The sequence below is a fragment of the Scaptodrosophila lebanonensis genome, unplaced genomic scaffold (genome assembly GCF_003285725.1).
Source record: "Scaptodrosophila lebanonensis strain 11010-0011.00,11010-0021.00 unplaced genomic scaffold, SlebRS2 tig00000061-arrow-pilon, whole genome shotgun sequence".
NCBI lineage: Eukaryota > Metazoa > Arthropoda > Insecta > Diptera > Drosophilidae > Scaptodrosophila > Scaptodrosophila lebanonensis.
The window spans coordinates 7565599-7709777 of NW_022060554.1; the positions used below are offsets into that span (position 1 = coordinate 7565599).

General features: G+C 39.1%; 4 protein-coding genes, 1 long non-coding RNA gene and 1 other non-coding gene across 7 annotated transcripts; 3 read left to right on the forward strand and 3 right to left on the reverse strand.

Annotated features, from left to right (window-relative positions):
* Positions 1-1914: 1914 nt before the first annotated feature.
* Positions 1915-4371, forward strand: LOC115624762 (protein gooseberry). Its single transcript, XM_030519594.1, has 2 exons — positions 1915-1969; positions 3080-4371. Exons 1-2 carry the CDS (start codon positions 1915-1917, stop codon positions 4369-4371), a joined length of 1347 nt encoding a protein of 448 aa, XP_030375454.1.
* Positions 4372-26353: 21982 nt separating this feature from the next.
* On the reverse strand, positions 26354-73340 carry LOC115624743 (protein goliath). 2 transcript variants are annotated; one of them, XM_030519570.1, is made up of 8 exons: positions 72467-73340; positions 50494-50534; positions 32064-32745; positions 31860-31992; positions 30691-30808; positions 30471-30622; positions 30299-30395; positions 26354-26923 (listed from the first exon to the last, which is right to left on the reverse strand). In XM_030519570.1, the coding sequence occupies exons 3-8, from the start codon at positions 32626-32628 to the stop codon at positions 26453-26455; spliced, it is 1536 nt and encodes a 511-aa protein (XP_030375430.1). In that variant the 5' UTR covers positions 32629-32745; positions 50494-50534; positions 72467-73340; the 3' UTR covers positions 26354-26452. The 2 variants fall into 2 exon arrangements, with proteins under 2 accessions (XP_030375430.1, XP_030375431.1); XM_030519571.1 differs by lacking the exon at positions 26354-26923 and having other exon boundaries at positions 28768-30395.
* Positions 31720-31791, forward strand: Trnaa-cgc. The gene has a single exon. It is a non-coding gene; the product is annotated as a tRNA-Ala (tRNA).
* LOC115624744 (lipase member H-A-like) lies at positions 63913-65099 on the reverse strand. The gene is made up of 2 exons (XM_030519573.1): positions 64967-65099; positions 63913-64897 (listed from the first exon to the last, which is right to left on the reverse strand). Exons 1-2 carry the CDS (start codon positions 65004-65006, stop codon positions 63999-64001), a joined length of 939 nt encoding a protein of 312 aa, XP_030375433.1. The 5' UTR covers positions 65007-65099; the 3' UTR covers positions 63913-63998.
* LOC115624745 lies at positions 65395-66201 on the forward strand. Its single transcript, XR_003995486.1, has 2 exons — positions 65395-65505; positions 65836-66201. It is a non-coding gene; the product is annotated as an uncharacterized LOC115624745 (long non-coding RNA).
* A 9474-nt stretch (positions 73341-82814) lies between the features above and the next one.
* Positions 82815-95267, reverse strand: LOC115624904 (protein jim lovell). The gene is made up of 5 exons (XM_030519753.1): positions 94118-95267; positions 93806-93988; positions 92711-93748; positions 88672-88803; positions 82815-83686 (listed from the first exon to the last, which is right to left on the reverse strand). The coding sequence occupies exons 1-5, from the start codon at positions 95265-95267 to the stop codon at positions 82815-82817; spliced, it is 3375 nt and encodes a 1124-aa protein (XP_030375613.1).
* Between the last annotated feature and the right edge of the window lie 48912 nt (positions 95268-144179).

The following is a 144179-nucleotide window of genomic DNA, read 5'->3' on the forward strand; positions in this document are numbered from 1 at the left end:
GGGTAAGTGGCACTTGAGTGTCTGCTTCGCATAGCAACACTACTGCCACTGCTGGGACCAATTGGCAGAGCTGTTGTTGGCTGTGGTATGGTCTGTGGAATGTAGAAAATGAGAAAAGTCCCGACTATGCAGCTTGCAGACGGACACGCTATCCGTATGGCCTTTTGCGTTTTTCTACGTCTGCATATTTTCTTTGGCAATCGTTTTATGATGCCTTGGTTGCCATGAAATGGAACATAAGAAAAATGCAAAGGCTTTGCATTCAATAGGATTTAGATATGCAAATATTTGCTTTATCTCTCTTGTGACGCAATGCGGAATGAAAAGTAGCTTAGTGTCGGCTACTGAGCAGGAATTGCTGCGATCAATGAAGCGTGTCGCTATGCAAGTAAATTTGGGAAATTAAATAAATACAAATAAAATATTTGAATATGTGGTGTTATGTTAGGCACGAGGTCGTCTATTCAAAAATGTAATGACTTTTATATCTTCTATACATCGACCATAGCGTACAAACTATGGATACATATGTATCTATGTACATATTTTATATGTAATAGCGTAAAGTTTGTAGTAGAAATCACGATAGCTCCGAAATGGAGAATGAGAATGGAGATAATAGATCTCGTACGGTTGGAAAACCCATTCTCTCAGAATTTTTGTGTCTAAAGTTCCTTTCGAAATATAAGTAGGTTATGAATTTTGAAAGTATTTAATTACAATCTGAAGGTTCATGAAAATCGTAGATGAAATAGTAACTAGTGGTGATAAAAAATATGGTCTAATGAAAGGACCGTGGTTCAGAGAAAAGGCGTATATTTAAGATTCGGACTTACACGACCTTACCGTTCGCCATAAAACTTAAATGGTGGTGTTCATATGATCACAACAACTTACTTCAGACAATGACAGTCCTTAACTTAATCATAGTTTTTGGCAGCTATGACTATGAATGTTAATATTTTTTTTACAGAAAACATAGAATTATTGGCCATATAAATTGATATTTTTTTTGATCCTTTAGATCGGAAAACCGCTTGGTGGAAGTGCGAAAATAACTCATTAAAATAGTGTAAACGGCACAATGAAGATCATTAATAATATTTATATCGATCTAAAATTTAATCACATCCCTCACAGAAGTCTAATCGCAATACAAATAGTCAGCTCGAAAAAAAAAACTAGTTAGGCTTGTCATTGTAGAGCGCAAGAAAAAGAGGGCGGCGCTACGTCGAAATTGCAGCCATACTACGAAAATTCATTGGTTCTGTTTGAACTCGCAACTGCTCTGACACACAAGAAAAGGCGGCATATGCCGTACTCTTCTGACACAGACAACAAGGGCGCTAGCGTTTTTGCTCCGCTCTCGCAATGATCGTTTTGTGGTTGTTTTTCTTTCCTGTTTGCTCGCTCGCTCGCGCGCAGCAACAACAACGAGCAAAACACCCTCGTCGCTTACACTGCGTGGGCTGCTGGCTTGTTTGTTTGTTGTTGGTGTTGCAGCCAGAAACTTGTTTGTTGTTCTTGCTTTGTTTTTGTTTCGGACAGCATGCAATGCTTCGCTGCTGCCGATGCGTCGCCGCCGCCGTCGCTGCTGCAGCAGCTTCGTCTGAGAATCTCAGAAATTCGTTTTAGTCTTGGTTGTTGACCGTTTCAAAATCAGTTTAGAGCTGTCAAGCAAACGAGAAGCATCACTGCAGCAGAGCAAAGCCGTTGCGCATGCGCAGTTCAAAATAATAAAAAAAAAACAAATAAGAAAAGTGTTCAAATAGAAACAAGTTGTATCGCATTTTTGTGTTGTTTAAAAAAAATACCATAGCCATCGTGTTTATATACCGAAAAAAAGACTGTCTACCGAGTGCATCTCATTACTTAAAAGCGGATTACATTCGACGAAAACTGAAAATCTAAAGCATGGCAGTGTCGGCTCTGAATATGACACCCTACTTTGCTGGATATCCCTTTCAAGGTAAGCAACGTTGTCTGCCACTCGGTCTACTATGAGTTTGTCTTCTTCGACTTCATCTACCAATTACCACAATTACAAAACCCGGCCGCCAGACATAGAAAACTGCCTGATCATCGTCTGCTCTACGCTTTCGCCTTTCCGCAGTTACAACGAGATCATTACCCGCGTCCAGCCACAGTCTCAGCTTCAGTTTCAGCTTCAGCATCAGTGCCAGCTTCAACCTCAACCATCATGATCAGCTTTTTGACTTATTGATTGTGATCGTAACTTGCAGGCGTCCATATATTCGTATGTTCGTTCGCTCGATCGCCTGCTCCCCACATTTCCAACTTCGCAGACTTTTTGGCGCGTTCGGCTTTTACGCTTTGATCTTGACTCAGCGTCTCAGCGGCCGCGTCACGTACAAACTGGCCGGCAGCAGCCCAGTCAGAGTCTGTCCGAGCTCCCCAACAACAGCAGCTCAAACATTTTGGGTCGGCCTTTTTATATTATATATTAGCTGGCACAGCTGGAGCTACAACCGAGAGCTCTGAGCTCTTTGCTGGGCCACTGCAGCGCTTATGGATTATTAGTTTGATTTGATTGCATGGCCAGCTGTGCCTGTGTCTGTATCTGTGTCTGTGTCTGTGATGCGACCGCGGTCGCTGCCTCTGTTGCATGATCGGCATTTTCCATGCTTACTGCTTTCTTTTAGAGCTGATATGCTCATGTAGCATTGTAGTTGTTGTTACCATCGTGGCCTACGCAAATTGGCAATTTGCGCTTTGTTTTGTTTACATGCGATTGCACACAGTCGAAAATGGCAAAAGAAATACAAGTACTACATATATGCATGTATTTAGTTTTTGGCATGAAAACAAAAGATCGTGCGAACTGATCCTCAAAACAAAGGATTTTTCAAGTGGCCTGTGCAATTGTAATGGGATTACTTATTGCCGCTCAATTGCAGAAGCATGGAACAAAAGTTAATTGAAGCGAGATCCCTCACAGAGCTCATCAGCTCAGTCAGATCAGAAATATCAGTTAGATTAGCTCAATGACCATCTCCAAAAAAGGCCACACACATATCCTTGCTAATCACATGTCTATGGTTTTCTTATTTGCTTGCAGGACAGGGACGTGTCAATCAACTTGGCGGCGTCTTCATTAACGGCCGTCCTCTGCCGAATCACATTCGTCGCCAGATCGTGGAAATGGCTGCCGCTGGCGTCCGGCCCTGCGTCATTTCGCGCCAGTTACGTGTTTCCCATGGCTGTGTATCCAAGATTCTGAATCGCTTCCAGGAGACCGGCTCCATTCGTCCCGGCGTTATTGGCGGCAGCAAGCCACGAGTGGCCACTCCCGACATTGAGGCGCGGATTGAGGAGCTCAAGCAGTCACAGCCGGGCATCTTCAGCTGGGAAATACGTGCCAAGCTCATTGAGGCAGGTGTGTGCGACAAACAGAATGCACCCTCAGTGAGCTCCATCAGCCGTCTGCTACGCGGCGGCGGCGCTTCTACAGCCACCAATGGCCACAGCATCGATGGCATCCTGGGCGGAGCGGCCTCAGCTTCAGCGGGCAGCGAGGACGAGAGCGAGGACGACACTGAACCGAGTGTACAATTGAAACGCAAGCAGAGACGCTCGCGCACCACCTTCTCCAACGATCAGATCGATGCGCTGGAGCGCATTTTCGCCCGCACCCAGTATCCGGATGTATACACTCGCGAAGAGCTGGCCCAGAGCACAGGTCTAACGGAGGCGCGTGTCCAGGTGTGGTTCTCCAACAGACGAGCACGTCTACGCAAGCAACTGAACACACAGCAGGTGCCCAGCTTTGGCAGCAGCGCATCCAGCGGATTTGGAGCCCCCACTCAGTACAACAGCAGCGCTGCGGTCACCTCAGCCGGCAATATGGGTCTATACGGTGCTGCTTCAGCTTGGCCAGCGACCACTCCGGCAGCTCCGTATGAGCCACATGCTGGCTTTTCGGGATCTGTGGCCTCCATGTCGCCTGCTAGCAGCAGCAGCAGCTCCGCCTCGCACAGCCCTGTCCAGCATGGCAGCGCAGTATCTGCGACGACATCAGCGCAGAATGCCGGCGTGGGAAGCTTCATTAGCCCATCGGCTTATGGGATGGGAGCCAGCAATGCGGGATACACCAGCTCCACATCAGCCGCCTACTCCATGCCGCCCACTTCCAGCTTTGCCAGTGCTGCCGCCACCTCTGCTGAGCAACTTCGTTCCCAGTTCGCAAATGCCGCCGCATCGGGCTCGCATCATCCCTCCTCATGGGACAGCTACAACTTTGCCGGGTCCTTCTTTCCAGGCGCCAGCGGCAACCACATGAGTGGCTATCATCAGTCGATGGCCGACCAAAAGACCACCGCCGCCCCAGCCTACCCCTACTTCGGTTTTTAGTTAACCTTCGCCGAACACGAGGTCCAGTTTTTATGTTTAAGTTAGACTTTTGTCCATAGCTGGTTCTATTTCTCTTAATAATTTCTCGTTGATTTTTTTAACTCAAACGGAATTCCACATCTTGGATCTGATTTATTTAAATAATTAAAAGAAATGTTATTAAGAGCCTGAGACTGTTTGAAATTGTAGTTGTAATAATCTAAGAATATATTATATATAGAATCAAGTACTCAGTTAATGCATTAAATATAATCAAATAAATAGAATATGTGAGATCGCCACCTGATAACTTTATTTTTGTTTTTGCTTTTTTAACCGGATCCCGAATGCATGGGTGGAGAGTTGTCTTATAAATAAACGCTCTGGTTGGCACAGTAACGATCCGTTAGTGAACTCGTTTTACGAAGTTATTCTCGTTAAATGTTAGGAAGTTAGTTGTCCCGCCCTTAGTTTCTTTGTCTGCATATAAGTATTTGTCGTCATTAGCACAAAAGCAACGCACTTTATCGCCAATGTGACTTGAGTTTCTGGTTTTATGAAAACATTAGAGAAATACATATCTTCAAGAAGATTTTTAATAATATTCTTCCTTAATTTTTGGATCTAAATTTCTTTAACTTCTTTCCATCATACTCCTATTCCTGCATCAGTTTCTAAGCGTATTTAAATTTTAGCTTATAGCCATTCAAGCGTTTATTCCACCATTCATTGGTTTATTAAAATAAATAAATGAAATAAAATTTTACGTGAAGGAGTATTTTTGGGTTTCGAACTTTTATCAATTTTGATAAAAGAAAGGAAACGTAAAAAAATCGGTTTCGTTATTTTCGGTGTTAGTTGAATTTGATATTTTAGGGCTTAACAATTTATGTGTTATATAGGTTTATGCGGAACCGCTAATCCTTTGAAATAGTTTCAAATGTGTTTACTAAAGTGACAGTCGAACAAAAAGTGAACATGACAGGACAGCAACGTCATCAAAAGCCGCACCCACCAAAACCGATATGTTCCGAAATCCAATGCCTGTGTGTGTTCCCGAGCTCTGCGAGGGCGCTGCAATGACAAGCCAACTCATGATCTGACAATTAAACAATTAGAGACAAACGCACAATTGTTGGAAACACGTTTTGTGGCCAACAGGACAGAGAGTGTAGCTAGGACTCGATAATACGAAAATAATTTACGAAATTGTGCATTGTTTAGTCTTACACTGGTATTGTGAACTGAAAAAACCCAGGACCCACACGCAAGACAGTTAGACAGTTGGCAACAAAATAGAGCAATTGACAATGGGATGCGCAAAATATGAAAAAGCAGAGAAAGATGAGCGCACGACGACCACCAACGAGCGATCGAGACGATCAGGTCTTTCAAAGAGACCGGCCGCCGCCTGTGTTGTGGGCCTGGACCTGTTAGTGGCCCGAAGATGAGAGTACAAAGCCGACCTAGAGACGGGAGTTGACAAAGCCATTGACAAAATGCTGGGAGTAACACGAAGTGCCTTCTGTCGGCGAGGGAGGCCTGCACTAGTTACGGACGATCTGCATTCTCGACTAGGGAGGTAGTTCGACTCTCCGCTCAATTATGTGTGCACAGCGGGCGTCGCACTTACCACCTAGAATGAATACACACCCTGCCCTTCCCTCATCGTTGAGTTGCTGAGACTCTGGGACTGAAATGAAAACATCAATTAGTTCATATCGGCAGGTCCAGTACGAAAGAGGCCCAAAGACTACGAAGACTCTGTACGTGCTGGAGAACAACGATGTCGAAGACGATGTCGAAGACGATGTCGACGACAGGTTCGCTGTTTGTAGCGCTCGGCTACAAGGGTGCTAATGTGTGTCAACTGTGACAATCATAATTGATCGTCCTTGTTGTCCTTGCTTGCTGCGGGTCCTTCGGCTTGTCTGTCCTAGAGTGCAGGAAGTTCTATTTTGTCGGCGCGCATCTCAGCATACAGTAGCCTGCGGCTTCGTTTGTGCCTATCTTCTTCGTCCTGGGCCACCAACTTGGATATTTTCATATAAATTACATTTCTGTGGTAACACGAGAGTCGAGTAAGGGGCCAAGCCTGGTACCGGGCCTAGTGTGCGGCACATTTGACAAAACTGTTGAAAGGCACTTCGACTTGGCCCGCAGAGCTCTCGTGATTTATGTATTTTTGATAGCTGGGCCAGTTACTACTTCGGCATCCGCATTACTGGGCCATGCGAATTTTTCCCTCAACTTCCTGTGTGGCCAACTGGCCAAGGGTCCGTGCACAGTAGCAGAAAATCATGTGTCTCGTATGCGATTTCAGCGTTTTGATTGATGATCGCTTTGATGAACGAGCGAATGTTGATGCCTTTGTGGCTAGTGAGAACTTGGTTAACCGTCTCCGTCTTGCTCTGGCTAAATTACTGCTAAAGTATTGCACCAATAATAAAGGCTTAACGTAAATTTGAATCAAACTAATTCGTGAATATGAAATATTTTGATACTTCGAGCGGCAGCTTATTTATGTGTATTTTCTAATACTACAAGTATGCTTGTGCGGAGACAAATCGTTTGATGATAGCAACCGCGTAAGCATATTTGACCTAAATCTAGACTTTCCTTTTTAAAACAAAATGGAAATTTATATTATTAAATATTAATCTCTGGGTAGAATGAATGGAAACCTATATTTACATTTACAAGAAACCAGTTCGGAATGTTAACTCCTAACTACAATTGCTTCAAATACGGACCGTTTCGATATTGCTTTGATTTTGAAAATGTTGGATATATAGTATATGTCCTTATGTCTCTGATATAAATTTGCGCAGGCCTAATCAACCTTTCACGTTACGGATATAGGGTATACAAATAAGTTTCATCAGCCGGGAGTCGCGCATCCACAAATTCAGAAATAAATAAAAAATGCATTTTAATGAACGAAAAGCAGAAAGTATTGATGCAGTGGGCTAAATAAAATTCAAGTAAAATAAAGTGTCCCATTTTTATATCACAAGTTTTTATTTGTTCTATGAGGAAGATCCCTTCCATCCCTACCTCCAGATAAGCTCAATTGCTGGCACACCTGCTTGCAATGAACCCGAAGAGGCATGTCCGCACCTTCCCATGGAAGACATTGTACAACAGCGATTGTCGAACTTCGGGGCCTCGACAATAATGACGAGGACGTCGCTGCTGGCATAATTAAAAAGCTCGCATGCGTTACCCAAACACAACGCCTATCGAATTTTCGAAGCGAATTCATCAAAATTCATGCGTAAATTTCCGCTGTACGCGCCTTCGAGCTCTTTCGCAGCGCACAGAGCTCGTCTCGATTTTCAGTTGGGAGCAGGACCGGACCAGCCGAAGAACCGCAAAGGCACAAAGATAAATAGCAAGAAGACAGAAACATTGTGTGAACTTGAAATGAAACGGTTCCGATTGTTCCGCTCTAAATTTGCGTTACGTAATGGAATTTAAAGCGTTCCTTATCAGATTGGTCTTGATGCGTTATCAACGCTTGCTGCGAACCATGCGAGCTGAAGCCTGCGCTATTGCCGTCTCGCTCCCTTCCGGTTTCTGCTGGCGCACCAGTTGGTGTTTTCATTTTCTGTTTCGGTTGCGCCATTTAATATACGTAAATAATTCATAATGAATATATGATAAATATTTTTTGGCGTGTGCTTCAAATGAGCGCGCATGAGTACGTGAAAAATTGGCGGAAAATTTCATCAACACTTGTAGATTTTGTTTTGGACGCCAAATCGCAGACATGTTTCGGTTCCGAATTGTTTCGGGCAATTAACGGTTGCAGTCTCGATTGGACTCGAATAATTTGAGTGTGATTAACGGATGGGTGCGTAACGGGATTAGGTAGCTCACCAGATCGATTTGAATAAATATCAATGTACAGCACTTATGGCTAGTGTTTAGGATGTTAATCCACGATTAGTTTTTTTTTTTCGAACTGGTGAGTGGAACAATCGAAATATGAAATTTATATTGGTTTGCTAATTTCGATTAAAATATACGTGAACAATATTTCTCTCTGATTAAGAATATAGATAATCTGGACGATTTCAAAATATTATTTAACCCTTAGCTATTAAGCCGGTTTATTGTACAACGAATTTTAGTTACTCTGGCAGTTGACATAATTTAAAATTAATTATAAGTTACAAAAATGTAGATATGAATAATTAAATACTGCTTGAAAATGAAAATAAAACATAGGAAGAACTATACTATATTTCCGTAATGATTATTTCAAATCATCACTGATTGATTTTATTGGTTTAATTAGTGATCTGCTTTAAAGATCCAGTTGTGAACGTTTTCGCTTGTGTCGTCTCACTTCTGAGGGAATGCTGCACATTTCGGTGGCAAGCCAATCCGAATGCAGTACGGACTCTAGTCCTGCCATTAAGTCTCGTCTTACAATGTCCGCATGCTGCAGCGGCATGCACTTGAGTAATGCAATTGAGACCGTTTGAGGCAGCCGGTACCACAATGTCTGCGCACACAGCCAATGACGATGACGTAGATCCAGAGGCAGTCCGGCAACCAAATAACATTATAATTCAATCAGAAGCCATCCCATGCCCAAGTACAGGACAGAGTCTGAATGATTGTGCAGCTGCAAGACGATTTTGGATTGCAGTCAGTAGAGAGTGAAGGGGAGGGGCAGAGCAGGGCCACTTAGGCGGCGGCAGCCAGACAAACTGGCAACGGCAATGGCCAACAAATTGTTGTGGCAGCTATTGTTGTCGTTGGTGTTGTTGCTGGCGTTCCTTGGCTGGTTCGTATTATTGCCAGCAATTGCAGAAATCATCAAAGTGGCAACATGTAATTTGTTGTTGGCCGCATACCCGAAGAGTCAGAGTGGCAATCCATCGCTGGTGGTGGCAGCAGCTCAGAGCCGCTCAACCACTGAAAGCCAGCGGCGAGTTTCTTTGAGCTGCAACCAGAGACATTAAGCGAGCGTTAAAATGTGGAAGAGAGCGCTGAGCTGTGATTACGATTACGTTATTATTGGATTGCTGGCAATACTTTGATTATTTATTGTGTTGTATTAAAGCTAAGTACGATGACGATAGGGAGAGGCGGAGGATCGCCCCAACAAACGAATGAACGATCGCTCGGTCGATCGATCGAACGATCGAACGATCGCTCACTGATGAAATTGCTTGATCAGGTTGCACAAATTGAATGTTATTTTGTAAAATGCGCGCACGTAGTTAGGAGTAGTACGAGTATGTACAGGGGGCTTAGTAGCAGACCAGCTCTTGGAGGTGCAGTTGGCATTGGAATTGGCGTTGGCATTGCGATAGCGCGCGAAGATTCTTTGATCATTTTACGCTCATTTTGGCGGCACAACAGACTCTGACACTCGCTGATCTTTAGCATATTTTACGCTCAACTTGTGATCAAACCGTAACTTTGGTGTCGTACCTGCCACGCTGCCTGGCTGCCTGACTGGCTGGCTGGCTGGCTGAGTAACCCCTTTGGCTGGTACTGGTAGCTTTGACCAACCTGGCGGACCATGCCCCTTGTGCCAGTGTGCCGGTGGATGACTCATGGACCATTTGCCTGTAACATCCATCAGCATAACTAGCCGTCTGTGATATATTTGCGTATCAGTGAGCGAAGCGCTTGGGAAAGTCGTCGCCGAGCTGAGTGCTGTTGTTGTTGTTGTTGTTGTCATAGTTGTTGCTTTTGTGTGGCTGTTGCTATGGTTGTTGTTGTTGCTGCTGTGCCATTTTCTGTGCATTATATTTTATTATTTTGTATTTTGTTGTTCGCTTGTAAGTTATTTCGTGTGATTTTTTCCAGTGCTTCGCACTCGGCACAGCTTTTCGAGCGGCTTTGATCTTTTGCCGACGAGTCCAACTAACACACACACACACACATACATACAGATATGGGCATTGTACATAATTGTAGATTTCGTTGAGAGTTTTCCTTTGTTTGTGATTGGAAGATAGCGCTTATTATGCCGATTGTTTGCAATTTCGAGCTATTTTTAAGATATCTTAACTGTATGGACAAAATTAGATGTGCAAGTCGAATTTCTACATTTATTTAACGGATAGGCTATTGGACTTATGTAGTTCGGAATGTTACAACGGCAATGAGTACAACAATGAATTCATAAATAGAAAACACTTTCTTAAATAATTCAATTCTTAAGAGCTTAACATGATATTATGGAGCAAAATATTTGTGACACAAACTGTTGAATCCGTGGTCAAGGGCGTACGCAACTTTTACCAAAGGAGGGGCCAAAAAATTAAAATTTTGATTAAACAATTAACGATGCACTTAAATAATCTATCTTTATATGCTACATACTTGTATGTATTTCAACAAAATACTTAAATAATACTTTGTCAAATCTTTTTACCCCGAAAGTTGGAGAGGGAAGAAATTACAATCCAATAAAGTGCACGTAATTCTGTTTTTACACGGTAGATTGGTTCTACAAAAAACCGTGCAAGAAAGTCGTGTTAAAAAAGGCATTGATTGTATGCAAAAGTATGTGATTGATTCCTTATCTCTAAAACCTATTTAAATTAGTGAAAAAACGAGGATTTTTTATAAAAAAGTATCCATGTTTATTGTATTAAATCACATCTATATGTAATGCACTAAGCTTAAAAGTAGTATGTAATGTAAATTAGATGTATAACAAATTTAGGAATTAATAAACAACAATTTAAACAAAAAAAAACCGATTTCAAACCATTAACAGGCACTAAAAAGTAAAAAATAATTGCGTATTCTTCTACAACTTAGTATTCAATATATAATGTAGATACAATTATTGTTATTTTTGGGGTCGGTGTCAGCCAAGGAAACACTACAATATATCAATCAATCAATCAATCTACCAGTAATAATATGAGAAAACTTTAAGAAATACTTTTTTTACAAATTAACTTTTATACGAACGACAATATACTGTGACAGATTACCAATACCTAATTAAACCAAATTTTTAGTGCCTGTTAATATTTTGAAATCGGTTTTTTATACCCTGTACCCGTAGGGTAAAAAGGGTATATTAGGTTTGTGCAAAGTATGTAACATGCAGAAGGAAGCATCTCCGACCCCATAAAGTATATATATTCTGAATCAGCATGACGAGAGAAATCGATCTAGACATGTCCGTCAGTCTGTGCGTCCGTCCGTCTGTCCGTCTGGATGAACGCGAGGATCTGAGAAACTATAAAAGCTAGAATAACCAAAGTTGGCATCCAGATTCTCCTAGGTCCGAGAAAGGACGAGTTTATTTTATTTTTTAGAATTCCCCCCCCCCCCCCCCCCCCCCCTTCCCCCGCTACAGAATTTCGTCAATAGCGTCCACATTTCAACTGCTACCTAAACCAAACTTTATATATTTTTGTATATAATTGTCTACTGTTGTTCAAAATTTTATTCAATTCGGTCAATTCTAAGAAAAGTTATTAGCGAAACAAATTCTCGCCAGTACAACCCCCCCAAACTGCAGCAACAAGTTCGCTCTTCTTCTTCCTCTTTTTGCTGCTGCTTTGGGCGCACATAACTCAGTGACGGAAGTTTACCTGGGTACAGGGTATTACACTGTCGGGCTTGCTCGACTGTAGCGTTCTCTCTTGTTTTGTTTAAATTGTTGTTTATTTTTGGATTTTTAGTGAATGTTAAGTACACTAACTAATGTGTATGAATATAGGTGGACCTAATAAACGTGTTTCTCATATGAGACAGCGCCGCTTAAATGAAGCAAAAGAAGTCATGGAGAAACTCCTCTTTCAACAAGGAGCCTTGCGAACTTTTCATGTTCTAAAGAATTCGTCGTGGATATACAAAGACTGAATCGAGCATTTTTTGGTTAATAATAACCATCTTTACAGAGATGTTCATGTGCGAATATCTTCGGTTCTGATTTGTAGAGTTGCGGCTCTTGTTGCAGTTTGTTCTTCTGAGTTTTGAGCTTTTAGAACGCTGGGGTCGTGTATTTTTGCTACACGCATTGTTACGGTTAGATTTTTTCGACGGCATTATACTGAAATTGAAATTCTATTTCACATGATATCTCATTTAAATTTGACACTCATCTATCTGTATGTTTTAAGAATTATATGGATTTCTCATGGATGCCATTGTCAGAATTGGACTAAATTGAAATGGGACCACATGGGAATCATCAGCTTTCAAATGCAAAAGGAATCATCAAAATCGGCTTACACAGTCGAAAGTTCTGAGGTAACAATGAACAATACAGTCGAATTGAGAACGTCCTAGTTTGCAGAACCTAACCAAACTCTCATCAAAGTACCCTTGAAGTACATCCTTTCCAATAAAAAAAGAATCATCGAAATCGGTTATCGTGATATAAAGTTATTCGTTCATTTGTCTTGCACATACTTAATACAAATTTAAGACTTATGCTGTTTTCTCATGGATGCCACTGTCAGAACTGGACTAAATTTATATGGGACCATTCTGGAAGCACCAGCTTTCAAATGGTATAAGAACCATTAAAAACAGTTCACCCAGTCGAGTGTACCGAGGTAACAAACATAAAAAATACAGACGAATTGATAACCTCCTCTTTTTTGAAATCTGTTAAAAACAATTATGTTCGTATTTAAAACAGCTTTCTTATTAAGAAAAGGATTTGGTTATTTAATTTTTAAGGTTAAAAAATTAAAAAAAAAAGTTAAAATTATAATCGTAAATACAGGAACATAAATTTGTGGCTCTAGCTGTTTGTGTGCTGTGTGTCTTTTTATTCATTATCATTATCTTCTGGGTGCTTGTGTCACTTATATGTGCATACAACATTTCATAAAGCGCAGAACCGGAAGTTTGCTTGATTGCAGGGTATTGTGCCAAACCAAATGGTTAAAGGGTATACTAGTTTATACATTCAGCCGCAAATAAAAATACATCATACGTTCCGATTTTGTGTGAATCAGGCGACTATAGACGCAGTATTTGTATTATCTAGGGCTAATTGAATATTAACAAAATGATGAGTCGCTAATAGGTTTGTTTACGTTTAAAAAAAAAATGAAACCGTACACCAAATGCGTATAAGAAATTCCGATTTGCAATCGATTTGTTCCCTTCTGCTTTCTCACTCACAAAAGGAAATACTTTGACAATAGAACGGCAAATGAGAAAAATCAGAAACCACTACACCAAAACGCTGTGAACAATGGGGAAAACGAATTTCCACGACAAGCTACGAAGTGCAAGCACGGCGTAAATACAAACAACCCAATCATTTAAATGAATTATATGGCGCGCCAAAGAGCCAAACTGCGTATTCCCATCACACGAGCAGAACACGAAATCCCGGAACAGTATTCAAAAGGATGCCGTGTACTGTCGAAGCTGGCCAAGGCGAGGCGAGGCGAGGCCAGCCAATTGCCAGGGCAAATCTGGAAAAACACATCGGCAGGGTGAGGAACTAAGCAGTGGATGCCAATGCGACCACCACCATACCACCATATATCGGCGACATAAAGCTGACGGTCCCTGCCGCCGTCGTTGATAGGCGCAGAAATTGGCGTGAAGCGTGCATAAATCGCTAGCAGCAAAAAAAAAAACAAAAATGGAATATGAATAGGGATGGGAACGGGCTGCCATTATTTTTCAACATATCTAAAATAAAACACTTTTTGACACTTTTTTCCAGTGCTGTCTCCCTCTCTCTCTGGCCATGGTGTTGGGCTGCAGCTGTTCGGAAGCTGCCCTTCCGAGTGCTAAGGGAGTGTGGCAGGATCAGAATGGGCATTTGTTTGCAGCTTGCTTAGTGCGAAGATGGATTATTTTTACGCTTACTTTGATCTGCTCGGTGGATGTTTGCTTTGGACAGTTATAAACGCTTGGTGTGTCGGAAACTGCAGCCAAAAGTTCCAAGTACTTTCATGAGTCCTTCTGTGTGAGTGAGTGTGTGTGTGTGTGTGTGAGACCTCGTATGGGGTTGCGGGGTTGATTTTTGGCAGCCATTATGAATTATTTGTCGATTTTGGCCATATCCAGAGCTGCGCGAAATGAATAGCGAAGCCATTGCACTTAACATGATGGATGCAATGTATGTATTTCTTTCAGAGATTACGAAATCTATTAATCAAAAAAATAATTTTTAAAATGTTAATAGTTGGCAAGTAGCCAGGCAAAACTCGATCGGTGTGTGACAATTGTCTTCAATAACTGATAAGTTTGTGGAGACAACAAATTTCCAAATCTACTCTCCAAAACTACAGATGGTCCGCAGCTTATATACCCTTCCTCTTCCTAATAATAGTTCGATAGGTGTCCACAAGTTGTTTTTAAAACGAATTTATTTGCACCTGAGCATTCCTAATTATGTCTGCCACAAGTTGCTGCAGTTTGATTAAAATTCAAGTATGTAAGTAGTATATACATTTGTACATATATTGTGATACTGTGTAGAATAAGCTAATTTTATCTTTAGAAAAAAGGTTTTTAAAGAATGCCCTGACATATATGGGATATAGTAGAACGATCAAGTCAGATATTAAAGTTTGCATAAAAACCAACAAATTGGCATGGCTATATCCAGTACCAATAACATTGGGTCTGCCATTATTTTCCATTATTAAAAGCCAATATACAAAATAACACCAACACTTAAAAGAAGATTTATATTTATACAAATATTTATACTATTGATATTACATCAAAGTGCATTTTAGTAAATATTCGAAGTGCTTAGCTATTTAATCATAACGGTGGTCTAGGGTTTGATTCAACCCAAAGTTTTTTTTTATTTAAAATAGAATCAAAGTGGTAGATAGAACCAGGAACATAATAAATTACCCAAAGGTAAAAGGCTTTGAAAGAGTGCAAATTATTTTTGAATATAGCTCAACTTTTACTGTACCACACACAGCCTTTCACTTTGTTTAGAATAATACTTATATATTAGAAAGTAATAGAATATGGTATTAAATATATGTCTTTAATGTGCTAAATCTCACATTAATCTGTGCGTCTGTTAAGGCATTTCAGCAGCTATAGTTTGGAAGCTATTAATTTTCAAGCTTCGAAATGATTTGAAATATTAAGCTATTTATAATAATAGTAATAAACACTTGTTAAATTGAAGAGCTACCGTGCAGTCATTTGCTTCGTTATTTCTCGTTACTAAATAAGTTCTGTTGTTCAATTCGGGAACAATCCAAGTGAAAATGTTCACGAAGTCCTTTCAGTGGCCAGTCTGGCCACTAATCTCCGTTGGACCTATTAGCATTTGTCCTTCGGCAAGATCGCTTGTTCCTGTTTAACTTTTATTGTGTTTTCGTCCTCCCAACTGTAAATTAAATGTTCATTTTTGTCATTTTTGATGAGAACATTACACAAAGAGGATCATAAACTCGGATCAAAAGAAGTGAAACCCGGAAACTATGGGAAATCTGTTAGGTATTTAAACTAATAGAATTTTTTAAAGAGTTAAAACGCATTAAATTCGAAAAAGTTTATTATATAATAATATTTCTAATTGAATATATTTTATTGTGGCATATAATTCGAAATAGAAATGGTGTAAACAACCTTATTCCTAAATTTGTATATATATATTTTTAAAATTGTTTACATTATTATTCAATATCGTATTCTGAATTTTTGATATGTTATTAGAATTGTAATTATATTTAAAAGCTGCTTTGAAAACGTAAATACATGTATTGTAATTCTGGGATACACTTTTCCCCAATTTCGTTCCAAAAAAATGTATTACTTTTTTCTTGAATGCCGTAAGCTGATCAAAAAGTTAATCCACAAATTGTCTCAAAATCAAGAGATGCACCAAAATATTTTTCGCAACTTCTTAAGCCTTTTCTGGCAAGTGTTACCAAATTCTGCTGAAATCAATATCCGATTATGTAGATCATGCGATCAGCTCTCAAAACAAGAGAGCGGAGCAGAAAGACGAGAACGCGGCATGTTGTCAAACGTTGACTTGGCTCAGCCGCGGGCCAAAACTTAAGCCAAGTCAAGCCAACGTAGCGGGACAAGGGACAGGCGGCCTGGCTGTCGGGTTGTCAGGCAACAGGAAGGCAGCAGAGGGAAGCAGAATCTGGCCAAAGGCAAAAGGGGCGTTGCTGCATTTTGATTGAAATCAAACACAAAAACAGATTACAATTTATTTATTTGGCCAACGCGCCAGGAATAGACGACGTGTGCACAACATGCGATGAGGATGACGATGAGGATGTGAATGTGCGTTCGCCTTGCGCGTGCAATGGATTATCCTTGTGCACTTGTTCCACTTAGGCATCCGAAGACTCACACACGCACACACACATGCACACATGTACTCGTAGAGTGTAGGCGAGAAAAATAACAAAATTTAAAGACGTTCAAGTTCAAGAGCGGGACAAAATGAACTCATCAAAACTCAGGTCAGACGTTGATCCTGCTGGGCGACTTTTGTTGCGCGTTGTTGCTTGAGATGCTGACTACCGCCGACTGCCTTCGACTGCCTTCGACTGCCGTCGACTGCCTGTCAGGGTGCACATGAGCCGATTTAATTTGGATTACATGGCCAAGCCGTTGCTAAGTCGAGTAAACGCCCACGGGATGCGGCAAGAATGTTGCAAGCGCGGAGTGGCCAAAAGTCATGTTGTGCCAAAGGACTTGCCAGCGCACACTGACACAATTCTTTGCACCTTATAGGCCGAGATAAAAGTTATCCGGCCGAGTCCTGAGTTTCCAGCTCCGACTTCGTTATGGATTTGGTCTTGGCGTCTAGCGTCTGAGCTCGTCTGATCCTCGCCACAGTTATGGCAATATTTATTGGGTTTATTGGATTTACGGCTTAGGCGATCTGAGAGCAAAACGTAGAAACGTAGTGCGCAATCTTAGATGCGCAAAAGCAGAACAGGAAGCACCCCATCGACCGGCCTCATGACTCTACTTGTATATGGCTCGTTGTCCTCGTTGGGCTTGCATCCTTGGGCGCAGCGAATGTGAGTTGGTCATGGCGCATTAGGCCGTTGCTGTTTATTAACAAGTTCACGTGCTTGTCGTAACTGGCTGTTGCCAGTCGGTGGACCTAGGATGTGCGTTTATTGTTACTTTATCAGTAATCAGTAGCATAATGTCCGGAAGAATCTGCGCAGCCTAATATTGAAGTGTGTGACAAATCTTAATGACTTATTTCCTTATAGCCCTCAGCTGGCAAGGGATTGGAATAAGTATTCCTAATACTCACCTTTTCCTTTTTCCATTGAGAAAGCGAATCTGTAAGAGCTCGTTTGAATAACAAGTCCCAAATGAACGAAGCATTTAAAATTCGAAATTGTGTTTAACTAATCTGACATAACTAGGCAACTGATTATTCAATTAATAATGGCACTCACTTAATTAAAAATCATGATACGGTTAAAGATTTTCGACGAGTATTCAAATATGGAACGTATTAAAGAGTCTGACCCTAGGTAGCTTTCCAGTTGATTAAAAAAAGGATTTTGAGGCACCTATACAAAAATTAGTTATAATAGTAATCCGCATCAAGGCTTATTTGTAAGTGCACTCGCTACCAGAACTATATGTACAAGTATATTTGAAAAGAAGAGGAAAACAGAGGTCACAAAGTGAATTTCATTCCTTATATAAAACGATATATGTATGTAATACTATAATGTATAACTACGTCTAAAAACTCTGCTAAATAACACTTCATTTGCATCATGCATTATATATTTATTTATTTATTTACTAGCTTTCCGCCCTGCTTCGCACGGGTATTTTACGAAATTTTGAAAATTATAAATGTTATAACGCCCACACTCACCTCCTTTTTGCTATTAGTTACTAAAAAAAAGTAAAATAGTTTGGGTATTATTATTTTGATAATTTTTTTGATATTCTTTATTGAGTCAGCTTCTCTGTAAACCATATTGGCCATGAGTAAAACATTCCTGTCGTTGGTCGATCCCTATTATTCGTGACGCCGGGTCAGCTAGAAAAAAAGAAAGTTAATAAATCAACAATTACATTATGTCAAAAAATAAAAATTATAAAACACTTAAAGTTCTATTAATAGTCACCCTAATTTCTTTATGATTGATACCATAACTGAATCAAGAGTTTGATAAAACTTGCATGATTCAATTGTACTTTAACAATTGTTTCCTGTTGAGATCAATTGTTATTATTACGTGGTAAGAGATGTTTTCTGTTTAGACTAATTCGTATTATTATGAGAGTTGTATGCATATGTTGACTTAAATTCTGTCAAGTCTAGTTTACATCCAATTACTTGTGTTTGTCTGTAAACATTTTATTGATTTGGTTTCGTCGAATGAAAAGTTCAAGGAGAAATTATTACAAATGCTCGTTTGCTCGTACGCCTACATGATTGCCTTTGTCTGCAGCAGTCTAAAGGACGATTCAGCAAACCTAATGGTGCATCTGCCCTTTCGTTTCACCTATCATTGGAACTGGAAGCGCCACAGCCCAGAGCTACGTCCAAACGATATATCATTAACTTAAGCCTTTGACAACGACATGCCTGCACGTAGGAGTGTTTGTGCTTGTGCCCAGCTCAGCCCCGCCTGCCCGCCCCTCATACACGTATAGTATTTGTGGGGCAGTGGCTGCTGAAATTCGTTGATTCCATTTGACATTTGGGTGTTGATTTTGTTCTCCCCCTGCTAAATGCACAAAGCCAATGACGCAATCGCCATTTCGAGTTCAATGCGTTTTCGTTTTCGATTTCGGTTTCGAGTGCCTTGCTGTTTCGATTCGTCAATCGATTCGGAGTTGCACTTTTTGGGTGAGCTTTTTAGTAATCCTTTTCAAGGCCCAGCAGTGTTTTAATAGACGTCGAGAATTTTAAAGACGGCGGCACCACCTGGCCAGTCTATCCAGCAGGCTTGTTCATGGATGCTAATCAGGCATCTGCATAGTTTACAGTCGCACGAGCTGTGGACAAACGGAGGGACAGAGAACACCGACTTTAACGCCTCTTTGTGAGCGCGAGCGCAAAATGGGGAGCTGCCTGTGTTCGCTTGGGGGGACCTGGCTGGCTTGGTCGAAGCAGATGGAGCAGAAAGAAAGACTTCATTTCGTCGGGGCCGGCACTCGTAGACAATACATGGATGGGGGTACATTTGATCTTTGGCTTATTGGTGTTGCTGTTGTTGCAGTTGTTGTAGTTGTGGTTGGGGCCGATGTTGATGTTGATGTTGTTGATGTAAGTGATTCATAGGCCAGCAGAGTCCCGAGGCAATGATTTGGCGTTGTGCTCGCCAGCTTGTTGTTGGGCCTGTTGCTGGCTGTTGATGATTTCGATCATGTCGATTGCTCACTGATATGAATACAAATGGGCGCGTATTGCGCTCATTTGGCGGCTCAACTTCAAAAGCGAGACCTCTAACGGCAATTTGTTGAAGTTTACTTGTGCCAATTTCTCTAAAGATCGGTCATTGATACCCGATCTGTGCCCCTTGACGACGTAACGTTCGGATTAAAGTTAATGTGCATCACATTTTATTAAATGGCCAAAAGTCGATGGGGTTTCTTTAAGTATTTGATCCACGTGCTTCTCTCCGGACCATTAAATGCAACTGCAGATAGCTCTATTTATTTATGCATAAAACTTATTAAGGAAACGATATCATATATTACACTGAAATATAACTTTGCTTGCATTTTTTTATTTTATATTTAAAATATTTTTTATACAAAATTAAGCGGACCGAAATGCATTTATTAAATACATAGTATCTAATGATCAAAGTGGAATCAATTTTTTATTAAGTTCCACCAGCTATTACGTTTTGTAGAACATGTTTCCCTCAAAGAATTTGGAATTTTATTCAAATTAGTATGCGGGACATTGTATTTACCATTTGCATGTAAAGTTATATAATCCCTCAAAAAATGCACTTCACTCGAATAGTATATACGAGGTCTGTTCAAAAGAAAACTCTAAGGTTTTGCTCACTGTTTTCTTCGATTAAAATGCGTGGTGCATCATGATTTCTTGCCAACAGGGCGTACCATTAAAAAGGAATACGTTTGTGTGTATATAGGTCGGTACAAAAGCATTTATTTATTTATCAATATCCATCTTCAAAACAATCACCCCCAGATATAATAATCATATTCCGAAAACTGAAGAGACCAATGAAAGGAAAGCCTTTTGCCACAATTGATGAGATAAAATCAAAATCAAAGTCAAAGAACGAGCAGGTGGCCCTACCAAAAAGCGCATTTCAGAAGTGCTTTGAGGATTGGAAGGAGCGCTGGCATAAGGGCATTACAAGTATTTTAGAGGGGGATTACTTTGAAGGGGACAAAATCGGTATAGATGAATAAATAAATACTTATCAAGAAAATGCACTTTTTTTTTTTGAACAGAGTATGTACTTGTAGATGTAAAATCTAATACAACGAATTGTGTACATATATTTTAAGGGCAAGTGACAAAGCGATATGTTAGGATAGATCTAGAAAATCCTTAAGTGGCGTAAAGCTTAAAACTTACTGTTTACTTTAAATATTGATGTTATTTTTAATGAACATCTTATCACCGCCAGGTCTAACTAATAGCTTGCCTGCCAATCATTTATTGTTAAATATTATTGAAGCTTCGACGTCTTTTAAGTATATACATATACCAATACAAGAGTTACAATATGAGTGAGCAGAAAAGTAAAAAAATGCCTGCAAAGTTCTTGAGACGACAACTCCCCCACACTCACAACAAACTAGACACGAGCGTTTCTTGTCTCAAGAAACTGAGAACGACAACTGAGCGCATCGAATCGTCATTTTGTCGCTGTCCTTTAGTCCTTGGTCATGGCCATAGAAAAGGAGATCTTCCTGTCACGCGATCGTCTCGTCTCTAGGGGTGTTTGATATTTGCACAAAAATATTTGCCGTGGCCAGTTTAGGACCAATGACGAACTCAATAAATTAAAATAAATAAAATAAAAGGCGAAAATCTTTCGAAAATTAGATATTTTGTTTCACTCACTATGCCATCCCTTTTTTTCGTACAGCTCTGGGATTGGATTTAGCTTCACACTTCTAATAGACTTTAAAAATTACATTCCATGCTCTGGGCAAGTGAGTGAGCGTTTTATTGTTTGCACAATTAGTTCCGATTGGGGTTTGCGACTGTCAGGATCGGTTGATCCTTTGCTCTGGCACATATGTCCGATCCTCATTCTCATTTTCATTTTCATCCTCATCGTCATCGCCAGCAATATCTGCTGTCAATGATTTTTACGTGTTGCTCATTTACAGCAGATTAGCGATGGTCTGGTGGGCTGGCCGGGACCGTTGCAGCTGCCGCTTCTGCGATTTGTCGCGGCTCTGACTTTCCTTGGACTCCAGCCCGAGCCATTGGCACGATACATTGTTTTTGTCGCACGACTATAGCTGCCTCTATGTATTTATGGATACAGTATTAACCAGCAATAATCGAATGGGCCGAGCCCATTTGAAGTTTTACCTAAAACCGAGAGCTAAACGTAACTTAGATTTTATTAGTCGATTAAATTTGTTTAGTCATTCGTACAGCATAACTTCTAGTTCATGAAACTATTGATTTGGACTGACTGTTGTGATTCAAAAGGAATCTGCGAGAGCTGTAGTTACACTATTTAAAACATAAACATTATTAATCAAAGAGTGCCTTAGAATGTGAACTGAACTGTATTCCAGATACACACTTAAATTAACTGATTAATTTGAAGTACAACCAATTCGGTTTTTACACGCTTTTGATTTAACAAGGTTTGAAAATTGAAAGTTTTATATATGGTTGCACGATATAACATATGGTCAATGTATTTTTACATGATTTTTTTTAAAACAACTTTTTCTGCAACCAATCTACCGTGTAAAAACAGAATTAGGTATAATCTATTTTGCAATCATGATAGAAATAAAATGATGAGAAAGAAAACGATGTCTTTTTTTCAGAGGTTACGTAAAGTATTTTATTCTGTATGTGATATTTCTTATTATAACAATAACATTCATTAATGTGTGCGTAAAAAAATACAATCAACTTAAAAGAAATGATAAGGTTATTAAAAACTAAACACCAGAGGTGTCTTTTGGGGTGACCAATAGGGTGCGATCTGCCCAACTTCCTCCCCACCCTGACGCCCTGGCAAGTGCGTTTGGATGGTTGAAACGATCTCTACAGCCACCTAAGTGAAATGATTTGTAAATAATTTATTTACCCGGATATCCAGCAGAATTGTTTGTGCAAATATGTTTCAGATGTGAACCATATCTGCTGTCAATGACAAAATCGCAGATAAATAGTAAGCACAGTTAAATATTATTATCGAGCGTAAATAACTTGCATTAGCTTTTGGTCATTTCTGAAAACAGAACTCTTTTAAAATAACATTTTTTATACCCTGTACCCAAAGGGTACAAGGGTATATTAGTTTTGTGCGAGTGCACATGGAACACACAGAAGGAGGCTTGGTAGACCCCACAAAGTATATATATTCTTAATCAGCATGAAAAGCCGAATCGATATAGCCATGTCCGTCTGTCCGTCTGTCTGTCTGTCCGTCTGTCTGTCTGTATGAACGCAAGGATCTCCGAAAGTATAAGAGCTAGAATAACCAAACTTGGTATACAGATTCTCCTGAGCCCGAGAAAGGACGAGTTTGTTCATTTTTTCTGATCCACCCCCCCACTCCCCCCCTATTAACGATTTCCTATAACTCCCGTAATTCTTGGAATTTTAAACTAAAATTTGGTAGACACATCCAGTTAGTAATTATATATCCGTATACCAAGTTTCATTATTATAGACTGATCAGAAAAAAAGTTATAGCCATATAACCAGGCTCAATGCACACATACATACATATGTACAAGTACACAAACACGCATAAGGCACGATTCTGATGTAAATGTATGTATGCATGCATGGAATATTTTATATTTAATTTAGTTATTTAATTTAGTTAATTAATTTAGTTAATTAATTTAATAAAATTAAATTAATTAATTAATTTAATTTCTTTTTTGTGGGGTGGTACAGGGTATTTGAGAGTTGAGCCTGCTCGACTTTAGCATTCCTTTCTTGTTTTTATTTTTAATTTTATAATAAAATAGAATATCGATATGGACATGTCTGTCCATCCTTGACTTGGTATGTAGACATATTAAGACTTAATATGTGGACTTTGAAGACTTCATGTGTAGACTTAATATGCACACTTAATACGACTTGGTATTTAGACTTGCTTGGTATATTTGGTATTTAGGCACAAACGAGTATACATATATATATATATATGTATATGAATCCATATAGACATGTCCATTTGTACGTCCTTAACTCTATACGCAGATCAAATTTATTACAAATCTTATATGTTGTTTATTTCTTACAATTTTTTAAAAATATCGCAAAATGTGGCACATAAAATATATAATCCACATAAAATATATAATATATAATGTTAAGCAAAATGTATGAGCGAAATTACTTGTCAAATTATCGTGTTAATTTGGTTAATTAGTATTCCCACTTACAGTAACTCAATTTTTGGTGTCCTTGCTGGTGAATGTGCAGTCGGAGTTAATCGATTTTTTGAAAAAGCAAACTTGCTGCCAACAAAGACGTAATCAAATCTTTCCGTCTGCTAACTATTTATCCCACTGGCACTGGAGTACGTAATTATTGATGTACTGCTCCTGTTCACATTCAGGATGAACCGCAAACTGTACCCTGATTAGGCTCTTCCGTGTCAGCGCTGAGCAATTACTTCATTGAAATATTAGTGATTCTTAATAGACATCAACACGTCGCAGAGTGAGAGAAAATAAAAATATACAAGTATATTCTTTTATTACCAACTGCACCCAATCCTGGGACAAGCCCCGCCAACACTTCCTACGATATAATAATTTTATCTTGAGTGCGCACTGTTACGCCCACTGTGGACACGCCCACACACCCAGCCAGAGCCCAGTGCCGAGTGTTCAGTGTCCAGTGCCCATGCGCCCCAAAAGAAACGCCGCCGTTGACCAACTCGACGACGTTGCAATCGAAAATATCGTACGTGCTGTCATCGATGATCGCGAACGTGGGATACGCAGGGAGTCAGTCTCTCCTGGTCGCAGGCCCACTGATCTCAGTGGTCCCGGCATGGACTTCAGAGCGCTGAGTGCTGGGTGCCGATTGCCGAGAGCCGTCAGGTGATAAAGCTGCAACACTCATGTGCTCGACTGCTGGACTGCTGGACCGGCCGGTCGGCTGGCTGGCTGGTTGGGCCTGCTGCATGCCCTAATGTGATTACAGACTTTAAGTTTATAAACATCAGTTGGCCAAGACGTCGCTCGGGTCGATGCTGCCTACCGAAGAGCCCGCCGGCTGCCCAGGCGGAGAGGCAGGAACCCTCGCCCTCCTGTTGTGCTGCAATTACGGCGCGTGCAGTCGTCTGGTACCCGTTGCTGCGCAATTCCCCTCCCTCTGTCCCGCTGTCCACCTCTTCGGGCATGATGAATTCTTATTAGCTGTCGTTGGCTGAGCTGCGCAGTTGTGAGCGGCAAACATCAACCGTGGCTTCCTCATAACTTCTGCTCCATTTTCTTGTTTTTCGCGTTTGTGGGATCTCCCCCAGCTGCGCTCAAAGCTGGCGCATTGTCTGTGTCTGGCCTCGCTTTTGGTTTTGGTTTGGGTTTTGATTTTGGCCGAGACTCAGTGTTTGGATTTCTGAGCTGCTGCCTCAGTGTCTGCTGCTGCTGCTAGCCAGGCTTAACAACAACAACAACAACAACGACAACCACAACTTATCAGCAAAAGTCCAGACTCGCATCAGCAATATACAATATAGAACGAGCAACTACTCATACATATGTATTACCATGTTGTCAGCGAGGCACGCGCAAATCCTTAATGGAATTCGCCCGAAGTTGCTAACCTAAGTAGCGGAAGAGGGCATTGTCTTCATATTTTCAATATCCACGCTTACGTATAGCTCGCTCGGATTGAATCATTGAACCCGTGAACTAACATCATATATCATTTCTGTACGCTTTGGGCATTATAAAAATGTAGAGTACGATACTGTTACATATCTTTCACAAAAAACGTATTCAAGGTCAAACAAAATGTCTTAATACTAGACCTTCAAAATACATAACATTTATTTAATAAAAAGTTGTTTGCAATTGTAATTGGAATTGGTAATTGGAAGAGAACAAGATAGCATTCCTTATGCTAAGGTCGAGCGGACTCAACTCTTAAATACCCTGTACACACACCCAAAAATAAAAAAAATGTTGCGAATTTTAAATTAATTAAATAACAATTATTCAATACACACATTAAATGGAAACATATGTGTGAAGTACAGAATTATGTCAACAAACAACAGCAACACAGCTGCAGAGCCTAGGCAGATATCATATTTATGGTTTCAACTTTCTTTCTTTTGATCTATCATAATGACTCTTAATATACGGACACGTAATCCCCAACTGGATCTACATAACAAGTTTGGTTATTCTAGCTCTAATACTTTCTGAGATCGTTGCGTTCATACAGACAGACGGAGAGACTGGCATAGCTATATCGACTCATCTTGTCACCCTGATCAAGAATATATATACTTTGTGGGTCTGCCACGGCTCCTTCTTTGTGTTCCATGTACACTCGCACAAAACTAATATGCTCTTTAACCCTCTGGGTACAGGGTATAAAAAAGTACCCGATTATTGATATTGGCAACTAAAACATCGATGTTTTCGATATTGCCCAAACATCGATATATTGATATTGCCCAAACATCGATATATCGATGTTTTTTCCAGCTCTAATATGCAAGGGAGAGTTGATCCCGCTCGTCGTTAGCTTTCATCTTTAGCAATGTTTGTCATGGCGATTTTCGTTTCCGATGTAAAACATCGATGTTCATTTCATATTATTATATAGATAATAAAGACGTGATTTTGCTATAATCTTTATTTATTAGAATTTGTACACAGGGAGTTCACTAAATACAACTTGGAAATATAATTACAGGAATAGTTCAATATCAGTATTGCGTATACACGGAGTTAATTATGAATCGATGCGAGTATCCTTCGCCTAGTCCTTCAGCTCCACTCCCTCGCCGTTTACTTGTATTGTGATGTACACGTCTCGCGACGACGAGGAGTCATTGGAGTCCTGGCGTTGAGTGGCACTTCCAGTTTGCTGCTGGGTAAGCGATCGACTTGCCTCTCCTGGACGCCGGGGCAATGAGCGCAAGGATATTTCGTCGCTCTCCCGACGCATAAAGCGACGCCGCGTGCGTTGAAAGTCAAAAGATTCGCGCTGGCGTTGGCGCGACTGCGAATACGAGGCGTCCGTCAATTGTTGCAGCGCGTTGGAGGAGCTGCTGCGTCTTGCTGATGCGGAACCCACAGCAGCTGCAGGCTGCGGCGTCTCCCGCTGATGGGGCTGTTGCTGCTGCTGCTGAGGCGGTTGGCGCTGACGGCCGAAGCAGCCACTGCTGTAACCGCCATCGGCCGAGTGCGAGCGTCGGTGGCGCGAAGATTCACGCGCACTGAGAAGTTGCTGCAAAGGAGTTGCCGAGATTAGATACTTGTATATGACGCATCAACGATACACCATGATCGAGTGGCACACCATAAGGATACTCAGCTGGAGTTATTTTTGGGAAAGGGTTAAATGGGGATCCCATGCGGTTAGCGCCGAATACTATTTATAATGGCCTGCTCGCAGCACTGACTAGCTTTTTTTTACAGGGATTTCCACTCGCTGCAGGAGCGGAGGAAACTACTGCGGCTGCCGGCTCGGTGCTGGGCATGGCGGTATTGGACGCGGCTGGTCGCTCCGCCTCATACTCCAGAATGCTCTCCTCGCTGCCCAGGAACTGGAATGAGAGTAGGAAGGATTTTGCTGACTGGCCGCTGACTGCTCAGCTGGCCCAGCGCCGTGCCAATCTACAGATGAGCAATGGAGGAAGCGTTCAAGCCCGTGTGAGTCTACAGTGGAAACAAGCAAAGCGTTTTCAATTTTCAATCAATTTATTGTTGTCTCTTAAATACGTTTTGAGTCCATTTGAGTTAAGTTTTAGCGCAAACTATATGTATTTGGTTATCGGTAATTGGTAATTGGTAATCGTTATCAAAACATTAACTAACTAAGGCTCTAGGATATCGACTTGAATTTTTATTTTTAGCGGGCAGTTGGTTGATTATCAATTCAGGAGTGGCCCGTTTTCGTTTTGTATTCGAAGTGCAGCAAAATATTAAAAACATAACTACGAAAACAAAATAAAGTACCAAAATTTTGCAGATATGTTTCCCTTTCTTAGTTCCTAACAAGCTGAACAAGAACTTTACATTGATCCGTGGACATTAATGAAACCGTGATGAGATTGGTCGACTTCCTTGAGGATGAAATTAGAATTAGGAGCATGAGTTTCATTTTCAACTTAAATGTGTCAAAAGTAATTTCTAGTACAATAATACATTTTTTTAACTGAAACTAAAGGCCGCAACGTTGAAATCTGCAACCTATACCCAGTAATCATATGGGTGCGGAATTTGTTTATGAGATCATTGCTTGTTTTCTGTTTTTCAATAAGTCGTCGAAGTGTGTGAGTGTATCTATTTTATTTGAGCGTGTTTGCGAATTATTATTCGAAATCTCCTTCCAAACTAAGTCAACTCTAGCATAGAGTGTGTTGAGAAACAAGTCACAACAATTGGTCGCCGCATTTAAGCCTGCAATAGTGAGTATACAACAGATCTTCAATTTCAATGACTTCCTGAATCTTAAGAAGTTGAAAACTGAATCTCTGTCGACCGTCAGAAATGAAACGACTTTATCTTTATCCTCTCCTTTTATATAAAAGACTGTAACTGTAATAATGAGGTACTTTAATGAAAGTAAATTCTTGCTCAAAAAATATTGAAACTTATATACATACTCGTACTTATAACAAACTCAATCTGAAGCTAAGTAAATAGTTTGACGGGAATTGGTTTCTCATGGGAAGGCTACATCTGAATGGTAAGTATTTTGCTTTAAATGTTTGTTCATTCATTGAACGAAGAACTATTTTAGATAATCAGGGAAATAAAGCTAAATTAATTATTGCAGTGTAAAAATTGGACAGGATTGTTTGAATTTTGTTAAACAATCTGCAGTAAGATTTCCGACAGCAGTTTCCGATTGGTGGCTGGAATATTGCACTTGGCTCGATTCGAGAGAGTCTGTTCCTCAAATCGAATACATAGTACTATTAAGAGGATTCATTGGAAGTCACATTGACTTCCCTAGTGTAGGGCTCTGATACGAATATCGGTTCATTATTGAAGCTATGGTGGCTTGTTGCGCCCATTTACAGATACAAGTAGAACCAAAAATAAAAATCAGAAATGCCAATGAAATAAATGATCAAGCAATATAAATAAAACATTGTATATTTATTCAAAATGAACAAACTAAAAGGAAATACTTTGGCACCTTCGACACAATTGCATACACGTAAGTGTCACTAAATACATGTGTATGCATGTACATGTGTTTGTCTACGTAGCTATGTATGTATGTATTTATGTAAGTACAAGTATTATGCATAATGTACATTGTGTAAACTATTTAGTCGAATGGGTACTGGACTTGAGTAGGTGGGGGGAGCTGAGGGGCGCCTTCTGGATGCTCTCTCTCCATGCACACATACTTCACATACGTTTGTGTGGGTGTGTGTGTGTGTGTGAGTGTGTGGGTGTGGGTGTGTGTTGACTAGCAATACGGACGCCGATTTATCAGATTTTGCTACAATATTGTGCGTGTGTGTGTGTTTTTGTTTTTGTTGTTGCATTGAACATTACAGCGACTACTGCTACGCTTTATAGTTAGTTGGTTAATACATATGTATGTATGTATGTATGTAGTTGCTTTATATCGACAATTGTTGTTGTTGCACGCCTTAATGTAGAACCTAAACTTAAACTTAGAACTCTTACGAACGCGACTACGTCGGCCCATTCCGGCCATGTCCGGCCATGTCCGGGGTGTGAGCGCGGCCTAAGAGAAATTCCCGTTACAAAGTTGAACTTTCGTCGCGGTTTGTGCGCGCGTGCCTTTTATCTGTGCTATACAGTATATAGCACGTATGTATATATAGTAGAATTTATAATATGTTTATGAGTAGAAACTAAATTAAAGTCTTATCAGCATTCAAGTTGCGATGCGTTGGTCATTGAGAGCGGCGCATATTTACAAGTGAAACTTAACCGTAAACGTGAACGTGAACGTGAACGTAACTGTAAACGCTAGGTCAACGGATTCATCCGTTCCTCCTTCTCCGAGTCCTCGATCTCGTATAATACAATGCGTAGAAACTAGCAGACGAACTTAGCAGTAATCGTAATCATATAATTATACAAGTACATATATGTAGGTATAGTATAACGTATAGTATTATCTGGTAAGTACGAGATTTATATATAAGTATGTATAGTGTATTAAGTGTATGCGTGCCTTGTGGCGGCACTATATCCTCTATACTTGTATACTCTATGTCCTCTACAGACCTAGAGTCTAGACATCTGTCACCTGGCGGCTGGCAGTGCAAATGACTTGCGGCATGGTGGCAGGCGCAGAGTTGCGTCGTCCCCGCGACCCCTGCGCCTGCTGAGCATTATGACTACTACTAGGACTACGCTGATGCTGATTCTGATTCGGATTCTGATTCGGATTCGGATTCTGATACTGCTGATGCTGATGCTGGTAATGGCTGGCACTAAAACTACTCATGTTGGCCTGCAGCTGCTGCAGCGGTGGCTGCGCCGTCGACGGCAGCGCCACCACAATGACCGGAACCACCTCGTCCGCGTGTGGCGGTGGCGGTGGCGCTGGCGCCGGGACGGGCGCAGTGTGCTGAGGGCTGGGCGTCTGATAGATCTGGTCACCCACCACATAGCCGTAGAACTTGAGCACGTCCAGCTTGCACATCGGGCAGGTGCGATGCTCGATGAGCCACGGGTCGATGCAGGTCTTGTGGAACTCGTGTCTGTCGGGAATGCACGAGAATGAGCGGCGAATTAGCATTTCAGAATTGACAATTAACGAACTGTCCAAGACTCACTTGCAAGGCAGTATGCGTATTATATCCGCCGGCTTGTAGGCCTCAATGCATATCGCACAGCAATCGCTATCCATGTCCTTCTCGTCGGTCATCTTGCCCGTCTTGGTGGGGATCTTCATGATGGCCTTCTTGGTCACGGAGCACAGATTTCGCTGTTCGGGAGAGAGAGAGAGAGCCTAGCGATATTATAGTGTGGGAATTGGATGCCGAGAATACTAACCGATTGCTGATCCTTAGCCTGCATGTATCGGAAGCGCTGGATGTAGTAGAAGACGAGCCAGACCAGCGATATTACCATCAGGACAATGAACGATATCGAGACAAATAGCACAGAGGTACTGGAAGGAGGAAAAACCAATAGATTCAAAGAAATGTATTAATGCATTCAAAGAATGTAATAATTGTTGTTTCGTAGTTAATTAATAATGACAGTACTATAAGCTCAGAACGAATTAAGCTGCTCGCCTTATTTAGTTGGAAAGAATTTCCCTAGTGTTCTGGTTTTAAAAACACGCATACTTGTACACATTGTTCCAATGAAGTGGACATATCTGATAAATTGCGATTAAGCTTTCAACTTAATTTTTTCTTATTTAAAAATTGATAGCAAATGATACTGCCATTTTGTTGTTTTATAACAAAGAAAACTTATAACATAAAAAAGGGGGGAAAAGCAGAGATTTGTATTAAAAAATGTGTACATTTTTAGTATGCATTTAATATGAAAATATTCATCTGTACTATGCAACTTTTTTATCAGATTAAAAGGATATTACTGTTTAAGTTACTAGGGGAATGAATAAAATAAATTAAATGGCAGAGTTCATTATAATTTGTACACAGAACACGAAAAGGAGAGTAAAATGCGAAATTTGAGGCACACCGCTCAAGATGTAGAGGCCGTTCAATATTACTATATATAAGCAATATCTGAATCGTAAAGTTTGACAGCTTTATGATATTCCGACCTAACACTTGATCGTGTTTGTTTTTTTTTCGTTGCGTCCTTTAAATCATTTGATGGCTCCAAAACTGTGGTAACATTAGTACACCTAGCGGACACCATTGGTATTAAAACAACCTAAGCAGTGCACAATAAGCAGTGCTCGAAGCTTAACATTTTTGTTGCATACATGGAAATGTGTAATTGCACTGCTGTCACAGAAAAGCGTTACGAGCAATAGTCTGTCGATAATGCAGGTATTTGCTGCTTATGTACAAATTGACAATAGCCGATGCGTATGGGATTGGGGACGTAGCTCAGTGGTAGAGCGCTCGCTTCGCATGTGAGAAGTCCCGGGTTCAAACCCCGGCGTCTCCAACCTCAATCACGACGACATTGTGTTTATTTTCTTCTTTTATTTATATTTTATTTTTTTCTACACTTACCGATTCAAACTGCTGACGGGCCGCACACCATTGCGTCCCTCGATGATGGAAATGGTCACGTTGTGGCCCTTATCGACCATGTTGGCCAAGTCCATGCCAATATTTTGATACGTTATGACAGCGGCTATGTTGCCTGAAAATGCAATGCAGAGGATAAAGCATTAGTTGGACTCGACCAGATAGAGTAACTGTCGGCAAACTTACGGTTCTTGCCCTTGATTTGCATCTTCTCCAGCTGCATGACCTGCTTGTCGTTGTAGATGATGACGCCGACAGCATTTTGCTGGAAGACATGCTTCACCTTGTCCTCGAAGGTGCAACGTCCGCGTCGAACCAACGCTATCCACGGCACGCCCTTCGGAGGTGTGGGCGCGCCCAACGTGCCGCGAATGTAGGGCGTACACGCGAAATCGTCGCTTATATCTTCCACATTGCTAATGTGCACCAGGCGACCCGTAACCCCCAACACCCGGCCCTCGCCGTAGCGCGCCTTCTCCTCCTTGTAGTCGCTCTCGAAGAGCACGTTGTCCGTGTCCATGTAGGACCAGTTGAGGAACGCATAGTTGTAGACGTCGACGGCAATGCGCTCCTCACCTATGGTGGTGAACGTGTGTGTCGCATTCGCTGGTCGAAAGTAGCGCTCCAGATCCTGGTTGGCTATGGACATGGCGGCCACAAAAGTGGTCGTCGTTGTGGTCGAGATGAGCTGCGGCATCCCGCCGAGCAGCAAGACCACACAGGCCAGCAGCAACATATCTCGGGAATACATGTTTGATTCGTTGCCTCTTCTATTCGCAGTCCCTCCCGTCTATTGTAATTCAATGGGCCTCAACCAATGGGGTCGCGAAACTTTTCACACCTGTTCTGCTCAGAAGTTGCAATATAACTGAAATGAATGAAATGTTTGTGGACTGATTAGTTATTGGTGCGTACTTATTCAAAACTCATTCGGCCGCTTCAAGTGTCGGCGATGTTGGCAGATAAGCTGGTGGCCATATTAGACTAAAAGTCTCACCGAGTCACCCTCTAAGTGTTGTAATTACTTACTATATTCACATTTATGAGCGCCTATTTTTGACACCTTTGCAGCTGATAACTATTTATCAATACGGGGTCTTTTTTCTGTGTTGCCATTTCTTTGCAGCCGGCCCTGTCCCTCGACAGGTAATGCTATCAATTGATGATGAAAAGCAGACGCCATTGCGGGAATCGAGTGACGTACGAAGACGCGTATACTCTTATTGATGACACACGCGTGAAAATGAGAGACTTCCTGCATTCTGAGCAATTGCTAAAGATAAGTAGCAACACATTTTCACCTTATAAGGGTATACATATGGACGTGAGTGCTATTCAAACTATAGTTTATCTTTTATATTTTAATTTGTTATTTTTATTTAATTATACTTCTTCTTTATCTTGTATTGCTATTTTTCCTCTTCTCTTTCTTTTTTAGGTCTACTCTCTGCTGTGAATCGGGGCATAGCTGGCTGCTTGGCAAATAAAATCCCCCCACCGAGTCGGATTCGTTATTAGACATTTTTGTTATTTCTATGGGCCTTGTTTTAGTTTAGTTATTCTGATATAATTTCTGTATTGTTTTGTTTTCTTCTCACATCCACAGCTCTGTTTGTCGATAAATAAATATGGTTCCTTCCCCCTTTTAACCTATTTAAGCGACCCTAGACAACCAGCTAGGAGCCGTATCGATCGTCAAGACGACGAGCTCGATACTTGGATCCAGAGCCAGATCATGTATACAATTCTGTTTTTACACGGCAGATTGGTTCCAGAAACAGCCGTGTAAAAAAAAAACATTGATCATATGCAAAAAAAAGTGATTGGTTCCTTATCTCTAAAGAAATTCATATGAAATTTTTAATTTTTAAACCGTGTTATATCAAAATCGTGTAGAAAAATACCGTGTAAAATTAGAATTAGTTGTATCGTGCTTTATGTGAACCTCTTTAAATCTGTACTCGTAACATTATAATTCAAGGGAAATGGAATTGTTTTATGGTGTAGAGAGAGAAAGAGAGAGAGAGTGATAGGGATAGATGCTAAGCTATAACTTGAAACATAACTTTAAGTCTGAGAGCAACCCAACCTTGTAGTTTTTAATACGATATTGCGATTTAAGTTTTTTTCACCAACAACAAGAATATACTTGTATATTATAGATCTGCACCACATAATCTGTGCGTTTCCGGTTCTATTTTATAATTTAAATTGGTATCGTTCCAATATGATAAGTTTTAAGCAAATTTGTTGGTAGTTGGTTTTGATTTCCAAATATCAGCACTTTGATTTAATGTGCCCTCAATGGTTTAAAATTAAATTAAATTGCAGGGTATTGGTATATAGAAATAAATATTGAAGAGGGAAAAGAAATTACGCCTTAAAGTACAAAGACTCAACAACAATAATGTGTTTTATGGCAGTAGACTCAAGTAATAATTGAATGTCGTAAAGATAGGTTTAATTTTGGATTTGGTGGAATGCTTTCAAAGGTTGACTTTTATGGGATCGATCGACGTTGAAGAGAAGGCACAGGAAAAGGTAAATTTTTACATAATAAGACGCACTTGCACTTATCAACATTTCTATTATCTTGTGGTCGAACTACTTGCTATTGTAGATTCCACAGCCCTTTTATTTTCTAGGTCACCGAAGGCACTCTCATTTAAATCTTTTTAAAAATGTGCTGCATAAGCAGGCGCTGCCATTTAAGCCATTCGGGCCACACTTAATCGCTTCTGAAGGCCAATGCCACAGGCAGACAATTCGCGGGGCCGTCGTCGACGTCGTCATTAATAATAATACCGTGCCTGCTGCACGTCAGGCTGGAGAAATGCATTGCATTTAAATATTTTATTACGCTCTCTTGCAGACCACGCAAATGGGTGGCCAAATTACTCGATTCGTGGGCGTTGGCGCTGGCACTCGCATTCGGGCTCGTCTGACACTGAAAAGATGTCCAGAAGGCCGGCAGCTTTATCTCGCATTAAAAATGCATTTCATGCCAAGCCAAGCGTCAAAATGCTCCGCGCCGCGCCGCAAGAAGAGAATGCGGAGCCGCCTAGTGCGGACAACAACCAGTTTGCCAGAAATATTATGGCTGGACTCGCCTCTGTTCTCGCTATACATAAGAGTGTACGATTATGGTGGCAATAATTCTCTGGCTGTTGTGCCTGGCAACAATAAATTAAATTTTATGTTCATTTAGCATGCAGTCGTCCAGCCTGCCCCTCGATCTGCATACAAAACTTTATTTTGACGCCTATTCGGGTACAAATGTAGGACTACGAGTGTGTATGCAAATGGATAGAACCACTTGTAAAGGAAAGCGTGTGTGCCGGTCCCAAAGCATTTTGCAATTCTACATGCATGTGGGATGTTACCCGGCACGGCGTCTGCGGCGCTCAGCAGCCTTCACGCACTCGAGGGCGCTACCCAAGGTGTGTCCACCTGGTTTCCCATTCCGAATTGGAAGCATCAAAATATATAATTTAAATGCGGTACTTCAACAATTTCAATTTTTTAAAACCTACTCTAATAGTGCTTTCTAACAATTTATAATTTATGAATTGAAGCTGTGTGATTAAAGATATGTACTAATATACATGTACACTATAGTATAACTACACATGTCCCTCGCTTAACACGACCTCTTTTAATGGGAACTCGGTCTAACACGATTAAAAACTTTTCTTTTAGCACGCTAAACACTTTCACTGTTTTCAATATGTTTTAGAGATAGGGAACCAATAAACTATTTTTGCATATGATCAATGTCTTTTTTACAAGTTTTTTTTTAACACGACTTTTTGTGGAACCAATCTACCGTGTAAAAACGGTATTAGGTGTATTTCTTTAAGTGTCTGACTGCCGAACTTTAACTGACGTACACAATCCCCATGTTAAGCATGGGCTAAATGTACTTGTATACTATATACTTGTATAAGCTAGATATTTTCATTACTACCCTTTTACATCTATTTGTTTCAAAAATTTGATCATCACCATGAGCTGAGATTATCATAAGCGTGTCGGAGACAGCAACACATCACTATGTGTATAGGTTAGGTTTTTTAATACACTTCAGATCTAACGTAGTAATGGAAATAGCCGATTATGGATATGTCTTATCTTTCTTCTATACTTTACCATCAGCCCTAAATGACTCATGTATATGTACATACATAAGTATTCTTCGCTTCTTTCTTGTCTTTCAATTGTTAAACTAAGTACATATATGTATTTCGATCGTTTGAAAATCGTTTTTGTTTTTTTTATATAGCTGCTACTGTATGTAGTATCAGCTATAATAGCCTTCTGTATTGATTGTGGTTTATTGTGCCAAAAACTTGTCGGCATGTTGCCAGTGCTCGGGAATATTTACAAACGTGTGCAGTTTTGGGTCATTTTATTTTACAGAAGCACTCGTAATAAAATCGGCATAAAAAACACCCCTTTCCGACGCCAAATTATGCATTTATTTTAATCAATCGTTAGAATGCCATTTCGAATGTTTATATAGTCGGGCAGCAAGGGTGAAATGGGCAGATGCTGGTTAGAATGACGTACTAGCAATGTTTCTACAAGTAGTTTTATAATAATTTATAGTATATTATATTAATATTGTACTATATAGTAGCACATCTCTCGATTCGACCAAGTCTTGCCAAATTTTGCATGCAGGTGTGTGCGTGTATTTGTGTTTGTATTTGTGTTTATAGAGTACGTTTCGTGATTGGGCCCGCTGCACAATTCGCATGCATCGCTGCATTTTATTTCAACATTTCTTACTCATTGCCATTGTTGCTGCTGCCGACAGCTTGGCGTTGGCATGTGGGGATTCTGTTGGAAGCGCCGACCACCAGGGCTAGTGGCAGGAGCAGAGCAGAGCCGGGGCTGGGCTGGGCTGGCCAAGGGCAGTGGACTTGGCCGACGTCGCCGACTAGGTAGAATGTAAACGAGCGCGTGCAATAGAGTGTGTGAGTGTGTGAGTTACTGAGTGGGCGTGTGTGTGTGCGTGTGCCGTTTAGGATAATGACCCTGACAGTTGCCAAAAGTGTTAGGCGTGTGTATTACAAATGTGAGTGTGTGTGTGTGTGTGGTGACATTTTTATTTGCATTTTTGTGATGTCAAACTCTTGTTATCATTTAAGCACACATTTTGCGGAGAAGCAGGTTTGGGCAGAACGCGAAAACCTATACACACACACAAACATACCTATAGTATGTATGTGTATCTGATGGGTGTGGTCATCCTGTTTTGTGCATTCACCATCCACACTCGTATTTTATGTGCCGCGTAGCTGAGTCGCTGAGTCGGCCAAATATATCGTTGGGGAACTTTTCTGATTGAGAATTTTTAGGAATTTCTAATTCTATTTCTATTTCTGGCATTTATTGTTTTGTTGTCGCTTGCACTTGTTGCGCGAAACATTCATTCAAATTTATTTGTTTACGTTCTTGTAAACAATTTGGCGCGCTTTTGTTGCTCTGGCGATTGCAATTTAAATTGTTTATTTAGAGGAATGTTTTTGTTTTGCATACGTTGTATGCATTTTGGCCAGTTGCCAGAGAAAATTACTTACTTCTTGGCCACAAATACTTATGAACAAAATATGCTTGCATTTAAAACAAAACGGAGAGCGTCACATGTTCTTTGTGTTTATTTTTGTTTCTACAAATTTCTCACATAAATAAATTTCAACGGACTTGGGAACACGATAATAAGTGGGGTTTTTATTTATTCTTCCAGATCTTTTGAAATATTTATAGACCCAATAATTCAAAAATATATTCTTCACCCAAGTCATAGCTTGATGTTAATAGACTTAAGTCTGGAAATATGTTATACTGCCAGAGCTTTTATTTAAGCGATTCAGATTATATATGTATGTTAGGGTTTTCGATTCAAGACTTCGGATCTGTTATTGCGCAACTGAGATAGAGAAAATATTAATTGAATTGGGTTCTCCCAAGGAATGTGAAGAGCAGGTCTTGGCTGTGTGAGATGTGTAAATGCTTACTATATATTCAGAAAGAAAAACAATTAAAGATTATTAAAGTGTTATACTTCAAAAGCATTCGGGTTGTGGAACTGTCTTTAAACATTCTGATTTCTGTGAATAAGAAATAGATCAGTGTAAATAAGGAGTAGACTCTTCTAAAACCGCCCTGGCTCGACTTACATGTTTTTTTTTGAAATATAATGAATAATTTTCAAATGCTGTTTAAACTTTTCAGCCAAGTAGAAAGTATTTAGTTCTCTTAATTGCTTGTTCAACGTTTGAAAACATGGATGGACGCACACTTGCACCCACCCTTGGTATCTTATTTAAATATATTGCTTTTCGTATTTGGCTCACTCCATAAATCAGAATTTCAATTTGAAATACAATCCGCAGCAGGAGCCGATAAAAGAGATAGGAAAGTAAACACAAAAGTAAAATATATGCAAACGAAAAGTTAAATAACGCTACCAATAAATACCGTAGAATAAACACAAACTAAAAGCGCGAAGATAAAGCGTCGAAAAAATAAAGCGTCAGCAAATAGTAGATGCGGACAAACTCACACACACACACACACAAACTATACACAGATATAAACCAACAAACCGACAAACATATGCCGAAACGTGATTTGCGAAAACGTGATTCAAATGTGAATATATCTGAACATTATTTTGAATTTATGCATTTCTCGTTCGCTAATGCCTCCTCGCTGGTGGCTGAAAATTCGCATATTTTGGTAAATGGAAAAAATATTTAATTTATGTGCATTTTTAAGGCTAAATGAGTCGAGGAATCATGGGCCAGCGTCAGTAAGCTGCCGCACAGAGAAGTGTTTAAATGGAGTTATGTACATACATAATCATTTCCATGCATAAAACAATTAAGTATTTTCGGAAGTGTTCACAAATCTTAAGATTTTGGCTGGAAACAAGGCCTGCATTGGTCGGCAATCCGAAACTGATTAAATTGTTGTTGATGAGTGATTCAGAATTCAAATTGCGTGCGACGCGTCGTCAGAAGTGTTTTATTCATTTGTCATATACAAATATGCCGAATTAAAAAATATTCTGCTTAACCAAGAAAATATAGCGACAGACTTGTTAATAGGTAGGTAGCTAACTAAAGCTAGTTTGTGTGATTAAGATGTTAAATAAAATTTAGTTGACTTTGACCGTTACTACAAAAATGGTGAGGTTTTTCATTACAAGTTGATTCGAGCTTTGTACTTAAAGACCTCTTAGAATATAGGTTTTTTCATGGCACGATGTAATTATTTACATTTTCAGAAATATTCCTCTGAATAGCTCGAAAGTAACTTGGAATAAAAGCGGAAAGTGTGACAAGGACATATAGTTCAGAAATCGTAACTTGAATGTCAAGAAAAGATATCAGATTTGGACTCATAGTCCGAAAATGTTGCTATTTTGTATTTATATTGAAGAATAATTTAGTTTTTGTGTTTATTTGTGTTAAGTGTTTTCATTAAAGAGCCTGAGAAAAATACACAATTTTTTTGTTCTAACACGGTATATCATTATATTTCCATTATATTTCCATGTTGTGCGTAAAGTCCCCATCTCCTTTCATTTAGCAAACGTCAATTTCTTGAGAGCTATCACAGTCACAATTGTAACGAAATAAATGTAACATTATTTTCATTTAAATTTGCAAGTTAGGGATTAGGCCAAGTCCGTAGGCCAAGTTTCATTATAATAGGCAGATTAAACAGGAAGTTAAAGCCATTTGTGTAATCTCTGATTTATGTATTCACTGCCCGCAGCTGTTGTTGTTGCTGCTTTGCATAGGAACACGAGTCCGAATACTAAAGGAAGTAAAATCGATCTCTTTTTTTTAATTTTCTTAATTTTTTAAATTTCTATAATTATTCTATACAAATGTACAGAGTATTTTAAAGTCGGGACAGCCTTCAGACTTCAGCTTCTCCACATGTTAGATAAGAAAGACGTTTTAGAAGATAAAGCATTCCTTCCTTTACTTAAAATGTGAACTTTGGAAAAACAAGTGATAAGAAAAAATTGAGTACAATTTGTTGATACTCTTAATTCATATTCCGCGAACTCATTAAGTTATTAAAAACTGTTTTCACAAAATGGTTTTATTTATATATGAGAAGTTGGCTTAATTATTGTGCCACCATTAACTTGATGTTTTGAAGTTGTTGTTGTGTTTGTTATTATTTATTTAAAATGCTTTCGCTCAACATTTGACTGTGATTTTGTTGGGTTTAATGCGCTTCGTTGGATTTAATGCGATCCGTTGAACTTTAGTTGTGGCTCAAAACAAGCAAAAGCAACAACAATAACGTCAGCTGAAAAAATAAACATAGAATGGGGAAAAAGTTCAACAATTATCTGCACACACACACACACACACACTCGTACTACACACCCAACTGCATGTACTTAGTATGATATTTATGTACATAAGTACATGTATCTACGTTTGTATGCAATACTGGAGCACGGAAATGCGCACTGATTATGAATTACATGCATTTGTGCGAGTGTGCCGTTGTTTATTTGGTGTTGTTGTTGCTGCTGTTGTGCCACTTGCCTGAACTTTCAAAAGCGCCAACAATAATTTGTAATTAACGCACCATGTTACAACAACAATTGTGGCAGCAGCAGCAGCAGCAGCAGCAGCAACAACAACAAAAGCAATTACTGCACGATGAAGAAAGCCAGAGTGGTGTGGCGAAAATCGGGGCACTAGCAATTAGCATGTTGAAAGTGCGATGCCAAGTGAGTTATCCAAATCCGAGTCCAGCGATTACGATTCAATTAGACTTGCGCCAGTTGGCGCAGCACTTGCGGCAAGAAGAGCGAGAATGCCACTGCGAGTCTCTCCACTTCAGGCAATCCTCTTGGCGGTGGCGCTCATCGGACGCATCCGACAAGTGGGACGGATTAGACGCATTTGCCATTACATAACAACCAGAGCACGCATTTTTCACAGTGTTGGCAAAGAACAACTTGGTTGTTTTTGGTGTTGCTTGCTGGGAATCCGTCGCCATGGCTCACAATCCCCGCCAGCCCCTGCATCCCCGTCACAGTTCCCCTTTTGTGCTGCTTCGTCGCTGACATTTAGCGGGAGCCAAAGGGGCAGCATTACAAGTGGACACAAGTGTGTGGCGCAGCAAATTGAAAAGAGGGAGCGGAACTGTCAAGGCCCCGCATTGAGTGTGACATTTGCAGGGAATGTGATTGCAGTGGTAATTTGAGATACCATTTAGCGGGTATATACAAGTATTATAGTGTGTAGCTGCATGGCTGCTTGTCATTCTTGATGGCTGCCTCATTAAGTCCTAACTACTTGGTCAAAATAAACAAAAAACTATTCCACATTCTATATATGTACTACATATTTGTATCTACAAAATTTGAATACAATGGAATTACACTTTTCTGACCAGATTGAAGAATTTCAATAAAAATGCAACAGTATTAATTGAATAGTGTTAAGGTGAAGCAGTTTAGTTTTGCGACAGTGTAAAATTATAAATTAGTAATTTAGGTACATACTATGTATGTATTAGAATATTGTTTGCCTTAATCAAGGAGTTCTTCTTTTAAAACAAATTTGTATGGCAGTAACAAAGGACAAACAAACCACTATGGAGCTGTACGCTCCCAAAGAATACAGATAAAATGATATGATTAGGATAAAAAAGGAAAGAAGGATAAAAGAGTGCTCGATATCGTAACAAAATTTGGTATTTGTATTTGTCTTATGTTGGCTATTCGTAGATTGAAGTCTTAAAAAGAACCAGTTGATGTTATACTTCGATGCATCTGCCTACTCCTCCTTTAATATAAAGTATATCGATATAAACGTAATCTCTGGCCATGCTCGGCTGCTGATCCTACTTTTGTTCAATACGATAAAGTAGGTGTTATATTTTATTTGCTTTATCTAGTAATTTAGATAAAAATAAATACATTTTGTTAAAGGTGGGACAAGTTGTTCAAAAGTCGAGTCATTCATGTTTATGAGCTAAAATTTCAACTACGCCGGTGAGAGTTTGTTTATAAAAGAAGAATTATCGAAGTACATTTTAATTATGTATAATATAAACACAATTTAATGGGATATGCAACAGACTTTAAAGTCACATAAGCGGTTATCAATTACTTGTGGCTTAGATCTGTGGTGAAGGCATATCTCGGAGCGGGAACATGTGCTCGTATTGTTGTTGCAACAATAAGCATGATTTGTTAAAACCACAAACGAGTGAATTGAGGTAATCAGCGCACACAAACCTTTGTACGAGGCGGCAGTATCGCCAACAATTAGGTAGCAATAAGAACAACGACAATAAAGATAACAGTAGCAGCCTAACATTTGCATACAAATATACAGTACAATCTGGATAGATCGGACAGCGTCGTAGTTCGGATATCCATTTCATAGTCACGTAAACCTTTCAGTCCGCACAACGACATTCTTCTCCCACCTCAGAAATTAGGGCACGTCATTTATATAGTTCATAATTTATTGCATATGAATAGTAGACATTCCTAATCATACCCGTATGTATACAAATTTTGCCAGTTTCAATTAATCATTGCTCCTTTTACATTAAAAACGAACTGCATGCTTTCATGATCCATAAAAATAAGTTCTATTTGCTTAAATTATTGTTATTTTCAGTGTTTTCGTTTTCTCGCTTACCCGTAAGTTTCGGTATTTCCGACATTGGCTAATCACCTATTATTCGGACTATCAAGGTCATACTGTATATACTACATACATAGAGTATGTATATAATATTAGTAATGTGGAAGAAACGAAATAGTTACGCAGCAAGAAATGCTTTTATCGTCGTTTGTGCACGAACCATAGTAGATGTGGTTATTGGTGTTGTTGTTTTTGTTGTTGTTGTTGTTGTAATGGCACACTTTTCTAATATGCATTGAAATTATTCACTTTGTAAGCTGCAAGAGCTGCACATGCACCACTCAGCCCCCCTCGGTCATGCCGCTCAACTAACCACTCACTCACTTGATGTTGTGACTGCCTGACTGCCTGACTGCTGCCATTTGGCACCAACAGTGTTTGGCACCTTCTTGCTGCTGCTGCTGCTGTTGCTGCTATCGTTGTTGTTGTTGTTGCTGCTGCTGCTGTTCCGCTTGTTTGCATATTGCAACATCTGTGCAAGCGAAACCAATTTAAAACATACGCCGACACATGCCACACACCCACACAAATAGTATAGTACTATATATCTGAGCACACACAGTCACTCATCATACATATTTCTACATATGCTGCTAAAAATAACAACGACAACATTTTCCCTTCTTGCTTTTCGTCGTCGGCTGACTTGTTTTATTATTGCACTTCGCCTGAACTTCAATTTCCCATCATTTTTTGGGCTTTCGGTCCCGGCTGGTGGAGTTGAGTTTGTTGTTGTGCTTTTTTTGGAAGTGCCATAATAATCTACAAGTATGTAGGTACATTAAAGCACTCCGATTTTCACTCTTTCCAAGACACAAATACTATAAACTGAAGTCAAACTAGAGTTTGGAACAGAAAATTGAAGTCTGTGCCGATAGGTGACGAAAACATGCTAGAATTGGAGAAGGCGGTTCACGCTATAGGTTTCTCACTTTGGTTTCCACTCGAGGCGTGAAACAATTTTGAATGGCTCGTATTTTATATAGTTGATTAAATGACACTTCTGAACCGATTGTACTTGTGTTTGTGTGTCATTTACATTGTTATTTCCTTCCCCAATGCTTCCTGTTGGGCTAATTACAAACTTTTCGAATGACCCACATAAGTTTATTCTTATGCAAGTACATATCTGTTCATATATTTATAGCGCACACGAAGCACAGGAAATATGCACTAAAATGTCGACTTGTTTGTTTTATTTTGACGCGTAGTGAGTGGGCATTGAAAACGACAGCCAGAGCTAAAAGTTTCCAACACACTTCGATAAAATAAGTAGCTTACTTAAGCTCTCTCTATGGGGTGTACATATGTCTGAGCGTATGTGGCAATAAATCATTTTCAGAGTTATAGACAAAATCCATAATGCGAAACTTAACCAAACGATGGGTGTGAGACGAAGTTCAAAGCAAATGCCTGCACATCATCAATAATATGAGGAGGAGGAAGTGGCTAAGAAGCTATAGCCATCACCATTTGCATTTGGCCACACTGTGGGCCAATTTCCGTCCATTGATGTAGTAAGACCCTTTCGTATAAGCTGCGCAAAGTAAACAAATCATTTAAAACGTTGCAGCTGCCACAAATTACAAGTCTGTACTGGGGCAGGGTGCGAGCAAGAAGAGTTTTTAATTACTGAGGTCTGGAACTGCGAAGATGATTCGAATTGCGTTAGGCACGAGTCAAGGCCCATTTAAATGCTCAATTCTCGTATTCGGGACTACTTTCGCTTTCGTTTGGGGCTTTCAATTGTTTGCGGTCGCCCCATCTGGCTAAGAGGTGGGGGGCTCGGAGATTGCTGAGTGGCTTGCTTCCATGCGCCAAATGCTTGGCTCAGGGCCAACAATGCTTTTTTTTGCTACAAATACATATTTTATTTGGCAAATGCATTTCAATATCACTTAGTTGCATTTGCCATTACAGTCGTCAGTCATCATTACGTTTTGTCGATTTCGTATTCTCCTATCCATTTTCACTTTGGCGATGTCATTGTCATTCCATTGCAATGCATTGTTTAGCCAGAACTGTAAAGAGGGCGAAATTTCGAATTGAATTTCGATGCAACTGCAAAATGTTTTAACAAGCAGAGTGCCGATTTGTTTCTATTTTCGATTCCACTTTTAACACACATGCATTACGAATTATGTTTGTGGAGTTGCACATGTATTTACAAGGAAGAAGGAAACATCTCCCATCCCATAAAGTATACATATTCGTAATTAATATGACGATCTACACATGTCCATTCGTCTGGATGAACAGCTGGATGTCGGAAACGGCCGATCTCACATTAACCACACTGGAGATGTACACTATTCTAATTAATTTTTACATGCACGAATATGGATATATGGGAAATTATGTTTTTACCCTTGCTGCTTGGAGTCTGCATGGCTAGGAAAACTGTAATTCTCATAGGACTTGGTTTCAGTTGTTAACAATGTCTCTATCTATGTGGTTTTGCTAAAATATTTTCTTTGGCGTCAGGCACTTGGAAGTGCAGTCGAACTATTGGACTGCAACTGAATGTTTCGAAATGTTCCCATATTTATGGAATAACACATAAATATTTATGTCACGTGGCTCGATTTATGGCTTCAAAGAACGAACTTTGATGTCTTTGTACAAAGTGCCCGACGAATAAACTAATAAAAAACTTACATTAAAATATTGACAGCGCAACCCGAAAAAGTTCGCTAGAAATGATATTGATTGTAATAAATTTGATTAGTCTACGATTTCCAGGTAGAGTTTAAAGTATGGCTATATGCCTGTACACATACTTATACTATAAATACATATGTACTCGTGCATATAAATAAATACTCATAAACTTTCATTCACATGTTACACGCAACGTCTGGCGGTGACAAACTAAATGAAAATGAAAATCACGTTCACAAAAGTCACGTTTAACAATAACAAAAACAAGGAGCTAAGATTTTTTTATGTTTGCGCCAAAGCTACTTATGTTCCCTTCATTCTCTCAGAACTAAATCCGTTCTCTCCGTGTTCGCAAACTGTCTGTACCATCGAACCTTACGCAAGACACATTTTTGTTTTGTCTTTCACTTTCCATGTCAGTTGTGGTCAATAAGGTTATCTTATACAAGTATATATCTTTACAAACAAAATCGGTTTTTATGCAAATAATCCAATTCAATCATATATAGTACATATGTTCTATGACAGCTGTATTGTGATCTGTTCTGGTCGGTATTGACATATTATCTTTACTTTAGGGCATAGTTCTATAACTGGGGGAGGATTAGTGATTAAGGCAGAACATATTGATCCATCTCCCCATCTATAATACTTCTAGTGGCCAGCTATGTGTGCTATAATAAGTACCTTGTCTACCATTCTTTGTGTTTGACTTACTTACCAAAAATAATTTACCTTTTCCTTTACCTTAGAGTTTATTAAAGGGTATAAAAATATCTGCAGCAGACTTTTGAGTTATTTCCCTTGGCGCAGTTTTTGTTTTTTTTTCTGCATACACATTGTGGTTGGAGGAGGAAACATGTGTTTGCCTCCCGTCGGTGCTTAAGCCAACGTCAGCGCCAACGACGTCATAAATCTTCATACAAGACACACACACACACCTATGCCCACCTTCCGCGTGCTAAGCACCGGCATGTTGTTGCACTGCCCCACCCATACCCTTTCCGTCGGGTCCGAGTCCAGTCCGGCGCTGCTCGCAGTGGTGGGCACCGCCAACAGCACCACCAACAGCACTACCTCCAACGGCTTATTCCCTGCCACCTTCATTAGCCGCTTCTACGTCAGTGGCAGCGTCGTGTGCTTTGTTGCCTTGTAGAAACGTGATTTCCGCTATTTTTCCTTTGTAATTGTTTACATATCGAGGCACCCTTCGATCGCTACCCCGAGGCATGTGCGCTACAACTAGTTGATGTTTTTTCTGGTTTTTAGATTCAACATAAGGAGGTTCTTACTCTTCTTAGAGCATGCCACACATTCGAAGGCTTGTTTCAATTGGCCTGAATATTCTACATGCGTGGGGTGTGCTTTTTTAACAAATCACACATATCGCAGCCCTAAGAGCTCAAGTTTCTGATTTTCTACTCATTGTTGCCGATCTGAATGTTTTATTTATAAGTATAAATGAGGCATTACTGAAATGACGCGAATACAAATTTATTTTCGATACATAAGCTTACAAAATGTTATTTTTTGAGCTTAACCTAAAACAATTATTTCTTGAATTTTTCGATTTTCAATTATATTTTTACAACCCGTACCCAAAAAAGGTCAAGGATAGACAATGTTCATGGGAATGGAGGTATATGTTACCCGTACATGTTCTTGGTCGGTGTGACAAGACGAGTCGTCCGTCTTTTTTTTCGTAATTCTAGAACGTTTTACTCCTGGCTAGTGCTTATACTACAAGTATACATATGTCTCATATGAAGGTTTATAGTGATGGTTCAATTCCAAAGAAAGTTATTGCCATAAATGTATTATCTGGCAGCAGCTGTTGTTGTTTTTGCACATAAAATCACACTCACAGACCCGTTTAAAAACTCTACAATTCAAAATATATATGTACATATATAAAGCCACATACGTTGGTATATCATGATTGCTATACAAGTATGTATTACTCGTGTTTGTTATATTCAATTTACTTTTTTTTTTTTAAGTAGGTACAAAATTTCAAAATTCTTTAAAAGCAAACATTTTAAATCTTTAACTTAAGTAGGAATTGCGATTTTAGAACCCGACTTTCCGACATGCCATCCTTGTTTTAACAATCGAAATACGTAAATCTATAATATCAGAGATTTTGAATTTAACTTTTTGGTTGAGGACTTGGAGTTGCATTAACACCGTAGCTACAGCCGTTTTGTTATAAATAAAAACCTAAAGAACTTTATACCGTACCTGCAGGATAAAAGGTGAAGCTATATTTAATTTGTGCAAAATAACAAACAGAAAATAAAATATACTACATATTTGTATAATCCAAAACAAGCAGAAGAATAATTATATGCATGCACATGAGCTCACATGGACCAAACCTGTTAAATAGGCTCCCTCCACCTAGACCATATGATTTTATTTTGTTTGCTTGAATTTCCCTCTTTTCGTTGGATACCAGCAATTCTTTTCAGTGTTTTGTTTAGTTTATAACTAAACTTTTCATACTCATACGTAATTATCCTATTATTCTCTGCCTGTTTTGAATGTTCAGAAAAGTTCTTGGGAATAATTTGTAGTCCAATACAGACTGCAGCATCGGCTTTGCGTTTTTTGGTCTTCTTCTTTTTGTTTCTACTATGGGGGAACCTATTCATAGGAGCATATAAGCGGAAGTTTGTTTGGGTACAGAGTACGAGTATTTCACTGTCGGGCTTGCTCGACTGCAACTGTTGGTTTTATATTTGAATGTAAAACGGGTTTCCCAGCGAACCGTAGCTCACATTTGTATGTACTTGTAGTACAGTATTTTCTGATTTTTGGATAACAACATTTTTCCTAATCTGATCTGAATTTCGTGTTGACACATTTGATTTGGGACACTGTGCCTAACGAACCGTGTTCTGCTGCTAGCGGTGGCATAAGGCTTCACGCGTCAGTCCCTTTGCCCATTTTGCGGCGCTCTCAGTTATTGATTTTGAGGGAGCAACAACAACAGAGCCGAGAGAACTACCTTGCCCGCCTCGTCCTGCCCAGTTACTTACCCACTAGCAGTTTATTTATCACAGGCAGCGCAGGGACGGCTGCCAACATTTCCTTGGTGGCAAGCCTATACATTTATTTCAGTTTTCTTTTCTTACTTGGACTTTCTGATCTGCATTGTGGCATCATCATACTCAGTTTCTAGTGTCGAGAGTGAAGACTGGTAATGGTTTTTCACGTCTCTGCTCACGGCAGATTTTTGCCGGTGCATCCACCCCCCTTGTTGTTCTTGTTGTTGTTGCTCATGTTCGCACTCGTGTTGAAAAATACAGATAATAAACAAGTGACCTGAATATATAGTATACTATATGCGCGGGTAGGTAAGTACGTATGCATTTATGAACAGCAACCAACGTCGTTTGCATGTGCAGTTTGGGTTAAGGTTACCCCACAACCTCCGCCCCAACCACAGGTTCCAAGTTGCCAAGTTCTTGTTGGTAGTCGGCTCAGACGGCTCGGTTGCCGGCTACTGATGTATCTGTGTTTGTACGAGTATCTGTATCTTGGTTAAAAAGTAAATACTGCTGATGTTCGCCAAACAATGGCGCTAGTAGTGTGTAAACACATGAACATCTACATATGTATACATGGCTATACTTGTATGTTTGTAGGAACCGACCAATGCCGGGGAGTGTGCAGGCTGATGACTTTACACTCGTATTGTCGTCTTTCATAGAAATCAAGTGTTCTCGGCTTTGTGTGTGCGACATTGTGTAATTGTGATACAAAGTTGGTTGTGTCGCTTGGCTTTATGGAACAATCAGCTCAGAGCCACAGAGAACAAATGACTTGAATTTTGCAAGAGTCTGTAACAAACTATGACTATTTGGAATATTAGAATTGAGATAATTATGAGTTAGCTTTGATTTGAAAAGGGAGGATTTCATAAAAATGGCAATTTCTTAATTGCAGCTCACTTTAAAGAATACAAATATTGCACTGCGTAGCGACATTTTGATATATATCATATATATCAGTAAATAGCAAAGTATGAATGGTGCAATCTCAAAGCATATTGAAACCTATAGACTCATGTAGTATAGAAGGAAAGAAAGGACACACTTAAGTTTGTTTTCCAATTAACAAATTAAACATTAACATAATTTGTTAAAGATTAAACACAAAATTAAATTAAGCACTGAATCGTTTACTAGATAGACGCATAACAGACATTAATTATTTATCGTATTTCCTTCAGCTCTGGCCAGCACCGAACCCAGCCACACAGTTCTGACAACAAAGACAGCACGTGGGCTGCCACGCGCATGTCCTTCACCTGTCCCCACCTCTTACCAAAATGCCTTCTGAACCGAGCCATATACGAGTACATACAAGTACAGGTACGGAAGTCCAGTTTGTTGTTGGTTTTACTGGTGCTAATGCCTCCTCTAAAAATGGTTAGTAATTATGTAGCCTTATTTACTCTAATGCTGATGACATGACGTGCGAATGATTTTGAGGGGCGGGCCGCGCCATGGCTTGAATACAAAATGTTTTGGGAATATACTATATACGTGTAAGTATGCCGATAACGACAAGTAATCTATGCCATAATACAAGTATGTCGAATGAGTGAGATTTGGGAAAAATATATTTATTTATGCCTGATTGAAGCGACTTCGACAGGTCGGAGGCTTTTGCATTCGTTTTGCAGAGACATTCGAACAGATGTACTGTATTGGAGATAAGAACAGATATTTATATAGCTATTTATCTAATCTGTGTGCTACCTCAACATGAAAGATGTTAGCGCTCCTGTACGTAATCCGTGCAATAAAGTACTCTTTGTGATAATAATGAATGGGAATTAAGAAGAAACATATTTTTTCCTGATTAAAGCTACTTTGACGAGGCAGAGGATTTTGTACTTAGTATCAAAAACATTCATACTATATGTATGTAAGCGAAGTTGAGATAAGAGCAGGAATATATATAACTATCTAATCAGTATGCTACCGCCACATGGATGTTGTTAGCTTCCAGATTTAGTTTAAATATAGCTGCACGAAATAAGATTATTTCTTTGTAATTCAGTTATCAGGTGTTATCTGCTATCTTTAAGTAAGCCTCAAGATTGTTTTTGTTTCTGTATCTATATGAGTGTTTAGAGGATGTTTTTCTTTTAAGTCATAACTTTGCCTATCTCAACTGTTTTGATTGCTCTCCGCTTTCATTCATCATCTATATTTGCCACCATCTGAACTTACCACAATCTTATTCTGCTGCTCCAGTGCTGACCAATTGCACGCTGCAACAAAAGCAAATCGAAAAGAGACAATTATTTATAAAATATACAATTTATTGATTGCAAAATCAATCAGTCAATTAGTGTACGAGTGTCAAAAGTCATCCAATAGGATTTTGTTGTTTGTTATACTTGCAAATACATACAAGTATTTGATCCCAGGTATGCTCAAGGGCTCACACACAACAAACAATACGAATAGGCTCAGTTGCCAGCCACACGACCTTGACCTTTTGTTGGCTGGGCTGATGGTGACTAGCTGTCTAATTATGAGAGACTAGAATATTTTGAAAGCTGTCTTAAATTTTGAACATTCCCCTGAGCTGAGCGCTATAAAGATAGCCAAAATGGTAAATATGTTGAAAATGTGTAAATCGAATCGACTAAAATAATGTGTATTGTAGGTATAATTATATGAAATTCCTGTTAATGATTTTTGCAACTTTTCAAAACTAGTACTTAACTATATTTAATGCTAGTCCTAAGCTGAAATCTTTGAACTCGCAATTATGACTTTAAGTGTTTGAAATTCTTCCACGTGTTCAACTTTATTTAAATTATGTGTTTCATATGAAAACCGCCTAACCTTCGCTACTTTGTTTGCACAGCCCACTGGATTAGTTATGTATAAGTATTTATTGGATGCATTTGTAAATATTTGCTCTATATGCACATGTATATCTCAACTCACGTACACAATCACAGTTTTCGTTCATGCCCATTGCACTTGCTACAAAACGTGACGTCTATATATACACACATACATACGAGTACTATATATAGACGGGTGGTGCCCCCAATGATAATAATAGAGACGACATTAGCCCATATAACGCGACGTGTAAAATTCTTTAGCACTTGGTAATTAGTGGAGTAACATCGCAGAAACTCATAGACTAGCTCCCCGCTTCAGACACCACCACACTCTGACGCTTCCTATACTCTGCATTTTGCAAATGACTGACGCCAACGGTTTCATGATAATGTTTTGCTGTCTTTTTTCTACTTCTGACGATTTGCGTGCTGAGATTGCTAAACAGTATTGATTTTCATAGAACGTACGCGCATTTAATCATAGTCGGTGTTGTCGTTCTTGTCGTTGTTGTCGTTGTTGTTGCTGCTTCGCCGAAGCCTCAGACGTTGTCTCATTACATTCGCGCCTTTGTATCCAATTAGTGAATGACTGACATTTTTATCGATAGTCATTTGATATTTAAGCCTGGACATGTACACGGGGCGTATGTGCAACGCACATATAATTTGTGGTCGCTGTTATGGTTTAAGATTGTTATTATTGTTGTTGTTGTTTTTTTTTTTGTCACACCCCTCTGCTTGGTGTGTGTGTGTCGTGATTTTCAATTAAATTCAATTTTAATTCGCAAATTCGCAAACACAATTTATTGGCGTATTCTGACTTTGTTGTCACTTTTCTAATGCGGAAAACTTGCATATTGTTATTGTTCGATCATGTAAATTTCCAGCTACGACGCATTAGTCTATCGGTGTTTATAAATTCTCCAGTAGCAAGGTGAGTGGCTTTATTTGTTTGCTTCAAACTGCTTGAATTTCATTTGCTTTGGTCTGTTTTGGAACTGGTTCCTCGGTACCGCTAGCGAAAATCTTATCGTTTCCTCATTCGTGGCTTTAATTTGTTTGCCAGCCCAAACTTTGTATGACAATCTATAGTATTTGCACAGTTTGTTGTGAAAGGCAGCAGACGATAAAATATGCAAATTAGTTATTTCTCGTTCAAGTGAATGTTAACAATACATATATAGTACTATACTGGTAAGTAGTTGACGTAGTTTGGAAGCCCCTATTAAAATCGACAAGTTCTTATCCGAATGAAACTTTCGTATTTTCGTATATGACTTAGTGTATGCTTCCGTTTCTACGGTAAATAATGAAACAATTTTGTTTTAATGCATACGAAAACATCATAATCTTAGTTGCAACTGTGCTTAATTTAAATTTATGTAAACATAATATCTTTAAGATTTAAAAAGACAAATAGCATAATTAAAGAATTAATATCAAAATAAAGTAATATAGGACTTTCGAAATTGAAGAGTTATTTCAATATTAGTTACTTTTACAACAACAATTAACTAATTGGGTAATAAAATTGACTTTAAACATTATATTATGGAAAGTGCCTTTGAATGTGTATGATAACTCCTTATGTAACACATCTTTCGTTAACATTAATCACATCAAACATTTCTATTTGATATTACTGATCCAGCCATTCTTCTTCCACTTACTATTAAACACATAAAATAAATAATGAAATTCCTCCAAAACTTAAATATTTATAATAATATTTCAATTTCCTTATTATTACTTCCTTATTATTTTAAAAACATTACATAAAAATTATATTGTCTAAGTAAACATGTCTAATTTTTGGTACTTTATTATTAATTATTCATCCTGGTAGTCTTAGCTATTAAAACCGGTTAGTTGCAAGTTGAATCTTTAGCATTGAATAAATAAATAAATTAGGCTGTTTTATTAATTTAAATAAATAATTTTATAATCAATAAATTCTAATTTCATTATATTTTCGAATGACTGAAGTAGAAATGTCATGGTTACTTGAAATTGCTGTACTTTAGAATGCAGTGCACTTAATATCTATAATACTAGCATTAATATAAGTACTAAGGGTATAATGAATATTCAATCTATGCCATTGGGCAACCGATATCAAACTGTCCCTGAAATGCTTTCATTACGAATTACACAATATGTAATCACAATTATTTTTGTATTTCCTTTTGTTTATTATTTCTTATCATAAAAATGTCCCTTTCCGTAGCTGCGGTTGGACAACAAATCGCCTAAACATTAGCTAACCTACTACTAATCGATAGCAATTGCCCCAAATGGCAGCACGAATAATTGAAACAACCTCAACGCAATAATATTGTCAATAATTTATGAAGTAGTATAACGGGGTGGGGTCTATAAGCCGTCATCCATTGAGGGGCTATAATCGTGAATTGGTAGTCAGCCAAAGCTGCGTGCTATGTCAAAGGTACAGAATACAGAAATCGATTTGGTCTCCAGATAAATTATTCAAATAAATATCGAGCTATTGTAGTCAACAGTAAATCGACTTCCTTTAAAGGTTATGATTTAGGTAGAGCCAAATATATTTCTTACGTAAAAAGTACGTGTACAAGTTTGAATCAAGGTATGAAAGGCATACTATATTAAGTAAAAAATGTAACAGGCAAATAGCAAAAAGCACTATCGACCCCATAAAGTGTCTATGTACATATATTCTTGATCAGCATTTGCAGTAAAGTCAATGTAGCCATGGCAGTATGTCCCTTCGTCTGCCCATCTGTCCTTCCGTCAATCCATCTGTATGAACACCTAGATCTCGGAGAGCATAAGAACTACAGGCTCTATGTATAAGTGTTTTGTTTATTCATTTCCGTGTATTTCCGTGCATTTCCACGCATAGACGCAATATGGATGTATACTTTTGAAACGGTGCATAAAAATGTGTCTATCTATATATTGAATATTTTATATATTATTTAAATTATTTAATTTTAAAACATAACTAAGCAAAAAAATTTAATAATTTTTTATTTATTTTCAAGCATAATGAACACATAATTAACTTATATACATAAATGATTACTAATCTTAAGCATGTGGACGGAATACATAATCATAATATTCAACCAGAGCACAGAACAGGAAAAAGATATAGTATTTAATTGAGTAGGAAAGTAATTTCAATTATGATCTACTATTATGAATTATTTAATTCGTTTCAACTTAATAGACTTTATTTAAGAACATTCCGATGTGTTGGTATTTAATAAAAAATGCTTTCGAATTATTGGTTTATTAAGGCTAATTAACATATAATTTCAATGTAAATTCGATATTTATTGTTCACTATAGACTTTTAGTATCAAAATTCTAACACAATTTTTGTTCTCTATTCAGTCACTATTAGAACTTATTAACAGTTAGTACTAGATTTGTACGAGTAGTCTGCTTTACACTTTTCCAATTCGAATACAGATCCAGTCATTAAGTGCTCCACTTGAGAGCTGCAGCTGTTCCTGGGAATTGTCGGTAGAGTAAGGGAGGGTCAGGCACTTTATAGTCTTGTATTGGAATATATTGCTCGAACTCGTAATGAACAATTTGTCTGCCCCTGTGCGCGAGATAAACTCTTGTTCGCACAATCAATACTAATTAACCTCCTCGACGCGCCGCTTAATTATTTTGAGTAGTGAAAAAATAAATATTTTGTTAAGCTCTTTGAGCAGCTGGTGGGAAGGCATAAGACAGACGGACAGGCGGACAAATAGACAGATAGACGAACTCTCAATGGCAAGTAGAGCAAAGGAGCCAAGTGGGGGCCACGAAAACAAACAGAGGCGCGCCTCCGTCGCGTCGAATAACCGCCGCCGATAATTTTCTACTTCAACACGCATCTGTGGCGACAACAACAGCAACATCAACGTCGAAAACGTGGGCATTGAAAACACAGAGAAATATTAAAGAAAACAACAAACACAAATACAAATACAAGTAGAAGACGTAAGGAAGGAGGCAGTAGGCTGGCACATCGTTTCCCAGTTTAATTAATGCAGCAAGAGGTGAAGAGCTGTGGCACTGGAGAGCAAGACGGGCGCCTGCCGCAGCCCCGCTAGTTAGTTGGGGCATGCAAATGTGCTGTTGTCTCCTGCAGCGACGTCTTTTGCTCCTTGATTGCTGGTTGGTTGTAGGGCGTCAGTTGTCATCGTAATTTTCTTAGCTGGTCGTCGGCAGGGACGCAGCGGGTGGTCGTGTTTGTGACTCATGCGCGCAATTATTTTTAGGTCTATCGAAAAAGTGCATTACAGTCAGCATTACAGGTATGTTTATACTTAATAATAGTCTGTTTATGAAGAAATTATTTATTTGCGGTTTGTGAATTTATAGGGTATCATAATTGACGCTTTGGCAACATTATCTCTCAATAATAAACTGCTCCAAGAAATCTGTGCAATTTATCAGTTCGGTGTGTGATAAAGGCTATCAAAAAGGGAGGTAGAGACTGTCATATGAGAAAAAATTTAATTTAGCTTCTTGTCTATTTAATAATTAATTAATAATAATTAATAATTATTTAAATATAATAATATTAATAATAACTCGAAAATAAACTCCGGAAATTTCTATAAAATTTCTTTTAAAATAAAAAATTGAAATTCTAAGTCAATTGTTATAGAAATTCTATATATATATATATATATATATATATATATATATATATATATATATATATATATATATATATCCAAAGCAAATCTGAAACTTAGTATTTCAAAGCACTAACTAATATTTGAAAAAAAGGTTAATGCTTTCACTTTGCAACTAATAAATAAACTTCAACTAAGAGAAATAAAGAAGACAAGATGCTATTATTTAAACTACTCCGATTTTAACAAGATACAGATATTTGTCGAAAAATTGATCACAAATTAAAAATTAATAACACGACTAGAACCCAATGTTTGTTAAAATTATTTATAAATTGGTATATTTCTGATGCATTTATAGATGTAATGTACAATGGAAATTCAAACATTCTCTTAGAAGAGTATTCAATCAACCGACAGGCTCTCATATTCCATATTAAAAAGCAGATGTTTTTTTTATGATTTATTCTAGTGTCTATTATTGTAAAGTAATGGGAACATCTAATTTTATTAAAGACTTATATATGATAAATTATATTTACAAAATCCACTCAAATACCAAAATATACATTTGTAATAAATCAATGAAAATAATAAATATGCCAAAGCCAATAAGCCATATAAATAATTTGTATATCTTTAATTTATGGTCAATAAAGCTATAATGACTAAAACAAGTTGATTGCCAAACACGTCACTACATGCAAATAGATTTTCACAGTCAAATTCAGTCGACACTTGATAAGATATGAACCAACCTGTCAGGGAAGTATTGGGCATGTAATTAAAAATCATTCAAAATTCTTCAGGAAATTTATTAACGATTACGTTACATAAATGGTGTAAGAATTTCCGAAGAAGGTGCGTGTCAAGCGCACTGCAAGATTGCGAACAAGAAGAAGAGACCAAGCAAAGCAATAAAAAGACGTTTAAATTAATTAAAAACCAATTGACAAGTGATAGGAACCGCAACAGCAAGACTAGATTGCGGCTGAAACGAAGAAAAACTCCGAAGCAAGCAAAATGGGTAGACTAGCAAGGGTTATAAGAACATACTGCTGCTCGATTCGTTAGACATTTGATTGAGTTTCGTTTTGTGTACAAGTATAAAGTGGAGACAATGTCTAAATTAAATACCTTGAGTCTGCTTCTGTTTAAACACATGTTGCCACTGAACTCTAGCAACACAATTGAATCGCTGTGAAATACTGTAAATAGTATTCACACTCCACACACATACCTGCCCGTTCACAAACACTCGTACATATGCACCTACTACAGTGAAACCTCTGTTGACCGCACACTCACCGTCGACCAACTTTTGTCCATCCAAGTGGAGTGTCCGGTTAACAGGATACATAGACATTCTTTTCATTTTCGATTATTTTAAATATTATTTCTATTAAGACGATTTAAATAAAGTGACTTTATTCAATTATATTGAATCAATTTATGTGAGTACTTACATATAGCAGGCAAATTCATTAAATAGCTTTACGTAATATATATGTACATATACATAAACATACAACTTTATTTTTTTTTTCGTTAAAAACCATTTTTGAGTTAATGCGCTCCATTTAAAAGTGCAGAGCTTGGCTTCAGCCGTAGCAGAAAAAAAACAGATATTCACAAATTATTGTAAAATTTATATATTTTTTTCTTTTGCACCCATTCCTGAGCAAAATAGCAACACATTTAATTTATTTTGCAGTATTTGTCCAAGCACTACTATAATTTTGTTCGTACACAACTGAGATACACCTAATTCTGAGATATGTAATTTAATAACAACAATAATACTATATAGCGGAAGTTGTAGGATATTTTATAAAAATCTTGTAGTAAATCACATGGGTAGAAAAAAATAGTTTAATGAAGAATTACTATAATTATTTTATTACAATTATTTTGCATGCATTTGAAACATCCATTAGGTACGTGTCCAGCCAAGATAGACTCTAGCTCTAATTTTTCGAAAAAAGTGAGAGTCGAACTTGCTCTAAAATGGTCAGCAAAACGAATGTTCTAAAAAAAGTTTCCGTCCAAGAGGGTTGTCCGTTAAGGGAGTTTTCACTGTATGTTAACGCTGTTGTGCTCTCAGAATGCTGCCGAGAGCTTTGACATGCGTGGCCAATTTGTCTGCTGCTGCGTACTCGTACTGCGAAGGTTTGTTGGCCCGCGAACATCGGCGCTGTAATGGTATTTCGTATACGCACGGTTGCCCATTGCCCAAAGCGCCTGGAAACGCTCATGATGTTGAGCTGCCTGTGTCCGACTGTCTCTGTCTGTCTGTAGCGTTGCTTTTATTGCTGGCCGTTAGCTTGACGCTAGCGGTGTTTGAACTTTTAACAGTTTTTTCACATTGTTTTTGTTTGCCAAAAGTTCATTGTTGAGTTCTATTCGCCTCTGTGGCTTTTTCCCAGTTCACATATGTGCGCCAGAGTTCAGCATTTATTTGTATTTGATCGCGAAAAGCGTTGGCTTGCGGGTGGACGTGCATTGTACACGTATAGTATGTACGATTAGAAGCGATTTGTCATGTAAAAACTTTTCCTTTGATTCCATAAAATGCGAACAATTTGTGTGTGCTGCCCCAAAAGCTCCGAGTAGCCACACGGTTCCACAGTCAACATTCAATCGACTCTTTAATAACTTTCCTGTTGTTGTCAAATGTCGGCAGGAAAACTTTGTGGATTGCAGTAATAGACCGACGAGTCAGCAAAAGGAACAATATGCATTAAGATTCAGTCAAGAAAAGCCTTTTGCTTTCTCCGCTTTGATGCAAAGTTTCCGACCACTTGAGAAAGCCCACAGAAAGTTTATTTCACATAAGATGTCTGTAATTTGTACGAGCATATGCCTTTATTCAATATTCTGAACCCTTGCAAAGGGTTAGGGCCCACACAAAACGTATTTGATTGCCATCTCTTTTAATTTACTGCCATAATTAACTCAGATATAAGCTCTTTTGAAGACAGCGACAGCTTAGGCAACTTTCTTCCTTAAAACTCCATTGCCTAACCCAGATTTCAAACAAATAAGTCATGCGAAATTCTGAATGTAGAGTTAAGCTGGCCAGACCATGTTTTGTTGTTTGTTATTTTCATAGATCGGTATAAACTTGTTTTCATTTATACTTTGATATTATTTTCAAATGCGCACAGCTCGAGCCATCTACCAAATTCACAAATTTGTTGTGGAAACATGTGCTTCCAGCTCCGGGTGATGAGCTCACGTGGCTATGACAGATAATGGTGATTAAGCTTTAAAAATGTCACGTTCGATTGTACAGCAAGTAAATGATTTTTAGTTCCCTGTTTTATTAATTATTCAAATGAATATTGACCTTTGGTGCTGCGAATCGTTACGAGTAGTACGAATAAGTTTCAATGCGAAATGGAGAAATTTAACAAGTCATTCCTCAAGCTTCTTTACTTTCACTTCACTGCTTAGTTGCGTTTTTTTTTTTTTTTTTGGATTTTTATTCTTTATTTTCAGCGTACCTTCATCTGCTGCTGCTAACAAATGATTAGCCTTTAGTTAATCGATTCTTTTCTCCTGGCACTCTTCAATACAAACAGCTTCGGCCAGCTGCCAATGCAATGAACAAGACATATTTTACTTTCGTTTGCCAGAAAATTGGCGTTGACTTAACTGTTATTTAATGAGACAAGACGTCGCTCTTTCCGTTTCTGCTTCGGATGTCTCTGGCTTAATTATGCCATAAATGCTTACCAATTAACATAATTTACACTTCACTCACTGCCAGCTTCTGCCACCTCATCTACTCCATCCGCTCCATCCTCCCCCTAATATAGTCATGGACGTGGGCGCACTTGAAGCTCTGCTCCGAAATGATTCATTCGCAAATTCGTTACTGCCGTTGTTGTTGCTGTTGTTGTTGTTGCTTAATTTGTCGTTGTTTGTTACAAAACGTGCGGTTCGGCATGTTTTTGACCCAATTTCGTTCGCCTGGCGCAGTCGCCAGTTAACGAAGCGTACTTAATTTTAATGGCAAAGCATTTGTCTTTTACAGTTAGCCATAATACGAGTACAAGTATTTACTGATTCACATATTTTTATTTCCACCCACCTATGTACGCTAATGGAGCAATAAGCAGTCCCCAAGCTCGCCACCATCATCATCATCATCATTATATACATTTACTTCTCGTTCATGCCGCAGAGCACTAAAAATTCCGTTTGAAAGTCGATTGAGAAAGCGCGTTGGCGATTTTCCTCAACGATTAGCATTGCACGTTGAGCCGAGCAACAATTATAGGTAGTGTGTCGCATGAGATTATAAGTGGTTCCATTTTCATTGCGATTTCACTTGGAGTGGTGGCTAGAAACATTAAATGGGTATCGAAGCCATAACAGTGCCATGGCATTAAAACATACAATTTGCACAGACTGCAAATATTAAGCGAAACTCACAGATAATTCGAGTATATTAACGAAAATTAGAAGTCGAAAGTTGCAACTGAGCTAATTGCTGAGCATTTTAAATTGTTAAAGAAATATAGAAAATGAGAATATATTATATACTTTCATTATACAAATAATTCTATATATTTATTGATATTTCAATAGAAAAACAAAGTTTCATTTATGTGTGGAAGCTATATTCAATTTAGTGAGCTTTATCACAATAAATTGCGAACTTAATACTGTGTACTATGTCAGTGCTATTAAATTTTGTATTATAAAGCGTTTTTCCGATTTTTTATTTGGTCATCCATTCATATGACAACTGTGCTTTTAATATACAATTATAAGTACATCTTTCGATTAAGCTAATAAGCCGCAAGCCTGTTGTAGGCTGGTTGCCTCAGTCTGAAGGTTGCAGCAAAGTAAGTCATAAAAGCCAAAAACTAAAACCGGTTATGAAATTAACAAGTATTTAAGTGCAGTCACTCGCCATAACCCAAAGACCTTTGACTTAGTTCATGAATGATATCATAAAGCCCATTGGGCATCACGCATCAAAGGGGAGCTATGGTCTATAATTATAATGGTCAGTTGGAACCTTTGATCAGTGTTATCTCTGACAATGTGAAGGGTATCAGTGTTGCACTAAAGAGCCCAACAGCAAACAAAGCAAATTAGAAACGGCGGAAAACTTTAACAAGGGCATCTACTAAAACCAAATAAGGCATTTTATGAGCTATTAAATATTGTTTGTTGTTAGATTAGACTGTTGAATAGTTTAAGCATCAAGTTTAAGTTTGATTGAAAAACTCAATTCAATACAGATATAAATTAAATAAATTGATTCGTTCAATCAGAATGGTTACAAAGCAATAAACAAAGCAAGCGCACGGCATTCAAAGCTATGCGAGTCGCTGACGTTCCGGCCCGGTGATTAATAAATTAATTCAATAAACAATTTCAATTTATTTTGAGCCGGTTATTAGAATGAACCAGTCGTAGCTTGATTTGGTTTGAATGATTCGGTTTCAAACTTTTTCACTTAACGCACAATTGGAATCCCAAACTCAGGCTACGCGCTTCTTAACTAAAGTGCATGCATAATTAGTGAATACTATATTAATTATATATATTGTTTATATAGTATATTGTTATTAATTGATGTGAAAATTAAATGCCAGAACTTTGCTTGATGATGAAGTTGTCGACTGCGATGATAATAACAATGACATTGCCATCTGAACAGCGGATATATCAGGTTTTTATAACAGGCACGTGGCCCAGTCGTATGAGGAAGTCTTTACTGGCTCAGCAGCTGCCTTAGAGTAGTTTATACTTGTAAACTGAACAGCAACTGGAAATCGGACTACAAGTACGTATCGGTGCCTGCAAGTGTGTTCATTTGTTGTGCACCTTTCACCGCCTTTGACGTCAGCATATCCGATTTGTGGGGCACATGACAGCATACCCTACTGGTGGCTAACAATTATTGTTTGTCAAACGTTTTCACTTGCCATTTGTCGCGTACAGAAAGTGGTTCAACTCCTGCACATACACATGTAGTACACCTAGCCCTCGCTTAACACGGGGGCTGTGTTCCTAGAAAACCTCGTGCTAAGCGAGACATGGACTCCATACAAAATAAGGGGTTATGTTTCTAGATTTCGACATACACACAAAAAATGTTTTGCCGTTTAAATTTCCGCTGTTTTTGCGGTCTAAACATTTTCAAAATAAACAAAAAGTTACTCCAAGTGTTGAATATTTATCATTAACAGATTGATCTTGATCTTATAAAAAAGGAAAATATTTTGAAGCGTAAAAAATGTTGAAGCTGCTTAATAAGAAATTTAAGAACCATTTGGTGCCATTGGCATACATATAATTTATTTATAAGCCATTTTTGTGCTAAACATTATTTCTTTGTGGTAATCGCTAGTCATAATTTCTTCCAATATCCATTCAATATTATCCCCTTGAGCTCTTTTATAGATACAATAAACAATTCAAGGCAAATTTCCTCCCAGTACTGATTACATCGATAGAGTCAATTAGAGTTTTATAGCTATACTCATAGTAGTATGTTTTGAAAGTGTAAACTTTTATTTTAACATTAGGATTATTTTAACATTCAGATTCAGCTAGTGTTAATAGCCTGACCTGGGCATATTCCAACAACAAAGGTTAGTTAAAGAAATACGCTTCTTTTTTAAATATGTTTAACTTCTATAGTATAAGAACGAGGTTTTCAGCCTGTAAAAAAAACCAGCATATTCTTAATCGTGTTAGACCGAGTTCGTACTAAAACAGGTTGTGTTAAGCGAGAGCTAGGTGAATATATCTTAGAAAGCTAAAAATAAACCGGCGGCAGCTCACTATTCTAGTGTGTAAAAAGAAAAGAAATCAAATTAAAAAGTCGTGCAAGAACGATTTTTTATCGGTTCTTTCAACTGATATTTTCCATACGATATACTAGAGCTGGGAAACTATCGATAGTTGAGACATTCGATAATCTCGATGTTTTTCAACAAAAAGTTCGATACTATCGATAGTATCGTTTTTTTTAACATTTGAAATTCTGTTTATTATTTAAACTAAGGAACGGTTCATTTCACAGTCATTAGTCGCATTATTACTAATGTAACTAATGTAATTTGTTTTCAAATAAAAATACTTCCAATACTTTCTTTTAGAAGACGAATCGTAATTGTTCGTCAGAAATGGAACAATCGTCCTGGGGCCTTCTGGTAATTCGTATAATGAAAGGCCTGGGTGCACTCTCTTAATGTGGTTGAATAAATTTGACGTATTGCCACTTGTTTTATAAACATTCGAACAGTGGATACATCTGGCCGTCTTACCATCTTTCGACCTTTCGAAATGACCCCAAACCTTAGATTTGCCAATTCGGGGCTTCTTAATTGATTGAGAATCTCCCTTATTGTTCATGCTGGGATCTGCTTGCGAACAAAACTATAATGAATATTTGCACATAGCGTTAAATAAATAATTGCACCTACCCTTGAAACTTGCGTTTTGCAAAAATTTGTCCATATTTACAAAATTAGAAGCCGCCAACACCAATTAATTTAAACGCGTGTTCCCAATGCACCAAAAACAGTGATGTGAAAATGTAGAAAATGCGGGCCACTATCGTTTACTATCGGAACCGAAACATCGATAGTATAACGCTCACACAAAAAGTCGATATATCGATAGTATCGTGAGTAGTCGACCCAGCTCTACGATATACTATAATGTTCCGCTTTCAAACAAACTTTAGACTTTCACGGATTTAAAAAAATATAAAAATAAGCTCGTCTGGATTTTAAAAGAGTCTAAATACCAAGTTTGGCGTTCATCCAGAGAGTTGGGGGCTCGGACATGGCGATTAGTCTCGTCATGCTTAATACGAATATATGTATAGTATTTGAAAAAAAAGAAGTGTAGCAGACCCTATATTGTTGGTTAACATCACGAGAAGAATCGATAAAGACATGCCATACATACATAATTCAATTTACTCATTCGTTTCCTAGCAAATAAGTGCATGTTAGATATTAAAACTAAAACTGTCATTCAATGTTGGAAAATTAAACAGATTCTTATGATTAATAAGTTTTTTTTTGGTACAATTGATAATATAATGATAATAAAATTGAATCGCAGTTTGAGTAATATGCACTTTTTGCTAGGAAACTAATGATTAAATTTAGAAAAATCATGGGTAAGCAATAAATGTTCATGAAATTTTATTATTTTTCTGCACGAATACAATTGTGTTTCTGCTTTTATCAAAAACAAAGCATCCGGCTTAAAATGAATTAAAAATAGCGGATATTGTACCATATGGAGGCTCTTTTTTCACAGGTACATAATAAATTCCTTTATTCCGCATACTATTAGCTATATTGCCCATGCGTACAGAGCTCAAAGTATTTCCACAAGCATTTATGGTGGCAGCTATATAGTCCTTGCATGTGATTGAGCCAAAATTATTGTACTTAAGAGCTTCCACATAGTAGTCGATGCTACGGTTATGATTGCATTTGGTGGTTGGGCAACCCGGCTGAATGATACCTCCGTTTGGATAAAAGTCCGCGTGACCTATTGGCACCAGGAAACCCTCACCACCAGCATTAGTGTGAATGGCCTCCACATATCTGGCATCGCTGGAGTCTAGGCGTTTATGAGGAGGGTATACATTGAATAGAAGTAACGCAGCATCCAACGCGATGATAGAGCCAATCTCTCCTGAACCAACGGTCTTACCAGCAAAGCCCGCAACATGGGCGCCCAGATCAAAACCAACAATAGTCAAGCGGGACAAGAAAAGGCCATGGTACCTACTCAAGTGATTGATGAATTTTCCCACCTTATCTCCTACTTTGGGGACGGCCGCCGCAGCCAACGCATAATCTAACACGGACATTTCCTGCCAATCCACAATTATTATATTGTAATGACTTGAGGACAACAACGCTCTTGCAATTTTCGAGTTCATCTTGCTAGTAAGGCCCTGTCTCCTTCCATGAATAACAAAAACGGTTGGAAATGCCCTTCGAAAGTGTGATTCTGCTATGGAGGCTCCGATGGGCCCGATCTGCTGGGCATAATTTATATTCCAGTGGGTATATAGAAAGAATGATACAGCGTTGTCATCTTCAGAGTCCTTTTGATGGAACTGATGGCTAACCTGAACAGTAACTGAAACTACACAAAGGGTGTGTTCATATGAATGGATGAGGAGAATGGGGTTTTCTCTTGCTTGAGGTTTCTTACCCGAAATAAGTAGCACTAAGATAATGAAAAAGATTTTCATGGTGGCACTTCAACAACAAATTTCTCACCAAAGGTATAACAATGGTTGGCAATAAACCGTTCAACTAAACACTACTAGATATCTCACCAAAGGTAGCAATAACAATGGTTGGATATTAGCTTTTCAACTAAATATTAATTCTGCTTTCATAGGCGGAAGTTCCATTTACTTATATTAGGCTTGGTCTATTATATAACTAAAACAACACGTCTAGATCTTCTATGCATTCAAAATTGTTCTGCCTTTTGCCACAGTTGCAACCTTTATCGGTTCGATTGAATTTGAAACACACCGTAGCACACACGTAATACGTTTATCATACGAGAGCCGATTTGGAAGCCAACTTAACAATTCATCTGTGGCTGGCCAGAACGTAAAACCGCCCAGGACCAAACCCAACCTCTGGAATATGAAGATTAAATTGAAATGCTATGTTAAAGTTGTTCAAATTTGTCTCTCAACCCATTTACGTGTGGGTTCTGAATAAACCTGTATGTAGGTAAGTCTGAGTGTGAGTTCGTTTATGCTTCGAGTGCGCAAAACCAATTACAAGTACGTATACATACTCGTTCAGACTGTACGACAAGGCGATTAATGTAATTAAGTAAATATGTGCAAACATATGCACATATGTGTGTGTGTGTGTGTGTGCATGTGTGTGCATGGAAACATGTGATGTAATGTGAAATGCTCACAAACACGCATACTCTGATTAAACTGCACGGGTACGTGTATACTTGTACATATATGTAGCCAACAAACACAGGACTTTCCCTGCACGGCAACACAATCTTTTCATGCGATTAAACATTTAAATCAAATTTGCCAGACACGAAGCTTGGAAGCTTTAACATAAATGCTGCTCGCCCCTGCCCTGCATCTCGACCCGGATGTCCCCCACTTTGCATGCTTAATGCAGATCATGGCAAATGCTCATCTGTTACTAATTACAGAGCACGCTGGTGTGGGCCCAGAAAACAGAGTCCGCAGAAGCTAATAATGAAATGCTAAGCTAAAAATATGCTTAGCATTTTCTTCCGAAAAGCCGCACTTTAAAAAAGTAAAGATAATTATCTGAGTTACATTTTTATTCTACTTTACTTGTAAGTTTGTGTTAGTGTCAAAATTATAGTTGAGGTTAAGCTTTCTTGCAGAGTTACTACCACAAATTATCAATAAATCACATTAAAATGAACAAGGCTAATAAATATTGTTAGCTTTGGTAGTTTTGGTACATTTAAAACAATTCATTTACATTCGTGTATTCATATTCTTTTGTTATGCATGTGTGGACAAAACTTAAATAGTCATTTGTTCTTGGCTTGGTTATCTAATTAATTTTAATAAGTAGTATAATTTTTTCACTTCCCGACGTTTAGAATATATTGAATTGAATTCTAAAGTCATCTACTCGACTTTGGCATTTATTGCATTTATAAATATAATAAATAAATAAAATGTACGTGCATGTAGCTAACCAAGTATTGATATTGATTTAAAATATTGATTATTTTGATAAGCGAGAGAGACAAAACGATATTGATCGTTTTATTAGGACATCAATAGTTGTCCATATGGGTGAGTGCTCGCAGTATTTGTTAGGCAATAATATGTGGAAGGTGAGCCGGTTCTTAAGTTGATTTCATTAATTAATTAATATATACCAATAGCTTATCTTACCAAAGTAAATTTAAATTCCCAATTGCAATATGTTCCTTATGAATCCTATATGAATAGTGATGCACAAACGAAGAGTAATTATATATTTGTTGTTGTTCAGTTGACATGACTCCCCCGTTCGAGCATGTAGCACAACATAAGGCCGAAGCCGTTAAATGCTGTTAAGTTGTGCGAAAAAGTGGGAAAGTAGCCGGCACCATTTGCTTACGAAATTAACAATTTACATTGCACATGGCTAAGACCAGCCATGTCTAGCTAGTCTATGCTATAGGAATATATGTAAGGGTCTGTGTGTTTATCTGTCTCGCTGCTTGCGTGTGGGCGTCGGGCGTCTGGTTGTTTAAAGTTTAGCACGCAACGTTGGACGGACGTCGACGACGCGTCGACGAGAGCTATGACGATTAAATACTTAGTACCCAGATAATTGCAACTGCGGGTTCAATGCACTTGGCCATAATGAAGCGGGACAGAGACAGGCTGAGACGCCCATTCCCACCCTTGCGCCCATCGCCCCATCGAACAAGAAGATTATGGCATTATGGATAAAGTAAAAACAATTACAACGGGAGCGAGAGAATTGTGTAAATTTGCAAACCATCTGCCACAATATTAATTGTTGTTTGTATTGTTTTAATTTTTACGATAATATAACTGCAGCAACAAAAATATTAAAAAAAGAAAAAAACAAACTGATTTCGTTTGAGCAAAAGTCTCAGGCAATTGATAAATAAAGCCAAACACAATGGAAACGATGCGGAAGCTTTTTTCTGCATTGGCTTTTCACTTTTACTCGTGCACGCTTTTCTTTGTTGCTGTTGCTGTTGCCAGTTTGTTTGCTTTTCCGCATGCGTTGCTCGCTCTCAGTTAGCCTACTTGAAGCTAAGTCCTCTGTCGTCTTGTTTAGCGCTGTCCTATGCACAGTCTGAAGTGCCCGACGTCTGCGCTATATTCCAAAGATAACCATAAGACGCGATGCATTACCCATAACTAAATTGACAAACATATCCGCCCTAGATATTGAATGGAAACATTATGCATGCATATCTACAAGTATGCGAACCACATTTGCCAATAAGCAATATGCACTACTGATAAATCGGGGAAACTTACTGAGCGCAGGCTAATGGGCCCTGGCTTAGAATTAATCAGTGTATGTAAGCTGAGCGGAACTGACTACACACTTCCCGTTCTGTGAACGGATACCGATATGAAACTGAATAGGTCAGTAGTTTCAGCACAAGTGTTAGATTCCGTTGATTTTAGTGAAGGATTGTGGTGAAATGGTACAAAGACTAAATAAATGAACTGAAAACCTATCAAATATATTAATAAAAATAGTTAAGAAATTAAAGCTATTATACGAGAGCTATGGTAAAATCACTAATAGAAGGGGAATGAGCGATGCTGAAACACAAACTTGAGCTTTTAGGGGAATACGATTACCAACTATACTTTGTACCCATAATGTGATACATACTTTGTTCGGTCTGCTAGGCCTCTTTCTTTTAGTGTAAAATTGTCTAAAAGTCACTTTGACTTTTCAGAAATGTGGATATCTCTGCTTAGACTGTGTTGCTTTATTTATATTGAAACAAATCGGTAAACAAATATAAAAGTTATGGACATTTTTTTTAACAATATTTGGATAATATTTAGGGTAATTTCACAGTTTTTCAAACTTCATAGAATTTATATTATCAATATGAAATTGTTGTTTTAAAATTATTCAAACCGGTTCCGGCAATTAATGAATGTAAATTGGTTCCGCATCTCACTTCTAGCGGTTCATTTTTGTTTTTGATTTCGCTTCCGACTTCGATATAAAAAATACAAAAATTTATTTAATAAAAGCTGTAAGGCCGGGTATTTATAAAAACTATTCATACACTTCTACATTTTACATTTAATTTAAATTTCTTTGATTTTCGGCTGGCACTCTCTATTGACGATCGATACTGTGGGCTGAAGTGTTCCATCCTATCTGCGATTTTTAATTTCATTCTTGCCGCCGTAAGTTGCCTCAAGCTCCACACAATTTAAAAGTTTGTCTGTCGTCAAATTTGTTGCAGCAACTTTCACTTTTCAGCTACGTTTTATCTATGATTGCTTTCAGGAATATTTGGCATACATACATATGTACGAGTACATATGTATGTTGAAATGGGAAAATGTGTATGTTTGTATACAAAGACACGCGCCATACACAGTGCTACAGAGTTACATATACTTGAAGATTACCATTTAATTTTGCAATAAATCGTTTGATTCACTTACACGTATGTATATCACGGCCTCAGCAATGCACTTTTCTACGCATTGTTAGCAACGTTTTTTGGTTCATGAAAAACTCGTTTTTCATCTCAGTATTCATCTCGCCTTCTTAGTATTTCGTGCTTTGAATTTTCGCGCATTTGTTAGTGCAATTGCTAGCCGAGCGCCTCAGAGCTCCATCAGATTGCCAGCTGCCTCTGCTTTTGCTTTTGCTTTTGCCTGAGTGCAACCTAAAGATACATACAAGCGACACAGTTCGCTTGCCAAAAAACGGCACAACAATGAAGCAACAATAACAAAAACAACAGCAACAACAGTCATGACAAATATAAGAGCAAAAACAACAACGCTGTAATTTTGGTTGAAAGCGCTGGCAGCCTCGCATGCTGCACATTCAATGGACGCCGAAGAGCGAAGCGTCGATGTGGCATTGAGAGCGACCCTAGTCTAAGCGGCTCACGCTCCCTGCGCCTGCGTGAATCACGAATTGTGGGGACGATGCATGCTTTTTGTTGTTATCGGCAACAAAGCGCCAAAAAGTTAAAACTGAAATAGACAAATATTGTTGTTGTTGTTGTTGTTGCTGTTGCTGTTGATGGCGCTCTTCATGTTCCCTTTTCCTTTTCGTTTCGATGACACTGACTGTCTATATGTGGAAGGGAGGAGGAGAGGGACGAGAACCTAGTCGTTTATTTTAAATGCACTTGATAAAGGCACTTAGTGTTCTTTGGTACGAATTGTTAACTCGTCGCATTTCTGTCATTCGGATAATTAAAAACCAAATTGTCGATGGCTGCCGATGTCAAAGTACTCTTTGTTTTGCGAGCGAATTCGGGAAACTGTTGATTGATAAAGAAGGCAAAAAAAAGAAGAAAATGTTAATGGGTCCAACAGCAATCACAGCATAGGATTGTTATTGGCAAGGGAATGATGTTGGTGGGCGGGGCATGGAAACTCAGACTGGTCGCGTGCGTTTTTATTGATTTTTCCAAGAAGCACCAAGCGCCAGCATATTCGTTGTTCCTACAGCTCAACATTCGTATGCACGAGCATGTTCTCATGCACATACATATTTATATACACATGTACAAGTACTTGTACATATGTCCATTGTGCTCATGAAGTCTTTGCCAGTTCAAGATCCAACTTAGTTTTGTGGCTTAGCCGCTTCGTTTTGTGGTATACTTAGACTACTTGGGAAACTCGTTTGCCCTTTGTCATCGATACAATCAGCAGAGATTTTACTTTTCATTTCGGGCTATTGTTTCTAAATGAACAATTAAGTCGTTAGAGCACTGGATTTAATAGAATTTTGTCAATTTTGCACGCTTCACTTAGGCGTTAAGCCAGTTCTATCTATCCTAGCTTATACACTTCATTCATAGTGCACTGCCCGGCCAACTGATTTAATACAATTTTAATTCGAAGTTGCCGCTATATACCTATTAATATATTTTTTCCATTAAACAACTTGAGCCCTGATGGGTGGCTCAATACAAATAAATTAAAGCACGAATGGAATGATAACCTTTATACATCAGAAAAATACATACATACTGGATGGATCTGAGTTGGATTTGTTGAAGTTTTGCATTGATCATATGCATAATATATTTTTTAAATGCATCGTGCATTATTTGATTAAAATCTTAATTTTTTGGCCCCCCTTTTGTAAAAGCTGACTACGCCCTTGCATAGTTCTATACTATGCGTAAACCTTAGGATAATATGAATACCAAGTTTGGTTATTCATATATTATCTTATCAGGCGAACATGGTTATATCTACTCGTTTTGTCATTCTGATCGAGAACATATATTCTTTTTTGGTTTATCGAGTCTCCTTCAGTGTATTGAACGGTGTACGCAATATGAAGTCGATCACACCTTTATTATTATGACGCACTATTTTGCCTTAAAATGGAACTGAGTTGGATTTCTTGAATTTTTTCATTTGATCAATGCATAAATTATTAATTTCACGCAGCGTGCATTATTTTATCAAAATTTTAATTTTAAGAGATTACATTTATGGCTATAACTTCCTTTCGAATTGACCTATCATAATCACTAATTGGAGGTATTTGTAGAATTTGAGTGAAAAATTCCAAGAATTAGGGAGCTATGGAAAATCACTATTTTCTGCGTATTCATATAAGGCATCTTGGATTAAAATTATGGGATTCCAGCTCACATAGTCTCGGAGATATCGATGATTAAACGAACAGCATTTCCGAAAACCCTTTATAGGGGAGAATTGGGGGGGATGCATACAAAAAAATACAACAAATTCGTATACCGTACACACATAGGGTACTCGCCTTGTCATGCTGATCAAGAATTAATATATATACTTTGTGGGGACTGTCACGCCTTCTGCATGCCACATTTTTTACCTCCCGCAAATCTAATATATGTACTATTGTACATTTCATGTATTGAGTAAAAATATTAAACAAATTTTTCTTTGTTTTTGTATAAGTACAGCGTATATAAGAGTTGAGCCACTCGACTTCTGAGCAAGCATTCCTTACTTGCTTATATCTTTTGAAGCAGTTACTTGTTAAACTGGATTGGTTTTTGTCAATGATGTAATGGCTATCATATCTCTTACATCTATTACATATATATGCAGCTTCATGAACCCTGAATCACATCGAGTGCCTACAATTTGTGGTTACACCACATAACCGCTGAAAACCTAGTTAATTTGGTCATGTAGAATATCGGAAATAATATAATATAATATAATATAATATAATATAATATAATATAATATAATATAATATAATATAATATAATATAATATAATATAATATAATATAATATAATATAATATAATATAATATAATATATATAGTATATATATAGCAGTATGCCTTACTGGCACTTTACTGATCTGGTGCAGTAGTCCATTCAGCTGTTTGTGAAAGTGCCGCATTAAACTTCTTGTAATTATTTGTTAACTTTAAAATATATATTAAATAAGCATTCCTATTAAATAAACTAGTTTGTATTGAAAATCTATGTACATACATTTAAGATGATTGAGGTTAATATATACTCAATCGCTTACAAATATTAAGAACCCAAGCCCGCTAATCAGTACCTACGAGTAAATCGGAAATATCACCCATTAGTTAAAGCCTAAGGTGGAAATTTTTTTTAAATGTGCATGTGTATACTAGTTGAAACATATGTACGGGATTATAAAGCCGGAATTACCACTTTGGTGATGCTAAATAGGCGTTTATGTCCCGTAAAAATTAAAAAAGTTATATTAGCGTTAAGATATTGGAAATATTAGCACCTAATTTTATTACTGTTGGATTTTGCAAAGAACATGGAATTAGTAAACATTCAAATATTCTCATTACTCGGAGCGTTTAAAAACTTTTTGCACATATCTGTTATATAGCATGTGTAGGTAGCCGTTTAGCTGCTAATCGGGCCCGATGTGAAAGTTGTTTACTAACTTCAATAGATGTAAATTGCAGGTGTGTGACTTACCTTTTAGTGAGTGCTGCTAAATATCGGCGCTTCGGCTTGAATTTTAATATTTTTATTGCCGTTGTCTCGCTAAGGTCAGAGACGTCTGCTGCTGCTGTCTGTTGTTGCTGTAGTTGTGCTGCTTCGCTGCTCTTGTTGTTGTTGCTTTTGTTGCTGCTGCTGCTGCTGCTGCGCTCGTGCAGAGCACACAAACAGCTGTTTCTAGCGCGGGCGCACAAGCACAAGCACACGCTCAGGCGAACTCACACACACCGAGACAATTATAAATAAACAAGAAAACAATTTTTTGTTGTCGTGTGTTTATACCAACAATTGCTCGTTTGCATGTGGGTAATATATTCTTGTATTTTGTATGCTATGTTGTTGTTTTGCTACTTCAACTAAATGCGCTTACAATACTCTTATTTATTATATACTTGTATGATTCTTATATATTTATGTACCTATTTTTGTGGGTTGTTTTTGCGAATGCGCTAGGATTTTGTAGCGGAGGTGTAATTATTTTGCGAAACTGTTTTCAAGCTGCGTGACTGCAATTTGTTTTTCATTTATATTGCATACAGACAACGTGTATATATTTAACTTTTTATTTGCATTTATTTGCCGCGCTCATTTGCATTTGATTTTAGCTGCCAACGCCAATGACCACTTCACGAAGCCACAGCTCAATAAATTGGCTATATTCCTTTCCGGCTACTTTTGGCTATTTTACTCATTTATTTATCGTATTTTCCTACGTTTTTTAAAGTTTCATTTCACACGCACAAAAAACGCGACTGCGACGACAAACGGAACCCAATTGAACGCACACGCTGAGTCGCAGTGTGGGGTAGCGATACGCAGCGAGTGGAACGCCACCGGATCGGACCTGTTATCCAACTCGTTTCAGATACGACTGATTCGGCTCGTTCGCCCAACGCTAACAGCAGGCGGCAAGCGACTGAATTGAGAGACATAAAGAGGGAGAGAGAGACAGTGACAGAGAGCACGGTGGTAGGCACATGCGCTCTCAAGCTGAAAGTGAGATTGAATGTGGAACTCTCGCTGAAAGTGAGATTGAATGTGGAACTGCCACTCCAGCGCGCTGGTTGAAAGTTGGAAACATCAAAGGCGTCGTCAATGTAGAATAAAGAATTTCGAAGATTTCGACTAAAGAAGCCTCGTCGCTTAAAAGGTTAACTTCGGGGTATACTTAGTAGTAGTAGTGTATGTGTACATACATATGTTAAAACAAAGCATGTTAAAGAATCGCGCACGTTACGGGGGATTTATATATACATGTATATTTATTTAATTCTTGTTTTCCATGTTCTAAAAGTTAACTAAATAAGTTTTTGGGGCAATCAGCATAAATGCATTCTGTGCTGAAAAAGACAGACCAGACAAGACATTAACTATACTTTGTAGTGAAATGAAAATCGAAAATTCAACTTTTAGAAGGACCTTAAAAAATCAACTTCCTGGCATGGGCAGCCAGAGACCAACCAGGTAAGCTATGGTTTTCTTGTATTGTGAGCTAGTTACATACATATGTATTCGTAGATAGATAATAGATACGATGTTTTTAGACATGACGATGTAGACTTACTGTCCTTTTCAGTAGCTTGTTGCTATTGTTGTAAAAAAATGTTGGTGGAGAATAGTAGTCCACAGTTTATAATCTCCAAAGAGAACTATTTCGTAAACCGTTTGTCTACACAATTTTTTTAAAATTTTAAGCAGCTTAGCTGAGCTTATAAGTATAAGTACTAAGTACTAAATATAAGTACTATTATATACTGTATATAGTATAGAAATAACCAGCAACATAAATGTGGTGTTGTTACTCCACAAATATTCTGGCTAAGAACGATTTTGTGGTCGCGAGTGCTTTCGCTAAGTCATGAATGGTGGCCTCTTCACAAATTTCGCGGCTGTTCTGGCAGCCGTCACGTGCACGTTGCCTCGACTGCTTCGACTGCACCGAAGGGACCGAGGCACCCCCCACAAGTAGCCGGAGACGGCTTTGCCGCAACCCGCTCTGCATTTGCCTGGCAGTGGCTTCTGTTATTTTTAGCGCGGTGTTGCATGTGCCGCCCTCGTCGTCACATGCCGGCGCATTTTCTAATGCCGTTAGAGGATGGGGTAGGGTACTGGGGGCTCTTCATTTTGGGGCTGCCGGCTAGATTGAAGGCCTTTGTGCTTCGCTTCACTTTGCTTTGCTTGGCTTTGCTTTGCTTTGCTTTGGCATTGTCGTCACAATCTTGTACTTTATGGGTGGCAATGCACTTGCCGCTGGCTTGCGGCACACCAAGTGAACTATAGGTGTTTGGGTGAGGCAAGGGGGAGGGGAAGGTCACTGCCATGTGACCCGCATAAACGGTGCTCGGAGATGGGTCATAGCCAGAATACCTAGTGCATAGCGTAGTTGGATTGCAATTAGAGCTCTGCCATAATTAATACTCGTAATGCTGCTTTATGCCTCTCGAAGGGCAAGTTGGATGAATTATTTCATAGAACGTAAGTACATCCTTAGGCTATGATGTGAAGAAAAGCGTCGTCCTAAATTGAAAAATCAGGATTTTCATTTGTTAAATTAATTTTATTGCAGCAAAACATTTTATCATCATTTTTATTTTATCTCTTAAAAATTCGTACGTATTAAACATATGGGCTGTATGTGTCTAAGCAGATTCTTCTTCGAAATAGAACCATTTTAATTACAAGTTTCAAATTGAAACTAATATAGCCACAATATGTTTTTATGTCATGCACTGAGACCCGCAAAGAAGCTTGGTTCACCAAATACAATAAATATATAATCAACATGACGAAGTGGGGCCACATTGTCCGGATTTTTCACTTGGGCTTCTTTTCGACAGATGCAGATATTATGTTGAAATCGAAATGATAGGTCACCATATATGTCATACTTACATACATACATATACATACATATAAATAGTATATGGAAACCATATTGAATGGTAAGAAAATTATAGTCGCGAATGGTGGCCATGGAAAGAGCAATAATAATAGATAGAGTATGTTAGAAGTGCATTCAAATGAGGTGTGAGATAGAAGCGATAGGATATGTATCTCGCGGTCCATGACTGTATGTACACACCTTTGTAATAGATACTAGAGGTAAGGAGGCAATAAAATTTGCACTGATTTTCTTCCAGTTGCCTCTTCATCAACTATGGGTTAAAAACCCATGTACTCAGCATTCGAATAGGAAAAAGGTTAAAGAAAGTGCATCCACAAACGACTCTCTTTCATGATCATGATCTCATTGCTCTGCTAATTCCATTTCAGATTTCTGTGTTTGCTCAACCCACAAATGCGAAACGTATGTGGACCCTAGCGATAAGAAGTCGCTGCCTCCCCACCACAGCGACAACGGCCATGACGCAATTAAGATGTTCAAGATCAACAAATAAGAAACAACCTGTAAATTCAAGTCGTCTATTCACACTAGATGTTCGCATACAAGTATGTAGGTATGAGAATGTTCATACTCATGAAGATAATGTCGAAATGTGGACAAAGGCAGAGGCAAATGCAGTATTTGTGGGCCATTTGACTGATGAGCCGCGCGAGTTCAATGCTTGCTTTATAGAGGCCGCACGGTTCAGATTGAGTCATCGGTGGAACCACAGAACAAAAGCTAGATGTGCTCACAATGCACAGCCAAACATTTGCATGCAAATTTTTGATAAGGCGGTGAAGGCGGTGGCGACGGTTACGATGATGACAGACAGCCAGCAAACACAGCAGGCTACAAGTATTCTGATGACCGGCGAGCTATGAACTGGCGACGAGGACAAAAGACGACAGTAATGTCTGGACACGATGCCAGAGCCAGACTGACGCAAAAGGTAACAATGCCGTCGAAAGACACCAGTTCGCTCTAGTCTAGTGGAAATTGTTGAGGCCAATGCTACGTGGGAAGTGAAAGGACGTCGGCAATTTGCGAGGCGCCGTCGCCATAGGGCGACTAAGCCATTGACCAATGCTAAATATATCCATAGCTTACCAGCAAATTTAAGAAACAGCAACATGTGAGCCCTTAAATTCCTTGCAATGCGTTGCGGCTCTATACGTACCTGCAGCTCGGGCTATGGTTACCGCTTATCAGCTGTAACGAGCAGATGTCGCCGCGGCACGTGCCCGCAGCTTGGTGGGCTCGGCAAGGCAGCCAGAAGGACAGAATCGCGTTCGAGACCAACTGCAAATCATTATGCCCTTTGCAGAAGGGCATACTGACTGTGGCACTAACAATGCCTTACAAAGAGGATACTTGCTCCTACTTATAGAATTTGAGCCAACTAATTGTGTGCCAACTAATTGATTTTAGATTAAGTTTGATGGACTTCTGATTACTTCTGATACTTCTACAATAGTTTACAAGTATACATATATAATTTTTGATGTACTCCCTAACGAATGGGAATGCAACACAACTTTTATTTATTAGATAGTATAATTGCTGAAAATCGATTAATTACCTTGCTGGCAGAAATAGAACTGGTAACAGGCTAGCTGGCAAATAACAAACGGGGAAATATTTGATCTATATGTACAACTTATAGGCTCCAACGCTCAACATCCAAAGTCAGCACGAATTGGACATCAAAGTAATCACCTCAAATAAAAGTTGAAAGGGCTTAACAAGTTCCTCACGCCCCGACAGCGCGTTCGTTGTTCTCGATTGTCAATGTTGGTTGTTATTGTCTGCCTGCCAGCAGCATGGGCTGCAGGGAGCTGTGTCAGCGCCAAAGGCGCCGGCTTGGCTTTTGTGGCTCAAAGGCAGGGATGATGATGTGGTGCCATACTCAGATGCACTCGCGCCGCATTCGATGGGGGCGGGGCGGGGCAGGGCAGGGAAAGCTCGAACAGCGGGCTTGGTATGTGTGTCTGCATTATGTTGTCGCTGGAGCAACGCAGAGGACTCTCATGGCAGCTGTCACCTGCACACAGTTGTTGCTTCTGGATGGTGGATTATTGGCTGGGGATTGCCACCTGCATGTGCGACAGTCGTTGGCAACCAATATGGCAGTTCCTGCATGGCCGAGTTGGTGGTTTGGGAGCGGATGGGGAGGGGATGGGGAGGGGATGGGGCTGGGTGGCAGACTGCATGCATTGATGTCGCGACAAGACTGAACATGAACAGTTTCTGCTTGACATGACCTGACCACAGATTCATGTGGCTGGTCAAGAAAGTAATCAAAAAAAGACAGCAAGTGCAGCGTCCTGCGAATTGAATTCGAGTTGCAGGACATCAGCATTGATTGCAATTTCGTTTGCTCCCCAGACCGACCATACTGTTAGCACACAAACATGGCCGAAATTAATTTCCGGTTATGTGAATATGCAAACTCATATTGGAGTCTAACGTTTGTATTCACAAATTGGTGGCAGGTAGATTCATCTACACGTACATACATACATAAATGTATAATCAGTTGGAGCAGCCACTACTTCGGTAGTTACTTTAATAATTTTATTCGAGAACACACTTGTATTATAATGAGTGACCATTTGATCATATATACGAGTTAAAAGGTATAACTAAATTTAGTAAAATTGATATTTGTGGTAAAGTCACTTACATGCATAAGTTTAATTTCAAACTTTGAGCAAGTTTTAGTAAAATATGTGCAGTAGAAATAACTTTCAGTTAAAGTTTATGACTTTGCACATACGAGTATATAGTATTATTAAAAATTTAAGCATTCTCCTCATACTAGTTTTTTCTTTAATACAGTAAAAGGTGCATACAAAGTTAGCTGAAGGCCCTGGAAGCCATTGCTAACATAATCTCTTCTGTTAGTTTTAAGTTTTTAATTATAGGCTAGCATTATATAAATAAAGCGTTATTCCGAATATTGTAAAGAGAGAAAATTAGACTCGAGCAATCTCGACAGTCAAATACCCTATACCCAGCACTGCACCAAGCACCTCCGTTGTCGGCGTTGTCATGTAATGATATACAAGTAAGTAGTATGGCCCATAGCAGAAGTAAAAGTAAAAAGTTCGAATAATTTCGCTAATAAATTTTCTTGGGACTTATTTGAAATATGGTGTATTAGAGAAGTAAGTATGCAGTTTATATAGCTTTCGAATTGGGGACAGTATTGACGAAATTCTGTACAAGGGTTGAGTTGTTTCAGAAATCAAGTCATTTAGCCTAAGACATGGATAGATCGATTTGTCTCATCATGCTGATTATATTATATATTTATACTTTGGGGAATTACGCCCAGCAGCCGGTGATCAGTGGGCTGCGCTCTCCTCTTAGCGAACTCCCTTTTCCCTCAAGTACGTACAGGTTATAAAAAATTGAGTACATATTATATATAGCATTATCGGAATTTACCTTTCTAATAACAACATATTGGCGATAACATCAATTTCTAAAGCTGCAGAACCGCCTAATGTTGAGTAAATATCTAGAAAAATTTGTAGAAAATAAACGACTAAAACTAGTACTAAACTAAACATACTAAACCGATGACCAGACTTTCGAAAAAGAAATAAATAAAAAGAGTAAAAGGTGGAATTCAATTAATTGATTTGTTGATACACTTAATACAAAATAAATTCACAATAAATTCATTCTTGGAGAAATTACATTATTCAAATGGCAAATAGAAGTTGCTCAAGCCTCTGAATTATAATTTTGATTAATAATGAAAATACAATAATTAATCTCTCTCTTAAGTTTGGTTTGGTGGACAAACCAATCTATTAATCTGTTTAAATATTTATTACTTTCCATTTAAGGGCTAACGGAAACTACACTAAATGATATTCTCATATTGAAGAAAATAGACATAATTTAAAAATATTGAAAAAGAATTCAAAAAAATAAAATCCCGAAAAAAAAACCCAAGCTCACGGCAAAATATAGGCCACAGTTCGCAAACAAAAGATTAGCTGTCACTTTAAATGCATTTAGAGAAATTATTGGAAAGATAAAAATAATAAATACATGCATTATTCAATATTGAATATTGTTAAAAATAGTAATAAACTTAGATAGAAATAGAATTGTAAGTTATAAGAAAGAGACACATGATGCATTTCAAACGGCTGCTTTCATCCCACTTAAAGCTGATTGCTACATAACTATAGACATCAGCTTTTCTTTGGGCAAAGTATCCGCATGAGCTTGGAATATCGGTTTGTGTATGAGCTAAGTTACGCGTCCGCCACCTATCGCTCAAATAGGAAGTTGTTGGTACCAAATCCGCCACCTGTGGTTAACTGAGTGAGAAGGCAAAACAGAAAAATTTACTGCGCACAAAAAGTCCAAAATTTCAGGTAATAGAATTTTAAATGGAATGGTAACATTTTGTGGAATGGTAACATTCCAGTTAGAATGAAAACAGATAACATCATTTTCAAATACCAGGTACTTACCAGATGAGCTCTCTTAGAGTAATCTGTTCGACTCTCGATAATACAAGTGTTTAAAGTTAATCTGGCATTGAATCGTGAATAATTCAATTTAGTACTTCCATCAAACCAATATTGTTAACGTTGTGCTTGTTAGTCTTTTAGCAATAAATTACTAAAGAAACAAAGTGTACAGATTCGAGAGCTATTAGTTTTCATGTTGATTGTTTTACTGTTCGAATTGTGTATTTTACCCTTATGAGACCAATTTGTGTTTTGCCAGCGGACTAGTTCATGTTTCAATAAAGCATTAATTCCTCTGCTATAAAGTCTCTGTCGAAGTGATAGACAAAAGCAATCGAAGGAAACCCATTTCAGCCGAGGTCGTAACTCTTTGGACTGTTGATTCAAAAGTAAGTGTAGAGGCGGACGCGACAGCTGATTCTGATGGCCATCAGTATCAAGATCGATTTGAAGGATACTGTATTATATTTGAAGAAGAAGAGAAAATTGTAATTGTATATTATTACGATACAAGGAAATTACTAAATTTCAGACTATTGCGTACCTTCTTTGAACTCGTATACTCCCCCATTTCCCCTGTATTTGATAGTATACCGAATATACATATAAATGCACTTTAAGGGGAGTAAATACGTTTCTGCAGCATTTAAGCGCGCTGGATTTAAAAGATGCATACGTCTAATCGATTCTAGCATTACTTTCTTGTTTTAAATATAAAAATCAATGGCTGTCGGCCTGTTTTATGTCTATGTATAGTTTTTTGTCGTATATTCGTCCTTTTCCCCTTCCTCCTACTACACCCCCCTCCCAAACCACGAAGCGTATACTGTTATTTCTATTTATTAGCAACTAAATGCATGGACAAAATTTGATATGAAGAAAAGAATATGGTACGTATAGCACATGGAGAAGCAAAACTGGCCTTTAAAATACGTTTGTAAACTTTAATTTACTCTATCGTTAGTTAGATCCTGTATTATATATCTATCTAAAAACACACGCTTGTGGTAAAGATAGCATATAGCATACGAGAAATCAGAAATCTTTTAAGTCGAAACAGTATTAACAAGTGGTATAGAGTCCTGAAGCAATCGCCAGCTTTTTTTTTCTACGATTTCATCTGTGATAGTTGTTTGATTTCTTTGTTTCAGTTTGAATGAACGTTTAAATGTGATACTGAATCAAACAGTTTCTTTTAACAATTGCATTATTGGCTTCCTTTTTCTATTTCAAATTAATTAATTTGTTGAGAGAAAAATTATTAAATCTTTTTTTTAAAGAATATTTCTTAACCTAATCCTCTTTAGCTGAAAAGAAAGTTGTTCAGATACAACAAAATCGAGTACTGATTGGTGTGCCCAGACTTTGAGGGCCGCCTTCGTACAAACACGTAGAGAGAATCAAGAAATGTGGAAGTGGTTCCGAAATGCGTTAATGGTTCGAAGGACAGAACAACAGATTTAATGAATAATTGCATTTAACTTTTTATTTAATAACTTTTACTATGTATTTATGCTTGTTTATATTTAATTTACGTTTACACTTAGACATTATATCTACACTAATAATATTACATTAGCATGTTGCGCAAGTTTCTAATTGAAGGTTTCAATTGAGAATATGAATATTAAAATATGTTTTTGTCTTATTGAGCTTATACAACATCGTTTTCGATTAATCCGAATTATGCGCAGGGAAATGAGTTAAGATCTTTGATTTTTACAAATTTTAAATGTAAACGGACCACTTACGACACTACCTGCATTTGTAAAACAATGCTCGTCCGCCCATGTGGGCGTGTGCGTTGCTACGATTTATTTAAATGGGTGCGCGTTTTCTTCAATAAATACAGTTTATACAAATACGAATTGTCGGCTACTTATGCTACAGGTGTAAAACTAATTGCCGCTTATCTCGTAACATTACAAATTTTGGTACAGTCATCGTCAATACTACTAAGTACATTATAGCTCAATGCTTCGATTTAATACAAATTCTAAGATTTGAAATTTTCATTTTTCTCACAACATGGATGGCCGTCTCTAGTCCGCCCGTTTGTTGGTTTGGTTAATTCTTTAAAGCCTATGTCTATGTATATCTATATTTCTAATTATATTTACATTTACATTTACTCTTAACGTAGTTACGGTTTTGATTATTTAGTTCTGATGAGAAACCAAACATTAATAATAAGTACTTGTAAAATATTGCCTCACATGCTTTGTAAGCTTTGTCATATTCAATTACTTAGCTTAAATAATTTAGGGGCTTTAAAAACTAAACAAAAAACATACCTTGGAATAGGAACTAAAAGCACCAGCACAATCTACCTACATACATACAATGTACGTGCATACATACATATATGTGTAGGTGAGAAATAAATTTAAGTGGAATGATAAAAAATTAGACATACGTGTAGTAAATCGCAATCGTTGTAAATGAAATATTGTCGTCTTGGTACGAACTAAATTAATTGCAAGGATTAAAAACATATTGTATATTGCATTAAGGTTCACATCGATTTTTCACAGTTGGATAAACGCTCAGCTTACTATAAGCTAGTCCAGGGATCTTAGGCCATGGGCAGGGGCAACGACGGCGGCGCCGGGGGAAGCGGAAGCGTCGGCAGTGGCAATGGAAGTGGCGCCAGCAGATCCTGCAATCGCTCTTGGTGTTTGTGTTGGTTTTGTTGCTGTTGATGATGTTGATGCTGATGTCCTGGCGGCCGTTTGGCCCTGTAGCGCTTCAGCTTGCGACGCGCCATATACAAGCTCTGGTTGAACTCCCTGTACGGGTGCAGATGAGTATGGGCATGGGAATGGGGAGGAGAGTGCGCTGTATGGCCAAGGCGCGATGGCGGCTCCTCCATGTCGTAGGGCGCGGGCACATCGTGCGGCGGGAAAAACATTGGGTTGGCGGCCCAATCCCGCCACAAGTTTCAATCCTGCACCGCACTGCCGTTTGCTTGTGGCAAGGCTGCTCCCTGACCATTGCCATTCCCCATGCTGGCCCCCAGTCGCTGCTCCTCGCCACTTCCGCCTCTCAGGGACAGGGGTAGACCCACGCCAGCGCCGGCAAAGTCATCGTCCAGAGACGAGGACTGCTTGGATCCCACCGATTTGCAGTCCTCATCCATGCTCACGCCTAGATGGTGCATAGCAGCGGCTGCGTGATGGCGCTCGGCCGGCGGCAACAGGTTGAGCATGCTTAAGGGGAGGCCAGGAAAGCCGCCAGAAAAGTCCGGATAGAACCCTTGCGGATTGAATGGATTGAAAAGCGAATTGGGGCCGCCCAGGAGATCGGGCTCCGAGCTTCCACTGCGTGGGCCACCTGGCGGGCCCAATGGCGGTAAGCCCAGTTCCAGATCAAGCGGTCCCAGCGGACCAAGCTCGGAAGGATGTCCAAGAGGCGGGCCACCATTGCCACTAGAAGCCCCGCCGGACCCTCCGTTCCCCGAGCTGCCACCACCAGCTGACCCGCTCTTGTCCTTATCTCGTTCCTTGCGCTCCTTGTTCTTCTCACTCTTGCTGGAGGAGCTGCCGCCCCCGCCACTGATACCCATTTGCAGCATCTCTATGGGCGGGCCACTGATGCAATCCTTACGCAGCTGCTCCAGCTTCAGACTCTTTCCGTACTTCCCCCTCACGTACATGAGCAGCGAGTTGTAGGGTATGCCGAAGATGCGGGATGCCTGCGACGTGGTCATCTTCTTGTTCCACACATGCTGCAGGGCTTCCGTTAGCTCGGTGTTGGTCCAGGAACGTGGCGGGCCACCTCGTGGCGCTGAATGCTGGCCTTTGGGGCGCGGCACTGCAAGTAGACAAGCAGGAGAGAGGGTATAGGATGATTAGTAAAATGCTGTGACGGTTGAGATCGTTGCGCCACCTGACCCAAGAACAAACTGTCTGCCTGTAGCTCAGAGAGTTGAAAGCTTGCATACACTGAGCAAAAAGGATTGTTCAAAAGTTTTCTTCCCCGGGATTCTTAAAAATGTCCCCTATGCCGCTATGAAAAATTACTTCGTCCAGTAATGTCTTTTTAATAGTTTTGGGGATCTTAAAAGTTTATTGATTTTGAATAAAAATCAACTTAAAATTGGCGCAACAGCTGATAAGACGATGACACTGAACAAGCTCGATCTGAAAACCTTCCAGATCAGCGGATTTTATCAAAACTATTCTGTGATGCTTCATGTGGATTTTGTAATGTCTTTCTCACTGTCCGCTATTTCTATGAAAACCTTCCAGATCATCAGATTTGATCAAAACTATTCTGTGATGCTTCATATGGATTTTGTAATGTCTTTCTCACTGTCCGCTATTTCTTTCAGTGCTCGTCTCCAGCATCTTGGGGTATGAGGAAGGGAATCATGTATCTGGACTGCGAGGTTATCTCTGGCCGCGCATCGCTTAATGTTTCAATCTTGTGGCCTATATTGCCATTGCAATGCATGCTAGACAATTTTCGTTGAAAGTCGGTTGCTCATTGTTTGCCGAACCTGAGCTGGGGTCTGGGTCTGGGCCTGTGCTGAGCTGAGTTGAGCTGAGTTGAGCTGAGCTGAGCCTGTCTAGCTTCGCCTTCAGCTCATACACACCCTGCTGTGAGTTGCTGTTGCTGGCATGTGTATGTGCCACCTTCGAAAGCGCAAAAGACCGAAAAACGTATTTACGATCACTTGGCTAAAAAACGCTGTGGTGGTTCCCGTCCCAGCCTGGTTCTGCCTCAATCTCCGAAGCTCCATTCAGCTCCAGCCTCGTCTATGAGTATGACTTTGGCTGAGACCTGCCTTCCTTCCATATGCAAATTATGCGCCGTCGCCGGCGTCGTCGCCGTCACATGCGCCGCTAAAACTCAATTTAGATTCCCAGATATCGACTTGCCTACAACTACAACAGCAACAGCAACAGCTAAAGCAACAATAACAACAGATACAACTACAATGAGGCAGCACCACAGGTTCCTTTCAGGTTGGAAACCGGCCATGGCGCACGTTGACAATGAAGGCGGCCTCGGCGTCAACATCGGCAGAGACTCCGACTTCGACTTCGGCCTAGAGTCGCACACAAATTTCCATACAAAACAATTTGCAGTTTATTGCCGATACTTGAATGTTCTCCTTCGCTCGCAGGTGACGATTTGAAGTTTTGCAAATTTGCAATACTATAGGTGTGTAATATTTGCCGGAAGGAGAAACCCATTTACTCTATGCGATTATTTGAAGCAAATGCATCAACTGTTGGGTGGTTCCTTAACTCGAACAAAGAACTAGCTACAAAACAAATTGGTGCATTGCTGTTAAGCCCGAATTCTTCCAGAAGTCTTAGTAATAATTATTTACAGATGATATTCAAGAGAAGAGCTCTAGTCATATTCCACCCATATTTAACAATAAAACTGACATATTTCCGTGGAACTACATCAGCCGGTTAACAATGTAGTTCCAATGGCATATTCAGCTCAGATCTATTCCTTTCCTTCCCACTGTAATATACTTATATGTAAGGTATTTGTTTTTCAAACGTTTTGTAATCACCTCAAGTAACCTAATGTCCACCTACTTTATTTCAACTGAGCGAGAATCTCGGAAATTCTTCATTTTAATCACAATAAATATGATGCACCAGAATCGCATTTCTATTTGTTTCGTATTGGCAAAACAATTTGCATTGGGCGGGTCACAATCTGGGCCTGACCTTTTTGGCAATGAATTGCCTGGCACAGGCAAACAACTAACTAAAACCCTTTGCCCAGCTGGCTTTGCCAGAGCTGGCAACTGGTGGGGGAAGGAACGTCGCGTCGCGTCGTAGCAGCGAAGACACAAACTACAAAAGCTAATAAGGTCTCGCTGGTATTGCCCCCTCTGAGGACTCCAGAGTAGGGCGGGCGGGCGGTCAGGTACTACGTGTTCGTTCATATAAAAGAAATTTGAATTTGTTACAAATCGCAATTCACGTTTCAGCCAATAACAACAACAACAACCAAACAATCGCGAAATGAACAAATGAATGTGAACAAATCAGTTAATCACACCCACACGAATGCAGCGCCATGACGACCATGTCATGGGTCTCCTCAGCTCCTCGGCTCCTCAGCTCCCCAGCTCCTCAGCAGCTCAGCAATTCTGCTCTACCGCTCCTCCTCTCTGAATTCCCTTCTCCAGCATTACTGAGCCCGGCGATTGAGCGCGTCTAAACGAAATTTGCGGTGAGCCCTACAAATACTCCACCTCCCTCGTGGTCCTCCCCCCGGAGAGAGATTCTTATCAGTAAGAGTCGAACGGGTTTGAGATTCGCAATAAAGAATATCGTGCTATAGGCCAGATTCGCGCTCTTTCTGTTAGCACAGTTTTATTCGCTGTTCCGTGTTGTGTTGTGTAGTTTAGTTTAGTTTGTTGTGGCAATTTGGACAACGTTTGTCATGGTGAGCTCCCTCGTGCCCCCTCTGGCAGGGCACAGCCAGATCTGGCCATGTGCGATAGCGATGACTTTGAGCAAAAGCGAAAATCTGCCATGAACGGTTGACTCTGGCTCCACACATTGTTGCAATTGTTTGTTGCTGTTGCTGTTGTTGTTGTTGTTGCTCTCTGAAATTTGTTGTGGCATTTTGGCAAATACGAAAGAAATCCCTGCTCTGCTTGATGAGCTCTTGATGAGAAAATGAAGCAATTAAACGCTGCGAGGTAAAGTGTTGGAGGAGTGGGGCAAAGTTGAATATTTGGAGCAGCTGTTCACCTACGAGTAGGTGCCTCAAGACAAATTCGGGCCAACATACAAGTGATTAGAATAAATGGATGGGCGCTCGTGTCAATTACAACAAATTAGAACCAACTACTTCGAGCGAACTGCTATTTGTAAAGGTACACATATTTGATTGAATTTATCGCTAGTTTCTTATCCATGCAAGTAATGGGAAATGAATGAAGAGGAAAGAAAACAATTTATTTTCTTGTTTTATAATGCAGCCTTTAAATAGCTGACTCGCCTCGATATGAATATCCTTCCTCCTGGGCTTAAATGAATCCGAGCCCATTGTACGAGTATATGAATTGAAACGTGTGTAAGACTTTCCAAGTTTTTCCCTAGATAATAATATATTGAAATAATATATTTTTGGAAGATTCCCATGGCTAGTGAGTATGTTTGACAGCCAGTCGAGCCACTCCCTCTTCACTTGCCCAAGCAAATTCAACTCTAAAATGTGGCTATTAAGCCCAATGGAGCTCAGCCAGACTGGCGCCTTACACATTTAAAGGCTTAGGGCATATGAGAGGTGAGTACAAGTACGCATTCATTCATGAAAGTGTAGCAAGCACTTAAGCCATCAATGCGGGAAGGCTCAGTAACATGCACGGGCCTATTGAAGAGCTGTCATACAAAACGTCAGAGCGTTCAGATCACATAACAGTACAAACGACTCAAACGCACGAACGCAAGTCAGAATCGAGCGATTATGTGTCTTTGCCCGCTCGTCCCTTGTTTGTCAATCACATGACAATCAAATGCATTGGCAAGCCAAAAGTTAATTGATCTCTGAACCACATTTGTCGGTTAACACTGTTTATTATACGAGTATGGAAATATGATTTCCCACAAAACACTAAACTTCATTAACTCTCTGAGGTTTTCACTTGCGTCACAGCCAAGACGCAAGGCACAAAAACAGATCGGAGCCAAGACACTTTTTATGTTATGGAGCTGCTGCCTATTTGTCAATCACAAGGAAAATAAAAGCAACAACTACTCGTACAACAGCTTGCAGTGCAGGTGAAGTGGTAGACGATGTTTTACGATATGCATAGGTGCACATGTTACTCATTGAAGAAACAAACAAACAAGCGATTGGCGGACGAAGCGATCGGAACGATCGAGTGGAGTGCACAGGAAAACCACAAAAACGAATTTGCCGCCTCACATGATATTGCATGAATGAGAGCGACTACAAAAAATGTACACATTATTGTCTGATTGGCTTGCAGTGGGGATCTGAAGCACATTAGATCAGCTTCTCCGGATATTGAACTCAAATGATCAGATGTGGATGAGTTGGGAAAGAGCAAGCCATCTGAATACTCCCAGTTCTCAGATCAACTGATTCTGATATTACTTTTGACTCGATTCAATGCGATTCGAAACCTTAGCCTGAGCATGCTGTCAACTACTCATGGCTACTACAGTACAAAGGGCCTACTTGCCCCGAAACGGAGACTACATTGTGCTGCACAACCCGGACAAGCGTACCAAAAGACGTGAGCTGATGTACAAGCCAGCAAAAAGCGTAACAGCAATGAACATTCAACAGTTGAGTTCACAAACCAGCCACGAGATCAATCAGTCAGGTGTGAAGTCTTATAGCCAGGGCACGGGTTGGGGAAGGGATGTGGACAGAGATAGGGGGCAGCGACAAGCACTGGCTTAGGGACCCTTACTGGAAGCTACTTGCTTCACTTGCCACCGACTCTGACTCTGACTAACTGACTAACTGACTGGCGAACTGCAACGTGATCGAAGTCGCGTCGACATGCCAATCATGTTGAAATGATTTACCACGTCGAGCCTTTCGCTTGTTGTTGCAGTCTCAGTTGCAGTTTCAGTTGCAGTTTCAGTTGCAGTTGCTGTTCTTTTCATTATTATTATTGTTGTTGTTAATGGCAACTGACTAGCTGCCAAGTGTGTTTGGGCAGCACCCGTACTTTATAGGGTTAATTAGTTGTTTGTTTTTCACGTAGCGCGCCACTCGGCGAAAGTTCAACTGGAAAATTCGATTTAGGCGCCCCTCTGTAATTGCTTGCTACTTACTTTTCTTTTTCAGAAACGGTGGCGGTCCGCCGGGCATGTCGCGTGGATCGCTCATTTCCATGAGTGGATTGTACAGCTTGCCGGGATCGATGCCGGGCGGAAATAGGCCCAAGGGTGAGTCCAAGCCGAACACTGTGAATAAAGCGAAAAAAAGCATAATTAGTTCTCTGAGATGAAGGTAACTAGGAGACTAAGTTCATCTCAATATCCGACCCAATTCATAACATTACTAACTTCATCATAGAGTTATTGCAGTCGCCTATATGCCTTGCATAATATGAACTTTATTGCAATTGTGTTGCGAATCCATAAGCGTCTCATTTCCCAGCTCACTGATTTCGCTCGAGACAATAGATACACATCTGAAGTGGAGACAAAGCCTACCTATGCAACAGACTCAACAGATTCACCGACCATGCCAATTGACTGCATAGTAAACAATAGAACGTCATTATTCCATTAATATTTTACGCTTGAAGTGCACTTCTACACATGAGTGAAACAATTGAAGACCTGATGAGGACCGCGAACGGAAAGGCCAGAAGGATAAGAAAAGTCGACTATAAAAAGCTGCACGTACTCGTACTCAGACTCAGATGTGGTGGGCTGCCGAGGTTTTGTGTGAAAATTCTCGTGTATGCGTCGCTGAGTGGCAACGCATAATATTGACATTCTCCTGAATGATTTCGTAAGTAGACGCCGCGGATTCAGGGCTCCACATCCCCCTAATCCACTATAAGACGCACAAGACAATGTGCCAGCATATGAATAAATGTGTCTGTCTCTATACTACTCGTATTTATTTGTATTTGTCTGACTGTGTGTGTGTGTGGGTGTGTGTGTGTGGGACAGAGTTTGTGTGCGTGTCGTATCTGCAGCATAATGACACAAATAACGAGCGCGCATTGTTTGCCAAAAGCCTTGCTGGCGCTTTTTTGAAGTATGGAGCCAGCATTACAACGTGTCGTATACGTAACGTGTATTTTCTTGCCTTTCCGGGCATGCAAAATTAGTGCGGATTTCTTTTAATATTTTGTAAAGGGTCTAGAACAGACGTACAGCCAGTCCCCTCAACCACTTGTCAACTCACACACGTCACATGCTATTAGTTCAATGATTTTCACGCCCAAAAAAATAAATCATAATACCGAGGGGTTGTCTGTTGTTAAGTCTTTAATCTACCCTGCAGCCAACAACCGACTAGAAGAGTCATAACAGATATCAAAGATAGCTTGAATTATCGAAAACAACAGGCCAACTTCGCTTGGCTCGACAACGTTTAGTTTGCCAGGAAAATTACTTTTCTTATACTTGTAGCCAAGTCCCGTATGGAGGGCTCTCTAGTCTCGCTTAACCCATTTATGCCTTCCATCAGTCGCTATCCCTCCCACTGAAGGGTATTTTTTAGTCTGTATCACTTTGAAGGAGTATATTGGAATTTTTCTTTGCTCGGCTGGCATATCCTTTCCTTGGCATTCATTGCCTGCGGCCTGTTTATGCAGTAGTTAGTGATTTTTTTCGCATACGATGAGACTTTGGCTCGGTGTGCTCCGTTTCGCTTCACGTTTTGATATGTTGGCTGAAATTTTTGTCGCATTAAGAGGTATTTCACTTCCTGCACTTGCCAGCGCCTCGGATTTTCGCCTTTTTCGTACAATTTTTCATATTTTTGTGCCTTAATTTATTTTATATCCTGTGTGCGCGTCGCGCCTTGCATGCCCAGGCACAGACAGAGCCCCCACGCCCAGGTCCGTGATTGCAGTCTGGTTGGAGTTGCACTCCCCAAACGGATATTATTAATATGAATATCGCGCGACTTATGTGCAAAGTTTATACGGCTGGCAAAAAGGGAAGCCCGACGACGTATTTTTATTTATACCGTCCCCGTCGTCCCCATCGTCCCCATCGTCGTCGTCGTCAGCGTCGTCAGCGTAGCGGTCGTCGCCGAGTTGTTTGCCAAAAGGTTTAAGTTTTGCGTTTTGGCATACTTTAAACACAACATGTGGCAGGGGTGCCCGGCCTGGCTTTGTCGATCGCAGTGGCAGGTGGCTGGGCGGCTGGGTTGCTGGCTGGTTGTGCCACCCACTGTTGACAGTTCTCCCAACTTAAAAGTCATTTCGCTAAACGTCTGCTGACAGTTGAACTCAGACTGCACACATAACCCAAACACAACACACACACATGGAGTTGTTCATATACTCGTATAGTCGGGAGACAACATAAATTTGTTGCACGCAATGACAGTTCCCCGCGCCCCGCTGCATGCCGAGAACTCTTTGCACCTCTGTTTGTTCTTGTATTTGTGTTTGACATAAATATAAGAAATCATATAAACCGCAATTGAATTTATTTCGACTGCACTTTCAAGTCTCGCGTCTGTGTCGCAACCGCAAATGCAGTCGAGCTCCACATACTAGTAGATGGCAAATCGAGCTGGCTAGGACCCATACCTCATACCCCAGACTAAGACCAATTTAATGACCGGCATGCAACTAAACTGTCAAAATTTTGGTGCTTACTACTGCCACATTGCAGTTGAAATATCAAAAAAGTTTACGAGCTGGCAACTGCACATTTTTATGACTTAATTAGCAATGAATTTGCAGAATGGCTCGAATTTCGTTATGGGTTATCACATCGGCGGGACGACCCGGCAAGGGTCTACTTGTAATGTGACTATTTATTTAATGCGAATAATTGAAAATAGGTTGCCTGGATTACTAAAATAAAAAGTGCCTACTGAAGGATTCTAGCAATAAAGCTGTAACTAATAAGTTTAATTTATGTAGAAATTTAATTCAGAAATTTATTTATTTAATTTGAATAATTGAAATTAGAGTGACTGGACTATTAGAGTGAAATACTATTGATGTAACTAAAGTAAAAAGTGCGCACTAAAGGATTGTAGCAATAAAGCTGTAACTAATAAGTTTAATTTTTGTAGAAATTTAATTCAGAAATTTATTTATTAATTTTGAATAATTGAAAATAGAGTGACTGGACTATTAGAGTGAAATACTATTGATGTACATAAAATAAAAAGTGCTCACTGAAGGATTCTAGCAATAAAGCTCTAAATAATAAGTTTAATTTATGTAGAAATTTAATTCAGAAATTTATTTATTTAATTTGAATAATTGAAAATAGAGTGACTGGACTATTAGAGTGAAATACTATTGATGTAACTAAAGTAAAAAGTGCGCACTAAAGGATTCTAGCAATAAAGCTGTAACTAATAATTTTAATTTATGTAGAGATTTAATTCAGAAATTTTTTCATCCTCGAACTTAATATAAACTTCAGCTGAAGAGGGGATATACACGAGTACCGCAAACGCCTGGTCTTTAGTAACTAAGTAAGTAAGAAGTCCCCCCATTAGAAATTTAAAATTGAGCAACCGCTATTTCTTTACCATGGCTTTGGAGAAATTCCTCACTTCATCAATATCATACGGTCGCAAAGAAATGGCAACACAACATTTTTGAATGCCGTACGAGTAACAAGAACCTCTCAACTGCGCATTAGGACTTGACGGCTGTTTTAATGCGTTTAAGGACTTTGCGTTGCTTTTCCAGCAAACAGTTAGAAACAGAGGAAGGATGCTACGCTTTGATGTATAACAGACCACATGTTGCATGTAGCTGAGCAAGGAGAGGTGGGAAATGTTGGCAAAAGCGGCAAAGGACACGCGAGCTTATTAAGCGGTTGTTGCGAGTTGCGAGTACCCTCCATGGGAGGGAGAAAGGAAAACATGGAAATCATCGCGAACTTGCACAAAAAAATGTCAAAGAAGCAATGGCAATGGCAGACCATGTTGCCGTGTAACTCAAGGAGCTGACTTGCATGCGATTATTAAGGACTTCCGTTTGTTTTGATGCACAATTTCGACTTCAATGTACCTAAGCAGGTTGCGGAGAAACTGGGGCCCTAAAAAACTGAAGAGGCAATCCGTTACGGAGTGGATGTTATTATTGGTTGGTTGGGAGATGGGTAAGTGATTGATTTTTCAGATTCTTTAATATTAAAAGATTTTACTCACTATGTGGCGGCGTCAGTGTCAGCGCCGAGGACATACCAGGAAAGGGAAGAGGAGATGGTGGATGTGGCCCATCCGGTCCGCCAAAATGTCCAGGTAGACTCATGGGCGACGTGGGTGCGAATTCCTTGCCAAAGTCTTTTCCAAAGTCTTTGCCAAACTCTTTGCCGAACTCCTTGCCGAACTCCTTGCTGAATTCCTTGCTCAGACGATTCATGCTTTCTTCTAATCGTTCATGTGGCGCTTGGCCACTGCCGGCTAGCGGAGGTCCTGCATTAGGCCCAAAAGGTGGCATCCCCATGGGCCCAAGGAGACTGTTTGCAAAGGCGTTATGTTCACGCTGTAACGCCTGTTCTCGTGAGTCTCGCGGATCTCGGGGCTCGCCGCGTGGGTCTCTCTGATGCATGGCGGCTGCTGCAGCGGCAGCTGCCAGTGAGAGATCCATCTGGTGTTCCATGTGATGAAATGGATGGTCAGCATTGTTAGCTGCAGCCACTGCTGCAGCAGCAGCTGCGTGCATTTGAGCTTCAAGTGCCTCCATGTTGCAGGGAGGACTTTCGGAGAGGCCAGCGTGTCCGGGTGGACGTTCTAGTCGCAGATCACGAAGACTGGGTGGGGCGAAAGGGTGTAGCCCGTTGCCAGGGCCTGTAGCGCTACTCGTGGGCGTGGAGGCGGCACCAGGCTTCGCATTCAACTGGCGTATGTCCTTAAGGGAGAGCACAATGCGCTGATTGTTGTCCTGAAGTTTGCTGCTGTTGTTATTATTTGAGGCACTGCATTCGTTATCAGAATGGGTGGCCTCCTGATGAGTGCTCCCAGTGCTAACTCCGCTACTGTTGTCCTTTTTGGTCATGCACAAGTCCTCGGGCCCATCTGAGGGGCATGGCGACATTGCTGCAGCATTTGCTGCAGCTACCGCTGCCTGGCGCCGCAGTTCATTGGTCGTGTTGATAAGCTCTTCGATATCCTGCTCCTGCTCCAGATCATCCTCATCATCATCGTCGTTGCTTTGCCCATGATGATGATTGTGCAAGTCCTCTGGTGCATCTAATGGCGTTACATCATTGTCGTCTTCATCTTCATCAACGTCGGACTCATGTCTTTCGTCTGGCGTATCTAGCACCCCCTGCTGGGCGCTTGTTTCTTCTCCCAGGTTCTGCTCTGAGTTCGATTGCTTTTCTGTATTACTCCCACCTTCATTGTCCGGGTCGTCTTCGGGCTCGTCCTGCTCCATGCGCTCTACCAGCTCATGCTTGATCACAGTTTGCAGCGCAGCCAATTGTTTGGCATGTGCAGCGTCCATTTCACGCTGAAGTACCGATAACTCAGATTGTTGCGCCGACTCCATGGGCTCTGGGTTGTCTGCTGTTGTCGTTGTCGAATTCGGAGCTGAAGGTGGGGGCGTCGCATCGGGTTTTGTGAGCGCAAAGTCATGGGGGACATCGCCCGAGCGCCGTCGTGGACGTGCCTGTTTGCGACGCGGCATTGGAGAGGTGCACAAGTCTCCACCAGTCATGCCCAGCTCCTGATCACTCTCTAGCTCGCGCTCGTGGTGCTCTCTCTCCCTTTCCCTCTCCCTCTCTCGCTTGCGTCGCATGTTCAGCGCAGCCATTGCACTTGCTGGCGTGCTGAAGAGACGCGTTGGCATCATGAGCTTGCCACCGGCTGGTGTAACCATCGAGGGTGGTGTCTCATCCTCATAGCTGGAGCAACGCTCAAGCTCAGACGACAGCAGCGAGGTATCGAGAAGCCCGAAGTCGTCGGGTGAAGCAGCCGGCGTGGGCGTGTGTTCAGGTACCGAGCTTTCGACTAGGCCGCGAACCTGCAGCGACTCGCCCGCCTGGATCAGTGTCTGTAAGCGCTCCTGTGGCACGCTGATCTCGCCACGATACATGAAATCCACAATCGCCTGCACAACCCAGCCGCGAAAGTCCTTAAGCACTATTACCGGATGTTTGCATGGCGTCTCTGCAAAGACGCGCTGAAAGAAGGGAGAGCAGGCCGAGAGGACCATTTTGTGGGCCCGTATCGAGGTTTCCGCACACACCAGCGTGACGTCGACCAGGGTCTTGGTTTGCAGCAACGCATCGAAGGCTCGCAGTATGTGGTTTTGGTGGTTGTTCCAGCGCAGACTATAATGATCCTGTGTGCCTGACGGGGGAACATGGTGTGCTGGTGTTGCAATGTTTGCGGTCGTAGCTGTGGGCGTGGCAGGTGGGCTGGACGTAGACGATTTCTCGATCAATTGAATATGTGGCGCACATGATTGCTGCTGCGGCTGATGGTTGCTCATGTTGAGCGGCAGCGCTGGAGGCGTCGGTGGCGTTGTGGGTGGCGTTGTTGTATGCATGGCTGTGTTGCTGTTTTCACCATGCGTCGGTGGCGTCAGCGGCTTGGTCAGCAGAGGCAGAGGCAAAGGCGCAGCCGCCTCTCGCGCGAAGTCGTTCATGTGCGTCAGCGCCGTCAGCGGCAGCGGAGGCAGCGATGGCAGCGTCGGCGTTGGCAGAGTCAGCGACGTCAGTTTGCGGCGTTTTTTCAGATCCTCAGTGTCTTTCAACATGCGTGCTTCCTACCGTCCTCTCTGCCCGTGTCTGCCTGTGTCTGCCGAAGCAACCAAAAGTCACGTGGCGCCTCAAAAGTGTGTTGTTGTATTTCTTGTCGTCTGCAATGAGAGGCGGAAAATGGGGGGCACGAATGAGTAAAGCTTACGGATAATACGTGGCATAATGTATTCATGACATATGCTATGTGTGATAATATGTTAATGAGTCGAGGCATATATCATTTTAGAGCGCTGTGCCAAAGTCAAAGAATACCCGTTAAACAGCTGGCGAAGGAAAACAAAACAAAGCTCAACTCACACACACAAATCAATGTGAAGACAAGGACAGCTGTAGACGCTGGCACAGACACATGTAGAGCTGGCAATCACAGTCGCTACGTGTCGTGTCGCATATCCTTAAGGATATCACATGGAGATGTGTGATGTGTGATAATGGCGTCTGTCCGTCTGCCCGTCTATTGTCTTTAGCTTTGTTTATCTGCGTCGCAGAATGCGCACAGTGGGCGACAATGAAATATCCCAACAAAAAATAAGCAGCCTACGTAAACAGTAATAACGAAAGAGTATTTCTTGTGAAATAATAAACTATAAGTATTTCCACAAACACATTTTTTGGTTGCTTCAAACAATTGAAAATAAAATGGTCAGTTTAAATACGTTTAATATTTTTCTTTGACTAATTAATCAAACTAAATGTCTATTCCATTCAAATCGATGATTCACTCTAAACACGGTAATTTACTATATATTTCACATTTAAGATAATATATTAATTAAATATGTTTAAAATGGGCTTTGTTTGGGTTTTATTCGAATTTTCTTTCCTGCAACCCATTGCATCCTGGTAAGCTTTTTTCCACATTTTCGGTGCGTGGCATCTAATTAATTCAGCGACTGTCTAGCATGCCGTGTTTGTTGTCCCTGCCCCCGCCCCTGTCCCTGCCCCACCCATCACCTCTACGACTATATCTATATCTTCGCAAAGCTGCACGCTGCGTGTGTGAATTTTTAAAACAGTCGGCAGCTGCCTCTATATTCGTACTGGTATGTACCTGACTTCGACTAACCCTCCACCCTAGACCCAGTCTCTAGTCATTTCTTTAGGATGCAAAATTAAAAAACTTTGCTTTTGCCCGTCAAGTCGAGAAAAAGCGAGTAAGCGTCAGCAAAATAAACATTTGTATTTGCCATCTTTTTAACGGAGCTTGGCAGTGGTTTCATCAACATATTCTCCTTCTTTCTACTCCTGGTGGCAGTTGCGAGCAGTTAAGCGGTGCCAAACCGCATATTAACACATGCTCCTGCCATGAGCGTCTCCAGGACGTGGACGCGGACGCCCACGCTTGGATGCAACAATGTGCAATTAGCACAGTCGCTGCCTCAATCTCTTCCTCATCTTCGGTAGAACTGCCAGCTTTCTTGGTGCGTGTGCCACATTTTTCGCTCTCTGTAACTCATTTGCGGTTTCGAGCAGCTGCGGCAACATTTTTATTTATTTATTTTACTTTCAGTGGCGACAGGTAAAAGCAAGCCCAGAAAGTGCAGTAACTGTATTCCATGTGTCTCGTGAGTTATAGGGGACGGGGCGAACAGAACTGGAAGCCACTTTAGTTTTTTAATTAATTGAAAAGTAAGTCAGTCGTCTGTTGCAATAGTCTTAAAGCGAGCGCTGTTTGAGCTCTTGACGGATTTTAGTTAAGTTTGGATTTGAAACCAGAGACTTTAATCAGACTCTTTCCACCTTTGCTCCAAGCTCTGACCCATACCTGACAGCCTATATTTATTTGCTCTCACTCCTAATCATAAGAGTTCTTTCAACATATATTTGGGCGAGCAGCTACCAAAGCGGTGGCGAATTTAGGTATTTTTAAATAATATTCTCAGATAATTTTCGTATATTCTGAAACATATTTATCGTCCATATATTTCAATTTCCTAAAGCACATTATATGCAGTATGTAATATAGTTGTCTTGAAAAGGCTACAACAAGGAAATCTTTATTGTTATGAAGATCCACTATTCCAAGGTGTACCGAAGCTTTTAGAAATGCTAATTGTTTGTCAGACATTTATTTTATATCCTTCATTCTATATTAAATGTAAACCAGCTAAGAAGTAATCTTCATGAAATATGTTTTACTGGCTTTACCATATTTCAACAACAATTTTGTTCCTACATTAAATGACCATTTGTAAACAAAAACTTATTCATATTAAACTTCTTCCTAAGCTCTATCCTTTCTATGACTATATGCTGGTCGGTCTCGGCATATTATCTGTGCCCGTCAAAAGTATTACCTTAAAACTGTGGGAGGAGAAGAGCTTCGTTCTATGCATTACAAATGCACACACCAAAAAATATATATGTATACCCTTACATTATAAGCGAATGTTATCAAAATAAATGATATTATTCTCTTCTGACATACATAACTCTAAACCTTTCAGTCCAAAAATGTGATGATAAACAACAGACTCATTCGTATTTAGGCTTTCTAGAAGATGATTTCATAATATTGTATAAAGTGGGAATAAGAACATGTGAAAATGCATATTTGCATCCAGATTCTCCCTAAATATAGTCAAATGCATTTGTTCACTATCGGGCGATGTTTCTACATATGTGCCTGTGTACTGCTTTAACCCGTCATTCTTTAGCTTTAAAACATTCAATCTGAAACTCAAAATCAATATGCCTGTATATAGAGCAATACGTGGTCGCAGGTTTTTTTAAACGGTCCACAAGTGTGATGCAGAAAACTTTTCGTTACAAAGAAGAATGAAGTTATAAAATTCACCGCTTTTGACTTCCAATTGTTTTTTTAACCCTATATCTGAAGGGTAAAAATGGGAGCATACAGATATTTATATTTTTTAAACAGCCACATTTCGGCCTATCCGTCAGCCTGCATATATGCCGAGATCTTGCAAATATTATAGCAGGAACAACGACAATGTTGTGCTGGTTTTTTGAAGTTCGAAAAGAGATATTTTCTCGCAACTGCCGTAATACTTTTAGTTTGATTTTGATTTTTCAATTCATTATTTATGAACTTATGAACTCTACAAGTAATTCAATGTTATTTTTCAAATTTTATGTTTAGCAAATGATCATTCAAATTCGACTCTTCGAAGCTTTATTTAAATCGCCTAGATACAAATATTAATTATGCCACTGTTCCTTTTTGCATTAGACGTTACATTTTTTTTATTCAAATTTTCTTTATATAAATTAAATAATTGAATAGAGAAACATTTCGTTTTTATTTTTTCGTGAAGGTATTTCTTATAGCTTTGCTCACAACATCTTTTACATACCATTAAAAATAATAATGTAGGTCTTTTCGAAGAATATCCTTGATCCTCTCTCTCACTCTCTAATTTGACAAGCTCTGTTCTGATGTACAGAATAGTTTTTCAGTTCACATTTGAATATCATATATTTTGTAATTTCGTTAAATATGCGTATTGCCGCATATCGCACCCGTTTGATGTTTTCTGCAAGCACACAAAATGCGTAGATATATTTTAATATGCGCGTCACAATTTTAATTGTTGTACAATATTCCACACGTATCGGTTATGTCAGGGACGCAGACACACACGCACCTTTAGGCTGGGCAATGGGATCGTTTGGGAACAAAGCAAACAAAGGGAACAGAATCGAGATTGTTGCGATCAAAGCGCGTCCTCGTCGAGTGTTTGGCACAAACTGACGGAGCGGCATGCAAATAAATGCGCAGTAGGTTGGGAAACACACACTCACATGTGCATGAGGCAAAGGACACCCCGCACACGACACGACACCACACTCATTTCGCACCCCGCACTCAGCACCCTGCAACAGGCACCACCAACCACACGCAGGAAGTGCAAGCATATACACAAATGTGATAATACACATGTACATATTTACATATACTCGTACCATACATACATATGTACATAGGTGCAATATGTGAGAGCGTTTGAGTGGGCATTTGCACTCTCCTCTGCAACTTGTATGGTGCTCAAATTTTCCATGGCCTGCAGGTGATAATCAGGTGCGTGATCATGTGTGTTGACACAGGCACGCACACAAATAAACAAACAGGCCTGCCATGCTCACAACCCTCAAGAACGAGCGGACAGGTAGAGGTTAGGACAGGTAGAATATAAGTAGTACCAGGCCAGTTATTTTCCCTAAATGACCGCTGACAGGTCAATTTGTAGACCATTTACAAGGCCATAAAGATCCCGTGCCATCTTGTGCTGGTGTCTCATCGTCTTGTGTTGCATTGGAAGAATAGGAACAAGACACTGTTGATTGTCAATTTTGGTAATAAATTCAGGGAATTGATTGTTTTTCGTTCGAAACTTCGCGCACCGAATTTTATGATAGGCGCGACCATCCAAACACAAGTGTGATCCGTTTGTAGTTCCCGCTAAGTCCTTAAACATGTGTTCACGAATGTGTTGGCAAATTGTTTGCTTATTTAGCTGTGATTAGCCATTAGATGGATTTGGATTTATTTCATTTTATATTTGCTTCCAATTTGGTATTTATTTTTACTATGTTTATTATTATAATGGGTTAAGTACATAATTAACTTAGATGTCGAATTGAGTTCCACAATCACAGCTGATCACAGCCAGCTCATAATTATTATTAGTTTTAAGCCATCAGGGTCCCCAGAACGATTTGAAAAATGTTACTATTTAAACATTTGTTTATATCCGTTTGAGAAAATAGGGGTGTATGTGTGGTACATACGCTGAAGTTTTTACAATTTGTAATAGCTTATATTCATAATTTTGAACATGGAAAGTGTAATAAAAGCTTCAAACATGCCTAACTACAGAATTTATTTTCCCATACTTTTATTTAATTGTAGGGTTTTCGATAGGATTTTCTTAAATAAAAAAGTCATTAGCTATTAAGCACATATTTTTTAATGTGGTAAGGATCTGCTTAATTTGAAGAAAACTATATTTTATGCCGAAAATGAATTTTTAAATAAATGTCGGAGCATTTTAAAAACTTTATTACGTATTCTTTTTTTTTTTTTAATTAAAATTATATTAAATGCTTTGTTTTAAAGAAAATTTTTTTATCGCATTACCATTTCACTAAGTTAATAATTCATGTATTCTTCTTATATTTTAGCACTCAAGTAGAAGTTTTTAAAATTGTCGCATTTTCAAACACGTCCATCGCCAGTGAGCTTAAGAAACGAACTGGTGTCAATTTTTTCACTCATATGTATGTGTACGAGCCGCGAAAATAAATTCATTGCTACGTTCCGAAACTCAAAAAGTTTTTTGAACCATTAACGGTAATTTTTTGGCGTCGGCATTAACAACAATAACAACGACATACGGCGTCGTTAACTGGGACCGGGTTATGGCTTTTAAGTGTGTCCTTTGGTCGTCGCGTATATGTTTCGAACCGTTCAAACGTCACGAAGCGACTAATTCAAATGATGTCGGGCCAAAAAACAGATATGCGATGTATGTACCGGCCTCAGTAGCGGCGGCAGCGACGGCGACGGCGTCGACACACACGCGCTGTCGCAGCGCATATCCTCCCACCCTTCCGGGCTTCCTCCTCCGCTACCACCCCCAATAGCCAACACCGCCGCCCACGTGCGCGCACACGTATGAGCAAAGTAACGTACAAACAACAAACAGCATACGAAGCACACACACGCAGCTCGCAACTCGCATGAGGATGCTCGGCAAGGACTCACGACAATGACGACATACGAGTAAAAAGCCCGTGTAGCACATTCAACTGGCCGCCAAAGTCGACGCCAACGACAACGCCAGCGCCAAAGCCAGTTCCAGCGCCAAAGCCAGCGTTTTCACTCCTTCGTCATATAGAACACAAATTCTTTTATGCCTTATCACAACAAGGAGCACGACGACGACGACGACAACAACAACAACAGTAACATCATCAACAGCAGCAGCGGCACCGGCAGCGCCGTCGATGGGAGCAGAGTAGCATTGGCAGCTCATGCAAATGTCCTCGCACGTCACGTACACCGAAAAAAATTTATTATGTGTATGTATCCGAAAGAGATTTCCATACACATGCGTAGGACACACGAATGCGACACGAGCGAACGAACGAGCACGAAGCAAAGGCTACAACACAACAAAACCAACCACAACAACAACAGCAACGGGAAAATACGAAGGAGCTTCGCACACACACATACACATGCAATCATATTCACGCATAACATGTGAAGCTTTTTGCTGCTGCTTGCTAAAAAAATAAAGAGTAAGAAGTCACCACCACCAACAACAACAACAACATCATCAACTCACCACCCACCCATGCCTTTCTCTTGTTGGCTCACATGAAGTTGTGCGACACACACACACACCCACACTCTCACATATATATGTACGTGTATGTATATTTGTCACACGTTAGCAGCGACGCCGGCGTCGCGTGAGTGTAACATTTTTCATAAAAGGGCGCAAGCGACGCCAACGTTAGCGCCAACCGTCACAGTCGACGCAGCTGGAAAAACTCACAACATATCCCTTTGGGCAGCTTATGGAAATTCGTCGTGAGTGAGTTTTTCCATGCAGCGACTCATTCTTAAAATTTTGGCACGGGTGCAAGCGAGATGGAAACAGTTGAAGAACGAGATAGAGAGAGACAGTGCGAACAAGCGAGTAAACGAGCGCGCGCACATAAAAACGTTGAAGGATATAACGTACGTGCAGGTCCTTAGTGTGAGTTTGTATATGAATATGTGTCCGTGCGCGTGTGTGTGTGAGTGTGGCGCTCTCACACATGGCATTCAGGCAGGCAGGCAGGCACACAACTCTTCTTCTGCTCATCTTTGTCTGCATGGGGAAACGTCAACAACAACAACAGCAGCAACAATAACAGTAACACCGACGCCGTAGCTGGCTGCGCTGCCTTGTGTGATACAGTTGTTTTCGTTGTTGTTGTTGTTTGGTAAGCTTTTCCAGCCAACAGCCAACTTGCGTATGCTATCTCTTTCTCATGTGTGAGTGTGTGTGTGTGTGTGTGTGCGGGGCTTGTTTTAATATGTTATCTATTTCGTGCATGCATGCGAGCTCGTTTTTACATAGCGCCAACGGGTGGGATGAGGAGGGGGTGGTGATGGCGTTGGCGTTGGGTTGGTGCTGGCGCAGCTCAAAAAAATCATATACACAACACATTACACGCACACAGAGCCATACAGAATACATGTACGTGTATGTCTCACTCTAACATATGTGTGATAACCAGCGAGTGTGCGAGAGAGAAATTCAAAAAAAGGAAATAAAAATGAAAACGTTCAGAAAAACTACCCTCACCGTTTGTCAGGACGGAAAAACATTGCGGAAAATGACACATACATACGCACATGGTTATACATACATATGTAGCTGTACATACATATACAGAACATGTGTGCGGTGAGGGTTGTGTGCCTATATGTACATACATATGTATGTATATATGTGCGTACATATGTATGAATGTAGGTGTATTTGTATGGACGTGTGTATACCATTGGTCATATGTGCGCGCAGTTTTTGCAACATTCCGATTTGTCGACGTTCATATATGTATATGCATGTATATATGAGTATGTGTGCGGTTTCTTACGCCCCCATGTGTGTGTAAATACATACATATGTATGTATATACATTCGTACATACATACATACGAATATATGCTAAATTATTGAGCTAAGCGCCAATGTGGGAGGCTCAGGAATCACATCCGGCCCAGTGACGTACGTAAGTATGTAAGTAAGTACATATGTATATATGTATATATGTATGTATGTGTCTATGTTATTTTGTATGGATGTGAATATGTGCGATAGGTTAGATTCGTTATAAATCCAGGTTGCTATAATTCTGTACACATTTTTGTTGCTTCTTTTTATTCCCCGTTTCAATGCAATTGTTTAATTGTATTTGCTGCTCCCCTCATCCCACTTTCCTCTTTCTTTCCTCTAGTTATTTTGATTATTTGTCTTTTGTGTACGCGGCGCATTTTCGCCGCTTTTGTTTGCTTGCACTTTATGCCCATTTCTTTCCACTTCTTCTCTTTTTACTAATGTCTATGTGTGTGCGTTTGTATGTATGTAGCAGTTCATTTGCATTTTATGATTTGTTTGCCTCGTTTTGTTTTTTTTTTTGCACTTTTTGCCATACATTTTAATTGTTTTTCTTCGATTTTTGTTTTTCGCCGCTTCTCCTCTGTTTTGTGTTGCATCGTGAGGAGCAGAAGGTTGGGGGTTGCTCTCCGCCTAGACGTTGGAGCAGAGGCAGTAATGTTCCCCTTTTTGCTGCACTTGCGAGTGCTTTGGTAGAGGCGCGCTGAACTTGCTCTTGAAGTCAAATAAAGAAAGTTTTTTGCATTGTTCTTTTCTAGGAAAGTTTTCTTTAATAAATTTAATAACTTGATTTGGCTTTCGGCGAGGAAATTGAAATAAATCGAATTTTTGGTGCGACAAATAACTGCAGTGTGCAGAAATTAAACATGAGAAGAAGGACTAAAAATATACAATTTCGTAGCTTAGAATTGATTAAAAAATTAAAAAATTAATTAGGCTATTATTATTTGAGCAATTGTCAAATATATGTACATACAAGTATATACATATAGTTTGAATTGAGTGAAGAGTTAGCGTTTGATAAGTATTTTAAAAAAATAATATTTTTTCTTTGATTATGATTTTGATTTGTTTGGGTTTTTGATTATTTGTTATAATAAGTATATTTTTGCGCACAATTAAAAAAAAGTTTATTTTAATGTTTTTAGTTTTTTAATAAATATTATATTATAATGGTTATTGAGACAAACTCGGAATGATTTGTATGATATTGAAACCTGAATTGACAAAGGCTACAAGAAAACTTTTATCAATGAGCATTTGTTATTGCTTTTACCATAGAGGTTTGGAGTTATTTTACCATCTCTGATTGATTTCGTACTATTAATAAATATTGAACAATTGAAAATAGAGTTCAATGAAGCGTTAAAGCTTTCCTTTGTGGCTATGCAGCGTTAATCCATCAAATCAGCTGCCGCATATGCCAATATTGCACAAGCAGCGATCGGGCAGAGATCGGAAATCGAACCGATGCGGCACGGCGGATGAAAATGCACGCATGCGCGCGCCGATTATGCAAATGAGGAAAAAAGCAACCCACACACATTGCCTGGGTTGTTAGTGTTGCATTTCATATGCAAATCAGTTGAAACAAAGCGAACCAAAAGATACGTTTACACATTTTTTACACCTTTCACAATGCGGCCACAGTTGCCAGTTGAGGCGAAAATCTCGGTGGAAAAATCATTTCAAGGGTTGCTGCACTTCCGCTGTCCCCAGATAGCGAGTGTGTGTGTGTGTGCGTTTGTATGCAGCCTTGATGGCAAAATTATGCAAATTAGTTTACCGAATGAAACTACACATTTTCCTATATTAATTGTAGTTGTTGTTCGTGTAGTCTCGCATATGCAGCGCGTGCTAGGGATGAGGTCACATTGACAGAGGGCAACCTCTTAAGTCGCAAGTCGCGACCGCCATCAGGGCATGAAGCGGTCCGTACTCCACGGCAGCCGCTGCACCTCTGGCCTGTTAAACAGTGCGGCTGGAAAAGCGAGTGGAAATACACATTTACATTTTCCCCTGTCGCAGTGACTGCGACTGCACACACGTGCGCATGTCCTGGGCGCGTTCGCTACCCCTAGGACCAGACAGCAACATTTATCCTGCTCATCGTTGCTCCATTTTTTCATCGTCTATTTGTTAGTATAAGTGTGCGTGTATGTCTGTGTGCATGTATGTGTTGCTTTTCTTTTCCTTCTCGTGGCACTCGATTTTCCACGCTCGCGAAAATGAGCGCGCTCGTGTGACGCGAAGCCTCGTGGCGAGTTCATCAGCATCGGGGGGCAATGAGATTGGGAATGGGCTTGGAACTGGTTGTGGGTGTCGGGTTTCGGGTGGTTGCGGGGGATGTGCGGCGCCTATTTGCGGGCTTTAACTCTTCGGTTAACTTGAAACGGCCCTATATGAAACTCTGTATGAATGTATGAGTACCCCACATAAATACACATAGTATGTTTGTGTGTGTAAATGTGTGTGGGCGTCATATACATATACTTGTATATCATGTTTTGTAGGTGCGCCCGCTTACGGTGAAGGGGGACCACAGCTTTCCTCATCTGCCCATGTCTGCATAATTATGAAAGGCTGGAGATCCTGTGTATGGACTATGTACGTCTCATCTGGCTGAAGTGCCGGGCACTGGTCTGACACCCTTATGCTCATCCCCATGCTGGATGCTAGCTGCCATAATGGCTGGCATTTACTAATTAAGAGCTTACAAGTTGCCCGCCTGAGCGTGTTGGAGGGCCATCTTCTTTCGCTGCACGGCATCTTGTTGCCGACTCGGCCCAACAGCCCCTCGGGCAGAGCACTGCTAAGGTCTGAGTTGAAAGCAATATGTGAGATATTCGGTTTCTAAACTGCATAAGAGGTTGCTTCTAATTACGATGGATACTTATATAAAGACTTCGGACGAGACGTTAAACTAAGACTTGTTACGTTAATTAATTGAAAAAAGGGCTATCTTATTATATCTAAAATAAAAATGGAAATGATTTGCTTAAATAGTATAATTGAAATCGAACTCAAGATGCATTTCAGATACTTTAAATTCCACATTAAGATTTCCATTTGACTTCATCCATATTCCATCCAATATTCTTCAACTTCTGCTGCACACTTCTTTAACTGAGAAGTCAAATGGAAAAGTCGACCCACTCGTCTAATATCGGCCCATAAATTAATCAAAGTCCCAAACTAACAATCTAGTTACTATATAGTTCGTGTATATAATAATGATACAAATATCAGCTATTTAGAGCCAGCATATTCAGAAGAATCGTTTGATCAGAACACTTCAGCTACCGTCAGACCTGAAAATATTTGGTACATGTGGGTTTCTTAAACTTATAGTATTTACAGTCCCTTCTTAAGAAATAGGGCGTGCAACTGATAAAGAATATATGTATAGGCTTTTAGCTTCCAGCAACCCTAATAAAACCTTGTACATTTCATATACACAGTATAAGGACTTATTCCCTAAAAATCCACAAAAATGCAACTTGAATTTTATTTGCAAGCACAAAATGAAACTCAGGAATATTCAATACTGTTGCTCGAAAATAATGATTAGCGGTTGAGTTGTAAATTATCGCTCTAATTAGTCATTATATTCTAAGCAAATCAATAAAAATTATACATTCCTAAATCATAGTGATAATCAAGGTCGAATGCAGCTTTTTCCAAAAGGAGGGGCCAAATTTTGAATAAACAATGCACGTTGCGGTTGAAATAATAATTTGTTCAAATGATCAACAGAAAAACTTCAATAAATGCAACTAAGTTGAGGGGCAACGGCCATCCTGCGCACGCCCTTCGTGATAATGCGCATTTAATCCTTATATTTATCTTTATTTCTCACTTTCCTATTGTTACAATAAGTAGATAAGTAATTTGTTCGATTATGCAAAATAATCATTATTTGCTTTTTTTGTTGATGTTATTAAAAACGTGTATTTGGCTTATTATTTGTATTCTATTTTGTAAAAATTAACTACAATACATTTTGTTTTATATTTAGTTAGTTATTTATTTATCTTTATTTTTTTACGGGAGTATAGGTTCAATTCATTTTTGTTGATATAGTTTGCCTGTCGGACCAAATATTCCAGTTGATATAAAAAGCTATTGGTGATAGCGTAGTGTACTTTCTTTGAAGACAATAAAAGATGCGGCCTTGCCATTCAATAATCTAGAGCTGACGCGGTCAGCCGTAGATACCCCATACGCCGCATACCTGTTTGAACATCTCTGTTTTCGTCATTTTCAATTTCAGCTCCGTCGACTCAGTTGGGATCCAAGTCAGATCTGTCACGGCCAGTTCTGTGTCGGATTCGCAGAGGCTGCCTATACTGTCAACAGTTACGAAATAAAAATGGCGTTGACGGGTGTGCTGTGGATTTTATTTTGTAACTTTGTTTTCTTTTTGCCCATTTTGCCTTCGTCTGTCTCTCAGGCAACAAGCGAAGCAAAAAACAATAAAAAATGTCGCCCGTGCACTTGTTCAACACCCCACCCGACCACCCACCCGCCCTCTGACGACCATTGCCGGCCTATTATCGTCGTAGGCTAAAAAACTTACGCGACGTCTTCTCCGCCTTCTGCGCGTTTTCTTCGCGCACCTCTGCCTAGATTGCCACTGCTCTGTGTCTACGTGCCTGCGTTGCATCATCTTCATCTTCGTGGGCCCTACTACGCCATGTTGCAGCTTGTTCTGGCCGAGAAGCAAGCCCTAACCACACGCCCACCCAAGCGCTTGTTGCTTTTGACTTGCTGGCAGCGCCCGCTCCCCAGCGTATTTTGCAGTCCGCTCTTCCGTCCGCGCCCGCCCTTTATGTTGACTTGGTAAACTTTTTGCTTTATTTAAATTTTCTACGCTTTTTTTTTGCTCTTTATTCGTCGCTCGCTCCCCACTTTTGCCTGGTTTTTTATTTTCTTTTAATCATATTTAATTTTTTTAGCATTTTCATTCTCGCGCTCGCGCTTTTTCCCTTAAATTTTCCTTCATGTTGGCGTTGGAGGCCGCGCATCGCCTGCTGCTGCTTTCTGGGCGCCTGTTCCATGGCTGGACTTTACTGGCGATTTGGCTGCCCGCCTGCCGCTCGTTGCCCGGACGGAGCAGTCAAAGCTACCGGAGGAGCAGTCGCTGGTCAAGTTATTTACACTTGTAGCGCATTGATTTTTTTCCATTTTCCATTTTCTTTTGTTTTTGTGCTTTGTGTGGCCAGCGGAATTTTTTTACGCTTTTTTTTCTTTCACTCTCTTTTTTGCTGTTGTCTTCACGTTGACAACTTTCGACCAGACTTTTGTGGCATTAGGCACTTGTCTGGACGTCTGAAATGTGCGACTTTTTTTTCTTACTATCCTACTAATAAAAACTGGCGGCACGATTTTGTACAAATCGAGCAATTTTACTGTTATGATAATTAATAATGGTGAAGCGCGGTTTTTGTGATTAGTTCCTTTTTTAGTTAAACATTTAAAATGAACTTTAACTTAAAACGTGCAGTACGTAGTCTTTGACAACTTAACATAAGAACTTGCGTTTAATTAATACACATTTTATCTGAGCTGAAAACTTCAAACTTGAGTGTGCTTAATTCAAGCCCAAGCTGGATTGCTGGAGCCCAGTAAGGTTTACAAAAATTAATCTCAAATGGTTAATTAGTATAAGAATTATGATCTTGATTAAAGTATTTACGAGCGAGTCATGAAATCATGCACTCGCCTGCTCTCAGAAACTTAACTTAAACCGGTGTTTCTATTCCCCCTCCCCTTTCACAGTAATTCCGAAGTCATTTGTCTGTAACGGACTTTGCTAAGTTTGGTTATATTTTTTATTTCTTACATAAAAAACATTTCTTGTCCCCACCACTACAAAATAATTTTTTAGATTACTATTTAACACATAGATAACAGAGACATATGGTTCTGTACACATTTATTTGGGGGGACATGGCGGGAACATAATCATTAACTTGGTTATTCCAGCTCTTGTACTACTCATGAGATCCTTTTGTTCATATAGCCGGACAGATGGACATTGTTATATCTATAGGTGTTTTCATACTGATCAAAAATATATATTCTGTGGGTTACATACGTACATTCACACTCAATTAGTACACCCTTCTAAAATTTGGGTATAGGGCATAATAAAATTAAATGGATCCACACAAATCTTTAGCGTGAATCAAACCAACCTTAATATTAACAAATAAATATGTTAACTCTAGTCAACCCGTAAAAGGGCATGAAAACAGCCTACAATCAAGATTTTACAGTTTAAACAACTTACTTGATACAGAAAATTTCGTCTGGGAGAATCATTGCCAAACTGTTTGGTACAATAATATAGTAATATTATTAATTTCCCCTGCTTTCAATCACAATTCTGGCTCCGCAAAAATTATATAGCTTGAATATTGATTTCTGTTTTAAAATAATATACCTTGTGTTTTGTTCAGTGATTTTGCTAACTGGTCTATAAGGTAGTGTGTAGATGGGGCTTCTCTTTGATTTCCAATCATTTGTGCTAAAATAATTACGTGTTCCATAAGGATGCCAACAAATCTGAGCTGTAGTTGTAAACATCTTACTCCTGTACTCCCCATTTCGCATAGAAGTAGCCCCCGCACGTTGATAAACGAAGCAGACAACGAAGAAGAAGCAACTCATTAATGAAGATGGACGTAGAAGGGAGAGGGACAGACAGACGAAGACACACAGTTGCGACAGTTCAAAATTACAATAAAAAGCGCTACAACAGACAACGGCAATAACAACATAAAAAGAGAAAAAAATGTCCAAAAAGCCAATAAGAAGAAAGTAAGTAAGAAAGCAAAGCAAAGCAGAGCACAATGTCTTGAGCATAAGGAATTAATTGAAACAAATGCAAAAAAGCAAAACTCGGCACATTTGCTTAAGCTGCCGAGCAACCACCGAGGGCAGAGCACTAGCCGTGCCGAGCAACGATATGTTCACATATCTTTGAAGAAGCTAACACACTTCCCACCCATTTTCAACTTTATTTGTTTTTGTGTTCTGCGTTTTGGCATCTTATTTAAAAAATGCTGCTCTATTGTCTTTTAAGCTCAAATTTCAACTTAGACAACAAACAAGAAAACGGACATGACAGTGAGGGGACAACGCCAGAGCACGGAGCATGGGCCACCGGCAATTGTTGGCCATGACAACATAAATGGAGATACAGATGGAGCATTTCGGTTAGCGCCAAGTGGTAGCAACTGGCGTCGTCATCGTCAACATGCTGGGATAACACACAACTGGGTTGAGACTGCGAGTATTACTAACTGGACTGGTCTGGTGGGGACAGGCAAATTTAAGGGAAATTAAATGAAAAATGCTTTGGTATAAATGATAATGAAAATACAAAAGAGCAAAAAGCTAAAACGGTATCTGCCAGCCATTCAGTCAGAAAACATAGCTACATATATCTATCTACATATATCTATAGCTTATATTCCATTCCTAAATTTCTGAAGCCATCCATATGGTCAATTGTTCTTATTTATATCCTATTATGTATATTGAGTGCGATTTGGCGCTCATATATAGGCATAAACAGAATATACTCTACACTGAAATTCACTTTAAATTGGAGTTGAGAGCCATTCAGCGAAGAGTATTAATAATTTAATAATTAGATAATTAGATTAGATTTTATGTTACAGTCAAATCTGTCGAATTAATCCCTTGCTTTATTCGAATTATATAATTAAATGATGTTACGTCGTATATTCAACTCAATTGCTATGGGAACTTAGTGCTACTTAGTAAATAGAAAGTAAATACAAGTAATCGAATAGCAGCAATTAATTACAAAATTATGGTAAGCGTCTCATATGCCTCATATATCACATTTTACATTAACTTTGCGAGTACATAGAGATGGCACTCACAAAACTACAGAACGTCGAAAATTTATTAAAAACTAGACTTTAAGGTAATGCGCGTCTTAAGCTACAATACTTATAACTAGAGTCAAATTTAATCTTAATCTTTAATCTTAGCATTAAAGAGGCTTAAAGAAATCCACAATAAGCAGGACTTTCGATTATCTTTCCACAATAGTTGTAGAGAGAGATCAATTGTAAACTTTGATACTTGATAATTTTAAAGGAATAAGAAACTTAAATATGCTTTCCACTATCAGTATAAGAACTTTGATTTCCACATGGTAATTGGAAATATATGAATATGCTATATTATTTAGGTTATACTCTGATGTCGTTTTTGCCAAAAAAAAAACTTTAAACGGGAACTTCCTTAAAACTATGGCCCTGTTTTACTCATACTATCCATTATTGTACACCCGCTGTATTCAGATGTCTAATGAACTGCAAAAGGAAGAAAAACAGCAAAAACTTCCTGTGACGACCAAATTATGTGCGTTTGTGGCTTCCACTCGCCATTGGCCCACTCCATGCTGTCAACTCATTATAATTCGACAACAGACGCCACAGTCGGCGAGGCGCAACAAAAGTGAAAGTCCTGCAAAGTGCCTACCGAGCAGTCGAGCAATGCGGGCACCTAAAATTGCGCGCGTGTTGGGCTTCGGTAGTTCCCAGGGAAAACTTTAAAACTTTGGACTACCCTTTTTGCGTCCACCAGGCGAAACCTCGCCCCTGCGCCGAAACACCCGCTAATACAATTGGCAAGAACCACAAGTGTTTTAGACAGATTTCAAGGAAAATGGGCGGCGTGGTGGATGCGTGGGTGGCAGCAATTCACCCACCAAGCAAATGCGCATTTTCCTACACATTTTTCCAACCGTCTTCAACGATGTTGACGCTTGCGTTGCGCACGCTTTTCATTTTAACTCGAACACACACACACACACACAAGAGCACACATTTCCCTCTCAGCGGCTCCTCCTCACGACCCAGCATCGCCAACTTTATCGTCTTCGTCGTCGTCGTGGTCTTCTCCATCGTCATCCGTCTCGTTCGCGCGTATGTGCGAAAGTTTTTCCACGAGTTGATTTTATTTTTTTTTTTTCCTACACCCTGCTCTACACACGAAAAACTTCGTCGTTGTCGCTGAGTTTTCCCAGTTTTATATATGAGTACAAGTATGTATGTACGCTGCATGATGTATGTATGCATGCTTGTGCGCTTGTTTGGATCTATGTGCTGGGATGCATATATGCCCTTATATACCATTGGACTCATATACGAGTTATGCGCGCATTCATACGTCGTTCGCTTCGCCTTCGCCATCGCCATCGCCAAAGCGTTCGCTTTTTCGCTGTTGCTGCCCACAGGCGAAACGCTCGTAAGCCCTTCTCGACCCCACTCCCACTCCCACCCCCACCCCTTCGACAAGCGCTTGCCCTGCTCGGCATGTCACTGGCGCGGTAAATAGATAAGCAGTAGAAGCAGCAATGGCATGCCACATAACGTGTAGTCAACAACAGGGCGTATACGCAACGTGGCTCTTACTGCACCCTGGTGGGACGCTCTCAACTGAAACGAATCGGAGCTTTACCTATGTACATGTATGTGTGTTTGGGTGTGTGTGAGTGTATATATGAGTGCCGCTGCTTGTGCGCGTGGATCTGTCCATTAAGCGTTTAGATGTCACCTTGGACGGCAGTGACTTGTGGATGGCCAAATCTTGTGCTGCCACGGCATTTATGTCGACTTTTTTGCACTGCTCATTAAAACTTTCAGATGCAGCTTAACTAATGCATAGTATATCTCAAAATTGCTTTGCTTATAACTATTTGGCTTTACATTGGAGATGGCAACTAACTTTCCACAAAAATTATACCACACTCCTACATATTTTACGAGATAATCAACTTTATAAATTAAAATATGATTCGTCTACCTAATTAGTAATTAAACTAATCTTTTTATTCGCAATTTTTATTCAACAGACTCTATAAACTTCCATTACTTTGCTGGTCCCATATCTTGCGCTAGTTATCAATTTTAAAGTCATATCTAAAATGTCATTGCTTACTAATCCACAGATGTTTGTTCTCTCGCCCATAAATAATTAAGACATAACATAAGCCCACTCGACTCTAGCATTCCATTCTTGTTATTTGTTAATAAATGGTGATAGTTAAGTCTGCTACTATCTACTAAATACTAGTATTTCCAATTAGTATACAATGTGTCAAGCAATGGTGTACGCAGGGACGGGCTGCGGGGCCGTTGCCCCCCTAAAAACAATTTCGCAATATAAAATCGGCCACACATTCATTATTATGGCGCACTATTTCGCCTTACAATGGAGCTGAGTTCGATTTGTTCAAGTTTTTCTATTGATTTTGTTTAAGATTGTATTTAAGTCGATGTAATTCTTAATTTACTTAATTACATTTTATATTATTTTACTAATCATAACTTACTTTCGACGACACACAAATTGCAAAATAAAAGTCTAAATAGATTTACGACAAGTTCACCAAGTGAACACATGAGTTAACCATAAGTAATTATTTTTCCTATCCATGTCTGTAAAATAGGTAGGTAGCTTGGTTTATGTTCTTTTATTTGGTCATTGTGCGCAGCGCTGTATCTCTGTAGTTAAGGCCAATAACTACACACCACAAACCACATACTCGTACTCCCACACATTCCCGATGGCCTCACGAATGTGAACACATTCAAAACGTGGAAAGAAAGCTTCCCAGTTTTTCACACAATTCATGCGTTTTTCTCACGCTTAAATTATAATTTTATTTCGGTTCAGTTTTTTCGGGGGTCGAACTGAATGTACATACATACATACGAGTGTATGTATGTAGTATGTGCTTGAGCGACACATGAGCATACATTTAATGTTTAGTCAAAGAACAACAATAATAAGACGACTACAAAGCCGCTGTCACTTGCTTGGCTAATTTAAATTTTTGGTCAATTCTCCGCGCTTTAAGAAAGCTAGCCACTCTGTTGCCTTGTTCACTGCCTCATTAACTTTCGCACGTAGCTTCGTGTGCTGCCCCTAAGTTCTCCCCTTCTGCTTATCTCCTCTTCTCCTCCGGCTGTCTTTCTGTCCTCGGTCCACGACGCGCCGTCTGGGTGCAGCAACAAACGTTCTGTAAGATAAAAATCGATTTACGCGGTCGTCGGCACTGACCAGCACCGGTCGCCGGCCACAGTTCCCCGGTTCCCCCTCGAGCACCTATCGCTCAGTCTTCACTGTCCACACCAACACCACCACCACCACCACCAACAACAACAACAGCAAGAGCAACAGCAACAACTTTCTTAACTTAACCTTTATTGTCCGAAAGTTCTTCTTATTATTTTCTTGCACTTTTTCTTGGCTTTCCCGGACGACAACATGAAATAAAAATGGAAAAATTCATGAAAATTTACATTTTCTTGGCCTTTAAGTTAAGTTGGTCATTCGGCTATTTTTGGTCTATTTTCGTGCATTGCCACCATCGCCGTTGCCGTCTGCTTTAAGCGATGTTTATCTTTGTCATAATATGCGCTGGGAATCACCTTTGGCTGATACTATCGCGGGCGCGGCCCAGGGCGCCTTCTCCTACCCCTATGCCCACGAACACTAAAGAGTGTCTCTTGTTACACACGCCGACTTATATTTCATTTCTTTCTTCGTCTTAGCAACTTCCTCTCTTGATTTGCGCTACTGTTATATGATTATTATAATGTCTCCGTTGTCTACTTCCATTTCATTCATTATTCTCGTACTCGTACTTCTAGAGCCAGTAGGTGTTGCTTATCTGGCACCCTTTGTGCCAATGGAAAATGGTCACTCATTGTTTTTAATTACGGCTCATGTTGCGTTTCACTTGGCCCTCTTAATGCGCCTTTCTTTACTCTGTTTATTCAGTTTATTCAGATGGAAATGGAAGCAGACGCGCATCTGTCCCACATGCAATTAAGATAAAACACTTGTTTCTGAATGCCGTCCAACAGCTTCTTTGTGATGCTGCCCTTTTTAAGAAAACCCCATTTTTCAATTTTTCAATACTGCAGTACAAAACAATATGGTAGGTTCTCATCCACTTATAAGTATAGTACAAGTATATCTACACATAAACTTACATATCACAGCTACTCATCAAATTTCTCCGATGGCTGTATCTTCATGATTTTAGAAATTGTTTGTATTCAAAGGATTAATAATTTAATCATAATATATGTAATAGACTCTAATGTTTATGTTTCTATATACTTATAAGCTTATTAGCCATTCTCTAGCTATCTATAAGTAGTATAAACTAAAATTTTTTATTTTTTTTATTCGTTTTTTAGTCGTTAATATTATTAGGTTTTATTAGAAATACAAAATTGAAATAAATATAGCCATATGATTCATTTTATCTGTACGCTCAGTATTATTATTAATAACATTAAATTTACTTGCTATTTCATCACAAAACCGTAAGGACGGTCTCCCTTTAAGAAAAAATATAAACTGAGCGTTAAACATTAATGACTTGTCTATATATTTATACAAGATAAAGGCGGGTACAATAATAGTCCGTTTTTTGATGCTAGGGCAATGGATGTCTTGCCTTCCTCTAAATTGTTGGAATTATTAAATGGATCGCTTGTTGTACATGTATTTGGTAGCCATAGCATATCAAATGACTTGCTTTGAAACACTTCAAATCCTTTTAAATGCATTGTTACATAACAAAGAATATTGAAAAAGAAAAACAACTTAATCTTTCAGCTGATACCTGTCCAGTGATTGTAGATATGTAAACTGATATCTTGCACTGAAATGACACTTTGCATCGAGTATCATTTTTCAAAATTATTTATAATTCTACTGTGAAGAGAGGATACAGACAACTATTTCTGAAAATCGGATCTAAAGGTTCCATTGGACAAAACCAAAAATTAATCGTTGGTTTTTTATACATTTTTTAGAAAACATTTGGAAGTGCTGCCAGGCTCTGCAATTTTTCGCTTACTTGGTGAAGAGAATTATCATAAATTTAAATTCCAACGTATTTTTGAGTTGATATAAAAACTAATTAAAGTAAGCCAATAACTATCAATTCATTATCGAGCTCAGTATTTAAATAAGTTTTAAAAGTAACTGGACGCTACTGTTTTCAACATTTTAAAATGACTTGATTACTATATTTTTGCATTGTAAAATCAAAGCTAATTTCAGTGCTAAGCAATCGCAATTATAATGCCAATGCAGACAAACCTTCTAGTATTTATGCCAAGGCTATGGACATATCGTATTCAAGCACAAACCCATATGAGTAACGCCCAAACAAAATGCTAAAAAAAAGAAAAGTCTTATTGAGAACCTCAAGCTCAACACGTGCATAGAATGGCGGAGAAAAACCGGGGCCTTAACATTAACAATGAGCAAGATGTTAAAACAAACTGCCCGATAGACAGATAGACAATTGATGGCTCTGTTTGTGGAATCATTATTGTGAATAATATACTCGAAAAATAAATGTAAATAAATAGTAATTTTTATTTATAGCATTAAATGGCTTTATTGTTCGCATTCGGCGCAATCTTATTGATTTCTTGATACATGTATCCGTATGAACATTTCCATACCCTTTAGAAATAAAGTCCCGCTTAGTCGCGGTATAGACAAGTGCACTAGGTCGGTGCACAAATAAAGTACTACGTTCGTATACTTAAATACTACTACCTACTTAAATAACATATAGAAAAATGTGATATATGTCAATAAGTGTATTTTTATGTTCTATGTACATTTGATATTACACTTGTTCGTAGAGGAGTCGCTTATGTGTGGAGTATGTATTTAGGCCAAAGCAGCAGCAACAACAACAGGGACCACAGCATAGGCAGAGAACGCATTTGTGGCATGATCCCTTTTTCACATTAAGACATACCTTAATAAGCACTGAAAGAACGTGGATAACAAATAAGGGAAGGAAATGAATGCAGTACAAGAGCTGTTTAAAAGGAGTAGTATGTGGTACCATAAAAAAAACTATGTTGGCTTTTCTTTTTTGAAGAACCTGCCACAAGGTTGTATGGCTCTAGTGTTTATTCTCACCGAGATGAGTGGATAGACCGAAGGACATGACTTATTCAGGACCATTCTCTGTAATGAAAGCAAAAACGATTTTCTCTAATTGAAGCTGGGATTATATTGCCTATGAAGGATATTCAAAATGTAATTGAAAATCGAATTTTAGACGGAAGTGTTTCGCAAAATCTATCACATTATTTCAAAATATTGTTCAGATTTTGATAACATTAAGTTCATCAAAAAAGCTCAATTATATAGAAAATCTATACTTATTTAAGCGCAAGTTACATATTTTAGTAAATTATTCACATTTGAAAGTGTTTTGTAAAAAATTGATCAAGAAGTGCTTAAAAACACAATAAGTTCAATAAATGTTCATATAATTAAGGGTGGGCTGGATCAAAAAGGTTAATTTTCTATTTCTATTCTGAAGTTTTACAAAATATGATAATAAAACTGTTATCTGTTAATGGTCCCCACTATTTATTTCGTTCTAGGAAAAGAATGCTATCTATGGCGGTATAGCTAGTACAGCTAGCCGAGGGCCAAATAATATTCCCTCACCGGGTCGGACGCGTTAATTGGATATTATTGTAATTTTATTAGATTTCTCCTTCTTAGGCTTTTGTAGTTTATAAGATGCTTTTTATAATTTTTATATATTTTCCTCCTACATCGATAGTCAATGTTTGTTGACATTAATGTGACTAGTGCATTAATTTATAAGAATCATTCTTGTAGCACTAGGAATAAATAAATAAATAAATAAATAAATAAATAAATAAATAAATAAATAACAGTTTCCCTGTTCAATTTTTTAATTGATAAAGAAATTGATAAAGATAAATAAATACATAATTTTTGGAGTTTCGTTGCTATCAGCACAACGCAAGATATATGTACAAGTATACTACAAGTAACAATGTAGAGATAAAGCGCACAAATAATGCAATATATTGTCTAAAATACCTTTTTGTTTCAGAGACTTATTTTGCACAGTTTATATGTAACATTTATACTCGAATGTCGAGCGGGTAAATTTTTGAATCTTTATAAGAGGGAAGAAAAAGCTAAGGTTTTTATAGCTACCATTGGATCTATCAATCTTAGTACCAACAACTGTTTTGTTTTATTTAGTAACCAAGTATGATAACTTATAGGTTTAAAAATGTGTTCATTCATTCAAGAGTTTCATCGAAATCGAAGCACTATAACATATCTAAGGGATTGGTACAATAAAGTAGATTTCATTTGTGTTTTAAGTATTTAAGTATTCTGATAATGATATCAATATTATAGCAAGGCGAGGCAATCGAGAAAAGGGCATTTATATATAAGTTTAAGACATGTAGTTGAGCTACCTTTACATTTCCAAGAGTATTACAGCTTCGCGGAAACTCGCAAATGCATTTTCATTTGTCTGCAGCCTTTTGCGAGCCAGGCAGGCAGCTGCAGTCAACCGCAGTCTTCATTGACGATGCCACAGGCGCCATATTCTATTAATTTTGTGCATATTCATGTCGAAAACGCCGCCACACTCGTGTGGCATCAGCCAGGGCCGCACGAAGCGGCTACTTGTGGCGTATGGGGCACAGCCAGTCCAAGAGGCACAGACGTTGCAATTCGCGCAGCCGTACTCGCAGTTGCTGCCTCAAATACTCGTAGCCGGGTTGGTGGTCGCACGATGCATTGTTTCCATTGTTTGCCATTCTTTTACACTTTTGTGGCTTTGTTGGCGCTCTGACCCAAAAATGGACGCTGCCCGAGGGATATGTTTTCATATGCATGTGGTCGCAATTTGTCATTGGATCTGAATAACTATATTTAAAACATACGTATGTATGTACTCGTATATTATACATATAGTATGTATATAGAACACTCGCGATTGCATCATAACAGTCATCAAAATTTCATTTGCCGAATTCACTTATCGATGCCTGGCGCTAGTTCATTGTCTAGACTCGTGACTGAGCGCTGTCTAAATAGCGGATTATCCTGTCGCAAACGACATAGCGCCAGGATTACGAGCGACAGTGCTGGCCTTCTAAGCGATACAGATACATTAACGGCTACACCCTGGCAGACAAAAGCAAAATCAAATAAACATTAGCAGCCAGAAAGAATGAGCACAAAGCAATGCAAATCCTTTAGCAGCAAAAAGTTAAGATTAGCATCGTCTAGCCTATGGCCAGAGACCTACGAGTAGGTGCATACTCATAAGTACACACGGGGCCCTAGAAAAGGGAAGGCGGTACATCGAGGCATCTGCAACGCTGCTATTAGTGACCACAAGACAGTGGGCGTTTAATCCATATTTCGACTACTGTGTGCACTCTGTGGAAATTAGGTCAGAGGGAACAACACAAGCGTGCAAGGAAGTGGTGTTGCCTGGGAAGTGCCGGATAAGAGGCGCAATTAGACGAGATCAGCGATTTAAAAAAGATGTAACGGCAACTATGTCTCGACGTCGGATTGGCCGTCGTTTTCTCTGCGATATAAGTATTATGTTACAAAATATTGATAGTAATCGGCTCGTACAACTACGGGATTCACATTTATAAGTAACAATTAAGCATATTGAAAAATACCTGTTTATGTTGAAAAGTTGGATTCAGATGAGTCTTCCAAAATTGATCGAAATTAGTATTTAAAAGTTCCATATTAGCGTTATGTTATTCATTATTATTTTATTATTATTATTTTTCATTTTGTCTGAGCAGTCTTTGATTTTAATTTAATAAATATTATAAGAGTTGTTCTTTCTTTGTTCCTTTCTCAATTAGATTTAAGTAATCACCAAAGACATCTCAGGTCGAGAATTTAATTCGTAATTCATTTGTTTAGTTGTATTTCGCTTATACATATCTTAATTTTCACGATTTTCAATTTTATTTTGTTTCCCTTTTTGTATTTTTATTACTAATCTAGGAATAGTTAAAACTTGTGTAGGAGATATTTTTGTAGTTATTCTTTCATTCTTCAATTATTCGATCTATTTTTTTCTTCAATAAGATTTTTTTTTGTAGACTAACAAAATGATTTTTGAATGTGCCAAGGCCAGAATTTTAAGATTTGTTTCACTTAAAGTCTTTGTTGATCCTACCTTTATTCTAATTCATTTGAAGGCCTAAAAACCACCGCTTTCTCTAATGCTGTTGAGAGAAAACGGAGAAACAAGCAGAGAGGCAGGTATTGCCGATCTTGATTGACTAGACTGTATCTTTATCCTATATTTTTAACATTATCCTTACTATAATTGTGCTTGTGTATTATATATAGAACTGATTTTGTTTAACTGTTGATAAATGCACACCTAAGTTAATTCCAGGAGTGTGTGTGTATTTTATCCCATTACCTCATAAAAATATGAAACATTATTTACTGTAGGCATGGATTTATTATAATTTAATTTATACTAAATCTGAATGTTTGCTGACCCACACTACAAGACCAGAAACCGAAAGTCACTTTTCGCATTTTAACAATTTCTCTGAGCAATAAATTTATTCACGCCCCCTGCACAGCCTCCCATCAACACGTATCTCTGGCCATCTACAATAGCATTGCCTGGCCAGCCGATGCCTAGCTACTGTTTCTCCGGCCAAAATCTCACACAGAGCGGCCAAGTGCCAGAATACAAATTGTGCACAAGTGGCAACCAAGCCCACTATCAACATGCTGTCATATCCTTTTGCATATCCTTGGGCTACTGACAACTCTCACACTCATACAGACATACAGAGGAAAAGCTCGTGCTATCAGCTCTGGTCTCTGGTCTCTGGTCTCTTGTCTCTTGTCTGTGTCTTCTCTTGTGCACTCGTCTTTATTGCTTCATTTTGGTTGTGCGATTTGTTTGCGATTTCTGCATTTTGATAACCTTTCTGTATTGCTTTGCCGGGCTGCTGTTGTTGTAGCGATTGTTGCTGAGTCTGTAGTTGTTGTTATTAGTAATTGTTGCCAATTCCCTGCGGATATGACGTTTGTATCTACGAGTATGTCTGGACGTACTCGAATTGTTCACTTGTTGGCAGTTGGCTCAGTTTCAGCTGTTGCAGCCCCAACTCCAGCTACACGTCGCAGAGAACGACCTTATTTCCAAACTTCGACATTTGGTTGCGCGACCGCAAAAACATTCCCGCCCGTCGTCTTGAACCGGTTTTCCTTTTCGGCAAAGCTACGAGTTTTTTTTTTTTTTTTTATTGAGCAGCGGTGGCAAGAAACTTGTTGAAACATGACAATTTATTTTATGCATAGAATGAAGTCCGAATAGAATTCGATCTAATACAAATACATAGTTTGATAACAAATTACTGAATTAAACTTATTTATTTGATCATGATACCTTAATAAGTAGTACAAAAATACTGGCTGCTTTGGAGTATAAGTGAGTATTTGTTTCGACTTCAATTCTTTCTGCTTTCAATTCAAGACTTTTATAACATATTTATCAGCCCATGAGAATTCGTTTAGAGTTCACAAAATAAAGCGACAATTATCAGATTATGCCTTTATACGTATAATAAACAAGAGAACAGTCGGCATAACAGCTGATAAAGCCCCAGAGTTAAATACCCTGTACTGAAGAAAAACCTCCCGCCTGAGGCCCCATGGGTAGTAGTTTAGTTTTAAGATTATATTTTACCTGAGTAGACGGAGGTAGAGAATGCAATCTTATAACCACCTTTAAGTTATTGCAATTTACAATATGTTGTTTAAATTGTCATGTTTGTGACACAAAAAAAGGTTTTTTTTTTTTTTAACTTCAACGAAATTTGTAGAAATATGACAAAAATGGACTGACGAAATTGAACTATAGAAGTAATAAATGGTGTATCTTACGTCAATATTTCGAATAGATGAAAAACCTCGTTATAATATTTGCATTCCTTTGTGCATGATTTATTACATTTATAGAAATTTTCTCATAATTGTTACTACTACTTTCCTGAATTCTAACTGAAATGAGCTCATTCAAAATGTAATTTTAAAAAAATGTCCCCTATAGTAACAGAGTCCGAAGTAAAACCGATTTTTAAGTATGAGAACCAGAATTATTAAGTCCACAACCAAGCTTTTTGTAATTTCTGGATATAAAATTATAGAAACATTTGAAACTTTTTAAACATCTATAGTAATACCTTGTCAACTTCATTCTCCGTTATTTTCAAGAAAATTCATGTTTATTTGAAACTTCTCCAGACTCGAGTTATGTCTAAGTAAAATGACAGAAATTAGAAAATCTCCTATTTTAATTTTCCGATATACTTATATTATACCGATAGTCATTACTAAGACATTTTTGAGGCTTCTAATTATCAGTAATTGGCTGTTTAGTTTCCTGTTTATTTTCCTATTTTACCGCAGCTATGCGAACAGTTAGAGCGTTAGAGTTATTAGAATTCTAGGTAGGAAAGTAGCACAAATATGTAAGATCCCTAAATGAGATCCTGTCTATATGTAGGTAATATTCAGAATGTGTTTTACTTAGGAATATTCACGATTTTCAGTGGTTTTTATATTATCTGGAAAACTGTTACTTTTTTCAAAAACTATCTGCATTCTGTATTTAATGCAACATAGAAAATATCCTCCTTCATTAGCAATGCATTAGAAAGCGGCAATAAATGATTAAATAAATAGCTGCTTTCATCCCTATTCTAAAATCGAATGCAAATGATGTGATCATTATATGAGTAATCACTTAAATCTGATATGAATTGCAGCAGTCAGGTATTATGGCGGTCCGTGGATATTTGAAGAGCAAGTGCAATGCCATGGTGCATGGTTAATCCACAGCACCTAGCCTTCAGAGAACAAATACCATACTACCAGTATAATTTAGACTCACCTTCAACTCAGATGGCGCGGTATTTGGGTGTTTGAGAAGTTCGTCTTGAACTTGGACACTGACTGCTTGTGGTGTTCAGGTGTTTTCACCCAGCGTTTTAAAATGCAATTAGGGAATATTTAGAATACTTAATTCAATATTTCTTTTCGTTATATGCAAAATGTGGCAATGCTCATGTTGTATTATTATTTATTTGTTTTCCATGTGAATTTATGCTAATTTCGAAATATTTTTGAGCAGCAAGGCACATTTGAATGCTGGCATTGCATGCTGGGTCTCAGATATTCACAGAGACAATTAGACAAATATAATCACAGACTTATACTACGTATATACACGAATACACACGCGAGCACTTGCAATTGGCAAGTTTACAATTTATATGATTTTGTGCACACTCTTAATTAGGAAATTTATGAAATGCTAAATGCAAGCCGCAACAATGACTATGCATTTGCATTTGCATTTTTTGCCATCTGCGATTTGTTTTTAATTAAAATATAATACGCGAAATTTATAATTTGCATTCGCGTGAGTTCGATTCGAGATTTTCGTTTTTATTTTTCTAATTTATGCAAAATATCATTTTTTTATGATCTGTTAATGGATTTTGTTACGAACTTGAAGTCGGATCTAAAACGCAAATATTAATTTTATTACCGTTTTGAAACTCAATATCGATAGCAGACGAAGCTTTACAAGTATATCCTACCGACGGCTCTTCTACTGGGAAACCTGCACGCGCCACTATTGTTGTTGGTGGTGTTATTGTTGTTGTCTCTCAGCTTTTGGCTAACACTGATTTTCACGTAAGCTCATGCGCCTGCGCGTCAGTTTCGGCTCGCGGTTTTCCAACAACTGAGACTTAAAGTCTTCGTGCCATTCAGACGAGCCTCCAACAAGCGCTCAAAAAACCGTTTCGGGTAGCAGGCGCAAGCCGGGCTTTAAAGTTTTGAGCGCTTTTGGCGATCGCTGGTTGGCCAGAACCTCCGAAGCCGGTTTTATCGGCTCGGCTTGGCCCGGCCAACATACATACATACGGCCACATACATATGTGGCTCTCCCTGAACGCGGCCGCCTGGCACTGTCGCCAGATTTATGCCACCGCAAATGTTTGTTGTTGTCTTGACTAATTGGTCAGCGATTTTCCAGTTGGCGCAGTACGTGCTCTGAGCAATTAGTTGTCGTTCTAATTGGTCAGAAATTATTATAGCCGACATTTGCTGACACCGATCGCAGCCAGATCGAGTAAGAGAGAGCGAAAGAGGGAGAGCCCGATCGTTGGGAACTGGTTTTTGTGTATTAGGCGATTCGGATGAGACTGCGGTGCGGTCCGATTGGACTGTCTGTGATATTATAGCTGTATTGTTAGTGCTAATGGGACAGTTATTAACAGTTAGATACTACAAGTATATACATTTAACTGATGCTTTTGATGCTTTACGTGATGCCTGCTAGGTGAATAAACTGGGTACCTTAGCAATGGGCCTCACTCGATTAGCGGTGAGCCGCAATGAAGCGAAAAGGTCATAGAATATGTACGCTTTGTACAATTCGCAACCTTTGGATGATTACCCTAGTCGAGTTTTAATTAGGTCATAAATCAAATCGAAATAAAACAATAGAATTACGCCAGTCTAGAATCACTCCGTTATTATTTTTCTTATACAACGTATGGGCCTTAAAAACAATTTGAAGAGATCTACTTGTATATACTTGTACGCACGATTATATGTATATAGTTCATTGTTCACATTGTTTTAATTAATTTACGAATATAAATACTGTAGAGTTCTAACGTACACCGATATGTATCGATACTATTGTAAAGTATATGTAATATTAGAATAGGAGTATATATAAAATAAAGAGAAGAAGAAAATTGACCTGTAAAAAGTGCAAGAATTTTAAATCGTAATAAACTAAAGCAATCCGAAGCAAATAAAGTTTAGTAAATATACGAGGCTTACAATACATAAAATATATTATGACTTAAAACTAATTTTAAAAAACACTATTTTACGGAAGAATAATCAATATGTGGAAAACTTTCAAAGTCAAGCTAACCTCCAACTTATAGCATTAAAACATTTAAAAATAGAATATTAAAATGTTTTTGGAAATGCAACTGTGTAAATTAACAGTGTCAGGAAAATATCTTTCAACGGAATTTCAACCCAATTCAAATTTATCTCTTTTGGAGACAGTGAGGGTTCTCTTGGAACTCTTTAACATATCTACCTACTTTTTGTGATATCACAGTTAGAAATTTATGTTCCAGAAGTCAAAGTGTAGGTGTGTTTTCAAAATAATAATTGTATTAAATACTATTCCTTACAAGGGCGTACGCAGGAGGGCAAACAATTTTGCCATATAAAGTCGACCACACGTTCATTATTATGATGCACTATTTCGCCTTAAAATTGAACTGAGTTGGATTTGTTGAAGTTTTTTCATTGATGATATGCGTAAATTATCTTTTAAATGCATCGTGCATTATTTAATCAAAATTTAAAAGCTGCGAACGCCCTTGATTCCTTATTATGATTGTGAAATTTGATTTGGATCAAGTTGACTGCTATAAGCTTCCCGATATTGTTTTTTCTTCCTCCTTTTTCTTCAGGAAGAATACGAGTCGTCGTCTCACCACTTGTTAATATTAATCGGCAGCCAGGAATAGTTGCTGGGTATTCTGTAAAAATGCAATTCATAATGACAATTCATAGAAAAATCCGATGGGGAGATGGCAATACTTTCATGGCAAGCTCTTCATTGATTTTTAAATAGTTCAACGACGGATCTTTTCCGAAAATTCACATTTAACTGAAAGCAACAGCTTAAATCACTATTATACTAAATTTAAACAAGAAAAGAATGCTAAAGTCGAGCAAGCTCAACTCTTAAATACCCTATTTTAAATTTTAAATAATTAAAAAAAATTATATTAATTTAATTATTTAATTAAATTAAAGACATGTTCATGTACAGTTTCAACAGCATACATTTACATCAGAATCGTGTATCTGCGTGTTTATATGCGTGTATGTATGCAGCACAAAGTTGAACCTAAGCAGCAACAACAACAGTTGCGGGCAGCGCTGCCGGCAGCGCTACAAGCAGAGCGTGGGCAGCGATTTTATTTATGGCTATAACTTTCTTGGGAATTGACCTATCATTATGAAACTTGGCATACAGACACATAATCACTAACGGGATGTAGTTACCAAATTTTAGTTGGAAATAGTTAGAACTACGGGAGTTATGGAAAAAAACACGAATTGCGGGGGAGTGGGGGGGGGTGTATCAGAATAAAAAAATAAACTTGACCTGCCTAGGGCTTATGGGAATCTGGATACCGAGTTTGGTTATTCTAGCTCTTGTACCTTCTGAAATTCTTGCGCTCATACAGACGGAAGGACGGACGGGCAGACGGACATGGCTATATCAACTCGACTTGTCACCCTGATCAATAATATATATACTTTGTGGGGTCTGCCACGCCTCCTTCTGTGTGTTACATACATTCGCACAAAACTAGTATAGCCTTTCACCCTTTGGGTACAGGCTATAAAAATTACAGTCAGGTTAGTTTATTTTAGAATTTTTGTATGTAAGCTTGTTGAGTATTTTGTCGCGCTCTGAATATTATTCAGCGCTATCCCCATTTCATCCGCCACTTTTGCATTAAAGGAAGCATTTTATTGGCCTTAGTGCTCCTATCTCCACTTAAATACGCAAAAATGACAGTCAATAAAATGCAAATGGCAAATCATAAAAATGTGATCACTGCACAATAAAAAGCACCGATTTTAACGGCAAGTCGAAACTAAAGCAGCAACTAACAACACATTACAACTCCAGCGGCAACTACAACAACAACAGCACTAGCAGCAGCAGCAGCGGCAGCACGGGCAACAGTTGCAGTTGCTTCCGCGGCAGCAGCAGCAGCAGCAGCAGCATCGTTGAGGCATTTAGACAGAAACAAACAGCAACAAGAAGGCGATGCGGACACAGCAAATAAATCGTGATCATGTGGTCAAGAGGCCCAGGCTCGTACAAAGCGTGCAGACCAGAGCCAGGACTGCATTGTTGTTGTTGTTGGTGGTGGTGGTGGTGGTGGTGGTGGTGCTCTTGCTCTTACTGTTGCTGTTGTTGTTGCTGTTGTAGGTGGAGCAGTTTCAGGCAGGCAGGCAGGCAGGCAAAGCGAACTCAACTCCTTTTTACGAGTAACTCCTGCAGCAATAAATGTTGCGCTTGTCTAGCTGATAAAGCCACACAAAGCGAGTGATCTACTAACAGCCACGGCGGCAGCAACTACAGCTACAACAACATCAGCAGCATCAGCAACAGCAACAGCACCACAACTGGAACTACAGCAACGAGATCATGTTTGTCGTGTCATACGAAAAGAAAAATAGTACACAAGACAACGAAACGAGACTTGGATTAGGGCCCTAGACCCGAACTAGGGAAGCGTCCAGGCGACCAAACCGATCGCATACACAACACGCTTCAACGCGCTCAGCTAGGCCGCGACGTCGCTTCGTTGTAGTCCCTCTGCGCCATTCAAATTTGGCGCTTGAATTTGTTGCAAGTTCAGAGTTGAAGCTGTAGCTGAAGCTGCAGCTGCAGCTGTGCGCGCCCACCAGCAGCGGCAGCTACAATAGCAACAACAATGCGCCTGTTGCGCATGCATGTCGTCGAAATCGAAATCAAGATCAGCAGCCAGCAGCCAGCACCCAGCAGCCAGCAGCAGATCAAAATCAACGTCGTCATCAGCTGGACCCTATGTCGGCCCATCCACGTATCAAATGGAGATGCAGATGCACCTCATGCAGTCATGTGTGTGAGCCCATAGCCATGGGCCGATCTTAGACAATGATTGCGACTTGCAACTGCGCCCGCTTGCCTCGTCGTGACGCACAATGTGGTCATGCCATCGTACGGGGTACAGTTCACAGCGCCTCGTCCATTGCACCAATTTGATTCTAATTGTCGGCGTTGGTGTTCGTTGGCTCAACTCCTAACTCCTACTACGACCCACTGATGTTACTGAAGCAGACGATGACGATGACGCTGATGCTGATCATCATCATGCCACAACTGATTTGTGTTCATTTGGGACTAGGGCTTTCGGCTTTCAACATTCTGCGCTGTCTTTTGTTTGGCTTTGGCGCTTCACTCGCATATCAGTCTCGTTTAATCGGCGTATCAAAGTTTGATGCGTTGCCCGTTGTGCTTGCCACGGCGATTTGTTGAGTGAATAAAACGATTATTTGGCGCATCACAGAGCGTGGCAGAGCAGAGCAGAGCTGAGCAAACGGGTGGCAGCCGATGTGGACACTAGCGGTATCGTTGACTGGGTGGACCTTAAATGCTCTCATGACCATACAGCTTGGAAGTTGTTTGCAACAGAAAGATGAAATGCTTAAAATTCATTGAATTCAAGTACTTCTTAAATTAAGGACATTCTTTATTAAGTTCATTAAAAATAAAAAGAACCCTTTATATTTGGTTCAAATTGAAATATGGAGACTGGTGCTAAATTTATTTTCAACCACAAAGTTTCTTAATATACTTTTGCATTATATATATATTGTTTGTTTGAATTGAAAAGGCTCCGAATCTACTGGACCGATTTAAGGGATTCTTTCACAGTTGGGGAGCTACACTATCGACGGTTAACATGGGCTATATTATATTTGCAAAAAAGAATGGAATCCTTACTAAAACGCCAATAATGTAATCAAACGTGTACAAAACTTACCTTAAAAAACTCCTGAAGAGCATGCTGTTAGTTCATAATCATCCTCGATACATTTTCACTTTTAATTATTAAGGCAGAATTATTCAAAAGCCCCAAGCCAAATAACCATGATTAATATTGCAGACATTTAAATTCACTAAACCCTTCTGGACTGCCGCCACATGAATTGACGGTAAAATTCAGAATTGCAATCATGCTTTTGAGAAATTAAAGCCTTCCAAGCATGTGCAATGTGACGAGGCTGCTTATTAAGGAATTGCTGGACAACTTAAGTGTAGCAACTTTTATCAACGGCCCAGCAACTGGTCAACTAGCTCATATAACGAGGATACCGAGGATACCGATGATCCCATTTGATAAATGATCAAATGATATGGCTTCAATTTCCGGTAGTTCCAAGACCAAGCCTTAGAATTAGAATCACGGGTCGTAGCTCCTGAAAATCAATTTATTTTCCTACCACAAAAAAAAACATCAAATAACTTTTATCTTTAATATCCAAAATAAATTTTACTCCTTCTTAGTAACTCATAGTAAAAAGAAGTGTGTATGTGTGTTAAGTGTGTGTGTTATAAAATGTATAATATTAAATTTTTTTGTAAAAATACCCGTTCGAAGCAGGGGCGGACGCTAGTAATTCATAAATGTATACAATATTTCAATTATTAGTTAGTTTTTTTAACAATATTTTACTGTTTTGCCATTCATACCCACCCACGAACAGTCTAGACGTTTAAGACCTTAAAAAACATACTTTTTGGACAAGTAGAAAGAAAATATCCAATGTCGTTATTGGTGAACTATTTTTACCCCCATTACACCTCGAAAGTGTGTATTTTATAGCACGGATAACTCTTGATAACCGGTGCTACAATTGAGCTAGTAAACCGCTCATGGGTAGATCCCTCCCTCGTCCTACTAAACAAACTCTGCTCCGTTTCGGCCCTAATGCATGGATACTAACAGTATAAGAAAGGGCAACATTTATTCGGGCCACTAAACATTGACGATGATTTCCGAATACCGATGAACCATGAGCTGTATGAGGTATATGGCGACCAAGCTTGGTGTTTACAATTGGCGATAGCAGCAACAAAACAGACATCGCTGGCGAGGACTTCTCAACTCTGCCTAGCCCGACAACCACTTGTAATGACCATAAAAGAGGACAGGTCAGATTTCATCGTGTTGGAAAGGAAGTTATTTCAATTATGTAGTACACACAAAATCATAAATATTCCATTCCTTTCATGTTTATTTTAAGCCGTATGACTCCATCATGTATCTATGTATATGCGTTCAATGTATAATCGGTTGTACGCGTCATTTGTCTTTTAAAAGCCTTTTTCTCTCATCTGTGTTTTACACTACTTTTGAAATAGTCACTACATCCCACAAGAAGGCATAACTTACTTTATTATAACGGGTAGGGCCATCGACTCCCAAGGGGTTACTGCAAATATACTGCCTCCGGGGTTGTCTTGCAAAAATTAAATGTAGGTATGTCCTAATAGCAAATCAATGCTAAAGCATATATAAGTAATGTGCAAGCTAACTGCTGTACCTGTATTTAAATCAAATGTTATGCGGCATAGTTTTAAACAAATACTTGACATGGGATATACTGTCGAAAGAACTCCTCCTGTTACTTAAGTGGACGATACTGCCAAGGGCAACATCTCGATGCCCCACCAAGGACACAAAAGTGCTTCTAGAGCAGCTAAACACTTTCGGGAAATGGATACTTAAATGGAATATAGCTCTCAACGCAGAAAAGTCCTCTCAAACAGCATTTGCTCTTATAATGCCTGCTGTAGAAGTAATCAAATTGCTGGGTCTCTCCCTCGAAATGTCTTATTGTTATTAACTGCTGAGTATAAAATTTAAGACTTCATTTAAGATTTAAGAATTTTCTATACAAGAGTATCATCTGGACATATGTCATCCACCTCTGGAGCACGGCCAAGATATCCAAAAATTCCACGATTCCAATACAAAATACTGAATACAATTCATCAGGAACATTTTAATCCTTTCATACAAGTAGTAGGCCAAATAGCAAGGCCCAGCTTCACAGATTCTCAAAACCACACAACCTGGCCATAAATCTTGTAGACAACCACCATCAGAAGAATAAAGAGACTTCACCGAAGGGCAGCTTCAGAACATTAAGCTAATTCCCAATTCTTTCCCTTCCATTGTCAAAAAACACAGCAACAAAAATTATAATAAATTTTTTTTTAAGTAAATTGTTTGCTTTTGTGAAATAAAAAATCTTTATAAACCTCTTCAAGCCCTTTTAGCTGGTGAGAATATTACTTATGGGTCGAATAAATACTTAGTTGTTAGGGCTAGTATATGCATAATTAGCCATTAATTGAGTGCACCATTTTTCTATTGGTAAAATTGACTTGCATTATTAGCCTTATTTCTCAAACCACGACCGGTTAACTCTATTTGCCTCTTAACTAAACTGACCTTTGTGTCTTGACACCTTTGTTTCTTTACCTTGGCCGGCATGTTGCACGCGTGATTAGCTGCTGAGCAATACGAGTACAACAGCAACAGCACTGGCCTGCTTGCTGAGCACAACAACAACAACAGCAACAACAATTACAACAGCAACAAACGAATTCACATCAAACATATGCGCTGATCAGCGTTTACAGATCACACACAAACAGCTAACATCATCAGCATCAGGCATCAAGCATCAAGCATCAGGCATCAGGCTCCACAAAAAGCGACAACAAAAGCAGCAAAGGAAGGGGCACGAATTCGCCAGACTCTGGCAGCGGCTATTACCTGGACCCCAGTCTTGGTCTTGGCAACTACAGTTCCAGACAAAGCCAAGTTATACACAGCATGTGAGCGCTTTCAAATTGTTTCAAGTGTGAAGATCAATTTCATGGCACATTACCGAGGGCCGGGAACGGGGCTCATTGCTGGTTGCTGGTTGTTGTTCGTTGGTTGTTGGTTGTTCGTTGCTGACTGTTTGTGGGGAGACTGAGACGCCAGTTGGCCGAAAGACGTCGACAGTGTTACCTATTTGCATGAATTTGAATACAATTGACGAATTGTAGTTCACTTATTTGTCTGCTGATTGTCTGATCTTATAATGTTTCTATTATAATTTTGTGCGCTTTAATGGGGGCAACCTTTTTTCTTTCTTCTGTGCAACTAGTGTGAGAAATTTTTTATTTTTACTTTTTTTTAGAAACTCTGAGTAAGTGTGTGTGTGTGTGTGAATAGGGCATGAAAACGAATCGGTCTATTGTATGATGACTCTGTCTTTGATTATGGCGTGTTCTCTATTGATCCATCATTGGAAGTTCAGCTGAACTTTAGCTGATAATTAGAAGCGGAGCCTGAAAGAGGGTAACAAACGCAAATGTCAACAGAAAGTTCAACGTACCAAGGCAGCACAAGTCATAATCTTTGCCGATAATTTATTGTTATGCTAAAAATTTCGACACTAAAAGCTCAACAGAAATGTGCCCAGCACTAATCAGTGATTGACCCAATAAGGTTGAGAACTGCTCGCATAATTGCAAGCAGGGCTAACGACGACTGCTCGACTGACTCGATGACTGAGTGACTTAGTTTGGTTTTAGGATCATAACAAGTACTACAACAACAACAACAGCAGCAGCAGCAACAACTGAGCAGAGCCAAAAGGCCCACAGTCCGTTGTCCGCAATCCACAGTCCATGCCAATGCAACCCGTCAACATTATTATTTGGCTTGTTAACTTGTCTGCACGAAATGACATTTTACAGCTAAATTTGCCGCTGTAGTTGTTGTTTTTCTTGTTGTTGCTGTTGCTGTTGCTGTCGGTATTACCGTCTATGCTCTGGACAAGATTTCCCAAGACAAAGACAGCCTAGCAGCATGCGCACAGCGAAGTCGAAGTCGAAGATGTCCAACTAGCACATCGGTTTCGCAAGACAAACGAGCGCACTGGAGCATGGGCTGCAGCTTCTGAACTCATTTGTGCTCCCTACGCTGTCCAGAGGAGGGGGCAGGGGCGGGACAGGGACAATGTTTGCATCTGCTGCATCAGAGTCTCACAGCATAAATCATAGTCGTCAAAGTATGTTCGGTGCTTTTCAAGTGACAACCCCATCAGATCACCAGGCGCTCTGTTACAGAGCTTCTCCTTGTGCCATGCCAGTATATATTGACCACGACCAGCGACCATTGGCTGCAAATCACTGTCTCATTAGTAAATTAGCACCGCTATGCGAATCAATGCTCTACTCCGGTCACTAAAATCATTAAAGGCTTAGCTGACACTCAAAATAAAAGTTAATATTATTTTCTATTAGTATCCAAATAACTATCATCTATTTGTTCTCTATATTCTATTGCACACTATACTTGTAATATCAAAGTATAGAAATAATGAATATTATTTGCAAACAATTGGAGTTAGATTATAAAATTTGTTGTTATCTATTATGAAATTGTGTCTCTTCGTTTTCAAATATTCTTTTAATCAAATGTTTCATAAATCGCATTACAATGGCATTTACTTATGCTTGGCTTGCAAGTTCTTAATATTAAGGAGAGCTGCCTTTTCTTATTTGTTGCAAGAGGTGTCAAGTTATAGTTGCCACAATTGCTCGCAAATGTTGTCATTTAATTGAATATCTTTCGAAAAGATAAAAATATTTTCATTGTCAAAGTATATACACGGCTAAGCTGTTATACCTATAGTATGTGAAATAAAATACGAAATCTAACTTTTTATTAGTTTCTTTCAATCTATAAACAATGAAAACCCCATACGAAACATGGTGGAAGGCTCTTTTAAATACGAATCCATATGCCTTACTTTGTTAGGGCACAATCGGTGGGCCAGCCAATGAATGGCACACGAATGCGGCTAAATCCAAGCAAAATATCGCCAAAGTCATAAATTAAATATTTGTTAAAACAGAAAAATAAAAAAAACAAAAGCGAAAAAGGGTGAAGGCAAAAAATCGCGCGCCAGCAAATATGAAAACACTTCAAACACAATGCCTGGAAGCCACAAGTCTACGTACTAATGCGAGAAATGTGAGGTAGAAAAATGCACCAAAGTGCCTTGGACTGACCGACCGACTGAACGAACGGACAGCTGATCGGACAGTTGGAACCACAGACAGACACCGGCGGGACTTTTGCTAAATGATCAATCGACGCGATCGCATTGGCTTTATGGGAAGTGGCATAAGCGGTACATTTGTTGCTGTTGTATCGGGAATTATTGTTACTGCATTAGTCATTTCGCTTTTTCGAATTATGTGAGCATTATATAAGCGCGATCGTATGACGGCTATGTCTTTAAGCTAAAATTCGGACACCACTTCATTATTAATGGTAGCTCGTATTATTGCAAATATATGAGTAGAATTAGCCTTACTGAATGAATGAACTCTCATAAATTCGTATATATAGCATAAAATAAACTTTAAGGAATTTTTCATTAGTTTAAAATAGGTACTTCCATGAATAAACATGAATGGAATGCTAAAGTCGAGCAGGCTCAACTCTTAAATACTTTGTACCACCTCACAAAAAAGAAATTAAATTAATATATAATTAATACATAACTTTCTTTCTGATCAACCAATCATAATGAAACTTGGTGTACGCATATATAATCACTAACTTAATGTGACTACCAAATTTTTCAAAAATTCAAGAATCTCGGGCTCAGGCTTGTCATGCTGATCAAGATTATATATACTTTGTGGGGTCTGCCACGCCTTCTGTGTGTTCCATGTACATTCGCACAAAACTAATATTCCCTTTTACCCTTTGGGTACAGGGTATAAAAATTGCATATATATTTCTTCCTATTTTTGCATTTACACGGTTGTTTCTGGAAACAATCTACAGTGTAAAAACAGAATTAAGTGTACATATAATCATTAACGGGATGTAACGGGACAAATTTAAATTCCAAATTCCAAGAGAATTACGAGAGCTATGGAAAATTATTTATAGTGGGGGAGTGGGGAGTATCAGAAAAAAACTTGATCTGCCTAGGGCATAGGGAAACCTCGATACCAAGTTTGGTTATTTTAGCTCTAATTCTTGCTGAGATCGTTGCGCTCATACAGATAGACAGAGAGACAGACAGACGGACTTATATATAGTTTATGGGGTCTGATCAGGTATATCCTTTTACCCTTTGGGTACAGGGTATAAAAATAAGAAGAAAAGCGAACTTGAAACTGCAAGTTTGTGATAAATTGCGGGTGCAAAATTTGGTTTATTAAATATGGCCAGTATTGAAGTTTAAAAAAAATAAACAAACGCTGGATATTGCCTGGCTATTAGAATAGTCTACTGACCAGGTTTGATGCATGTAGGCATGCGCATGGTCTCTGAAGTCCGTGCGTTCGACCAGACAGATGGACATGGCTATACCGATTCGTTCGTCATACTGATTAAGAGTATATCTACTAATTGGGGTCGGAGATGCCTACGGCAGAAGTTACATACTTATAACAAACTTAATATACCCTTTTTAACTTACAGATACAAGTGCATAAAAAGGGCATAACAAGGTGTTTAGTTTCAGTACACAAATATTTCAAGTTGTCAGCTTAGCTCCTCTTAAAAAAGAAACATGAATGCGACTTATTATAATGATGATGATTATAATAATTGATCATAGCATGCACATATGTGATAGTTGTAATTTTTGTCACAACCGACAATGTGACGATGCTGACAATGTTGCTTGCAGGAACTGTAAGTACACATAATATCATACAATATGTACTTGTATATTTGATAGCAGCTCTCTCCAACAACCAATGAATATTCGGCCCCAAGCTGCAGTAAGTGTTGTGAAAAGTTCGCGTCAACATCTCCAACCGCTGCGCTTAACTAATAACTAATAAAAAAACATATATAATATAATAATATTAATCGATTGTAATCGATTGGACAATGTCAATTAAAGTATGCGTGGGCGGGAGGCGATTTTATGTTAAAATTAAAACGCAATGTACATTTTAACCTGTCAGGAACTTATATGTGTTGGCTTAATAATATAAAATTAAAATAAAGATATGTACCCTCCTTAATAATATATTTAAAATTTATTTCTAAAGTGTTCAGTGGACAATAAAACTCTGAGACGGAGATAAAGTAAGAGAATACAAAATAAAGATTAGCATGGTATTTATTTGAATAGATTCAGTTATTAAATTAATTTCAACTTTTATAAATAATTGATAGTGATCTTAAAATTAAGAATTTACTAAAATATCAAAATGTTCTGCTGCCTTTTTCTAATTAACCTTAAAGAACGCTTGTGCAACCACAAGCTACCCACCCAGGAACGTATTTATAATAAACGAAATGAACAAATTATGAGCTTTTAATCATTTAATTGAATTTTGACAGGAATAGCCAGCAAGCAGACTTTAGGCAGAAACAAATCTTAAAGCATTTTCACTTTCAAAGAAACTGCCCACGCCAGATTGAAAAATGTGAGAAATTAATTTTCCCAAATGCCAAACTGATTGATTTGCATGCTGAATGAAGCTTAGAAACGTCAGCATTGGCAACAGTAGTAAAATAATCAATTAGGGACTGGGAGTCCAATGAATCGTGGGCTGAAGATGTCGCGCGTAAATGCCATTGATCCGTATGAAAAATCGCAGTACATCGCTTAGGGCTTAAAGACACAGATAATCAGGAGCCACCCCGGTGAGTGGGGCGCTCTGTGGTTGATGGGCGCAGTTGTATTATCAACCGAAAAAATAGCTGCAAATCAATTTTAGGCCAAAGGGTAGCAACTTTTAATGAGCTTTATTGCAGGTGGCTTGGTATGCCTCCAGCATTCCATTAAAAATTTCGCTAATCAACGAACTCGAATAGCTTATTTTCTATTCAGAGGGAGCGTGGCGCTTAAGGGGTAAAGGCATCTATCTTTCAGTGAGATAAGTATCTTACAGCAGCGTGTAAATATTTACCTCATTTATTCTATGCAAATTAGATTGGCACTGTAGTTCATGCGGGAAGTTGAAGATGAAAGGGTTTGACGAATTCACAAACATTTTGAAATTCACTGAAGCAGCAATAAGAGTGTTATAATTCGGAAGACAGTATTTTTAAATGTCGATAATAACAGCACGGTTTACATAGAGACTGTAGTTATACAGTGAATATATATATGATAAGCAAAGACTTAATATAAATAGAAAAAACATGACAAACAGAAATTGTTTGATATATTACAAATTTATCATTGCTTCAAAACAGGATTTTTATTATAAATATATCATTTTATTTCTTGTAAAGCGAGAATAAACTTGATGTGTAATAATACAAGTATAATGCCTATAACATATTGTGTAATGGATGGAAATGCTTTTAAGTTTGTTGGATTTTTTTTCAACAAATACACTAATTTTGTTTCACATGGGCTACACAAAAGTTCGATTGTATATAGCAGCAGTGTTTTGCTTTGACTTTAAATGACATAAGAATATTGATATCGCATAGCTTAGGTAACATTATTTTTGGTAAATGTGGAAAGTATTGTTATACATATAAATACTTCGGAACTTTCATATCCAAATAATCAGTCCTTATTTTTAAGCAGGGAATAATAAGTAAATTGATTAGTTGCTTAAACTATAATGGTTGGTGAGGTTGACCAGAAACCAATTATCTATTATTCATAAGCACGCAATCAAATATTTGTAGTTTAATGAGGTGAGAGGAGAAATAACCCTCAAATATCATCAAACTAAGGCTTTTGCTTTGCGCCACGCACTAAAATAGTTTCGATTTAATCCAACTAATATTATTAAAGACTATCCATTAAAGCGAAAGTATTCCAACGACCAGCTGCCTAGAAACAAAGCAACCGCATAGTCAGGCAACTAATTTAATCAATAATTTATAAGGAAGAGCGCCACTACTAGAGTTGTGCATACTTGTACAATACAAAAGGCAGCCAAACTAAACAGATCACAGTTTCTTAACCCTTTCACTATATGTGTCGGATACAAAACAGAGATATGAGTACATAGGCGGTTGCGACAAATGAAAGAAAAGCCGCAGAAACTTGCAGAAAAACACTCAATGAAATCACTCATACGCTCTGTGAGCTGACAACTGAACTGTGAGCATTGCGCGCGCTCTCGACTGCGCTCTCTAGCTCTGCCGCTCTCACTAATACAGAGGTAAGCGAACTCTGCGTTGAGTGTTTTTCAGCACAGACACCGCGTCGTCACGTTGGAGTTCATTCTATTCATTTTCCCCATTGGAAAGCTTTTTTTAGGCTCCTGAAGCGGCTTTGCCACCAGCTGGCATATTTTGTTTAGGATTCCGTTTCCTTTACAAATGAACAGAGATTTTCTTCCTTTTTTATCCGTTTGCTTTTTTTGTGCATTAAGTTGGATATTTAATTTATTTTCATTTCTGGCTCTGCCGGGAAAGGCTAGCCCTGTTTTGTTCCTTACTTGCATTACATTTCGTTTGGCTTGTTGATGGAAACATTTCCGTTTTGTTTTCGTAAAATTTGCTATTTTTTGTGTTTGTTGTTGCTTTCTGAGTGTAGGACATTTGGTATGCAGATTTGTACGAGCATTACGCTTTGCTTTCAACTTTAAGCTTAAAACAAATTATACCTAACATTAATATCGCACAATTGTTGGGAGGTCGGGAATAGCTAGAGTGATGATAACTATGTTCGTACCACAAAATGAAATGTACGATGCCTATTCAAATAAATACTGACTATACTATAAATATTATTTGATATTCACATCATGATTGCCTTTAAAAATGTTTTCATTAGCGATTTAACTGAATAAAATGAACACTTAAATGGTAAATTCAATATATCCACTTTATATATTTATATAAGCATTTTTATATCTTTCATGATTTAATAAACTAATTAGTTTATGTTAATAATATTAGTAGCTATTTAGATCCGACTTACTTAATTAGGCTATTCAATTCTGGATAAATTGAATTATATTTAAATCAATTAGCAATTAGGTAGAGGTTTTTTGAACTTAAATATATGCATTTCATATAGAAAAATGCAGAGACCAAGCCCACATACAACTTTCCCAACCCCTTTTCTGTACATTAGGCGCTTACAAGTAGGTACCAACGACACATACTCGTACACCCACCCCCAGAAACATCAACATACCTTCAAAATTTCCAACCAACGACGACAGCTACATTACGTGCTGCCATATCTGACAGAGGAGCCGAGGACCCATAGATATATACATGTATATATGTACGTATTGATATGATTGCTCCATATACGCACATACTCATATGTATGTGCAGGCAAGAGTCGAATGCGAATCAGCACGTATGAGCGTATTGTTGTTGCTTTTGCCATAGTGAGTGGTGAACTCGTCATACTCATGATGTTGTCGTCAGCGTCGCAGCAACTGCGATGCCAACTTCTACTCAGTCGTTTTTTCGGCGCCCACTGCTCACACATCACACACACACACACGTCCATACGAAAGCTGGCCCCATACCATTCCAACGCGAAGCGCTTAACGCTTGGCGCTCGTCTCGTTCCAGTTGAGAGAGATACGAGTCGCACTCACAATCGCATATGCGAGACCGTGTGTGCTGTGCGTGTGTTTGTGTGTGTGTGTCGGTGCTCCTGCTCTGGCTATTACTGTTGTTGTTATTTTGCTGCACACGAGTTGGTGTTGGCTCTTTAATATATGTCTGTGAATATGTTTGTGTGTGTGTCTTACATGTTTTTTATGTTATATTTCCTTCTTCTTTTTTTCTACACCAGTGTTTTTTTTTATATTTTCGTGCTCCCCAGTTTTTAGACTCCGCCTTTTTTGTGCTGCTGCCGTTGTCGCTGTTGCCGTCGAGTGTCTGCCGCATTTGCCGCTACTCTTGTTGTTTTTGTTGTTGTTGTTGCTGCCGCTGTCGTTGCTGTCGTCTCGAGCGCACATTTGCTGCGTCTCTTGCTGTCTCCCCTTTTTGCAAATTCTTCGTATTTTTACTGTTTGCTGCTGTTGTGGGATTTTTAAGCATCGTCGCCGTCAACGTCGTCGTTGCCGGTAACAGCAACAGCAACAGCAACTGCGACGTCGTCGTCGCAATCGCCATCGTTGTCGTTGTTGGGGGCGGATGTTGGTGGGCTGCTGCCGCCTGCCTTCCTGCCTAGTGAAAGAGTGAATGTGGTATGTATGTATGTATGTGTGTTAGAGTGTGTATGTGAATGTGTTGCTCCTCCTGGTGCCTTCTTTCCTTCGCATTTCGTGTGATTTATTCATGCAATGTACGCCTGTACTCGCTGCTGTACTTATGCTTACTTGCTGCTGCTTCTGCTGCTGCCGCTGGTTGTGTGTGTGTGTGTGTATGTGTGTGTGTATGGCTCATTTTAACTCTCATCTATTCGTTTTTGACTTAATGTGTTGGCTGCCTGGCTGGGACGACCCCTCCCGCACCGTCCGGCCCCCATCTCCCACTCGGCCGAACGACGAATGAAAAACGAATGAGTTTGTTGCTGTGTTTTGCTGTATGTTTAGGTTTATTTAGCATGCATATACATGGCCGTGCGTACACTCTATGTACACGTATACATACGTATGTACGTAGTATGTAACTGTGTATGCGCATACATATGTATGTGCTGCATATACTGTGTACACTTATGTGTTATGGCACACGTACTCATTTAAATGCGTATGACTGAAATGGGTTCATATTCGTTGCAATGTCGTCGTTTAGTCTAGCAAGCGGCAATGTATGTGCTGATATGATACACACACACATACATACATACAGACGCAAAGCGCCAGAGCTTCCCTCCACATTACTGTGTGTATATGTTTATGGATATAGGAGTGTGTGTAATTGTATGTATACATATATGTACTAAGCCGATGAACGGATTAGGGAGTGGTCTGGTGCACACACAAGTCCATGACGCATACGACCTATCATGCGAGTAAATTGCGTATACGACATGTTTGATTGTCGACAAAAAACTGATATTTTAATTAAGTCTTCCATCACAAGCAAGCTGTGATGTTTTGTAATATTGGGTGTTGCGAATATTTTAAGCTATTTTAGCAAAAATAATATCCTAAATAATATTAAATTGAAGACTCACTGCTTTGTAAAAGACGTAAGTCGAATGACACCTATTTAAATTTTATATGTATATTTGTATATTTTAGCGAAACGATGAGTGAAAACAAGTAAAAAATGTATATTGGATATTCACGAAAGCGAAGTAACCAAAATTTAGCCTTGGGACTTACGTGAATAGTTAACGTTTTTACGGGAAATTGAAGCCGTTTAAATGGGATTGACAGATCAACTGGGATCATCGCTATCATCGGTATATAAGCTAGTTTACCAGCTACTGGGCTGGTGACTATGGTCGATGCAATTAAATTGTCATTTAATTTCTTAATAAGCAGCCTCGTCCCATTGCATGATTGGAGTACCGATTTTTGTCCCCTATGGGGAATTTTCGGAAACGCCAAAACTTTAAGACTTAGGGGACACCAAATTCTATTCTATTCTTTCAGATTATAACATAGACAAGGGCGTAGGCAGCTTTTACCAAAGAGGGGGGCCAAAAAATTAAAATTTTGATTAAATAGTGCACGATGCATTTAAAAAATAACTTATGCATATGATCAATGAAAAAACTTCAACAAATCCAACTCAGATCCATTTTAAGGCGAAATAGTGCGTCATAATAATGAACGTGTGGTCGACTTTATATGGCATAGAATTTTCTAGGGGATTAGAAAGGGGATTATTATACAATATTTAAATTATTTTACTTTTTTTAAATTTTGTTAATTTTGTTTAGTTTCTTTAAATATTCTACACATACAGGGGGCGCCATCTTTTATGTCGGTATGCAAACATTGAATATCCTTGAAAATAAACAACCGATTTTCAAGTATGAGATATTTTTATTTAATTTGGTTCTGTACAATTTCTTGAACTGAGGTTTTCAACACTGGTCTACTCAAGTCAATCGGTTCACTAATGACAAAGGTTTTCAATATCTGCATACTGACATAAAAGATGGCGCACCCTGTATGTATAGAGTATTTCAAAGTCGGGCCATTCGGCATTAGTTTCTCCACTTGTTTAAAATTTAAGGGAAATAATTTAAAATATTTACAATTGGAAAACGAGATAGTTAAGTTATACCGAAACTTTTTTCACATTCCTTTTGGGCAGAGAAGAAAATTTTTAATTACATATACTACATAATAAACATTGTCCATTGAATCATTTTTCTTAATATGAGGTGGGGCTTGAATGTTGTTGTTATAAAAATTAATCATTTTAAACAATGAAACCCTATTTTTCCATAAATGTCATTTAATCTCACGAGTTTCAGTTTCAATTCAACGAATGCAGCAATGTCTATTGCAGTGCGTGAAACTTTACTCTTCAATAGTGAGTCCGAGAACCCTTCATTCTTTTGTCGAACTATATTTCAAAGGAGACAAGATGAACATGCAGCACTCGAAGCGGGAACTCGAGAGCTCATGCAAAGCTGCACAAAGGTACCAAATAATTAAAAGAAAAGCTTTGCTTTATAGACTTAACTTGAAATGCACTCTCCTTGCATAGCAGGCACTTAGACTCTGTGGAAAAGGACACTCAGCGGGAAATATACCAGAGTCCCGTAATAAGTCTTTGAATATCAAATAGAGGCTTTCTGCTGAAATATAAACTGCAAGCAGCCTCGTCAAATATTTGCCTTCAAAGACAGGGAACTAAATTGCCGCCGAGCAGAGCAAGTTTGAAATGGTCAAGCAAAATTCTTAATTTAATTGTAGACATGAATTCAGCGGCGCTGGCGACTACGACAAGGCCAACCGAGGGAAGACCTATTATTCCAAGACCATAGCACCATGACTACGGAGGAGAGAAGTAGAAGACAGAGTGGGGAATAACAAAGCGAGGGAGCAGCCAGCAGGCAACAGAAGCAGGTCACTTTAAGGTCATTCACACGCGCCGCTGGCGGCGTGTCAGCGTTGACCTCGCAATGCCTTGCCAGCCGTCCAGTCGGCTACTTTATTACTTTAAGGTTTCGCCTTGACTTTGAACAACAGTTTGCACGGATGGCTTTTTTCTTTGGTCCTCCTCTCACGCAGGCAGAACAAGCACAAGAAAAACGGCAGAAGAAAGAAGGCAAAAGCGCAAGTTTTCCTATTTTTTCCCTGCCGTAATGATGGCCAAAAGCCACGTGAAGTTGGGCCAAGTGCAGACAGAAGTCAGCAGACGGCGAGCAGCACATAATGACCAATTTCCGTTTAAGCGTCGAAACAAAACTTTAAGTCAGAAACTTGCGTTTTTAAACATTTTCGTCAGCAGCTTACATTGAAATTAAATATCTTATGCTGTTTTCTTTTTTCATTTGCATATCGCACATGTCAGAATTGTTGAAGCAAATAGTATCCTGCGCACAAATACTCTTTTGGCATTTCGTTTGACATAAAATCCTTAATTTTCAATATGGCGCACGAACCACTGACGTGCAGTCACGTGTCAGTCGAGGCGAGCGACTGCAACCAAAATTCATTTGCATATTTTTGGGCGTTGGGGCACTTTTTACCAACTTGAAGTGCGTTGATTTACTGTCTCTTTTCTTCTTTATATTATTTACAGCTCTTGTTGTTACATTAAAGTGGCCCTGTGCTGTTCAATCTAAAAAAAACGAGGCGCATGAGAAACGATTTTAAATTTGATTTTATAGACACGTGTGTAGGATTTTTTTAAGTGGTTCCCCAACACGCTTTCGTAAAGTGGGCTATTTGGACAGAAAATCTTTTCTTAAAGAATTACACCGTTCTGATTAAAACGATTTTAACGTCTTCGCTTATTGCCAATAAACATTGCCACAAAATTTGTCTTTGCCACAGGCTACAAAGATCAAAACCAAAATGAATTCATTAAATAAAATTAAAATTAATATTTAACACTAAAGTCGTACGGTTTCAATAGAATACATTTGTTATACTGTGTCTATGAGTGAGTATATGTATCTGATACAATTTTTTGTAATTCTAGCTGTTGTCTTTCCTAAAATCCTTGCGCTCATATAGAAGGACATATGGACATTGCTATAGTGACCATCTTGCCATGCTATTCAAAAATATGGTAACTTCATTGAGGGGTCTTTACTTTTGTCGTTTAATGCCATTAATAAGCTTGTGTTTTTGAAAAAGCCTGTTTATCAAACATACTATTCATTCTTGAATAGTTTCGGAAATGGCAAAAATCTATAAATTTAAGCAATAAGGGAAATGATACAAAATATGACAGGTGATAGTTAAATAATAATACTAATAATACTATTAATGTAGCTTGGAAAATTTTATTATAGAATTTCGATTACACAAATTTTCACAATAAATTAAGAAACATGTAGAAAACTTTCCAAACAGCTCAAAATACAATTTTTACTTTTTTAAAAGAGGAAGATTATAAATCAGTTATTTTGAATATACCTCACCTTACCGTAACTTCTTTATTATTGCAAAATTTTAAACCACCATACCACTCTGTTTGGAAAAATTGAAGCGGCTTACAATCTTCTTTACGAAATAACTTGGCGGTCTAAATTACTAAAAACTGAAACTGAAAACGTTGGTAGTTTTGG

What these genes read in the sequence shown, in the direction of transcription:
- LOC115624904 (XM_030519753.1), bottom strand. Translation starts at nt 95,267, where the DNA reads ATGTTGAAAGACACTGAGGATCTGAAAAAACGCCGCAAACTGACGTCG. An exon ending in AGATACGCCAGACGAAAGAC is followed by an intron (nt 93,749 to 93,805) that starts ATGAGTCCGACG and finishes CATTAGATGCAC; the next exon opens with CAGAGGACTTGCACAATCAT. An exon ending in GACACTGACGCCGCCACATA is followed by an intron (nt 88,804 to 92,710) that starts GTGAGTAAAATC and finishes CTTTATTCACAG; the next exon opens with TGTTCGGCTTGGACTCACCC.
- LOC115624762 (XM_030519594.1), top strand. Translation starts at nt 1,915, where the DNA reads ATGGCAGTGTCGGCTCTGAATATGACACCCTACTTTGCTGGATATCCC. An exon ending in TGCTGGATATCCCTTTCAAG is followed by an intron (nt 1,970 to 3,079) that starts GTAAGCAACGTT and finishes ATTTGCTTGCAG; the next exon opens with GACAGGGACGTGTCAATCAA.
- LOC115624743 (XM_030519570.1), bottom strand. Translation starts at nt 32,628, where the DNA reads ATGTATTCCCGAGATATGTTGCTGCTGGCCTGTGTGGTCTTGCTGCTC. An exon ending in CCCGTCAGCAGTTTGAATCG is followed by an intron (nt 30,809 to 31,859) that starts GTAAGTGTAGAA and finishes TCCTCCTTCCAG; the next exon opens with TACCTCTGTGCTATTTGTCT. An exon ending in ATACGCATACTGCCTTGCAA is followed by an intron (nt 30,396 to 30,470) that starts GTGAGTCTTGGA and finishes CATTCCCGACAG; the next exon opens with ACACGAGTTCCACAAGACCT.
- LOC115624744 (XM_030519573.1), bottom strand. Translation starts at nt 65,006, where the DNA reads ATGAAAATCTTTTTCATTATCTTAGTGCTACTTATTTCGG. An exon ending in CTTAGTGCTACTTATTTCGG is followed by an intron (nt 64,898 to 64,966) that starts GTAAGAAACCTC and finishes CCCTTTGTGTAG; the next exon opens with TTTCAGTTACTGTTCAGGTT.